The sequence below is a fragment of the Salmo salar genome, chromosome ssa24 (assembly GCF_905237065.1).
Source record: "Salmo salar chromosome ssa24, Ssal_v3.1, whole genome shotgun sequence".
In the NCBI taxonomy this organism is placed as follows: Eukaryota; Metazoa; Chordata; class Actinopteri; order Salmoniformes; family Salmonidae; genus Salmo; species Salmo salar.
The window spans coordinates 1159291-1303469 of NC_059465.1; the positions used below are offsets into that span (position 1 = coordinate 1159291).

At 43.6% G+C, this 144179-nt stretch overlaps 4 protein-coding genes and 1 long non-coding RNA gene across 9 annotated transcripts in view; 4 read left to right on the top strand and 1 right to left on the bottom strand.

Annotated features, from left to right (window-relative positions):
• The first annotated feature begins 15499 nt into the window (after positions 1–15499).
• Positions 15500–73802, top strand: LOC106584879 (metal transporter CNNM4). Its single transcript, XM_014170484.2, has 7 exons — positions 15500–16901; positions 33445–33588; positions 33934–34074; positions 34880–35049; positions 67172–67268; positions 71815–71999; positions 72249–73802. Exons 1-7 carry the CDS (start codon positions 15500–15502, stop codon positions 72519–72521), a joined length of 2412 nt encoding a protein of 803 aa, XP_014025959.2. The 3' UTR covers positions 72522–73802.
• Positions 73803–88334: 14532 nt separating this feature from the next.
• Positions 88335–94697, bottom strand: LOC106584894 (uncharacterized). The gene is made up of 3 exons (XR_001323858.2): positions 94014–94697; positions 93842–93873; positions 88335–89805 (listed from the first exon to the last, which is right to left on the bottom strand). It is a non-coding gene; the product is annotated as an uncharacterized lncRNA (long non-coding RNA).
• LOC100136449 (interleukin-1 beta) lies at positions 89114–92116 on the top strand. Of its 2 annotated transcripts, NM_001123582.1 has the most exon segments (6): positions 89114–89182; positions 89473–89521; positions 89613–89814; positions 90458–90637; positions 90871–91007; positions 91444–91675. In NM_001123582.1, coding segments are annotated over 5 exon segments (783 nt in total). In that variant the 5' UTR covers positions 89114–89182; positions 89473–89488; the 3' UTR covers position 91675.
• A 1225-nt stretch (positions 94698–95922) lies between the features above and the next one.
• On the top strand, positions 95923–99450 carry LOC106584893 (uncharacterized). 4 transcript variants are annotated; one of them, XM_045706902.1, is made up of 4 exons: positions 95936–96038; positions 96787–96851; positions 97427–97494; positions 98696–99450. In XM_045706902.1, the coding sequence occupies exons 2-4, from the start codon at positions 96812–96814 to the stop codon at positions 99032–99034; spliced, it is 447 nt and encodes a 148-aa protein (XP_045562858.1). In that variant the 5' UTR covers positions 95936–96038; positions 96787–96811; the 3' UTR covers positions 99035–99450. The 4 variants fall into 4 exon arrangements, with proteins under 4 accessions (XP_045562855.1, XP_045562858.1, XP_045562857.1 ...); XM_045706901.1 differs by having other exon boundaries at positions 96794–96851; XM_045706899.1 differs by lacking the exon at positions 96787–96851 and having other exon boundaries at positions 95923–96725.
• A 41979-nt stretch (positions 99451–141429) lies between these two features.
• Positions 141430–144179, top strand: part of LOC106584895 (histone H2A.V) — a 15204-nt gene continuing 12454 nt past the window's right edge. The window contains exons 1-2 of the mRNA XM_014170525.2: positions 141430–141641; positions 143134–143211. Of these exons, the coding sequence (XP_014026000.1) occupies positions 141513–141641; positions 143134–143211 (207 nt within the window). The 5' untranslated portion in view covers positions 141430–141512. The remainder of the gene's footprint in view (positions 141642–143133; positions 143212–144179) is intronic.

Consider the following 144179-nt stretch of genomic DNA (forward strand, 5'->3'; position numbering starts at 1 on the left):
TAAAGAAAAAAGTATTTAATGAGATTATTTCTTTCATTCAGATCTAGGATCAGGGGCGAAAATCTGATATCGACTTTGGAGGGTACAATTACATGAAATTTTCTCAAGAGCAATTCCTGAGGGGGACACCAAAAGTAGTGCCTTAACACATAGCCTACATTGTAATATGGTAAATGTATATTGAGGAACCAAAGAAATAAGGTGTTTGCCGTACTCCTAACTACCGGTACCCAAAACTACACAACTAATCACAACAGCAATACCATTGCCTTGAACAAATCTTAGTTCAGTCACCAGTTTAAGTTGAGAGTGGGGGTATCCATGGCATTTTCCAATTATGTTCCTATTTTACAAGTAAAAAAAATTGAGAACCTTTCATAATGTTGCCAAACAAAGACTCAACAAACTTACCTGAGACTCCCTGTCTCTGCCAGTCTGTCCCTGCATATCTGTCCCCAACTCTGCTGTCTGTGTGCCATCTGTTGCCTGCTCTGCCTAATGACATCATTGTGAAACATTTCCATTAGAATTTCATTTCTTTCTTATGAACATTTTATCAACTAGTCTTTGAGATATTAGGCTACTAGGGTTCTTACTTTGCGTTTTGGTGTACTGAAAAATACTCTGATGTCCGTCTTTTATTTTTCTGCCATTTTTCTACCTGGCTGGCTGGCTACACACACACACATAGTGTGTAGGTTATTTACAGTAGGAGATGGGCTTCTATCATCTTATCTTTTATCATTATATTTGGGCTTCGATCTAAAAGGTAGCTAGCAAATGTGAAACGGATTAAAATGACAAGAGTTGACAGCTGTATGAGTTCACCATTTACACAACATATGCTGCAACCTTTTGTAATTTTAATAGTTTGTTTCATATTGGCTGGCTTCCAACAATAGCTGAATTTGCAAAGCTAGCGAGCACCAATTCCGTTTCAGTGGTGTTTGCTATAATCTTTGCTACCCGGGTTAAATAAAGGTGAAATAAAATAAATAAATAAAAGTTCCCTTGCGACAATTTAGCTTTTGTACCGAGACCAGTTTGGACTTCAGTTTATCGCTAACCTTATCACAGGGACTTTGAAGCACTAATTTACATCATCTGCATGCTGATCTTGGAATAAATTGACGATAGCATAGAGTCCATCTTTGACGAGGCCACATAAATGGAATAGGTACTAGCTAGCTTAATAGTTCATATTTGCGCGCTAGCTCTGCATATTCAGCTAGTGTGTGTGCGCGATTGACTGGATTAACCTCACGTCAGTTACGTTCATTGAGTGCCTTTCAGACAGTGGATACCACCCCTCTGTTACCTTGCCAACTAAGGAACTGGCAGTGGATCAAACCATTGTGAGGCAAAGGGTGGGGGGGTCGCAATCTTTTGAAACTTAAAAACGCGCTATTAAGTGTCTATAATCAGCACAATTGCTTTCATTGCGTATTATTAATATTATTTAAATTACATAGTTATGTTTCAGTGATATATTGGGGGGGACAAATCATATTTTTCCCAGGATGGGGGGGTCGTGTCCCCCCCGTCCCCCCCGGGATTTCCGCCCGTCTAGGATGTGTTGTTTAAGTGTTCCCTTTATTTTTTTGAGCAGTATATATAGAGGGCAGCCCTGACTGAGCTAATTGATCAGTTCAGTGATTGCCTAAATTCAACACACCTGGGCCTCATTTATATACCGTGCATATGTATAAAATATACCCCAAAATGTGCGTGCAGCAGTTTTCACGCAGAAGTTGGTATTTATAAACATTTTACTTGACGTGAGAATATGCTCACCTCCCCGCAAACGTTAGACCATGCATACACACATCTGTTAGTGATTTAAATGTTATATTGCATGTTGGCACGTAAGTATTTTGTGCAAATATGATGAAAAGCTTATTCCATTTGCTATTAGTGAGAAGAGCAAAAATCTGTTTTATTTTTAGAATCTAAAATAATAAGACAGCAATCTTTTTCCTATTTATTTTATTTTCATAACCATTGCAGAATACATTCCTCAACTTTTCTGGCCATGATGGATTCATATTCCCTAAGGAGCCATTCAGCAAATGATCATGTGCATCTCTCATTATTTGGACTACTGTATAGTAGCCTAGTAAAATAGATGGGCTATGTATTTCAGGTTTTGCAATATCATAGGTAGCGTGGATTATAATACGGTATACAGTCGAATTTAACAGGTGAACAATTTATATTTTGCATTGAAGTTGGCCTTAGTAAGCTACTGTAAGTGCTCTAATTTCATTTTTTTTGTAGCCCGTCTTAGACAACGTTTCAGAATTTGTGGGCAGATTTAGGTTGGGGGGGAAAAGTTGATGCAAAACATTGTTGAATTCAATCATTCTGCTGACTGGTCCACAACAATTTGCCATTGTTTTCGCTTTCAGAAATTGACAGTCCCTTTCCAGATACAGCATAAATTACTGCTAAAGATGAAAACATCCTGCCAAACCAGTGAATAGACCAGTAGCTTATGTAAAATATTTGACAGTATGGGTAGGCTTAGGTTACATGAGTACTATTGCTGTGTGATAGGAGCGCGACATCATTGCCTATTTAATCTCAGAGTTTATACCAAGGCAGGACATAGAACCCAATAATCTATTGATACAGTAAACTAAATATTGAACAACAATTCGTCTTTTGCATGCCGTGGCCTAATGCCAATAGTTCCAAATTATACAACAAATAAATGGCATTATAGTCACCATAAAAGGTTAATGATGGGTGTTTTCCAGGCAGAATTATAATACTCATTCACGCATGCACAGTTTGATGACTGGTCTGATTTATAACAGGAAACATGCGTTTGTGAATATTTTCAGAAATGGCGCACACAGATATTTAGTGTGAAATTTACACAACGGTTATAAATGAGACCCCTGGCGTTCCAGGTCAGTGTCACAGCTGTCGTGGAAGAGAGAATGGGACCAAGGTGCAGCGGGTTGCGTGCTCAACATATTTATATATAATAAATGCGAACACCACGGAAAAACAATAAACAAACTAACGACAGGAACAGAGCAGCAGGCTCAACAAAAGCAGTGCTCTCAAACAACTACCCACAAGTGACAAACAAAAACACACACCTATTTATAGGACTCCCAATCAGAGGCAACTAGAAACACCTGCCTCCAATTGAGAGTCCAGCACCCAACCTACACATAGAAAACTCTCCTAGAACATACACATAGAAATACAAACATAGACCAGTGACCAAAAAAACCCGTAATACATAAATAAACTACCCTCTGCCACGTTCTGACCAAACTACAATAACAAAATATCCTCTCTACTGGTCAGGACGTGACAGTCAGTTAAATAAAAAACTTGAAGTGTCTGCAGCTGTCACGTCCTGACCAGTGAAAAGGGTAATTTGCCATAGTAGAATGGTCAGGGCGTGGCAGGGGGGTTGTTTTGTGTGTTTTGGGGTTTTTTGGTTCTAGGGGAATTTGTTCTAGTTTTCTATTTCTATGTTTCGTTTTCCATGTTTGGCCGAGTATGGTTTCCAATCAGAGGCAGGTGTCTTTCGTTGTCTCTGATTGGAAGCCATACTTAGGCAGCCTGTTTTCCTTTGGGTTTTGTGGGTGGTTATTTTCCGTTTAGTTATTGTACCTGACGAAACTGTTGGTCGTTTGTTATTTTGTAAAGTGTTTCTCATTAAAGTATCAAGAATGAACAGTATTCACGCTGCGCCTTGGTCTGTTCAATACGACGCTTGTGACAGCAGCACTCCAGGACCAGGGTTGCCTGCCCTACAGATATTAGTCAATGCTTATTTATTCTTTATTTAACTAGGCAAGTCCGGCCGTGAAAATACTGCCCCCTATCCCAAACAGGTTAAGAACAAATTCTTATTTTCACTGATGGCCTAGGAACAGTGGGTTAACTACCTTGTTCAGGGGCAGAATGACAGATTTGTACCTTGTCAGCTCAGGGATTTGAACTTGCAACCTTTCGGTTTCTAGTCCAACGCTCCAACCACTAGGCTACGCTGCGCTGTATTAACTGAATATTGTACCTGAATTTCCATATATCAATGACACTAACAAAAGAGTTGAATTGTTCAGCAAATTGCAGTAAATGCTAACATGGCTTTGGTGATGCAAGGTACTTAATGCATTTTGTCATCTCCCTATCAGGACACTGCATGCTGTGACATGGGCCTGGATGGTGACACACCTTCTTCAAGCTGCCTGACTGAATACTGTGGCCTTCAATGGTACCAGAAACAAGGGCCTTACCTGGGAGTACAGCAACAGTCTCTGTCTCGCAACCATTATGTCAACACCTCACGGCTCAATGCCTCTCCCCTATTTGACCTAGATAGTTTATGTGTATGTATTGATATGTAGGCTACATGTGCCTTTAAATTGATGTAGTTCTGTCCTTGAGCTGTTCTTGTCTATTAATGTTCTGTATTATGTCATGTTTCATGTTTTGTGTGGACCCCAGGAAGAGTAGCTCATGCTTTCGCAACAGCTAATGGGGATCCTAATAAAATACAAATACATGAAAATATATATAAAACCACTCAAATTCATACAAACTGTTACAGACAATTACTGACTTATATTAATTTGGTTTTCTTGTCCCATTCTTAAATCTTGTATGGGATATACACTGAATATACAAAACATTAAGAACACCTCCCGAGTGCGCAGCGGTCTAAGGCACTGCATCTCAGTGCTAGAGGCGTCACAACAGACCCTGGTTCGATTCTAGGCTGTGTCACAACCGGCCGTGATTGGGAGTCCCATAGGGCAGCGCAGAATTGGCCCAGCGTCACCCGGCTTAGGGTTTGGCTGGGGTAGGCCATCATTGTAAATAAGAATTTGTTCTTAACTAACTTGCCTAGTTAAATAAAAAAAAACGGTTATTTTCACGACATAGACTGACCAGGTGAAAGCTATGATCCCGTATTGATGACGCTTGTTAAATCCACTTCAATCAGTGTAGATGAAGGGGTGGAGACTGGTTAAAGAAGGATTTTTAAGCCTTGAGACAATTGAGACATGGATTGTGTATTGGTGCCATTCAGAGGATGAATGGGCAAGACAAAATATTTAAGTGCCTTTGAACGGGGTATGGTAGTAGATGCCAGGCGCACCGGTTGGAAGAACTGCAACGCTGCTGGGTTTTTCACACTCAACAGTTGGAGCATTGAAGTACACATGGGCCAGCATCCCTGTGGAACGCTTTCAACCCCTTGTAGAGTCCATGACCAAATTAATTGTGTCTCTTCTGAGGGCAAAAGGGGGGGGCAACTCAATATTAGGAAGGTGTTCCTAATGTTTGGTATACTCACTGTATATTTTAGTTGACACACCAGTATGATGTGTGATGTCCATGATTAAAAATGTATTCACCCTGGGCATGAAACTGGCATTTACTAAGTGTCTAAGTGTTGTCTTGATGTTTAAGTTACCGCAGAAGTTAGTAAAAGTTAGTGTGAAGACCAACATGCTATGAAAAAGTTATTGTTTTGTAATCTTAACAATAAAACATTTTAGTTGTTTATACAAAACTTTATTGCATTTGGTCATCCCCAAAATGTGGCCTTTGAAAGCTTTGATTCTTACATCCTTATGCAGGGAACTGTCTGCAGATAGCTGACAACAGGGTGGCAGATTTTTTTATGTGCTACTCTAGAGTTCCACAGCCCAGCAGACTCACCAGGTGATGGAGGGATGGACACATGTTAGTTTTGATAAAAGTCAGGGAGACTTTTACAGGGAGGAGAGAGCATGTTTTGGAGTGAGTACAATAAATCCAATCCCACTAGTGGCCCTGGATAATATGTTGTTGTCACACAGGCAGACTGCCATAGTGAAGGAGGTTTAAATGATGCTTCAAGTATACTATTATGAGTGTAGCTTACTTCTCTGTGCTCTGGAGACATCACAGGTATTTAGTCAGAAGGCTCTGGAGGTCCTTGGACAATTCTGTCTCTGTAGCACCTGGTGAGAGAGGGATAGAGGTAGTGAGTGTGAAAAAGAGCGAGCCTTTACCCCTGACCTCCCACTGGTCCAGGCCTACTGCCTAGTCGTAAGTCGCCAGAGCCGCCCGCCAGTCGCAAGTCGCCAGAGCCGCCCGCCAGTCGTAAGTCGCCAGAGCCGCCCGCTAGTCGTAAGTCGCCAGAGCGCCAGAGCTGCCCGCCAGTCGTAAGTCGCCAGAGTGCCAGAGCCGCCCGCCAGTCGTAAGTCGCCAGAGCCGCCCGCCAGTCGTAAGTCGCCAGAGCCGCCCGCCAGTCGCAAGTCGCCAGAGCCGCCCGCCAGTCGCAAGTCGCCAGAGCCGCCCGCCAGTCGCAAGTCGCCAGAGCCGCCCGCCAGTCGCAAGTCGCCAGAGCCGCCCGCCAGTCGCAAGTCGCCAGAGCCGCCCGCCAGTCGCTAGTCGCCAGAGCCGCCCGCCAGTCGCAAGTCGCCAGAGCCGCCCACCAGTCGTGAAGTCGCCAGAGCCGCCCGCTAGTCGTAAGTCGCCAGAGCGCCAGAGCTGCCCGCCAGTCGTAAGTCGCCAGAGTGCCAGAGCTGCCCGCCAGTCATAAGTCGCCAGAGCCGCCCGCCAGTCGTAAGTCGCCAGAGCCGCCCGCCAGTCGCAAGTCGCCAGAGCCGCCCGCCAGTCGCAAGTCTCCAGAGCCGCCCGCCAGTCGCAAGTCGCCAGAGCCGCCCCGCCAGTCGCAAGTCGCCAGAGCCGCCCGCCAGTCGCAAGTCGCCAGAGCCGCCCGCCAGTCGCAAGTCGCCAGAGCCGCCCGCCAGTCGCAAGTCGCCAGAGCCGCCCGCCAGTCGCAGGTCGCCAGAGCCGCCCGCCAGTCGCAAGTCGCCAGAGCCGCCCGCCAGTCGCAAGTCGCCAGAGCCGCCCGCCAGTCACAAGTCGCCAGAGCCGCCCGCCAGTCGCAAGTCGCCAGAGCCGCCCGCCAGTCGCAAGTCGCCAGAGCCGCCCGCCAGTCGGAAGTCGCCAGAGCTGCCCGCTAGTCGTAAGTCGCCAGAGCGCCAGAGCCGCCCGCTAGTCGTAAGTCGCCAGAGCGCCAGAGCCGCCCGCCAGTCGTAGTCGCCAGAGCGCCAGAGCCGCCCGCCAGTCGTAAGTCGCCAGAGCCGCCCGCCACTCGTAAGTCGCCAGAGCCGCCCGCCAGTCGTAAGTCGCCAGAGCCGCCCGCCAGTCGTAAGTCGCCAGAGCCGCCCGCCAGTCGCAAGTCGCCAGAGCCGCCCGCCAGTCGCAAGTCGCCAGAGCCGCCCGCCAGTCGCAAGTCGCCAGAGCCGCCCGCCAGTCGCAAGTCGCCAGAGCCGCCCGCCAGTCGCAAGTCGCCAGAGCCGCCCGCCAGTCGTAAGTCGCCAGAGCTGCCCGCTAGTCATAAGTCGCCAGAGCGCCAGAGCTGCCCGCCAGTCGTAAGTCGCCAGAGCGCCAGAGCTGCCCGCCAGTCGTAAGTCGCCAGAGCGCCAGAGCCGCCCGCCAGTCGTAAGTCGCCAGAGCCGCCCGCCAGTCGTAAGTCGCCAGAGCCGCCCCGCCAGTCGTAAGTCGCCAGAGCCGCCCGCCAGTCGTAAGTCGCCAGAGCCGCCCGCCAGTCGCAAGTCGCCAGAGCCGCCCGCCAGTCGCAAGTCGCCAGAGCCGCCCGCCAGTCGCAAGTCGCCAGAGCCGCCCGCCAGTCGCAGGTCGCCAGAGCCGCCCGCCAGTCGCAAGTCGCCAGAGCCGCCCGCCAGTCGTAAGTCGCCAGAGCCGCCCGCCAGTCGCAAGTCGCCAGAGCCGCCCGCCAGTCGCAAGTCGCCAGAGCCGCCCGCCAGTCGTAAGTCGCCAGAGCCGCCCGCCAGTCGCAAGTCGCCAGAGCCGCCCGCCAGTCGCAAGTCGCCAGAGCCGCCCGCCAGTCGCAAGTCGCCAGAGCCGCCCGCCAGTCGCAAGTCGCCAGAGCCGCCCGCCAGTCGCAAGTCGCCAGAGCCGCCCGCCAGTCGCAAGTCGCCAGAGCCGCCCGCCAGTCGCAAGTCGCCAGAGCCGCCCGCCAGTCGCAGATCGCCACAGCCGCCCGCCAGTCGCAAGTCGCCAGAGCCGCCCGCCAGTCGCAAGTCGCCAGAGCCGCCCGCCAGTCGCAAGTCGCCAGAGCCGCCCGCCAGTCGCAAGTCGCCAGAGCCGCCCGCCAGTCGCAAGTCGCCAGAGCCGCCCGCCAGTCGCAAGTCGCCAGAGCCGCCCGCCAGTCGCAAGTCGCCAGAGCCGCCCGCCAGTCGCAAGTCTCCAGAGCCGCCCGCCAGTCGCAAGTCTCCAGAGCCGCCCGCCAGTCGCAAGTCGCCAGAGCCGCCCGCCAGTCGCAAGTCGCCAGAGCCGCCCGCCAGTCGCAAGTCGCCAGAGCCGCCCGCCAGTCGCAAGTCGCCAGAGCCGCCCGCCAGTCGCAAGTCGCCAGAGCCGCCCGCCAGTCGCAAGTCGCCAGAGCCGCCCGCCAGTCGCAAGTCGCCAGAGCCGCCCGCCAGTCGCAAGTCGCCAGAGCCGCCCGCCAGTCGCAAGTCGCCAGAGCCGCCCGCCAGTCGCAAGTCGCCAGAGCCGCCCGCCAGTCGCAAGTCGCCAGAGCCGCCCGCCAGTCGCAAGTCGCCAGAGCCGCCCGCCAGTCGCAAGTCGCCAGAGCCGCCCGCCAGTCGCAAGTCGCCAGAGCCGCCCGCCAGTCGCAAGTCGCCAGAGCCGCCCGCCAGTCGCAAGTCGCCAGAGCCGCCCGCCAGTCGCAAGTCGCCAGAGCCGCCGCAGTCGCCAGAGCCGCCCGCCAGTCGCAAGTCGCCAGAGCCGCCCGCCAGTCGCAAGTCGCCAGAGCCGCCCGCCAGTCGCAAGTCGCCAGAGCCGCCCGCCAGTCGCAAGTCGCCAGAGCCGCCCGCCAGTCGTAAGTCGCCAGAGCTGCCCGCTAGTCATAAGTCGCCAGAGCGCCAGAGCTGCCCGCCAGTCGTAAGTCGCCAGAGCGCCAGAGCTGCCCGCCAGTCGTAAGTCGCCAGAGCTGCCCGCTAGTCGTAAGTCGCCAGAGCGCCAGAGCCGCCCGCTAGTCGTAAGTCGCCAGAGCGCCAGAGCCGCCCGCCAGTCGTAAGTCGCCAGAGCGCCAGAGCCGCCCGCCAGTCGTAAGTCGCCAGAGCCGCCCGCCACTCGTAAGTCGCCAGAGCCGCCCGCCAGTCGCAAGTCGCCAGAGCCGCCCGCCAGTCGCAAGTCTCCAGAGACGCCCGCCAGTCGCAAGTCGCCAGAGCCGCCCGCCAGTCGCAAGTCGCCAGAGCCGCCCGCCAGTCGCAAGTCGCCAGAGCCGCCCGCCAGTCGTAAGTCGCCAGAGCTGCCCGCTAGTCATAAGTCGCCAGAGCGCCAGAGCTGCCCGCCAGTCGTAAGTCGCCAGAGCGCCAGAGCTGCCCGCCAGTCGTAAGTCGCCAGAGCTGCCCGCCAGTCGTAAGTCGCCAGAGCGCCAGAGCCGCCCGCCAGTCGTAAGTCGCCAGAGCGCCAGAGCCGCCCGCCAGTCGTAAGTCGCCAGAGCGCCAGACCGCCCGCCAGTCGTAAGTCGCCAGAGCCGCCCGCCAGTCGTAAGTCGCCAGAGCCGCCCGCCAGTCGTAAGTCGCCAGAGCCGCCCGCCAGTCGCAAGTCGCCAGAGCCGCCCGCCAGTCGCAAGTCGCCAGAGCCGCCCGCCAGTCGCAAGTCTCCAGAGCCGCCCGCCAGTCGCAAGTCGCCAGAGCCGCCCGCCAGTCGCAAGTCGCCAGAGCCGCCCGCCAGTCGTAAGTCGCCAGAGCTGCCCGCTAGTCATAAGTCGCCAGAGCGCCAGAGCTGCCCGCCAGTCGCAAGTCGCCAGAGCGCCAGAGCCGCCCGCCAGTCGCAAGTCGCCAGAGCCGCCCGCCAGTCGCAAGTCGCCAGAGCGCCAGAGCCGCCCGCCAGTCGTAAGTCGCCAGAGCGCCAGAGCCGCCCGCCAGTCGCAAGTCGCCAGAGCCGCCCGCCAGTCGCAAGTCGCCAGAGCCGCCCGCCAGTCGCAAGTCGCCAGAGCCGCCCGCCAGTCGTAAGTCGCCAGAGCTGCCCGCTAGTCAGTCGCCAGAGTCGCCAGAGCCGCCCGCCAGTCGTAAGTCGCCAGAGCGCCAGAGCTGCCCGCCAGTCGTAAGTCGCCAGAGCGCCAGAGCCGCCCGCCAGTCGTAAGTCGCCAGAGCCGCCCGCCAGTCGTAAGTCGCCAGAGCCGCCCGCCAGTCGTAAGTCGCCAGAGCCGCCCGCCAGTCGTAAGTCGCCAGAGCCGCCCGCCAGTCGCAAGTCGCCAGAGCCGCCCGCCAGTCGCAAGTCGCCAGAGCCGCCCGCCAGTCGCAAGTCGCCAGAGCCGCCCGCCAGTCGCAAGTCGCCAGAGCCGCCCGCCAGTCGCAAGTCGCCAGAGCCGCCCGCCAGTCGCAAATCGCCAGAGCCGCCCGCCAGTCGCAAGTCGCCAGAGCCGCCCGCCAGTCGCAAGTCGCCAGAGCCGCCCGCCAGTCGCAAGTCGCCAGAGCCGCCCGCCAGTCGCAAGTCGCCAGAGCCGCCCGCCAGTCGCAAGTCGCCAGAGCCGCCCGCCAGTCGCAAGTCGCCAGAGCAGCCCGCCAGTCGCAAGTCGCCAGAGCCGCCCGCCAGTCGCAAGTCGCCAGAGCCGCCCGCCAGTCGCAAGTCGCCAGAGCCGCCCGCCAGTCGCAAGTCGCCAGAGCCGCCCGCCAGTCGTAAGTCGCCAGAGCCGCCCGCTAGTCGTAAGTCGCCAGAGCGCCAGAGCTGCCCGCCAGTCGTAAGTCGCCAGAGCGCCAGAGCTGCCCGCCAGTCGTAAGTCGCCAGAGCTGCCCGCTAGTCGTAAGTCGCCAGAGCGCCAGAGCCGCCCGCTAGTCGTAAGTCGCCAGAGCGCCAGAGCCGCCCGCCAGTCGTAAGTCGCCAGAGCCGCCCGCCAGTCGTAAGTCGCCAGAGCCCCGCCCGCCAGTCGTAAGTCGCCAGAGCGTCGCCCGCCAGTCGTAAGTCGCCAGAGCCGCCCGCCAGTCGCAAGTCGCCAGAGCCGCCCGCCAGTCGTAAGTCTCCAGAGCCGCCCGCCAGTCGTAAGTCGCCAGAGCCGCCCGCCAGTCGTAAGTCGCCAGAGCCGCCCGCCAGTCCCAAGTCGCCAGAGCCGCCCGCCAGTCGCAAGTCTCCAGAGCCGCCCGCCAGTCGCAAGTCGCCAGAGCCGCCCGCCAGTCGCAAGTCGCCAGAGACGCCCGCCAGTCGTAAGTCGCCAGAGCTGCCCGCTAGTCATAAGTCGCCAGAGCGCCAGAGCTGCCCGCCAGTCGTAAGTCGCCAGAGCGCCAGAGCTGCCCGCCAGTCGTAAGTCGCCAGAGCTGCCCGCTAGTCGTAAGTCGCCAGAGCGCCAGAGCCGCCCGCTAGTCGTAAGTCGCCAGAGCGCCAGAGCCGCCCGCCAGTCGTAAGTCGCCAGAGCGCCAGAGCCGCCCGCCAGTCGCAAGTCGCCAAAGCCGCCCGCCAGTCGCAAGTCGCCAGAGCCGCCCGCCAGTCGGAAGTCGCCAGAGCCGCCCGCCAGTCGCAAGTCGCCAGAGCCGCCCGCCAGTCGCAAGTCGCCAGAGCCGCCCGCCAGTCGCAAGTCGCCAGAGCCGCTCGCAAGTCGCCAGAGCCGCCCGCCAGTCGCAAGTCGCCAGAGCCGCCCGCCAGTCGCAAGTCGCCAGAGCCGCCCGCCAGTCGCAAGTCGCCAGAGCCGCCCGCCAGTCGCAAGTCGCCAGAGCTGCCCGCTAGTCATAAGTCGCCAGAGCGCCAGAGCTGCCCGCCAGTCGTAAGTCGCCAGAGCGCCAGAGCTGCCCGCCAGTCGTGAAGTCGCCAGAGCTGCCCGCTAGTCGTAAGTCGCCAGAGCGCCAGAGCCGCCCGCTAGTCGTAAGTCGCCAGAGCGCCAGAGCCGCCCGCCAGTCGTAAGTCGCCAGAGCGCCAGAGCCGCCCGCCAGTCGTGAAGTCGCCAGAGCCGCCCGCCAGTCGTAAGTCGCCAGAGCCGCCCGCCAGTCGTAAGTCGCCAGAGCCGCCCGCCAGTCGTAAGTCGCCAGAGCCGCCCGCCAGTCGCAAGTCGCCAGAGCCGCCCGCCAGTCGCAAGTCTCCAGAGCCGCCCGCCAGTCGCAAGTCGCCAGAGCCGCCCGCCAGTCGCAAGTCGCCAGAGCCGCCCGCCAGTCGTAAGTCGCCAGAGCTGCCCGCTAGTCATAAGTCGCCAGAGCGCCAGAGCTGCCCGCCAGTCGTAAGTCGCCAGAGCGCCAGAGCTGCCCGCCAGTCGTAAGTCGCCAGAGCTGCCCGCTAGTCGTAAGTCGCCAGAGCGCCAGAGCCGCCCGCTAGTCGTAAGTCGCCAGAGCGCCAGATCCGCCCGCCAGTCGTAAGTCGCCAGAGCGCCAGAGCCGCCCGCCAGTCGCAAGTCGCCAAAGCCGCCCGCCAGTCGTAAGTCGCCAGAGCCGCCCGCCAGTCGTGAAGTCGCCAGAGCCGCCCGCCAGTCGCAAGTCGCCAGAGCCGCCCGCCAGTCGTAAGTCGCCAGAGCCGCCCGCCAGTCGCAAGTCGCCAGAGCCGCCGCAAGTCGCCAGAGCCGCCCGCCAGTCGCAAGTCGCCAGAGCCGCCCGCCAGTCGCAAGTCGCCAGAGCCGCCCGCCAGTCACAAGTCGCCAGAGCCGCCCGCCAGTCGCAAGTCGCCAGAGCTGCCCGCTAGTCATAAGTCGCCAGAGCGCCAGAGCTGCCCGCCAGTCGTAAGTCGCCAGAGCGCCAGAGCTGCCCGCCAGTCGTAAGTCGCCAGAGCTGCCCGCTAGTCGTAAGTCGCCAGAGCGCCAGAGCCGCCCGCTAGTCGTAAGTCGCCAGAGCGCCAGAGCCGCCCGCCAGTCGTAAGTCGCCAGAGCGCCAGAGCCGCCCGGCAGTCGTAAGTCGCCAGAGCCGCCCGCCAGTCGTAAGTCGCCAGAGCCGCCCGCCAGTCGTAAGTCGCCAGAGCCGCCCGCCAGTCGTAAGTCGCCAGAGCCGCCCGCCAGTCGCAAGTCGCCAGAGCCGCCCGCCAGTCGCAAGTCTCCAGAGCCGCCCGCCAGTCGCAAGTCGCCAGAGCCGCCCGCCAGTCGCAAGTCGCCAGAGCCGCCCGCCAGTCGTAAGTCGCCAGAGCTGCCCGCTAGTCATAAGTCGCCAGAGCGCCAGAGCGCCCGCCAGTCGTAAGTCGCCAGAGCGCCAGAGCTGCCCGCCAGTCGTAAGTCGCCAGAGCTGCCCGCCAGTCGCAAGTTGCCAGACGCCAGAGCCGCCCGCTAGTCGTAAAGTCGCCAGAGCGCCAGAGCCGCCCGCCAGTCGTAAGTCGCCAGAGCGCCAGAGCCGCCCGCCAGTCGTAAGTCGCCAGAACCGCCCGCCAGTCGTAAGTCGCCAGAGCCGCCCGCCAGTCGTAAGTCGCCAGAGCCGCCCGCCAGTCGCAAGTCGCCAGAGCCGCCCGCCAGTCGCAAGTCGCCAGAGCTGCCCGCCAGTCGCAAGTCGCCAGAGCCGCCCGCCAGTCGCAAGTCGCCAAAGCCGCCCGCCAGTCGCAAGTCGCCAGAGCCGCCCGCCAGTCGCAAGTCGCCAGAGCCGCCCGCCAGTCGCAAGTCGCCAGAGCCGCCCGCCAGTCGCAAGTCGCCAGAGCCGCCCGCCAGTCGCAAGTCGCCAGAGCCGCCCGCCAGTCGCAAGTCGCCAGAGCCGCCCGCCAGTCGCAAGTCGCCAGAGCCGCCCGCCAGTCGCAAGTCGCCAGAGCCGCCCGCCAGTCGCAAGTCGCCAGAGCCGCCCGCCAGTCGCAAGTCTCCAGAGCCGCCCGCCAGTCGCAAGTCGCCAGAGCCGCCCGCCAGTCGCAAGTCGCCAGAGCCGCCCGCCAGTCGCAAGTCGCCAGAGCCGCCCGCCAGTCGCAAGTCGCCAGAGCCGCCCTCCAGTCGCAAGTCGCCAGAGCCGCCCGCCAGTCGCAAGTCGCTATTGCGTGTTACTAATATTATTAAAACACAGTTGCTCCGGCCCTCTGTCTCCTGCTCCTGATTCCACATCTCCACTGGTCCTAGACAGCCGTGACAAATACAGTGAACATACACACATATGTATGGTCATCACCTCCACATATTTATCTGCTGTAACAACTCTAGGCTTACACTCTCTGTATGTTTTCATTTGGTAATGGTGTGAATGTTCAAAATAAAAGAAACTAGTCCATTCAGAAATAAATAGCACTCCTATGGAGAAATTACATTCAACTGACAATACAGGAATGGACCCGAACTCTGGCCAAGAGAACCTATGGTGTCTTTCTGTGGTTCGTACACAAGGGGGCGAACTAACACTGAGACATGAGCCACAATACTTCACACAAAGGATGGAAATAGGGGAGTTGTAAAAGGTTAAAATTGAGTAGAACCCACTCTAATTATTTTCCTCTAATGCATACAGGGACCAGGATCTCTTCTAGCATCTATTTTGTCCTGACTCCTGCATTATGGCAGCTGGCTGAAGACTCCATGAAAGCTAATTTCCAAGAAATCCCATTCGTGTACAGTGTTGGCCACTAAAGCAGGTCATGATCTAGGTAACAGTGGCAGATGCCAGAAGCACCAGGCATTACTAGGCCATACAATGCCCTGCTGCCAGTCCCTCATAACAAGATGGGTATCTGCATTGACAATGTAGTACAGGTACTAGCTGTCCTATCAATATGAGCCCCCATATGTCGGTAAAAACAAGCCTATTTTCAAATGTTTAAAAATATATTGCAGGTTAGGGCGCACTCAGTTTGAAATACATTTTATACCCCAATACTGAAATTCTCTCATCGCTGTCCAATCAGAAGGGGGTATTTTTGTAACGGTGTACTGTACTGTTTACCAACCAGTTGGGAGTGCCGTGGGCTGTATAGGAGCATGTGCAGACTAAAAGTATACAGTGTGTGATAATAAAACAACCAAACCATGCACAGACGTCTATTCCACGTTGGTTAAATTGGGAGGAAATTGGTCATTTCATTGAAATGATGTGGAAACAACATTGATTCAACCAGTGCGTGTCCAGTGCTGCATTAATTTTTAGATGTATAAATTAATGATATGTACCCAATGACTCTTGAAGAATATAACTTATTAATGCCTTACGAGCTTAGTTCAACTGTTGTACCCCATCAGAACCCCAAATATAAGCTTGTTTTACTCAAATGTTTGCAAACAAAGTAAATGTAAACTAACAAACTATATAGCCTCAAAAAATTGTTTAAGCTATAATTTTGATATCATGGATGGTCAGTCCTTGCATCCATATCTATGTCTATGAATTTGAAATTGGGTATACTTCTACAGCCCCATCCCTCAGCTTTTTACTGAAACAGGGGCGGGGAAAACTCTTTGTTATTGTTCCAACTGCTGATTGTCGCAACAACAAAAAAAACAAGAGCAGAGGGGCTCGCTCATATTCATTATGTGATGTCTCTGATGCGGATTGGATGCACAGTAGCATTATGTTAATGATGGGTGGGATGTGCAGAATGAGTAGGTGATGTCAGCTCCCAGTTAGCACAAAGGGAAATAAACATGGCGACAGACTGGAGTGTCTGGCAGGGATATACACTAACTTTAATAGTTTTCCTATGGTGGATAGCAGGCACAGGAGCCGAGACGGGGGTCCTGGAGACTGGTAGTCCCACCCGGATCTTCGGCATGCGGCTGGAGAGGAGTGACAAGCCGGCCACGACCACCAATGACGGGGTGATTCAGGTAACAGAAGAGAGCAACACCTTCCTGAGGTTCTACGGGCTACAGATTCTTCCTGACACCTCATCACAGATCAGATTCACCGACCATGAACATGAGGAAGGTGATGTTACCAGCAACAATGCTCCTTTTAACAGAACTTGTGCAGACTATAGTAAAGATATCGTTATCAGGGGTGGCATGAACGTGAGCCACCTCCGAACCTGGGGGGTTCTGAGTTTGAAAATCAAGCCTCTCCGGAAGAGCGAGCCCCAGAAGGAGTATGGGCTGTGCGTCCAGGAAAGCCAGGATGGCAAGTGGTACCTGTTGGGTGAGGATGACGGGAGGCTGCGGGTGGTGGAGGAGAAGAAGTCCATGCTTCCTATGTGGTTCCAGTGCATCCTCATCTGCTGCCTGCTGGTACTGTCAGGTATGTTCAGCGGGCTTAACCTGGGACTCATGGCCCTGGATCCTATGGAGCTCCGGATAGTCCAGAGCTGCGGTACCGAGAAGGAGAAGAGGTACGCCAGCAAGATCGATCCCATTCGGAGGAAAGGGAACTATCTGCTATGCTCGTTGCTCCTGGGTAATGTGCTTGTCAACACAACGCTCACTATCCTTCTGGATGACTTGATAGGGTCAGGCCTGGGTGCTGTGGTCGCCTCCACTATAAGTATTGTCATATTCGGGGAGATTGTGCCCCAGGCTCTGTGCTCTCGCCACGGGTTGGCTGTAGGAGCCAACACGATCATGGTGACCAAGTTCTTCATGTTGGTCACCTTCCCCCTGTCATGGCCCATCAGTAAACTCCTGGACTGTGTCCTAGGCCAGGAGATTGGTACTGTGTACAACCGGGAGAAGCTAGTGGAGATGTTGAGAGTGACGGAACCATACAATGACCTGGTCAAAGAGGAGCTAAACATGATCCAAGGTGCGCTCGAGCTCAGGACCAAAACCGTTCAAGATGTCATGACACCGATCAGTAACTCCTTCATGATCCACAGCGACGCTGTGCTAGACTTCAACACCATGTCAGAGATCATGGAGAGCGGGTACACGCGCATACCGGTGTTCGAGCACGAGCGGTCGAACATTGTGGACATCATGTTTGTCAAGGACCTGGCTTTCGTTGACCCGGATGACTGTACGACGCTGAAGACTATCACCAAGTTCTACAACCACACGGTCCACTTCGTGTTCCATGACACCAAGCTGGATTCCATGTTGGAGGAGTTCAAGAAAGGTTTGTTTGGATACGGGGGCTGAATCCCAAATGGCACCCTATTCCCTATGCACTACTTTTGACCAGGGCCCATAGGGCTCATTTGGGACACAGTCAGGGTCACAGAGAGGGAAAGTAGTGAGTGTGATGTGATGAAGGTGGTTTTGTTCACATTGATTTGTTTGTTTACCTTGTCAGTAAACAAGTTATTTACAACATGCTGATGGGGGCTCTTACGATGGAAGTGTGTGTGTGAGGTGAGGTGATAGAGAGAGAGAGAGAGTGCGAGAGAGAGAGACATGTCACTGTGGCACACCTCACCCTCACCTGACAAATGATCACTTGACAAATGACAGAGACACTTGTGCACAAATACAAACATGTTTTCTCTCACTCAGTTTCAGCCACGTTTAAGTGGTTGTTGGAGAGCAGCTGTAGTTATTGATTCTTTCTGTGGGCTTGTTTTATGTTTTCAGTATCTCTTGTCTGGAGTATGCTTCCTGCTATGTTCCTGGTTTACCCCATCCGATTTCTCACACTGTCTAAACGTATCATATACCTGATCTATGTTTATGTTTCCATTCATTTAGAATTAGAACCACAGCAGCCTTGTAATTCTCATGCTACTCTCATCATCTCACTCAACCTTGAACAACATAGTTCTACAAGGGTTGGCAGATTCAAATCAAATCAAATGTTATTTGTCACATGCGCTGAATACAACAGGTGTAGACCTTACAGTGAAATGCTTACTTACAAGCCCTTAACCAGCAATGCTTTAAAAAGTTGAAGTAAAAAATAGATAAGTAAAACATAGAAAATAAAAGCAACAAATAATTAAACAGCAGCAGTAAAATAACAATAGCGAGGCTATATACAGGGGTACCGGTATTGAGTCAATGTGCGGTGGCACCGATTAGTCAAGGTAATTGAGGTAATATGTACATGTAGGTAGAGTTAAAGTGACTATGCATAGATAATAAACAGAGAGTAGCAGCAGCTTAAAAGAGGGGCCTTTTGATAAGCTGTTCAGGAGTCTTATGGCTGGGGGTAGAAGCTGTTAAGAAGCCTTTCGACGACATCATCGATACACTTATTGATGAAGCCAGTGACTGATGTGGTGTACTCCTCAATGCCATCGGAAGAATCCCAGAACATATTCCAGTCTGTGCTAGCAAAACAGTCCTGTAGCTTAGCATCTGCTTCATCTGACTGCTTTCTTATTGACCGAGTCACTGGTGCTTCCTGCTTTAGTTTTTGCTTGTAAGCAGGAATCAGGAGGATAGAATTGTGGTCAGATTTGCCAAATGGAGGGTGAGGGGGGGCGTTGTATGCATCTCTGTGTGTGGAGTAAAGGTGGTATGGATTGTTTCCCCCCCCTGGTTGTACATTTAACATGCTTGTATAAATTAACTAAAATGGATTTGAGTTTCCCTGCATTAAAGTCCCCGGCCACTAGGAAAGCCACCTCTGGATGAGAGTTTTCCTGTTCGCTTATGGCCGTATACAGCTCATTGAGTGTGGTCGCAGGGGCAGCATCGGTTTGGGGTGGTATATAGATAGCTACGAAAAATACAGATAAAAACTCTTGGTAAATAGTGTAGTCTACAGCTTATCATGAGATACTCTACCTCAGGCGAGCAAAACCTTGAGACTTCCTAAGATTTTGTTCACCAGCTGTTGTTTACAAATATACGTAGACAGCCACCCCTTGTCTTACCAGAGGCCGCTGTTCTATCCTGCCGAAAAAGCTTAAAACCCACCAGCAGTATGCTTTTCATGTCGTCGTTCAGCCACGACTCGGTGAAACATAAGATATTACAGTTTACATGTCCCGTTGGTAGGATATACGTGATCGTAGTTCGTCTAATTTATTATTGATTGATTGTACGTTGGCTAATAGGACCGATGGTAAAGGTAGATTACCCTCTCGGCGACAGATCCTTACAAGGCACCCGGACCTTCATCCTCGATACCTCCTCATCTTTCTCCTGCGAATGATGGGGATGAGGGCCGTGTCGGGTGTCTGAAGTAAATCCTTCCCGTCTGACTTATTAAAGAAAAAGTATTCCTTCAGTACGGGGTGAGTAATCGCTGTCGTGATATCTAGAAGCTCTTTTTGGTCATAAGACACAGTGACAGAAACATTATATTCAAAAGAAGTTACAAATAATGCGAAAAAACATACACAATAGTACAATTGGTTACGGGATCGTAAAATGGCAGCCATCTCCTTCTGCGCCATTCTTTCACTGCATGATCCCTCAACTTTAGACACACTCACCCTCGCAGACAATACTCTTTGGTTTAAAAAAAAATGATTTAATCAACAATACACAACATAATCAGGGATGAAAGTAAGGTGGTACAATAATTAAAACAAAATATCAAGAAAATTGTAGGCTATTGCACCATTATTGATCATTACCATGTCATAGGCATGAACAATGTGCGAATGGACTTGTAAACTAGAGGTATAACCTACTGTACGCTGCAAAATGCGATGTGGTTCGACAATTGGCCGACACCGAGACACCTGGAGGGGGGTGGAGACAAGCACAAAGACAGGTGAAACAGATCAGGGTGTGACAGGTTATGTCAGTAACTTCCAGTAGCCACTAGATGCAGTTGTAATAAACACAGCTGTTTCTGTTTTCTTCCTACAAATGTTGCTCTATCTTTTGAAAGGTTTAAGCTATAAAATATTATGACCCCATCACTGAAAGACACGACTCTGTCCATTTACAATGCCCACAAGTCGAACAGAGTGGCCCAGGCACTAAATCAGACTGGGTGAAAAATGACATCATCAATAGCTAGGTTTCCATCCAATTGCCTACAGATTTTCATGCGAATATTCAAAAATCTGCATAAAAACAATATGAGCATTTTCCCACCAGAGATGTTTCCATCAAATTGACTTGTTGCAGATAAAAGGCTGTGCATGATAACATACTGTATATAAAAATACCTTTTGCAGTTAAATTCCCATGTACCAAATAAACATTTTAAGGTAAATGGGTTTCCATTGCATTTTACTGATGGGTTTCTCACCAAAAATGTTGCATTATGTTGCGTGTGCCCACTCTGGTATTGGCATGTGCGCCAACAACACGCAGGGTGCAAATATGTTGTTGGCTAGAGCTCAAATATAGCATACATGAAGAGATTATTATGAACAAAAGTACTACATTATTTTTCTTTGTCAAACAGCAGCCAAGCATCGATGATCATATCACAAAAATAAGACTCTAGATATTTATTGGAAAGGAGCATCATCTCATCACTTTGCAATTTCACCACCCTGTGAAGTTCATCATAATTTATATAATCTGTAGCCTAATAAACTGCACGCTTTCCCAAGGAGTTTTAGTGGGAGGACCACACAACATGTCGTCGCGTGACTCCAAGTTTACTTCGATATGATGGTTATTATATACACATGTGCGTATATAAGCGTTTCCACTGACATTTCTCGCATATTTCATTTTACTGACACAAAATAATCCCACCTGGTCTAGTGTATTTTGAATTGTAGACAAAAGTTTACCTGAAACATTTTCTGTTTCCATCAGGCCTGTCATGACTTTTTTTATCCGACCTCTACTTTACTCGCATAAAAGGGCTCGATGGAAACCTGTTTAGTGATGAAGTTCTTACAAAATTATTGCCTGGTGATCTTCTGAACTTCCCAATACCTTCCTGATGCATTTCAGTCACTTCAAACCATACCTCCTTCAAATTTAAGTAGTCAGACTGATTTGTAATAGATTGTCATAGCCCCAATTAAAAAAGTCTACATTGGCCGTTGATTACATCCGTTGTTTGATTTCAAAATGGGGTCGCTAACCCAAAAAGTTTGGGAACCCATGATGTACATTAGATGGTCCTGGGTAAAATACTCTCTTAGAAAAAAAGTGCTATCTAGAACTATTTTTTCTAAGAGTGTAGGCCTACATGAATCACTGAAAAAGTCTGGTCAGTGGTCAATGTACAGGTTATAGACTAGCTTCCTGTTGTAATGGCATGAAAAAACAACATGTTTATCATTTGTGCTCTGTAATGTAGTACAACATTACTCACCGATTTCTCATGAAGTGTGTATATTCCTCATCCTAAAGGACACTCCATGGGGTGTATGCATCATCATTTCCTCGTCATAGAGGGATAATAACACAAACCTTTTATTTATCCAGGCTGCATCACATGATTGTGATTGGGAGTCCCATAGGGCGGAGCGCAATTGGCCCAGTGTCGTCCAGTTTTAGCCGGCGTAGGCTGACATTGTAAATAAGAATTTGTTCTTAACTGACTTGCCTAGTTAAATAAAGTAAAAAATAATAATAAATATATGGCTAAAGTATCTATTATTCCTCAATGTATCAGTCACTGATTAATATACATTTGCATTTTAGTCATTTAGCAGACACTCTTATCCAGAACAATTTTCAAGAGTAATTAAGGTTAAGTGACTTGCTCAAAGGCACATCAAAAGATGTTTCACCTAGTCAGTTCAGGAATTAGAACCAGTGACCTTTCAGTTACTGGCCCAACATTCTTAACCACTAGGATACCTGTAGCTTCATTACATCATTAAATATATCCCTAGTCTCTTCCCACAGCTGCTGTGTCTCCACGCCAGTTGTCAACTGTCTATAGATTGTCATTGTGATCCTGGGCCTTGTCTATCTGTGCTGGCAGATATATGCCCACCCTACCCTGTGCTTTGGCAGTTGTTAGGGACCGTGTATATGTGTGCATGCATGACAGTTCAATGACATTGCTTCATGATAAACCAGCCCAATGTTTTTTATTGTCTATGAAATTTAGCCTTACCCTTTAGACATTATGTCTGGTCCTTGAGTCGATGTCCATGCCTGTGCAAACACCTAATTAGCATAATACAAAATGCCTGTTAAAATCCGTCTGTTTAAAGGTCCAATGCAGCTGTTTTTTTTAAATCTCAATATCAAATAATTTCAGGGTAACAAGTAAGTACCTTACTGTGATTGTTTCCAATTAAAATTGTCAAAAAGAAACTAAAATAACTTCTTAGCAAATAGCTTTTCTTAAGCAATCATTTTGCTAGGACTGTCTAGGAGTGGTCTGAGTGGGGAGTGGAAACTGAAAACTATTTGTCAGAAAAAAAGGCGCTATCCAGAACCCTTTTTTCTAAAGAGTGTAGGCCTACATGAATCACTGAAAAAGTCTGGTCAGTGGTCACTGACCAGGTTTTAGGCTAACTTCCTGTCCTGCTCTGTTGTAATGGCATGGAAAACAGCATGTTTATCATTTATGCTTTTCTTATTGGTCTATTAACTAATTTACCGCCTGGTGATGTCACATCGTTGGAAAGCTGTGGAGGTTGTTGTGAAGAAATCTGTTGACTGTTAAGCCTATGCATTAAGGAAGTTGTTGCGTGGGTGTGGCTCTCATCTGCTTTCTCAGAGCCTCTCTTTATTTCCTTCCTTTTCACTCTTTCTCTTCCTTTCATTCTCTCTTTTATCTTACCCCTCACTCTCTCTCTCCTTCTCTCTTTCTCCTCTCTCTCATTCTCTTCCCTTCCCTCTCTCTTCCTCATCTCTTATCTTAAACAGTTGGCTCATTGTTTCATATTTCTTCATAGTCAATCATCGCCCTCTGAACCTTGCACCCAGCAACATTCTCCACCTGTACAAGGCACTCCCTCCGACACATAGGGCTGAACTCGGGACACACCGCTCTAGGAAGACTGTAAATTGACCTTTGGCACATGTATCTAGGAACAGGAGTATGACCTTAGATCGGTATCTAAGTAACTTCATACTACTTCAGGTGAACAAGTGATGCACACACACCACACATACGTACACACATATAGACACACATAAACACACACACACCTTTATGACTACTGTCAGATGTTGCCTAATCCTCATGCTGACAAGACTCGTCACGAGACAGTCAGACATGAGTGATTCTCTGTCTACTCCTCCTTTGTGTGTTAGACAACGCCAGGCCAGGGTGTTTCCCTTTCTGTTTCTCTCTCTATCGCTCTCACTCTCTTTCCCTCTATCAAACGGCTGGAAAGAGGATTTAGGCCTAGGTGTTGCTTCCTCTCCTCACTCCTCACTGTAACTACTGGCTGCTGCTGAGGTTTTCATTGGTCGGTGTGAAGCATGTGTGAGGCCAGTGTGATGTGTTCTATTTTAACAAGACTGCCCCCAAGTGTTCTGCTGCTGAGTCACTGAGGGAGTCTTTGAATATCTCGTGCACACACATGCACACACAGAACAGGTCAAGCCTAAGAATTTACCAACACTTTACCAATACATTGAGACTCTGTGGTCATATGATTTAATTAAGTCAGAGATTAAGAAACACAACCTGAGAAATGTGATATGAACGTAGCCTTCCTGAAGTACAAATTCATTGCAGCTTTCACACAAAATCTATCCAGGCCTATTGAACTGTCAGTTTAATAAATTTTATCTCAAGATCTGATTTTGCTAAAAACATAAACAGGGCAACAAAGTATCCAATACTCCGTTATGGCATCATGAAAGCGACAAATTAGGATTTAGTGGCCATCTTAATATCCGTCATTCTCTCTCTCAGCCTCAGAGCATCTATTGTTTTGGGTACAACGGCCTAAGTCTTTGTCTTGAAATACCACACAGGGTGACAATGTCAGCATAGGCATTAGGCATCCCGTTACTCCAAGCGGAAAAAGTTTTGCAACAAAATCAAGAGTTTCTATTGGACAAATTCAGGTAGGTCCCTCCCCTTTTGCTTCAGTTTCGTTTCTATCATAAAAGTTAAATGGTAACTTTTGAAAGACGTTTTGCAACAGACCGAACATTCTGCAACGGAATTCGACTAATGAATACACCCCAGAAGTCCTGACCCTAAACCTAGACCACTTCCTCAACCACACTGTTTGCTCATATTGGGTGAGAAGGGGTGAATTGTGTAAGGTTGGCTGTTACAACCACAACCACAACCACAACCACAACCACAACCACACACACACACACACACACACACACACACACACACACACACACACACACACACACACACACACACACACACACACACACACACACACACACACACAGCACTGACTCACTGACCGTGCCTGCAGGACTGTCGTTCCTCTTTGCTATGGTTTGAGAACAGAAATACTGGTGGTTGTTATTACTGCATATCATTGGATATCCTGCAATAATTGGCTGTTGAGACTTCTGCAGGTTTTTTTTTATTCATGGGAATTCACTAAAAAGCTATTCAGAAAATATTCACACCCCTTGACTTTTTCCACATTTTGTTGTGTTACATCCTGCATTTAAAATTGATTAAATGTATATTTTGTGTCACTGATCAAGACACAATACCCCATAATGTCAAAGTGGAATTTTGTTTTTAGAATGTTTTAGAAATGCATTAAAAATTAAAAGCTGAACTGCCTCTAGTCAAATGTGCTTATCAAGTCACATAATAAGTTGCATAGACTCACCCTGTGTGGAATAATAGTAGTAATAATACCCCATGATTTTTGAATGACTACTGCATCTCTGTACCCCACACATGCAATTATTTGTATGGTCCCTCAGTCGAGAAGTTGATTTCAAGCACAGATTCAACCACAAAGACCAGGAAGATTTTCCAATGCCTCACAAACAAGGGCACCTTTTCGTAGATGGGTGAAAATAAAAACAGCAGACACGGAATATCCCTTTGAGCATGGTAAAGTTATCAATTATGCTCTGGATGGTATATCCATACACCCATACACTACAAAGATGCAGGTTTCCTTCCTAACTCAGTTTCTGGAGAGGAAGGAAAAGGCTCAGGGATTTCACCATGAGGCAAATGGTGATCTAAAACCGTTACAGAGTTTAACGGCTGTGATAGGAGAAAACTGAGGATGGATTAACAACATTGCAGTAATGCCACAATACTGACCTAAATAACAGAGTGATAAGAAAGAAGCCTGTACAGAATACACATTTTCCAAAACATGCATTCTGTCTGCACTAAAGTAATATTGCAAAAAATGTGACAAAGAAATTAACGTTTTGTTCTGATTACAAAGCGTTATGTTTGGGGCATATCCAACAAGACATCACTGAGTACCACTCTTCATATTTTCAAGCATGGTGGTGGCTGCATCATGTTATGGATATGCTTGTCATTGGCAAGGACTAGGGAGTTTGTTAGGATAAAAATAAACTAAATAGAGCTAAGCACAGGTAAAATACTAGAGGAAAACCTGGTTCAGTCTGCTTTCCAACAGACACTGGGAGATTAATTTACCTTTCAGCAGGACAATAACCTGAAACGCAAGGCCAAGGCAATACGACATTGAATGTTCCTGAGTGGCCTAGTTATAGTTTTGACTTAAAACGGCTTGAAAATAATAATGTATTAAAGAATAATGGGCAAATATTGTACAATCCAGGTATGCAAAGCTCTTAGAGACTTACCCCAAAATCACTCACCTTTGATGCCAAAGGTGATTATAATATGTGTCGACTCAGGTGGATGAAGTAAAGATATTTTAGTGTTCTATTTTTCATAAAAAATTAATAAATTGTATAATTTTAATCAATTTTAATCCCACCTTGTAACATAACAAACGTGTAAAAAGTCAAGGAGTGTGAATACTTTCTGAATGCCCTGTACATATTGTATACACTTTTATTTCTGGGAATTAAATAGGCTGCTACGAATTAACAGGAGAAGCCTGTCATTCTGTCCTAATTCTTGATCATACTAATAGTATGCTGTATATATGTTTTTCAGCTTTTCATTGGAGAAAGAGTCATAAAAAAGACACAAACAGGTTAAAGTGGCTAGACAAGTAGAAAAGTTGTGTATAGCCTACTTAGAATTCAATAGAGAAATAAAGAAAAAAAGAGCTTGTCATTAAATGCTCCTCTGTCTCTTGTAACTGCACATATCAACAGCCACTTTAGGAGAATAAGCACAGGGCCTCTCCTCTACTATTTTCAAATCAAATACATTTTTATTGGTCACATACACATATTTCGTAGATGTTATTGCGGGTGTAGCGAAATGCTTATGTTCCTAGCTCCAACAGCGCAGTAATATCTAACAATACACAGCAATACACACAAATCTAAAAGTACGAGAATGGAATTAAGAAATATAGAAAAATTAGGACGAGCAACGTCAGAGTCCAGAGTATGTATGTGTGTCTGTGTGGCTGGGCTCCCTGCCTGTGCCATTAAACCCCTACAACTCATCCAGAACGCCGCAGCCCGTCTGGTGTTCAACCTTCCCAAGTTCTCTCACGTCACCCCGCTCCTCCGCTCTCTCCACTGGCTTCCAGTTGAAGCTCGCATCCGCTACAAGACCATGGTGCTTGCCTACGGAGCTGTGAGGGGAACGGCACCTCCGTACCTTCAGGCTCTGATCAGGCCCTACACCCAAACAAGGGCACTGCGTTCATCCACCTCTGGCCTGCTCGCCTCCCTACCTCTGAGGAAGCACAGTTCCCGCTCAGCCCAGTCAAAACTGTTCGCTGCTCTGGCACCGCAATGGTGGAACAAGCTCCCTCACGACGCCAGGACAGCGGAGTCAATCACCACCTTCCGGAGACACCTGAAACCCCACCTCTTTAAGGAATACCTAGGATAGGATAAAGTAATCCTTCTAACCCCCCACCCCTTAAAAGATTTAGATGCACTATTGTAAAGTGGTTGTTCCACTGGATATCATAAGGTGAATGCACCAATTTGTAAGTCGCTCTGGATAAGAGCGTCTGCTAAATGACTTAAATGTAAATGTAAATGTAAATGTTTCTATATATACAGTGCCTTTGGAAAGTATTCAGACCCCTTGACTGTTTCCACAATTTGCTGAGTCACAGCCTTATTCTAAAGTGGATACAAAAATAGAAAATCCTCAGCAATCTATACACAATACCCCATAATGACAAAATGAAAACAGGTTTTTAGAAATGTATGCAAATTTGGCAGCATTTACAGCACTACATCACTTTTACATAATGAAGAACCTTTGGCAGCGATTTCATCCTTGGCTGTGTGCTTAGGGTCGTTGTCCTGTTGGAAGGTGAACCTTCGCCCCAGTCTGAGGTTCTGAGTGCTCTGGAGAGGTTTTCATCAAGGATCTCTCTGTACTTTGCTCCGTTCATCTTTGCCTCGATCCTGACTAGTCTCTCAGTCCCTGCTGCTGAAAACATCCCTACAGCATGATGCTGCCACCCCCATGATTCACTGTAGGGATGGTGCTAGGTTCAATCCAGACATGACGCTTGGCATTCAGGCCAAAGAGTTAAATCTTGGTTTCATCAGACCAGAGAATCTTGTTTCTCTTGGTCTGAGAGTCTTTAGGTGCCTTTTGGCAAACTCCTAGTGGGCTGTCATGTGCCTTTTACTGAGGAGTCACTTCCGTCTGGCCACTCTACCATAAAGGCCTGATTGGTGGAGTGCTGCAGAGATGGTTGTCCTTCTGGAAGGTTCTCCCATCTCCACAGAGGAACTCTGGAGCTCTATCAGAGTGACTATGGTGTTCTTGGTCACCTCCTTGACCAAAGCCCTTCTCCCCCGATTGCTCAGTTTGGCTGGGCGGCCAGCTCTAGGAAAGTCTTGGTGGTTCCAAACTTCTTCCATTTAAGAATGATGGAGGCCAATGTGTTCATGGGGACCTTCAATGCTGCAATAATGTTTTGGTACCGTTCCCTAGATCTGTACAGCGACACAATCCTGTCTCGGAGCTCTACGGACAATTCCTTCGACATCATGGCTTGTTTTTGCTCTGACATGCACTGTCAACTGTGGGACTGTAGTCTATACAGTCAATTTAATTTATCACAGGTGGACTCTAATCAAGTTGTAGAATCATTTCAAGGATGATCAATGGAAACAGGATGTACCTGAGCTCAATTTTTAGTCTCATAGCAAAGGGTTTTTTATACATTTGTAAAACTTTCTAAAAACCTGTCTTCACTTTGTCATTATGGGGTATTGTTTGTAGATTGCTGAGGATTTTCTTTATTTAATCCATTTTAGAATAAGGCTGTACCAGTCTAAAAGTTTGGACACACCTGCTCTATCATGACTCAAGATATAACCCAGATTCAGACACGGGAGGCGGAGAGTACAGTTCTCAGATTATTTATTCGAAACACGGGGCAGGTCAAGGGCAGGCAGAGTTTTGTGATCAGGTCAGAGTCAGGCAGGTACAGGACAGCAGGCAGTCTCGGGGTCAGGGCAGGCAGACTTTTGTGATCAGGTCAGAGTCAGGTTGGTACAGGACGGCAGGCAGGCTCGGGGTCAGGGCAAGCAGAATGGTCAGAACTGGGAAAAAAGCAGGAAACAGAACGAGAGAAACAGGAAGGCGGGAAAGAATGCTAGTAAGACAAGTAGTAAGATGAGTGACATACTCATTCCAGGTTTCTTCTGTATTTTTACTATTTTCTAGATTGTAGAATATTAGTGAAGACATCGAAGCTATGGAATAACACATGGAATCATGTAGTATCCAAAAAAGTGTTAAACAAATCAAAATGTATTTTAGATTTTAGATTATTCAAGTAGTCACCCTTTGCCTTAATGACAGCTTTGCACACTTTTGGCATTTTCTCAACTTCATGAGGTCATGAGTCACCTTGAATGCATTTTAATTAACGGTGTGTCTTGATAAAAGTTAATTTGTGGAATTTATTTCCTTCTTAATACATTTGAGGAAATCAGTTGTGTTGTGACAAGGTAGGGTTGATATCCTCTCTGGGGTAGGGGGAAGTATTTTGACATCTGGATGAAAAGCGTGCCCAAAGTAAACTGCCTGTTACTCAGGCCCAGAAGCTAGGATATGCATATAATTGGTAGATTTGGATAGAAAACACTCTAAAGTTTCAACAACTGTTAAGATAATGTCTGTGAGTATAACATAACTAATATGGCAGGCAAAAACCTGACAAAAATCCATCCAGGAAGTGTGATTTTTTTTATGTTTGTAGTTTTCCATTGACTGCCTATACAGTATCCAATGATTTAGGACTCAGATTGCACTTCCTATGGCTTCCACTAGATGTCAACAGTCTTTAGAAATTGTTTCAGGCTTGTATTCTGAAAAATTAGGGAGTAAGACCACTCTGAGTGAGTGGATAGTGGAAAGTCCCCAGACCTGTTTCTGCGCGTGACCGAGAGTGCGCCTTTCTTGTTTTTCTTTTATATTGACGAAGCTATTGTCCGGTTGAAATATTATTGATTATTATGACTAAAAACAACCTGAGGATTCATTATAAATATCGTTTGATATGTTTCTACGAACTTTACTGATACTTTTTTGATTTTTCGTCTGCCTGTTGTGACGGCCTTTGAGCCAATGGATTACTGAACAAAACGCGCCAACAAAATAGGTTTTTTGATATAAAGAGGGACTTTATCGAACAAAACAAACATTTATTGTGTAACTGGGAGTCTTGTGAGTGCAACAATATGAAGATCATCAAAGGTAAGTGATTCATTTATTCGCTATTTCTGACTTTTGTTACTCCTCTACTTGGCTGGTTACTGTTTGTAATGTTTTGTGTGCTGGGCGCTGTCCTCAGATAATCGCATGGTATGTTTTTGCCGTAAAGCCTTTTTGAAATCTGACACAACGTTTGGATTAACAAGAAGTTAATCTTTAAGCCGATGTATAACACTTGTATGTTTTATGAATTTTTATTATGAGTATTTCTGTTTTTGAATCTGAGGAAGACCCAGAGTTACCTCTGATGCAGAGGATAAGTTCATTAGTTACCAGCCTCAGAAATTGCAGCCCAAATAAATTCTTCAGAGTTCAAGTAACAGACACATGTCAACATCAGCTGTTCAGAGGAGACTGTGTGAATCAGTCCTTCATGGTCGATTTTCTGCAAGGAAACCACTGCTAAAGGACACCAATAAGAAGAAGAGGCTTGCTTGGGCCAAGAAAATGTATTTTGGTCTGATGAGTCCAAATTTTTGTTTTTTGGTTCCAACCGCTGTGTCTTTGTGAGACGCAGAGTAGGTGAACGGATGATCTCCGCATGTGTGGTTCCCACCGTGAAGCATGGAGCAGGAGGTGTGATGGTGTGGGGGTGCTTTGCTGATGACACTGTCAGTGATTTATTTAGAATTCAAGGCACACTTAACCAGCATGGCTGCCACAGCATTCTGCATCGATACGCCATCCCATCTGGTTTGCGCTTAGCGGGACTATCATTTGTTTATTTTTTTTTAATATAAATATATTTTGATTTGTTGAACACTCTTTTGGTTACTACATGATTCCATATGTGTTATTTCATAGTTTTGATGTCTTCACTATTATTCTACAATGTAGAAAATAGTCAAAATAAAGAAAAACCCTGGAATGAGTTGGTGTGTCCAAACTTTTGACTGGTACTATATATATATATATATATATATATATATATATATATATATATATATATATATATATATATATATATATATATATATATTTTAATCAGAATGCAATGCGGAGTTTCTGGATACAACCCTTAACTGTGGTATCTTGGCCATATACCACAAACTCCCAAGGTGCCTTATTGCTATTATAAATTGGTTATCAACATAATCAGAGCAGTAAAAATAAATGTTTTGTTATACCCATGGTATACGGTCTAATATACCACAGCTTCCGGCCACATTTCCCAGTCTAGAGCTTCCCGCGACAGTTCCCAGTCCTACAGTCCGGAACCTTCTGGAGATGGCCTACAGTCCGGAACCTCTTGAAACGGCCCACAGTCCAGAACCTCCTGAGATGGCCCACAGCCCGGAGCCTCCTGAGAAGGCCCACAGTCCGGAACCTCCTGAAAAGGCCCACAGTCCGGAGCCTCCTGAGAAGGTCCGCGGTCCGGAGCCTCCAGCAACGGTCGGTGGCCCAGAGCTTCCACCGATGCTGGCGGGTTCGCAGGATGAGAGGGTTCTTTGTCCTGCACCAGAGCCACCTCCTATGATGGCGGGTTCGCAGGATGAGAGGGTTCTTCATCCCGCACCAGAACCACCTCCGATGCGGGAGGATCCGCGGGATGAGAAGGTTCTTCGTCCTGCACCAAAGCCGCCACCAACACTAGACACCCCCCCAACCCTCCCTTTTGGTTTCAGGTTTTGCGGCCGGAGTCCGCACCTTCGGGGGGTGGTACTGTCACGTCCTGACCACAGAGAGCTTGTATTTTGCTATGGTAGAGTAGGTCAGGGCGTGACTGGGGGGTTTTGTCTAGTTTATTTATTTCTATGTTGTGTTCTAGGTTCCTGTTTCTAGGTTGGGGTTTTTGTATGATTCCCAATTAGAGGCAGCCGGTCATCGTTTTCTCTAATTGGGGATCATATTTAAGTTGTTGTTTTTCCCACTAGTGTTTGTGGGAGATTATTTTGAGTTGAGTTGCACCTCTTCGTCACGGTTTGTTGTTTTGTTTATGGTTTATTGTATGTTTTGCATAGTTTCACATTACAATTTAAATATGTAGAACGATACCCACGCTGCGCTTTGGTCCGTTCCTATACACACTCGTGACATATATTCTGTCTTGTGTGTGGCCAAATTAATCATGTCCCTGCTTACACATATCTGGGCATTTGGATAGACGATAAGCTGTCTTTTAAGAATCATATTGATGAGTTAAAGGCCAAGTGCAGTCAGAATTATGTTTTTTCTGTGTTTTTTTATCATATTGTACACCAGCTGATGAAATTAACACTGTAAAAGTGTGACAAAACATGGTCAGTGTTATTTCCTGAAACGCTATATATACAAAAGTATGTGAACACCCCTTCAAATGAGTGGATTTGGCAATTTCAACCACACGCGTTGCTGGCAGGTGTATAAAATCGAGCACACAACCATGCATAGACAAACATTGGCAGTAGAAGGGCCTTACTGAAGAGCTCAGTGACTTTCAACATGGCACTGTCATAGGATGCCACCTTTCCAACAAGTCAGTTTGTCAAATTTCTGCCCTGCTAGAGCTGCCCCGGTAAACTGTAAGTGAAGTGGAAATGTCTAGGAGCAACAACGGCTCAGCCGTGAAGTGGTAGGCCACACAAGCTCACAGAACGGGACCGCCGAGTGCTGAAGCCCATAGCGCGTAAAAATCGTCTGTCCTCGGTTGCAACACTCACTTCCAAGCTCCAAACTGTCTCTGGAAGCAACGTCAGCACAAGAACTGTTCGTTGCGAGCTTCATTAAATGGGTTTCCATAGCCGAGTACCCGCAAACAAGCCTAAGATCACCATGCACAATGCCAAGCATCGGCCGGAGTGGTGTAAAACTCGTCGCCATTGGACTCTGGAGCAGTGGAAACACGTTCCCTGGAGTGCTGAACCACGCTTCACCATCTGGCAGTCCAGGCGAACGCTACCTGCCCCATTGCATAGTGCCAACTGTAACGTTTGATGGAGGAGGAATAAAGGTCTGGGGCTGTTTTTCATGGTTCGGGCTAGGCCCTTTAGTTCCAGTGAAGGGAAATCTTCACGCTACAGCATACAATGACTTTCTAGATGACTATGTGCTTCCAACTTTGTGGCAATAGTTTGGGGAAGGCCTTCCTGTTGTAGCATGACAATGTCCCTGTGCACAAAGCGATGTCCATACAGAAATAGTTTTTTCGAGATCAGTGTGGAAGAACTTGACTGGCCTGCACAGAGCCTTGACCTCAACCCCATCGAACACCTTTGGGATGAATTGAAACTCCGACTGCGAGCCAGGCCTAATTGCCCAACATCAGTGCCCGACCTCACTAATGCTCTTGTGGCTGAATGGAAGCAAGTCTGCGGGAGTTTTTCTGTTTTTCATGGTGACATGACCATGTGGTAGATTTGCTAATAGACCAATAACAAAGAGAGTGACAAACCTCTCTGCCAATAACAGCTCAGTTTCAGTTTTCCCCTCCTAACTCAGACCATTCCCAGACAGTCCTAACAAAATTATTGCTTGAGAAGTATTTTTTTTGCAAAAAAAAGCAATCTTTGCCCATTTTAATGGAAATGTATGTATCAAAATGAAAATAAACTAATAAATACATTTACTCAATGAAATTGTATCTTTCAAATTATCTTTCTCAAAACGTCTGTATGTTGACCCATACAATAATCTGTACTGTACATTTTTTGTTCCTAAAACATTTTGGTGACCCTACTGCAGTTCCCCCGCGACCCCACTAGGTGTCGGGACCCCGACCTTGAATACCACTGTGTTAGGATGTGTTTGCTGTACTGTAACAGAGTGACCATGGCCAAAGTCCAGCTACAGTCTTAATGACAGATACGGATACACATCAACATCTTGTCAGCGATCAAAGCAGGGCAAGCAGAGGAGTGTATGGTAAAATTGACTGGGCGGGTAGTTGTTTTAATGCAGTCATACTGGCCCTTTAGCATTAACTTAGCATTAACGTAGGCTAACAATGATATTTCAATAAGGATATTGGTGACTAGAAGTCTGTCCTGGAGGCAGTGACAAAGTCATGTATGGCTCTAACATTCCATGGACATTAACTTTGGCCTGTAATATTGATTCTCTCTCTCTCTCTCTCTCTCTCTAGGTAAGTCCCACCTGGCTATTGTTCAGAAGGTGAATGACGAGGGGGAGGGGGATCCGTTCTACGAGGTGCTGGGATTGGTCACCCTGGAAGACGTCATCGAGGAGATCATCAAATCAGAGATCTTGGATGAGTCTGACCTCTACAGTGAGTCTATAAAATGTAACACACTCATAACACATTTATTACATCTTCGCTTTTATGTCATATGAGCCTGTAACACATTTATTACTTGCACTGAAATAATAGATACAAGCTATACCCTTTTCACACTACTGAGCCAAACAAAGCTGAGCTGTACTTTGCTCACCTGCTTATGCATCCACCATGCTGGAAGGGACAATGTGAATTGTCACCACAGTATGGTTCAGTAAGGTTCAGGATGGATACTGTGAAAAGGGTATTAGAAAAGGCTGTTATTGGTTTTATATAAGACATAAGGATGTATCTCTGATTCTGACCTGTCCTTTATGTTGTCTCTCTCCCTCCCAGCTGACAACAGCAGAAACAGGAAAAAGGTGGCACCCAATAAGAACAAGAGGAACTTCTCTGCCTTCAAACAGAGCGAGAGCGAATCCAAAGTCAAGATCTCCCCTCAACTGCTATTGGCCGCTCACCGCTTCCTGACTACAGGTTAGAACGTGTGACCCTGCCCACCAACCAAAATAATGACATGTTGGGGCAATCAACCTCCCAACCACACCATACAAAGCAAAACACTCACATGCACTATAGAATCACCATATAGTATGTTATTCTCAGTTGGTAAGATACAGTTACAACTCAAGGTCATGGTTTCAATTCCTGCAGGTATTAAACATTCATTGTAAAAATGAAACATTCTCAAACCTATTTGAATGTAATTACATAAATGATTCACTTGTAGTAATCTATGTAACACAAAGTGTTGCCAGCACCACTAGTCATGTGGTCTGTTGTAGCATGCTGTCAGCTAGAGCGAGAATGCCGTTGTAGTTACCTCTTTCTCTAAAATAACAGACAGAGCAGTGTTACAGCATGCCTGTCTGTGTCTGTCTCTACAAGTCTCGTTGTCTTTTCTTTTTGTCACTACTGGGATTGTTTCAGTGTCTATATCAGTCTATCTCACCACTCTCTGATGCTGTCATTCTCCTGTTTCCTCTCTTTCTGTCGCTTCTTTCTCTCTGTCTTTATGTCTCTGTGATGTTGCTGACATCATGTCATCACCACTAAAGACAAGCAGCATATTGTTGGACTACTTTATCATTGGATCATTTCAATTCAATGTATAGCTGTGATAAACCACAGCCTTATATATGTCTGTGTCTATAATATATGTCTAATATACTGCATGTCTCTCTCCCATCCAGAGGTTAATCAGCCCATACCAGATCTCATATATGCATAAAGTACCTTACATATTGTATGTACAATATATTTATCTTCCTGCCTCATCCAGAGGTGACGTTGTTCAGCCTGTCCCAGATCTCAGACAAGGTTCTATTGAGGATTCTAAGACACCCAGACGTGATCCAGGAGATCAAGTTTAATGACAGTGACGAATGCTGTCCTCAACACTATGTCTACCAGAGAGGGAAGGCAGTTGACTACTTCATACTCATATTGCAGGTAAGGCCTCTCAATGGTCGATTGTTCGTTCTGTCTCTCTTTTTCTCTCTCAACTCTTTTATAACCTCTACAAACAAGTTTAACAAACAACTAACAGGTTAATTCTGTGCACCAACTGAATCACATGCTACATCAAATTCCCACATGAAAGGTTCCTCTTTTGTTAGTTCACTAGTCATTGCTTACTCTATTCATACTGGACTATATAGGCCTGAGCAACACGCTCTAACATCCCTGCTACATGTAACAAATGGCAGCTCCCCGTCCTGTCTTGACGGGCGTCATAAAAGGGTCCACAAAGCATTTTTAATCCCAACCCTTTATTCAACAATGAACTGGGTTGATGGAGGGAAGCTTTTTGTGTAACAACACTAACACAGAGGGAGCCTATACATTTTGGGGCGGCAGGTAGCCTAGTGGTTAGTGTGTTGGGCCAGTAACTGAACGGTTGCTAGATCAAATCCCTGAGCTGTCCTTCTGCCCCCTGAACATTGCAGTTAACCTATTGTTCCTAGGCCGTCATTGTAAATAAGAATTTGCCTAGTTAAATGAAGGTTAAATAAAAGGATAAAAATAATCAATCAACCACACAGCCAGATTAACCATCCTATTTAAGGACTGTTGAGAATGCCGGCTTTGGACTCACACCTACACTCTCTTCGACATATTGCGCTCCCAAGCCTGTATATTCATCTCCGTGCAGATAAAGCAGAGGAGAAGAGACGAGGAGGCCACTTTAGACTATTGAGATGCTGGGCAGGGCAGGGCAGGGGGTATAGTCAGGGGGTAGCGTTAGTGCAGCTGGTACTGCAGCAGGAGGTTAGAGGCTGCAAGGGATGGAGCGGAAGGTACTGGGGGCTCCTGGAGAGGGCATGGTGTGTGGTGAACAGTGGGCGAGAGAGGGGAGGGTAGAGCGAGGAGAGAGTGTAAGTGCAGAGGAAGGAAGGGATGGGGGGGAGAAAGAGAAAGACACATTTGGGTCCAGAGGGGCCTGGCCTTCAGTAATTGATCCCTCTTATGTAAGGGGAAAGAGAGATGGAAAAGGGGGGGAGGAGAAGACACCATGCGTACCATGCTGTCAGTTATCTGTGTATCAAAACACAAAAAATGTGTTTTATTTATGTTTTAACTTTATTTAATCAGGGAGTCGGACTGAGACCAAGGTCTCTTTTACGGATGAGCCCTGAATTACATAAATTACATAAAATTCACGCGTAATATATGTATATAAAAATATATACACTAGCAGTCAAAGTTTTGGACACACCTACTCATTCCAGGGTTTTTCTTTATTTTGACTATTTTCTACATTGTAGAATAATAGCGAAGACATCAACACTATGAAATAACACATGGAATCATGCAGTAACCAAAAAAGTGTTAAACAAATCAAAACATATTTTAGATTTTACATTCTTCAAAGTAGCCACCCGTTGCCTTGATGACAGCCTTGCACACTCTTGGCATTCTCTCAACCAGCTTCATGAGGTAGTCACCTGGAATGCATTTCAATTAACCTCTCTAGGGTAGGTGGGACAAAATCGTTTTTTGACACATCAGAGCGCCAAATTTAAAACCACAAAATGTCATAATTCAAAGTTCTCAAACATAGGACTATTTTACACCATTTGAAAGATAAGACTCTCGTTAATCTAACCACATTGTCCGATTTCAAAAAGGCTTTACAGCGAAAGCAAAACATTAGATTATGTTAGGAGAGTACATAGCCAGAAATAACCACACAGCCATTTTTCAAGCAAGCATATATGTCACAAAAACCAAAAACACAGCTAAATGCAGCACTAACCTTTGATCTTAATCAGATGACACTCCTAGGACATTATGTTATACAATACATGCATGTTTTGTTCAATCAAGTTCATATTTATATCAAAAACCAGCTTTTTACATTAGCATGTGATGTTCAGAACTAGCAACTAGCATACACACCGCAAACTTCCGGTGAATTTACTTAATTACTCACGATTAACGTTCACAAAATACATACCAATTATTTTAAGAATTATAGATACAGAACTCCTTTATGCAATCGCGGTGTCAGATTTTAAAATAGCTTTTCGGCGAAAGCACATTTTGCAATATTCTGAGTACATAGCCCGGCCATCATGGCTAGCTAATTTGACACCCACCAAGTTTGGCCCTCACCAAACTCAGATTTACTATAAGAAAAATTGGATTACCTTTGCTGGTCTTCGTCAGAATGCACTCCCAGGACTTCTACTTCAACAACAAATGTTGTTTTGGTTCAAAATAACCCATAGTTATATTGAAATAGCTCCGTTTTGTTCGTGTGTTCAGGTCACAATCCGAAGGGTGACGCGCAAGCACATTTCGTGACAAAAAAATTCAAAATATTCCATTACCGTACTTCGAAGCATGTCAAACGCTGTTTAAAATCAATTTTTATGCGATTTTTCTTGTAAAATAGTGATAATATTCCAACCGGGCGACGTTGTATTCATTCAAAGACTGAACGAACAAAATGAAGAATTCACATGAACGCGCATCTCCAGTGTCACTGTCCTCAGGCAGGCCAGTAACAAACTCTGCTGCTGTTCTTTGCCCAGAGTCTGCAGACATCTCATTACACTTTCTGGCGCCTTCTGAGAGCCAATGGAAGCCTTAGAAAATGTCACGTTACAGCACAGATGCTGTATTTTTGATAGAGAGGCTACAGAAGGACAATAAATTGTCAGACAGGGCACTTCCTGTATGGAATCTTCTCAGGTTTTGGCCTGCCATATGAGTTCTGTTATACTCACAGACACCATTCAAACAGTTTTAGAAACTTTAGAGTGTTTCTATCCAAATCAACTAATTATATGCATATTCTAGTTTCTGGGCAGGAGTAGTAACCAGATTAAATCGGGTACGTTTTTTATCCGGCCGTGCAAATACTGCCCCCTAGCCCCAACAGGTTAACAGGTGTGCCTTGTTAAAAGTTCATTTGTGGAATTTCTTTCCTTCTTCATGTGCTTGTGACAAGGTATGTGTCATGGATCCTTCTGGAACTTTCATTGTGCACACCTGGCCCCTGTTCCCACTGATTGTATTTGTATATACGTGCCCTTTGTTCACCATGGTGCTGTCGATTATTGTTGCAATGTCCGTTGGTGCGTGTGAGTACCTGTGCTGTGTGTTTTGGCTTTCGTGTCATTGTGGATTGCGCAGATGATTACGGGTCTCGTCCCGTGTGTTAATCATTGTGCGCGTGTGTTATTTATTCAAGGTACTCCTCGCTCTTTTGTTTTGGGTTTCTACCCTGTGTTTTGTTGCGTTCTTGTTTGGTCTTCGTCCCCGTGCCTTTACACGGCACGCCATAATTTGGGCTTAATAAAAAATTAAAAAACGTATTCCTGCGCCTGTCTCCCGAATCTCTTCATACCAACGTCACAGTAGGGGTGGTATACAGAAGATAGCCCTATTTGGTAAAATACCAAGTCCATACTATAGAAAGAACAGCTCAAATAAGCAAAAAGAAACAACAGTCCATCATTACTTTAAGACATGAATGTCAGTTGTGAGAGAACAATTGCAAGATTATGGGTTAAAGGTTCTTATAACTCTATTGTGTCTGTGTGAACTGAAAGGGGGCCTCTGGGAGATTTAACACTGACAGGAGATTTACGATGTCTTTGGGTGATACCGCATTCCAGAGCATGAGTTAATGTTTCTGTACTAGGGTACCACGGGGAGATGGCTCCAGTATGGAGTTGTGGGGCCAGACGCTGGTCTCTACACAATGAGGACAGTTTTTAACAGCAGATACTGTCTGCTGTGAATTATAAGTATATTTCATACACATTTTAACCTTGTGACCCATTCCATACATCTGTTGTTTGTCATGTAGATTGAAGGAGGATGGACTTTGCTATAAAATGCTGTGGCTCAAACCAGCTCGTTGAGTTCTCATTGATCACCTCCATGGGTGATTACCGACAAGCTCCATTACTGCAGTAAAATAATAAAGATTGATTGTTTTCAAGAAATCTAAAAGTCTCTCCTTTTGATTACAATAATTCCACCACACAGTCAATCCAGAACATTTCAAAAACCTTTAAAGTTTCTTCTAGTGCAGTCGCAAAAACCATCAAGTGCTATGATGAAACTGGCTCTCATGAGGACCGCCACAGGAAAGGACGACCCTGAGTTTCCTCTGCTGAAGAGGATGAGTTCATTAGAGATACCACCCTCGGATATTGCAGCCCAAATAAATGCTTCACAGAGTTCAGGTAACAGACACATCTCAACATCAACTGTTCAGAGCAGACTGCGTGAATCAGACCTTCATGATTGAATTGCTGCAAAGAAACCACTACTAAAGGACACCAATAAGAAGAAGAGACTTGCTTAGGCCAAAAAACATGAGCAATGGACATTAGAACAGCAGAAATCTGTCCTTTGTTTTGATGAGTCCAAATGTGAGATTTTTGGTTCCATCCGCTGTGTCTTTGTGAGACACAGAGTAGATGAATGGATGATCTCTGCATGTGTAGTTCCCACCATGAAGCATGGAGGAGGAGGTGTGATGGTGTGGGGGTGTTTGCTGGTGACACTGTCAGTGATTTATTTAGAATTCAAGGCACACTTAACCAGCATGGCTACCACAGCATTCTGCAGCGAAACGCCATCCCATCTGGTTTGCGTTTAGTGGGACTATCATTTGTTTTTCAACAGGAAAATGACCCAACACACCTCCAGGCTGTTTATGGGCTATGACCAAGAAGGAGAGTGATTGAGTGCTACATCAGATGACCTGGCCTCCACAATCACCCAACCTCAACCCAATTGAGATGGTTTGGGATGAGTTGGACCGCAGAGTGAAGGCAAAGCAGCCAACAAGTGCTGAGCATATGTGGGAACTCCTTCCAGAGTTTTGGAAAAGCATTCCAGGTGAAGCTGGTTGAGAGAATACCAAGAGTGTGCAAAGCTGTCATCAAGGCAAAGGGTGGCTACTTTGAAGAATCTAAAATCTATTTTGATTTGTTTAACACTTCTTTGGTTACTTCATGATTCCATATGTGTTATTTCATAGTTTTGATGTCTTCACTATTATTCTATAATGTAGAAAATAGTAAAAATAAAGAAAAACCCTTGAATGAGTAGGTGTGTCCAAACTTTTGACTGGTACTGTATATATACTATATGCACAGTGCATTCGGAAAGTATTTAGCCCCCTTTACGTTTTCCACATTTTGTTACATGACAGTATTATTGTAAAATGTATGAAATCTTTTTTTACCTCATCAATCTACACACCCCATAATGACCAAGCCAAAACAGGTTTTAGACATTTTTGTAAATGTATTAAAAAGAAAATACTAAAATATCACATTTACATACAGTAAGTATTCAGACCCTTTACTCAGTGTTGAAGCACCTTTGGCAGCGATTACAGCTTTAAGTCTGCTTGGGTATGACTTTACAAGCTTGACACCTGTATTTTGGAAGTTTCTCCCATTCTTCTCTGCAGATCCTCTCAAGCTCTGTCAGGTTGGATGGGGACTGTCGCTGCACAGCTACTTTCAGGTCCAGCATTGAAGGTTCAAACTTCGTCCATTTAAGAATGTGTTCTTGGGGACCTTCAATGCTACAGACATTTTTTGGTACCTTTCCCCAGATCTGTACCTCGACACAATCCTGTCTCAGAGCTCTGTGGACAATTCCTTCGACCTCATGGCTTGCTTTTTACTCTTACATGCACTGTTAACTGTGGGACCTTATATAGACAGGTGTGTGTCTTTCCAAAACATGTCCAATCAATTGAATTTACCACATGTAGACTCCAATCAAGTTGTAGAGACATCTCAAGGATGATCAATGTAAACAAGATGCACCTGAGCTCCATTTCGAGTCTCATAGCAAAGGGTCTGAATACTAATGTTTTTTTATTTTTAATAAATGTGCAAAAATGTCTAAAAACCTGTTTTCACTTTGTCATTATGGGGGATTGTGTGTAGATTGATGAGCAAAAAAGGTAATTTAATCAATTTTAGAATAAGGTTGTAACATAACAAAATGTGGAGAAAGTAAGGGGTCTGAATACTTTCCGACTGCACTGTATATAAATACAAAATGGAAGCAGAAAGAAAAACACGGTCATCAGTAAAAAAGGTCCTCAATTAGCTTTCTGAACTTCCCTACAGGCACCAAAACATCAAATTTAAGAACATTTTCAAGATTGTTCCACAAATAAGGTGCAAGAAAACTAAAATCGGATTTACCTAACTCACTAGAGACCTAAGGAATTTCCAGAGTTAGCCATCCCTGAGACTGTCTGTGATAACTCGTATGTATAAAGTTAGTTATGATGTTAGGTATAGTGGGTATTTTTGTAAATAAATGAAAACATAGCAATGTATCAACAGCAAAAATGGATCAAGCATGTCAGCTCCAGTGGATTTTTTTTTACATAAATCTTAAGCAAGCACATCACATAAATCTCATCTAGCACATCACAGATAGTAAATTGTTGAAATGAAAACAAAGATTCACTTGAAGTTGATGGGTTAACCATCGAGTCAGCTACAGGCTGGCAGATGGAAGAGCAGTTGATTGACTGACTACGGTCAATGAAACCACTGTTTCTCTCAAATAAAAAGCCTGCCGAGATAAAATTATGATGAAAAGCATCACTTTTCCCATTCTCCTCACTTCTGATGCCAGAGTCAGACAGAACTTGCTTAGGCAGGGAAGAAGAGGAATTTCTATGCTTTCATGCATTCCCAAATTTAGAAAGATCACCAGCAGTTAGAGAAAGAGTTTAGAGAGTCCTGATTTCTCATCTGAATGAGCTCAGATAGCTCTGATGAAAACCAAGGGTTAGATGTATTTTTAACTCTGAATTTATAAAAGGGCCGTGTTTTTCTGCCAGAGAAATACATTTACATTTACATTACATTTAAGTCATTTAGCAGACGCTCTTATCCAGAGCGACTTACAAATTGGTGCATTCACCTTATGATATCCAGTGGAACAACCACTTTACAATAGTGCATCTAAATCTTTTAAGGGGTGGGGGGTTAGAAGGATTACTTTATCCTATCCTAGGTATTCCTTAAAAAGAGGTGGTGTTTCAGGTGTCTCCGGAAGGTGGTGATTGACTCCGCTGTCCTGGCGTCGTGAGGGAGCTTGTTCCACCATTGGGGTGCCAGAGCAGCGAACAGTTTTGACTGGGCTGAGCGGGAACTGTGCTTCCTCAGAGGTAGGGGGGCCAGCAGGCCAGAGGTGGATGAACGCAGTGCCCTTGTTTGGGTGTAGGGCCTGATCAGAGCCTGAAGATATGGAGGTGCCGTTCCCTTCACAGCTCCGTAGGCAATCACCATGGTCTTGTAGCGGATGCGAGCTTCAACTGGAAGCCAGTGGAGAGAGCGGAGGAGCGGGGTGACGTGAGAGAACTAAATATGGGTGATACATTTTCTAGTGCCAACTCAGGGTCAGGAATACAGGAGACAGTGGCTAAATCAGAGTAGAACATGTCATGTAAAAACCCTTGAGGAGAAACATTTTTTAAAGTTATCTTCTTAATTAAATGAAGATTGGTATTTTTCTTTTTCGTATCCCTAATTTTTCGTATTCCCATAAGCGCTAACCGGCATAGGGTCAGCTGCAGCTATTTGGTGAGTGAGCTGAGACTTTGCCAAGGTCACTGGCCAACCACATGAGAGCAGAGCAGACTGAGTATTTGACAGACCTCCCTCAAGTTGCTGGATGCAGGGACTGGGGCGGGAACTGGGAGAGCAGTGTTGGCAGAGCTCAGTCCACCCAGATGAAGCTTCTGCCAAAGGAGTGGAACTGCTGCAGGGGACTGCCAATGCTCCATTCTGGTGGATGGGGAGCGTCGCTGCACAGCTAATTTCAGGTCTCTCCAAAGATGTTCGATCGGGTTAAAGTCCGGCCTCTGGCTGAGCACTCAAGGACATTCAGAGACTTGTCCCGAAGCCACTCTTGTGTTATATTGGCTATGTGCTTAAGGTCATTGTCCTGTTGGAAGGTGAACCTTCGCCCCAGTCTGAGGATGCGCTCTGGAGCAGGTTTTCAGCAAGGATCTCTCTGTACTTTGCTCCGTTCATTTTCCCTCAATCCCGACTAGTCTCCCAATCCCTGCCGCTGAAAAACATCCCCACAGCATGATGCTGTCACCACCATGCTTCACCGGAGGGATGGTGCCAGGTTTTCTCCAGAGGTGACGCATTCAAGCCAAAGAGTTCAATCTTGGTTTCATCAGACCAGAGAATCTTGTTTCTCATGGTCTGAGTGTTACATCTGCTCTTGCCACACCCTCTACTTCTCATCCTGTGTTTCCCTAACCTGCCTCCACTCCCGCAGTGCTCTCTCCCTCTTCCTCTCTGTGTGTGTGGGGGGGGGGGCAGGTGTGCTGGAGGCAGAGCAGATCCCCACCAGCTGCAACCTGTTCCATAATCAAGACCTTTACAAATACTCAGCACTGCCACTTCCACACTGCCAGATCGTAACCTCTGCTCAGTCAGTCTGCATTTTTTAGCCATTTGTTCCGGCTTAGATCCTGTTTTTGTGTTATGCCTGTTTTCCCTTGCCTGACGATGTTTTCCTCTCCGCTACAGTTCTGCCCGCTCTGACTTTGGCCACTGTCTCCAGTCCCAGTCCTGCTACTCTGTCTTGAACCCCCCCACTCCACTGTGTTCTTGTATTCCTCTCCGGACCTGCCTTACCCAGTCCCAAATCCCCTCGCTCAGCCTTAGCCTCTGCACCTGACTTCCTGCAACTCCCCTTCCCCCGCAACCAGCCCTGAGTCCCTCTCCTCTGCCCGTGAGCCATTTGTTCCGCCCCCGAGCGTTATGATTGCAACCTCGGAGCTTGCAAAGCCTTTTTGGTACAATGTTCACTAGTATACGAGCAACAGCCCTATGCCTATGCTAGCGAATGGGCCAAGATTTCCTTCCTGATTGGCAGCCTCCATGGAGCAACGCTTTCCTGGGCCACTGCAGTATGGGAGAGACAGTCCCCCACTCCTACGAGATGAGGAGAGTCTTCGACCACCCTGTCTGGGGTAGGGAAGCCGCTAAACGACTCCTGTCCCTCCGTCAAGGCTCCCATAGTGTCGCTGAGATCGCAATCGAGTTTCGCACCCTCACCACTGAGAGTGCCTGGAATGAGGAGGCCCTTCAGGGAGCATTTCAGCAAGCTCTCAGTAAGACCATCAAGGATGAGTTGGTGTCCAGGGAAGAGCCGGATGGACTCAAGGAGCTCATCTCCCTCACCATACGCATCAACAACCGTCTTCGTGAGTGTCTCCATGAGAGGGCAGGTAGGGTTGCATGCCCCATCACTACATCTGCTTCTTTGCTTGGTCCTCCTCCGACTGCCTCCCTCCTAAGTCTCTTCCTGAACCCTTGCAGCTCGGCCGGGCCCGTCTCTCACCCGAGGAGAGGCAGCGGCGAATCAGCATTAGGAGCTGCCTTTACTGTGGCCAGGTTGTTCACTTCATCTCCACTTTTTCCCTGCGACCAGCAAAGGGAGGTGGCTCAGCAGTTGTGGGGGATACCTGGTGGACTTGGAAGGATACGGGCCTGAGGAGCGCTGCTGGGTTCCCCACCATCATATTCTGGACCCCTCCCAGATAAGCCTGGTCGGGTGCCAGGTGGTGTCCGTAGAGGGAGGGGTACTGTTACATCTGCTCCTGCCACGCCCTCTACTTCTCATTCTGTGTCTCCCTAACCTGCCGCCACTCCTCCAGTGCTATCTCCCTCTTCCTCTATGCGTGTGTGCGTGTGTGTGTGTGTGGGGGGGGGGGGGACAGGTGTGCTGGAGGCAGAGCAGATCCCCACCAGCTGCAACCTGTTCCATAATCAAGACCTTTACAAATACTCAGCTCTGCCACTTCCACGCTGCCAGATCGTAACCTCTGCTCAGTCAGTCTGCGTTTTTTGCCATTTGTTCCTGCTTAGATCTTGTTTTCGTGTTATGCCTGTTTTCCCTTTCCTGATGCTGTTTTCCTCTCTGCTACAGTTCTGCCCGCTCTGACTTTGGCCCATGTCTCCAGTCCCACGTCTCGTCAGTCCTGCTACTCTGTCCTGGACCCCCCACTCCACTGCGTCCTTGTATTCCTCTCCGGACCTGCTTACCTAGTCCCAACTCCCCTCGCTCCAGCCTTAGCCTCTGCACCTGGCTTCCCGCAATCCGCCCGAGCTTCCCCTGGCCTGCACCCCATCTTCCCCCTGTGTTTCAATAAATACCTTGGTTATCTCATCCCAGTCTCCTCGTCTGAGTCTTGTTTTGGGTTCACCTGTTCCGCTCCGCGTGACACAGAGTCCTTTAGGTGCCCTTTGGCAAACTCCAAGTGGGCTGTCATGTGCCTTTGACTGAGGATTGGCTTCCATCTGGTCTCTCCAAAAATAAAGGCCTGATTAGTGGAGTGCTGCAGAGAAGGTTGTCATTCTGGAAGGTTCTCCCATCTCCACAGAGGAACTCTGGACATCTGTCAGAGTGATCATTGGGTTTTTGGTCGCCTTCCTGACCAAGGCCCTTTTCAACCGATTGCTCAGTTTGTCCGGGCGGCCAGCTCTAGGAAGAATCTTGGTGGTTCCAAACTTCTTCCATTTAAGAATGATGGAGGCCACTGTGTTCTTGGGGACATTCAATGCTGCAGAAATGTGTTGGTACCTTTCTCCAGATCTGTGCCTCAACACAATCCTGTCTCGGTAGACAATTCCTTCAACTTTGTGGCTTGGTCTTTGCTCTGAAATGCAATGTCAACTGTGGGACCTTAAATTGGCAGGTGGGTGCCTTTCCAAATCATGTCCAATCAATTGAATTTACCACAGGTGGACTCCAATAAAGTTGTAGAAACATCTCAAGGATGATCAATGGAAACAGGATGCACCTCAAATTCGAGTCTCATAGCAAAGAGTCTGAATACTTGTAAATGTAAATAAGTATTTCTGTTTTACATTTTTTTACAAATTAGCAAAAAAAATATCAAACATGTTATCGCTTTGTCATTATGGGGTACTGTGTGTTTATTGAGAATTTTTTTCAAATCCATTTTAGAATAAGGCTGTAATGTAACAAAATATGGAAAAGGGAAGGTGTATGAATTATTTCCGAATACACTAAGTAAGTAGGAGAATATAACACAATAGATCTGGTAAAAGATAATACAAAGAAAAAACAATTTATACAATTTTTGAAATGCAAGAGAAAGGCCCTAATGTAGTATTCCAGCCCAGGTACAAATTAGATTTTGGCCACTAGATGGCAACAGTGTAGGTGCAACGTTTTAGACTGATCCAATGAACCATTGCATTTCTGTTCAAATTTTTGTATCAAGACTGCCCAAATGTGCCTCATTTGTTTATTAATAACTTTTCATGTTCAAAATTGTGCACTCTCCTCAAACAATAGCATGGTATTCTTTCACTGTAATAGCTACTGTAAATTGGACAGTGCAGTTAGATTAACAAGAATATAAGCTTTCTGCCAATATCAGATGTCCTGGGAAATTTTCTTGTTACTTACAACCTCATGTTAATCGCATAACCTACATTAGCTCAACCGTCCCGTTTCCACCGATTACAAAGAAGTTTTAACGGTTCAGCAGTCTTATGGCCCTTGATAGGTCCTTAGTGATGTGGACACCAAGGAATTTGAAGAAGCTGTTAAGCTGTTGAGGTTTTTTTCCCTCAGACTTGGCGCTCCAGTACCGTTTGCCGTACAGTAGCAGAAAGAACATCTTGGACTTGGGTGGCCGGAGTCTTTGACAATTTTTAGGGCCTTCCTCTGTCCTGGATGGCAGGAAGCTTGGCCCCAGTGATGTACTGGGCCATACGCACTACCCTCTGTAGCACATTGAGGATGGATGCCGAGCAGTTGCCATACCAAACTGTGATGCAACCAGTCAGAATGCTCTTGATAATGCATCTTTAGATTTTTTTGAGGCTCTGAGGTCCCGTGACAAATCTTTTCAGCCTCCTGAAAAGGCATTGTCGTGCCCTCTTCATGACTGCCTTGGTGTGTTTGGACCATGATAGGTCCTTAGTGATGTGGACACCAATTTGAAGCTCTTGACCAGCTTCATTACAGCCCCATCGTTGTGAATGCGGCGTGCTCTGCCCTCTTTTTTCTGTAGTCTACGATCTGCTTCTTTGTCTTGCTCACGTTGAGGGAGAGGTTGTTGTCTTGGCACCACACTGCCAGGTCTCTGACCACCTCCCTACATGCTGTCCATCGTCCTCGGTGATCGGGCCTACCATTGGCAAACTTAATGATAGTGTTGGAGTTGTGCTTGGCCACATAGTCGTGGGTGAACAGGGAGTACAGGAGGGGACTAAGCACGCATCCATGAGGGACCCCTGTGTTGAGGGTCAGCGTGTGGAATGTGTTCTTGCCTATCCCCACCACTTTGGCCTGTCCTGGGATGGGAGTAAGAAAGTTAACCAAAACTAGCCTGGGAGGGCGGTTGTGGGGGGAATGAGGAGGAGGGTGCTGTGGAGGGCAGTGTGGCTGCAGATGCTCCAAACTCTCAGCATATGAGGGCTGATGATGTGAATGATACATGGTGTGGGCTGCATGATGTGGTGCACTACCCTCGACAGTGTTTTGATAGACCCTAGGGTAGTGGTCGGTGCTGTATAGAGCTGGGCTGAGTTGAGGTGGGCCTGATCTGGTAGAACTGTGCTGTGATGGGCCAGGTCTGGTCTGGTTGAGCTGTGCTGTGATGGGCCGTGTCTGGTAGAGCTCTGCTGTGATGGCCGGGTCTGGTTGAGCTGTGCTGTGATGGGCCGTGTCTGGTAGAGCTCTGCTGTGATGGGCCGGGTCTGGTTGAGCTGTGCTGTGATGGGCCGGGTCTGGTAGAGCTGTGCTAAGGCAAAAAATACCAACCCCCCTCTAACCCCCCAGCCAGCCTCTGCCCCACTTTGTGTACACACACTAGAAACACACACCCAACCCCCTACCCCATAGTTTTTCACATAAGTCATTTATGGCATTAGGGTCCCCAAATAGTCATTATCCAGGGCCAGTAATCCAGTTATCGTTAAGCAACTTGTTCGCCTCCACACCCCTCACTTATGATGATGGTATACACCCAGTGGGGGACATAGGAGACCCCACAGGTGGAATAATCCATAGAGATATGTTTAGGGGTGGGAGAGCAACACTGTCAACATGCAAAGCCATTTTGCCAACAATAGAATGTTAGGAGATGGAATGGGAATTTCCACTCATTGTTTATTGTTGCTCTTGCAAATAATGTTATTCCCCTACAGGGGGATTGGACTGCCTGTAAAAGAAAGAGAGGAACAGAGAGGAGATGGAAAGAGGAGATATTTGGTTAATTTTGTGTAATCATATGTTTGTACACATCATGAGGTGCCTATAGTAACTGTGTTTGTAGTACTATGACCTGTGTGGTCACGAATTAATGAATTGGTTATTCTCGGAAATGTACAGTGTGTGTGTGTGTATGTGTGTGGGCTGCATTTGTTTATGAAAGAGCATAGGCATGGGAGCCCCAATCTTCATTCAACCGCTATTATAGCTACTGTGTGTGTGTGTGTGTGTGTGTGTGTGTGTGTGTGTGTGGTGTGTGTGTGTGTGTGTGTGTGTGTGTGTGTGTGTGCGCATCTATCCTGGTACTAACCATTACGTATGTCTATAAACATTTCTGGTTGTTTGTTTTTCTGTCTGTGTTGCATCAGTTTCCTGAATATTGTCATCATCACACAAAAATGTGTTCCTTGGTGTGACTGAGGGAGGGGAGAGGGGGATGAGGGAGAGAGGGGAGAATGATTATTGGTGGGATGGGAGAATGATTATGGGTGGGATGGGTTGTTTGTGTGTGTGTAGTCTATGTTTGCTAGTCTCAAAAAAGCTTACTGAAGCTTACTCAAGCTTACTCACAATGGTACATTTTGGATCCAAATGAAGTAATAAAGTGTGTGTGTGCTTTCGTCTGTGCCTCCCTGCCTGCGTGTGTGTGTTGTTATTGATGATCTCTCTGCATGGTTTCTCAGCAGTGTGTGTGTGTGTCAGACCATGCCGCAGGCTGCGGTCACACACACACTCAGGACCCCCCAGAGGTGAATCTGACATTGATGTTGACTCAAAATGGCTACTTAATGTTTCCCAGGAAATGTATGACTACATAATGTTTCCCAGGAAATGTATTTTTGCTAGGTCTGAGGTGCCTGTGTGGCAATTGAAAACTGATTGGAGAGGGGAGAGCAAAACACACATGCACACGCATGCTCCTGACCCCCCAGTGAAGAGGTCATAACTGGCTGGCGGAGAGCTCTGACCCCTACAAGGCCTTAGCACACACACACCTCAGAAACCCTCTCCAATCAGGGGTGGCAGTCAGCCTAGCAGGTTACAGCGTTGGGCCAGTAACCAAAAGGTTGCTAATTTGAATCCCTGAGCCGACAATATGAAAAAGCTGAGCACTATCTCACAAATAATAAAGGAATCATGGTCTCAAGATCTCAATCTCCTTGTTTCTGTTCACATTGCTTGAAAACAGGAAGCATCAAATGCAAGAGACATAGGGGTCAGTTAGGGGCAACCAGGTTCTCTCTTTCTTTTGATGATTCAGTCTGAACTTTTGTACTTTGGACACCCTGATCTACTATATATATGTCTCATAATGTAATGGACTATGCTGTATTGTGTTGCACTGCAAACCAGACATGGGTTCAAATACTATTTGAAATCTTTAAATACTTGGAGTACCAGATTGGCAGATTTTGCAGTTTTGGGACTATTCTATCAGTCCAATTAAGCCAAGGTCAATCAAGCACTATATATATATATATATATATATATATATATATAAAGTATTGTGAAATTATTTCAAACAGTATTTGAACCCAGGTCTGGTGTAAACTGTACTTTGTGAAATGGCTGTTGAATGGCTGTTGTTTGACAACATGAAAGCAAAGCAGGTGTGAGTGTAGTGAGTGTAGTGGTACGCTCTGGGACCTGCATCTGAGGGGTGGCCAGTTCTCTTCTGGCTGTGCCGGGTGGAGATTATAACAGTACATGGCTCAAATGTTCATAGAAGACCAGCAGGGTCAAATAATAATAATCACAGTGGTTGTAGAGGGTGCAGCAGGTCAGCACCTCAGGAGTAAATGTCAGTTGGCTTTTCATAGCCGATCATTCAGAGTTAGAGACAGCAGGTGCTGTAGAGAGAGTCGAAAACAGCAGGTCCGGGACAATGTAGCACTTCCGATGAACAGGTTAGGGTTCCATAGTCGCCGACAGAACAGTTGAAACTGGAGCAGCAGCATGGCCAGGTGGCCTGGGGACAGCAAGGAGTCATCAGAGGGAGAATTAGAGGGAGCATACTTAAAATCACACAGGACACCGGATAAGACAGGAGAAATACTCCAGATATAACAGACTGACCCTATGCCCCGACACAAACTATTGCAGCATAATTACTGGAGGCTGAGACAGGAGGGGTCAGGAGACACTATGGCCCCGTCCTACTATACCCCTGGACAGGGCTAACCAGGCAGGACATAACCCCACCCACTTTGCCAAAGCACAGCCACCACACTCTAGAGGGATATCTTCAACCACCAACTTACTACCCTGAGACAAGGCTGAGTATAGCCCACGAAGATCTCCCCCACGTCACAAACCCGAGGGGGGTGTCATCCCGAACAGGAAGATCACATCAGAGACTCAAACATCTCAAGTGACGCACCCCTCCAAGGGACGGCATGGAAGAGCACCAGTAAGCCAGGCCTTCATGGTGGAATAGCTGCAAAGAAACCACTACTAAAGGACACCAATAGTAAGAAGAGACTTACTTGGGCCAAGAAACACGAGCTATGGACGTTAGACCGGTGGAAATCTGTCCTTTTGGAATGAGTCCAAATTTGAGATTTTTGTGTCTTTGTGAGACACAGAGTAGGTGAACAGATGATCTCCGAATGTGTGGTTCCCACCATGAAGCATGGAGGAGGAGGTGTGCTGGTGTGTGGGGTGCTTTGCTGGTGACACTGTGTGTGATTTATTTAGAATTCATGGCACACTTAACCAGCATGGCTACCACAGCATTCTGCAGCGATACGCCATCCCATCTGGTTTGCACTTAGTGGGACTATAATTTGTTTTTCAACAGGACAATGACCCAAAACACCTCCAGGCTGGGTAAGGGTTATTTGACCAAGAAGGAGAGTGATGGAGTGCTGCATCAGCTGACCTGGCCTCCACAATCACCCAACCTCAACCCAATTGAGATGGTTTGGGATGATTTGGACCGCAGAGTTGAGCTGATTGAAAGAATGCCAAGAGTGTGCAAAGCTGCCATCAAGGCAAAGGGTGGCTACTTTGATTTTTGGTTACTACATGATTCCATATGTTTTATTTCATAGTTTTGATGTCTTCACTATTATTCTACAATGTAGAAAATAATCAATATAAAGAAAAACCCTTCAATGAGTAGGTGTGTACAAAATGTTGACTGGTACTGTATATATAAAATATATATATTTTTAAATATATTTCACTTTATTATTTTCCCATAACCCTACCACTGTTCCCCTAATTGGAGTAAACCAATGAACAACAACACTTAGGGTTCCACTTCCAGTTTATACATACTAAACTCAGCAAAAAAAGAAATGTCCCTTTTTCAGGATCCTGCCTTTAAAAGATAATTCGTAAAAATCCAAATAACTTCACAGATCTTCATTGTAAAGGGTTTAAACACTGTTTCCCATGCTTGTTCAATGAACCATAAACAATTAATGAACATGCACCTGTGGTACAGTCGTTAAGACACTAACAGCTTACAGACGGTAGGCAATTAAGGTCACAGTTATAAAAACTTAGGACACTACAGAGGCCTTTCTACTGACTCTGAAAAACACCAAAAGAAAGATGCCCAGGGTCCCTGCTCATCTACGTGAACGTGCCTTAGGCATGCTGCAAGGAGGCATGAGGACAGCAGATGTGGCCAGGTCAATGAATTGCAATGTCTGTACTGTGAGACGCCTAAGACAGCGCTACAGGAAGACAGGATGGACAGCTGATCGTCCGAGCAGTGGCAGACCAAGTGTAACAACACCTGAACAGGTTCGGTACATCCGAACATCACACCAGCGAAACAGGTACAGGATGGCAACAACAACTGCCCGAGTTACACCAGGAACACAAAATCCCTCCATCAGCGCTCAGACTGTCCGCAATAGACAGAGAGGCTGGACTGAGGGCTTGTAGGCCTATTGTAAGGCAGGTCACAACCAGACATCACCGGCAACAACGTCGCCTATGGGCACAAACCCACCATCGCTGGACCAGACAGGACTGGCAAAAAGTGCTCTTCACTGACAAGTCGCGGTTTTGTCTCACCAGGGGTGATGGTTGGATTCACGTTTATCGTCGAAGGAATGAGTGTTACACCAAGGCCTGTACTCTGGAGCGGGATCGATTTGGAGGTGGAGGGTCCATCATGGTCTGGGGCGGTGTGTCACAGCATCATCGGACTGAGCTTGTTGTCATTGCAGGCAATCTCAACGCTGTGCGTTACAGGGAAGACATCCTCCTCCCTCATGTGGTACCCTTCCTGCAGGCTCATCCTGACATGACCCTCCAGCATGACAATGCCACCAGCCATACTGCTCATTCTGTGCGTGATTTCCTGCAAGACAGGAATGTCAGTGTTCTGCCATGACCAGCGAGGAGCCAGGATCTCAATCCCATTGAGCACGTCTGGGACCTGTTGGATCGGAGGGTAAGAGCTAGGGCCATTCCCCCCAAAAAATGTCTGGGAACTTGCAGGTGCCTTGGTGGAAGAGTGGGGTAACATCTCACAGCAAGAACTGGCAAATCTGGTGCAGTCCATGGGAGAAGATGCACTGCAGTACTTAATGCAGCTGGTGGCCACACCAGATACTGACTGTTACTTTTGATTTTGACCCCACCTTTGTTCAGGGACACATTATTCCTTTTATGTTAGTCACATGTCTGTGGAATTTGTTCAGCTCATGTCTCAGTTGTTGAATCTTGTTACGGTCATTCAAATATTTACACAAGTTTGCTGAAAATAAACGCAGTTGACAGTGAGAGGATGTTTCTTTTTTTCCAGAGTTTATATAAATGTTACGGACACAGTATGATTTACTGTGTTACTTTTGTTTGTTACTTCTGTTTATTTTTAGTCCCATCATTCAGCTACACTCAACCACTCCCATCTATCTTTGAAGACCATCCAGTTTTGATTTGTACTTGCCATGTATTTTTCATCTGTACTGTGATGTTTCACAAAAGTTCTGAACCTTTCTATTCTCATAGTTTCTACCGATTGTAAATTAAAGATACAATTTTTTGCTAAGAGTATTATTATATTGTTGATCGATTGACTTTGACTTTTTAAATCACCCAGCAGTGCTATTTATGGAGTTAGCTCCATGTAAATATCAATTTTTTGGTCATTAAATTAAACTGGTATGATTTTTGATTTATCCCTATTTTCTTTAATCGCTTTTGGTCTTTAATGCAGGGCCAACAGACGAGTTCCTTAATTCTTCCCCTTCAACTTGCCTCTTCCATTTTTGCAGTAATGCTGCAATTAGATAGTTGTAATTTTGAGTAGAGCAGACATTTCCATATATTGTTGTTAGCTGCATGTGTGACATAACTCCACCATTCCTATTTATGATATCATTTACAAAGATTACACCATAAGATTAAAACAATCCCAAAATATATATTTTTTTATCAATTAAATCTTCTTAGGGATAGCCCCCTTTTTTTCAATTTTCGCCTAAAATGACATTTCCAAATCTTACTGCCTGTAGCTCAGGCCCTGAAGCAAGGATATGAATATTCTTGGTACCATTTGAAAGGAAAAACTTAGAAGTTTGGGGAAATGTGAATTGTAGAAGAAAAAACGAAGAAAAAAATAACCATTTCTTTCTACCACCATCTTTGAAATGTAACAGAAAGGTCCCACTTCTAGCCACCACTCTGGTTGTAATTCCTATGGTGTCCACAAGATGGCAGCAGTGCATGTGCAAAGTTTCAGATGGATAACTTGAAGTATGAGCAAACGACATGACATTTAGTGTGAAGTCACCCAGGTACATTTGGGCAAATCGTGAAGGAGACATTTGCATTCATATAACATTTTTCTGCAAGATTATCATCAAATCTGTATACTTGGACTTTGATTCAGCTTTTCCAGTATTAGTAGCCATATTGTAAGTTCAACATTTGCAAAACAACCAGTTTTCATAACTTCCTAACTCTAAAAATTCTCATAATATTTGTCCAAAACGAAAATGCATGCTGTCGCACAGGTTAGCAGCTACATTTCGCGACGAATACAGGGTTTCCAAATACTCTCGTAAAGCCCAACTCATTGGCTATCTAGCTAGCTTTGTTTTACCCCGATTGGTGCTTATATGACAATGTTAGAGTTGATCAAGTGAAGACTGCCCACGTCATCGGCGTGCCATGAAGGCGTCGCTCTCTGACCAAATGTGGTGTCCTATAGGATATACTACACCGCTAAGGATATAGTGGAGTCTGGTTATGTTCTAGGATCTCTGAGGAATACATATGAACGTGAGTTGACTGGTTGAAACAACATTTAAGGTTCGATTTTTACAGATTAATTTCTTTACAAATTGAACGAGTGGAAATACAAAATCTATCGTGCATGCAATATGGAGCTTTTTAGAATATGAAAAATGACTTTATGTAACAAAACGACACTTCATGTTTTCTCTGGGACCCTTTGGACGATGAATCAGAGCAAGATTTCAGGATGTAAGTACACATTTCACCTTGGTGAATTTATCAAACCTATTGCGGTGAAAAAGTGTTTTGTTGTTAGGAGCTCTCCTCAAACAATAGCATGGCATTTTTTCGCAGTAATAGGTTTTGTAAATTGGACAGTGCAGTTATATTAACAAGAATGTAAGCTTTCAGCCGATATAAGACGCTTATATGTACCGGCATTTGTTATTTCTCTAAAATTTGCGATCGTGACATAAGGCGCTGCATGATTTACAACTGTCCCACTGACGGGACGCCGATCCCTAAATTGAACCATAATATTTGTTGTGATATTTGTTCTGTCTTTTCTGGTGGATTAAACTGACGTTACAACCAACTTTCTATGACTTGTTTTAAAAATAGCGATATTTGAGATAATTTCATTTTCAAATAATCAAAAAGAGGTTTTAATCTAAATAAATCAGAAAAGGCCATTCTTGAAAATGGGGTGAGACATTCTTACTAATCTGCTAGAGAACCAGTTCGGATTTAAGTATAACTTTTATATTACTGAAGCCTTTACTGAGAGGTCTAATGCTTTAATCATTTCTGCTCTACGAATTCATATTCATTATATAAATAGGCCCATCTAATTTCGTCTGCCTTGCTGTTCCAAATAAAATGGAATATTTTTTGCTCATATACTTTAAAAAACAAGTCGCAAGGTGTACGCAAAGGCCAAAAGAAAACAGGTAAACTGGGATATGACTAAAGAGTTAATCAGGGTGATTTTGACATTTTCCATGGTAGCAAGTTCTTAACTACTTCTGCTAACTCTCTATTAAAATCCATTGCAGTGAGCTCATTTTTTTGGGGGGGAGGGGGAATATGAATACTGAGCATGTCCACTTCACCACCAGAACATTTTATTGGTAAACTATACGGTAATATAAAAGTTGTATTTTTTTGTGATCCAAAAGGTAATATAGTACATTTATCCTAATTTGGTTGTAATCCAGAGATATTAGAACAATGATCTAGATCCTCTATGAGGCTGTGGAGGTATCCAGATTGTGGATTTAAAAGAGAACAACATGTATCATCAGCCCTGAATTTCTAGCCACTTGATATTATTGTTGGATCTGATTTTAATAGCTAACATTTCGAGGGCCATAATAAATAGATGTGTCACATAATTCGTTGTGGTGTTGCAGGGAAAACCAAAATGCAGCGGGTATATGGATACTCATTCTTTTAATGAAAAATGTGAAGCATCCACAGAACAAAAAAAACAAAACAATAAACAGTACTCACAACTCACAACAGTGTAGCAGGCTCAATAACGCAGTGCTCACAAACAATTCCCCACAAACACACACACCCAACTAATATAGGACTTCCAATCAAAGGCAACACCACACAGCTGCCTTCAATTGGAAGTCCACCCCAATTAACTCTACATAGAAACACCCAACCTAGACAGAACATAGAAAACACAACTTCTTCTGCCACGCCCTGACCAAAACTTATACACCTACTCCACCTGCTGGTCAGGACGTGACAATATGCTGATAGTGGGGAACCTTGTTTTACTCCTCTTGACAGTTTAATATTTTCACCAAAATATAAATAATTCAAGCATTTATATATAAGGCTCTAAGGTCTTTGCACACCTGGATTGTACAATATTTGCACATTGTACAATCCAAGCTCTGTCAAGTTGGTTGTTGATCATTGCTATACAGCCAATTTCAAGTCTTGCCATAGATTTCTAAGCCTATTTAAGTCTAAACTATAACTAAGCCACTCAGGAACATTCAATGTCATCTTGGTAAGCAAGTCCAGTGTATAGTTGGCCTTGTGTTTTAGGTTATTGTCCTGCTGAAAGGTGAATTTGTCTCCCAGTGTCAGTTGGAAGAGGGTTTTTCTCTAGAAGTTTGTCTGTGCTTAGCTATATTCCATTTATTTATATCCTAAAAAACTCTCTAGTTCTTGCCAATGACACGCATACCCATAACATAATGCAGTCACCACCATGCTTGAAAATATGAAGAGTGATACTCAGTGATGTCTTGTTGGATTTGCCTCAAACTTTACTTTGTATTCGGGACATAAAGTTAATTTCTTTGCCTTATGTTTTGCAGTTATATTTTTGTGCCTTACTGCAAACAGAATGCATGTTTTAGAATATGTGTATTCTGTACAGGCTTCCTTCTTTTCACTCAGTCATTTAGGTTAGTATTGTGGAGTAACTACAATGTTGTTGATCCATCCTCAGTTTTCTCCTATCACAGCCATTAAACTCTGTAACTGTTTTAAAGTCACCATTGGCCTCATGGTGAAGTCCCTGAGCGTTTTCCTTCCTTTCCATCAACTGTGTTAGGAAGAACGCCTGTATCTTTTGTAGTGACTGGGTTTATTGATATACCAACCAAAGTTTCATTAATAACTTCACCATGCTCAAAGGGACATTTGATGTCTGTTTTTTTTTTACCCATCTACCAATGGGTGCCCTTCTTTACGAGGCATTGAAAAACCTCCCTGGTCTTTTGGTTGAATCTATGTTTGAAATTCACTGCTTGACTGAGGGACCTTACAGACAATGGTAAGTGTGAGGTACTGTACAGAGATGAGGTAGTCATTCAAATATCAAGTTACACACTATTATTGCATACAGAGTGAGTCCATGCAAGTTATTATGTGACTTGTTTTGGCTTACCATTGACTCAAGACATGCCACTTAACATTTGTTTTAAATTTGTACAAATTTATACAAACAATTCCACTTTGACATTATGGAGTACTGTGTGTAGGCCAGTGACACAAAATCTCAATTGAATCCATTTTAAATTCAGGCTGTAACACAACAAAATGTGTAAAAAGTCAAGGGGTGTGAATACTTTCTGAAGGCACTATCTGTCTGTCTGTCCGTCCGTCTGTCCGTCTGTCCGTCCGTCCGTCTGTATATCTACAGTGCCTTGCAAAAGTATTCTTCCCCCTTGGCATTTTTCCTATTTTGTTGCGTTACAACCTGTAATTTAAATAGATTTTTATTTGGATTTCATGTAATGGACATACATAAAATTGTCCAAATTGGTGAAGTGAAATGAAAAAAATTACTTGTTGAAATAATTCGTTTTTTAAATTTAAACTGAAAATTGGTGTGTTCATATGTATTCACCCCCTTTGCTATGAAGCCCCTAATTAAGATCTGGTGCAACCAATTACCTTCAGAAGTCACATAATTAGTTAAATAAAGTCCACCTGTGTGTAATCTAAGTGTCACATGGTCTTAGTATATATTCTGAAAGGCCCCAGAGTCTGCAACACCACTAAGCAAGGGGCACCGCCAAGCAAGCGGCACCATGAAGACCAAGGAGCTCTCCAAACAGGTCAGGGACAAAGTTGTGGAGAAGTACAGATCAGGGTTGGGTTATAAAAAACATCCCACGGAGCACCATTAAATCCATTATTAAAAAATTGAAAGAATATGGCATCACAACAAACCTGCCAAGGGAGGGCCGCCCACCAAAGAGGAAATTAAAGAGGAAATTAATCAGAGAGGCAACAAAGAGACCAAAGATAACCCTAAAGGAGCTGCAAAGCTCCACAGCGGAGATTGGAGTATCTGTCCATAGGACCACTTTAAGCCGTACACTCCACAGAGCTGGGCTTTACGGAAGAGTAGCCATAAAAACAGTCATTGCTTAAAGTAAAAAATAAGCAAACACGTTTGGTGTTCGCCAAAAGGCATGTGGGAGACTCCCCAAACATATGGAAGAAGGTACTCTGGTCAGATGAGACTAAAATTGAGCTTTTTGGCCATCAAGGAAAACACCAGACTGCTCGCGCGCATGTCGATTTCTGTCTACCTACACCAGACGCGATCAGGACACACGCATGTTGAAATATCAAAACGAGCACTGAACCAACTATATTAATTTGGAGACAGGTCGAAAAGCATTAAACATTTATGGCAATTTAGCTAGCTAGCTTGCTGTTACTAGCAAATTCATCCTGGGATACAAACATTGGGTTGTTATTTTACCTGAAATGCACAAGGTCCTCTACTCCAACAATTAATCCACATATAAAAGGGTAAACCGAGTTTGTTTCTAGTAATCTCTCCTCCTTCATGCTTCTTCTTCTTCTTTGGACTTTATATGGCTGTTGGAAGTGGTGGAAAAAGTACCCCTTTTTTTATACTTGAGTAATAGTAAAGGTACCTTACAAGAAAATGACTAAAGTGAAAGTCACCCAGTAAAATACTACTTGAGTAAAAATCTAAAAGTATTTGGTTTTAGATGTACTTAAGTATCAAAAGTATAAATTATTTAAAATGTCTTACATTAAGAAAACCAGACAACACGATTTTCTTGTTTTTGTTTAATTTACAGATAGCCAGAGCCACAGTTCAACACTCAGATAAAATTCACAAACAAAGCATTTGTGTTTAGTGAGTATGCCAGATCAGAAGCAGTAGGGATGACCAGGGATGTTCTCTTGATAAGTGTGTGAATTAGACCATTTTCCTGTCTTGCTAAGCATACAAAATGTAATGAGTACTTTTGGGTGTCAGGGAAAATGTAAGGAGTAGAAAGTACATTATTTTCTTTAGGAATATAGTGGAGTAAAAGTTGTCAAAAATATCAATAGTAGAGTAAAGTACAGATACCCCCAAAAATGACTTAAGTAGCGACAGGTAGCCTAGTTGTTAGAGTGTTGGGCCAGTAACTAAAAGGTAACTCTGCCGTTCTGCCCCTGAACAAAGCAGTTAACCCACTGTTCCTAGGCTGTCATTGTAAATAAGAATGTGTTCTTAACTGACTTGCCTAGTTAAATAAAAAAAATTGTACTTATAAGTATTTTTACTTGTGTACTTTACACCACTAGCAGTTGACAACCAACTTTAATGTGCATTACCACTACCATCTGGTCTGGAGTGTGGACCTCAGTTCATCTTTCAATCACCCATGTGGGTATATGCTCCTAAAAACAAATGAGGAGATGGGAGAGGCAGTGTGGGTGCAGTGATTGAATAACATTCATATGTACATTTATTTTGCGACGCGAGCGGTGTGGTAAAATGTAAGCCATCTCTATTCAAAGGAAGTGAAAACCTAGTCCTCAAGTTCAGTTGTTGAGACCAACATTTACAGTTTTACAATAACCTCAAATACAACTTGTTGGATATTATTCCACCAATCTCTTAGCGCTGGACATGAACAGAGTATACGCGTAATAGAAGCATCAACACCTTTACATCTCCAACATCTGTCGTCTGGTATGAACTTAAGCTTATATAACCTTTGTGGAGTCCAGTACCATCTATATTTTATTTTCAACTGGATAAATTAATTTCCCATTTCTTTATACTGTACATGGTATTCAAATTAGACAAGATTTCCACTCCTCATGGGATATATCTCGAGGAAATTATTTTGCCCATTATTCTTTAACCTTATTTAAAGGATCAGACAATTGCTCCTGTAGCAGATGATAAATTATTGGAGCCAGTCCCGTTATGGGTTAATGGCTTGGATAGTATTTATTTAATCGGGCTGGCTATGTGTAACGGCCATCGTAGGAAGTGGACCAAAATGCAGCGGGTACGTGAATGCTCATATTTATTTTATTACGAACTCCACACAAAAACAACAAAACAAAACCACGAATGACAGCTAACAGTTCTGCAGGCTAAACATAGCAGTGCAAGAATACAACTTCCCACAAAGGGACATGTGAAAAACAGGCTACCTAAGTATGACTCTCAATCAGCAACAACGATGTACAGCTGTTCCTGATTGAGAGCCATAGATAGAACCTAGAATACGACACATAGAACATAACCCAAAAACCCCGGGAATACTCAAACCAAACACCCCTCTACATAAACACACACCCCGAACCACATAAAACAAATACCCCCCTGCCACGTCCTGACCAAACTACAATAACAAATGACCCCTTTACTGGTCAGAACGTGACACTGTGGGACAGGTACAGGGGCTTCCCAATCATTTTGACAAAGAACTTCGTAGCTCGAGGTGTCTCCAATACTGATTCTGTGGCAGCTTATACTTCTCAGTAATTTGGGTAAAATTATTGCTTACAATGCTCATCAAATTGATCCAACAGATAATTGATTCCTACTTGTTGCCACTGTACCCAAAACATTGTTTTACCTCCAATTAGGATACGCTTATTGTGCCACAGAGGGGCGTGAAGCTATTTATAAAGGTCCCAGCGTCCAGCTCTATGTATCTTACCCCACAAGGTTCTGGTATTTGTAACAGTAGGGTGATCCTTCAGTTGTGGTCTCACTGTGCCAAACATTCCAAGCCAGGGCGAAACTCCCCCACAGGCCTCAGACTCCATCTGGAACCAGCCTGGTTTAGACACTCCCTTCCAACATGGCAACCAAATACTGATATGTTTGACATTGATAGCCCAGTAGTACCACCTGAAGCTAGGGAAACCAAATCCACCTTTTTGGGGGGGACATGGATGTTTTTTTATACCAAAAAGGTGCTGAGAGTTACCCCAAAGAAAATCTAGGACATGCCTGTCAATATCTTTAAAGTAAGAATCCTGGATATACTGTATAGAGGGAGATGAGATAGAAAATAATATATTAAAGGTGCCAGCATCATTTTAATAGAATTCATTATACCCCATAATGAAAGATATATTTTTGACCTTCTAGCTAAATTATTTGTTATATTTAGAAGTAAGGGTTTCATATTCTCTCCAACAATATCCCTGTGGCTGGGTGTTATTAGAATGCCAAAGTATTTGATACCCTTACGGGATCATCTACATTTCCATCGGTTAATGTTTGGGCGCATGAACCGCTAGCGGGACACCTATGACAACATCCGGTGAAACTGCAGAGCGCGAAATTGAAAATACAAAAGTCGTAATATTAAACATTAATGAAAATACAAGTGTCATACATCATTTAAAAGCTTAACTTCTTGTTAATCCAACCTCGTTGTCAGATTTCAAAAAGGCTTTACAGCGAAAGCATACCATGCGATTATCTGAGGACAGCGCCCCACATCAAAATACTTTTTCAACCAGCACCGGCGTCACAAAATCATAAATAGCGATTAAATAAATCACTTACCTTTGAAGATCTTCCTCTGTTTGCAATCCCAAGGGTCCCAGCTACACAATTAATAGTAATTTTGTTCGATAAAGTCCTTCTTTATATCCCAAAAAGTCAGTTTAGTTGGCGCCAATGATCTCAGTGATCCACTCGTTCAACATGCATACAAACGAATCCAAAAAGTTACCAGTAAAGTTTGTCCAAACAAGTCAAACGATGTTTCTAATTAATCCTCAGGTACTCTAATATCTAAATAAACTATAATATTTAAGACGGAGAATAGTATGTTCAATAGGGAAGATAAGTAACGAAGAGTGCGCACCTCATTCACGTGCCAACAAGACAACTTTTCTAATGAGAGACACCTTGGAAAAACTATGACTACTTGCTCATTTTTCAAAAAACAAGCCTGAAACCCTTTCTAAAGACTGTTGACATCTAGTGGAAGCCATAGTAACTGCAATCTGGGTCCTATATATATCCCATAGGCTAGCATTGAAATGGCCTGTGACCTCAAAAAAAAAAACTCTGGGTTGATTTTCCTCTGGTTTTTGCCTGCCATATCAATTGTGTTATACTCACAGACATAATTTTAACAGTTTTAGAAATGTCAGAGTGTTTTCTATCCAATGCTACCAATTATATGCATATACCTGCTTCTGGGCCTGAGTAACAGGCAGTTTACTTTGGGCACGTCAGTTTTACAAAATTCCGAACAATAACCAGTATGCTAAAGATGTTAAAGAGAGTGGATAAAGATAAAGGAAGAGCCTCATATTTATGCCAGTTAATATGATTAACTCCATGAATAAGCGGGTGACCTCTCAGTTTCTGGGCCAGGGGTTCCAAAACTTGCACAAATAGACCGGAGCTTAAAGGCCATCCCTGTCTTGTATTTCTATTTAACTGGAAAGGGTTGGATATGAGACCATTCGTTAAAACACAGGCATAAGGAGTGTCATATAACGTTTTAAATGCCAAATTGTGTAAGTGGGGGATAAAGCCAGTCTGATCCAGGTTGATGATGCTACCAATGACAGACGATCTGTTTGAAAGCACTTTTGCTAAGATCTTTTCATCACTATTAATAAGAGAAATAGGCCGATATCCTATCGGATCAAGTGGATCTTTCCCTTTTTTGTGGATAAGAGAGATACTTGCTGTATGCATGGAAGAGGGAAAATATCCAGCTTTATATGCATCATTATTTACCTCTAGCAAAACTGGAGTAATAATTGTCTCAAACGTTTTATAGAAGTCAGAAGGGAGGCTTGTTAGAAGGCATATTCTTGATAACCTAAGAGATCTCTTCAACCCTAAGTGGCGCATCTAACTAATCTTTATTCTTATCTGAGAGTTGTGGTAAATTCAGGTGTGCAACAAAGCTATCCAACTTTTGTTTGTCCAGTACACCCTGTGATGTATAAAGGGTGTTGTAGAAGCCTCTAAACTCCTCATGTATCTGCTTTGAAGAGGTAGAAATTGCACAATCTTGCCAATCTATGCCAGCTATATGGTTCCTACTGTTTTGCGGCTTTAGTCTGTATGTCAGCAAGCAGCCAGGTTTTTCACCCATCTCCCAGTAAGATTGGTTAAGGCGGAACTGTGCATACTCAGCTTTTTTATGATATAATCTATTAAACTCATAATTAGCAATAGTAGCAATTATCTTGTTTAACATAGTTCTCTCTCTGTTTTGGGAGTATAAGGTGTTAAGTGCCTTAAACTAACATTGTAGTTCAGTGGAGCGTAGATTGGCTGTCTTTTTCTTGAATCAAGCATAAGATATAATCCTCCTCCTCAAATATGCCTTAAGAGTATCCCACCAAACCGTCAGAGTACTTTCCTGTCTCTTGCTAGTTTGCTAAAAAAATAGATATCTCATCACTAATCATTTTGATGAATATACTATATTTTAACAGAGACGTGTTCAAGTGCAATATGCGGCTCCTAGGAGTCTGTGAAAACTTGGAAAGGCATATGAACACAGGAGCATGGTCTGAAATTACTATATTACCTATAGTAGCACTGAGAGATATATCCATTAGCAACTGTGAGATTAAGAAGTAATCAATCCTAAAGTAAACATTGTGCGTGGGGGGAAGAAAGAATAGTCCCTCCCATCGGGTACATTAACCTCTAGGTATCTTTTAAGACTAAATCCCTAGCTAGAAGTCTTATTGCAGCTGCTGATTTACTCTCCACCCTGTTCTAGGCTGAGACCTGTCAAGATCCTTGTATAGAATCTGGTTAAAATCACCCGCCAACAATATTTGGATGTCACCCAGTTCTAAGAGAGTTTGAGATAAGACATGAACAGAATTGTGCCTGTCTGCATTAGGTGCATATTCAGTATATTGCAAAGAACACCTGAAGTTCCCATCAAGAGCCTGCAAACTATAATATAACGACCATCTGAATCAATTAGCACTTTAGTTTTAGTTAAGTTCACGGCCTTCCTTATGAATGAGAATAGATACTCCCCTGCACTTGCCTGTACCCGGGCTAGAGAAAGCCTTTCCCACCCAAGACCATTTTCGTTTTTCTGATTCCTTTTTATTCAAATGTTTCTCCTCGACAAAAGCTATATCCACCTTAGAAGACTTGAAATATGCTAACGTTTTCTTTTTCTTGATTATATGCTTAATCCATTTAAGGTTCCAGCTGGCAAATTTTAATTCAGCTATATTGGTCATTGAGTTATAAAGAAGTCATAATAAGCGTATGTACAGTTCTTCCACATTTAGTTCTGTTACAGCCTTATTATTTTCCTCATAAATCTACACACAATACCCCATAATGACAAAGCAAAAATCGGTTTTTAGAATTTTTTCCAAATGTATAAAAAAAAAAAAAAATTATTAATATATACATTCACATAAGTATTCAGACCCTTTACTCAGTACTTTGTTAAAGCACCTTTGGCAGAGATTACAGCCTTGAGTCTTCTTGGGTATGATGCTACAAGCTTGGCACACCTGTTGTCATGTCCTGACCAGCAGAGGGAGTAATTGTATTAGATTTTGGTCAGGACATGGCAGAAGGGTATTTGTTTTATGTGGTTCGGGGTGGTGGTTTGTTTAGTAGGGTATTTGATTTATGTATTCCGGGGGTTTTTGGGCACTGTTCTATGTTCGTGTATTTCTATGTTCTGTCTAGTCTTTTGTATTTCTATGTTTTGTTAATTGCGGTTGGACTCTCAATTGGAGGCAGGTGTTTTCTAGTTGCCTCTGATTGAGAGTCCTATATATAGGTGTGTGTTTGTTGAGTACTGTGTGGGAGATTGTTCTGTGTATAGCCTTGTGCCTTACCAGCATGTATATAGTCGGTGTGTTTTCTTTGTGTACGTGTTTATTTTTGGTTCTCCTTCTTCACCAAATAAAAGAAGATGAGTGCACATATTCCTGCTGCATTTTGGTCCACTTTATCCGACGACAACCGTGACACCTGTATTTGGCAAGTTTCTCCCATTCTTCTCTGCAGATCCTCTCAAGCTCTGTCAGGTTGGATGGGGAGCGTCGCTGCACAGCTATTTTCAGGTTCGATCGGGTTCAAGTCCTGGCTCTGGCTGGGCTACTTCAGGTCATTCAGAGACTTGTCCCGAAGCCACTCCTGCGTTGTCTTGGCGGTGTACTTAGGGTCGTTGTCCTGTTGGAAGGTGAACCTTCGCCCCAGTCTGAGGTCCTGAGTGCACTGGAGCAGGTTTTCATCAAGGTCATGGGGTCTGAATACTTTTCGAATGCACTGACTGGAAACGCAAAGCAATTGCTTCACATTTATACATCCTGTGAAATATCTGTCTCATTGTTATATCTGTGGCTATAGTTCTTTGTCAACACCTACTGGAAAATCATAGCTTTGCATTGAATTCACACTTAATCTTTAAATAGTGCTAATCTGAAGGCCCTTAAAAAAATATTGAATTTTTTGCTGTTGAGAAAAACATTAAATAAAAATAGCCTACTGGTAAGAAACAGTCCAGTCAAATCCAGCCCTAGGGCTGAGTCTAGTAATCTCTCCTCCTTTCTAAGCCATTTATCAGAGAGACCTTGATAGTCCTGCATCCAATAGAATTCTGGGTTCAATGGTCCTCTCTGGCGGATCTTTTCTGGATGAAGCTGAGGCTTCGTCTGGTGAGTCAAACTTGAGCTTGGCTTGATTGAGTTTGATCTCAGTTTTTACCTGTTTGAATGCCATCCTCCGGTCGTTAACTTGTTTAGAATAGTCTGGGAAGAACATAATTGTAGATCCCTGCCATGTCACCTGTCTCTTCTCTCTCGCTGCTCTGAGAATATCCTCCTTCACCTGATAACGTAGCAATAATAAAGAAATTTGGCTTGGCCCATAAGACCCTCAAACTTTTACAGATGCACAATTGAGAGCATCCTGTCGGTCTGTATCACCGCCTGGTACGGCAACAGCACTGCCCGCAACCACAGGGCTCTCCAGAGGGTGGTACGGTCTGCCCAACGCATCACCGGGGGCACTCTGCCTGCCCTCCAGGACACCTACAACACCCGATTTCACAGGAAGGCCAAAAAGATCACCAAGGACATCAACCACCCGATCCACGGCCTGTTCACGCCGCTATCATCCAGAAGGCGGGGTCAGTACAGGTGCATCAAAGCTGGGACCGAGAGACTGAAAAAGATCTCAAGGCCACCAGACTGTTAAATAGCCATCACTAGCCGGCTACCACCCAGCTACTCAACCCTACACAACCTAGAGGCTGATGCCCTATATACATAGACATGGAATCACTGGCCACTTTAATAATGTCACTTTAATAATGTTTACATACTGCTTTACTCATCTCATATGTATATACTGTATGCTATTCTACTGTATTTTAGTCAATGCCACTACGACATTGCTCATCCTAATATTTATATATTTCTTAATTCCATTATTTTACTTTTAGATGTATGTATTGTTGTGAATTGTTAGACACTACTGCACTGTTGGAGCTACGAACACAAGCATTTTGCTACACCTGCAATAACATCTGTTAAATATGTGTATGTGACCAATAAAATTTGATTTGATGGGCCGCGGCCGGCCTCCCTCTTTCTGCTCTCTTCTGGGTGGGCCTGTGGGGACTGTATCTCAAGTGGCCTCTCAAACTGGCATTCCAGCTTATTCGGGATTTCGCTCTGTAGGGACTGTATCATGTCTTTGTTTTCTGTCATCTCAGGAACGCCCACGATTTTAATATTACAGTGACACCCTCTGTTGTTGTTTGTCCCTGGTCCACTGTCTGTGTTTCTCTGTGTCTCCCAGGGGCGAGTGGAAGTGGAGGCCGGGAACGAAAACATGAAGTTTGAGACAGGACCATTCTCCTTCTACGGTGTCATGGCCCTCAGTGCTCCCACGTTAGGCGAGTCCTCTCTCTCTTCCATTACATGCTCTGTCTGTTTCTCTCTCTCTTCTCTCTCAAAGCACAACCTTTTCTCTCTGCTTCCTCTCTCTCTCTCTCTCTCTTTCTCTCTCTCCTCTCAATTCAATTAAATTCAAGGGGCTTTATTGTCATGGGAAACTTATGTTTACATTGCCATAGCAAGTGAACTAGATAATAAACAAAAGTGAAATAAACAATCAAAAATAAACAGTAAACATTACACTCACAAAGGTTCCAAAGGAATAGAGACATTTCAAATGGCATATTATGGCTATATACAGTGTTGTAACGGTTTGCAAATAGATAAGTACAAAAGGGAAATAAATCAACATAAATGTGGGTTGTATTTAAAATGGGGTTTGTTCTTCACTTGTTGCCCTTTTCTTGTGGCAACAGGTCACAAATATTGCTGCTGTGACAGCACACTGGTATTTCAACCAATAGATATGAGAGTTTATCAAAATTGGATTTGTTTTCAAATTCTTTGTGGGTCTGTGTAATCTGAGGAAAACATGGGACAAGATCAAATTGGTCCTATAGTAAAACTGATATGTTTTTATTTATGACATTTGTTGTTGCCAATTTTGGTCTTTAATAAAGGGCAAACAAACACGTTTCCTACCATCTACCCCTTTCACTTGTTTTTTTTAATAAATTTGTATATTTTGTCGTACTACACTGCTCAAAAAAATAAAGGGAACACTTAAACAACACAATGTAACTCCAAATCAATCACACTTCTGTGAAATCAAACTGTCCACTTAGGAAGCAACACTGATTGACAATAAATTTCACATGCTGTTGTGCAAATGGAATAGACAACAGGTGGAAATTATAGGCAATTAGCAAGACACATCCAATAAAGGAGTGGTTCTGCAGGTGGGGACCACAGACCACTTCTCAGTTCCTATGCTTCCTGGCTGATGTTTTGGTCACTTTTGAATGCTGGCGGTGCTTTCACTCTAGTGGTAGCATGAGAAGGAGTCTACAACCCACACAAGTGGCTCAGGTAGTGCAGCTCATCCAGGATGGCACATCAATGCGAGCTGTGGCAAGAAGGTTTGCTGTGTCTGTCAGCGTAGTGTCCAGAGCATGGAGGCGCTACCAGGAGACAGGCCGGTACATCAGGAGACGTGGAGGAGGCCGTAGGAGGGCAACAACCCAGCAGCAGGACCGCTACCTCTGCCTTTGTGCAAGGAGGAGCAGGAGAAGCACTGCCAGAGCCCTGCAAAATGACCTCCAGCAGGCCACAAATGTGCATGTGTCTGCTCAAACGGTCAGAAACAGACTCCATGAGGGTGGTATGAGGGCCCGACGTCCACAGGTGGGGGTTGTGCTTACAGCCCAACACCGTGCAGGACGTTTGGCATTTGCCAGAGAACACCAAGATTGGCAAATTCGCCACTGGCGCCCTGTGCTCTTCACAGATGAAAGCAGGTTCACACTGAGCACGTGACAGACGTGACAGAGTCTGGAGACGCCGTGGAGAACATTCTGCTGCCCTCAACATCCTCCAGCATGACCGGTTTGGCGGTGGGTCAGTCATGGTGTTGGGTGGCATTTCTTTGGGGGGCCGCACAGCCCTCCATGTGCTCGCCAGAGGTAGCCTGACTGCCATTAGGTACCGAGATGAGATCCTCAGACCCCTTGTGAGACCATATGCTGGTGCGGTTGGCCCTGGGTTCCTCCTAATGCAAGACAATGCTAGACCTCATGTGGCTGGAGTGTGTCAGCAGTTCCTGCAAGAGGAAGGCATTGATGCTATGGACTGGCCCGCCCGTTCCCCAGACCTGAATCCAATTGAGCACATCTGGGACATTATGTCTCGCTCCATCCACCAACGCCACGTTGCACCACAGACTGTCCAGGAATTGTCGGATGCTTAGTCCAGGTCTGGGAGGAGATCCCTCAGGAGACCATCCGCCACCTCATCAGGAGCATGCCCAGGCGTTGTAGGGAGGTCATACAGGCACGTGGAGGCCACACACATTATTGAGCCTCATTTTGACTTGTTTTAAGGACATTACATCAAAGTTGGATCAGCCTGTAGTGTGGTTTTCCACTTTAGTTTTGAGTGTGACTCCAAATCCAGACCTCCATGGGTTGATAAATTGGATTTCCATTGATTATTTTTGTGTGATTTTGTTGTCAGCACATTCAACTATGTAAAGAAAAAAGTATTTAATAAGATTATTTCTTTCATTCAGATCTAGGATGTGTTGTTTAAGTGTTCCCTTTATTTTTTTGAGCAGTATATTTGTTCTGTCTTTTCTGAAGGATGGAACTGGAATTGCAACCAGCTTTGTGTATGTCTTGTTTTTGAAAGGGAGATATTTTGAAAAAAGGTTCAATTTTCAATTAACTTAAAGTGAGAGGTTGTAATCTGGATAAAGGGAAAAAGTCCATTTTTGAACAAGTGATGAGCCATTCTAACTAATCTACTGGAGAACCTGTTCAAGTTTAAGTATAACTTTCGTATGACTGATACTTTTAGTGAGAGGTTTAATTCTTTAATATTGAATTATTTTATCCCCCCAAACTCATATTCATTATATAAATAAGCACGTTTACACAATTATTGCTGAATGAGCTTCCTTGATGTTTTCCTATACTTCCCAATACCTTTCTGGTGCATTTCATTCACTTCAAACCATACTTACAAATCAGTCTGACAGTATTTTTGACTAATTGTTGTCATAGTGTCAATTACAAAAGTAAACATTGGCTGGATCGTGAAAAGAATTTGATCTCAAAATGGGGTCACAGGCCAAAAGTTTGTGAACCCCTGGAACCCCACTGTCATGGAGGGCTCACATACAGTTTTCCAATTTATTGGTTAGGAGTGCTTTGTGATTGCTCCTTCAGCATATTCTATTTTACTTCGTCCCGCACGAGCCGTTGTTTACAGACAGATGGCTCGTTGCCGACGCTTCTGTAGCCTGCCGCCCTTGATAAACCAAATCTAAACAATTCGGTTTTAGCAAAATAACGTTTCCAGTCAACAGAGGCATCCCACTAAGCATTTATAGTCAGGCAACGTCTTAAGGACGTATTTGTTTGGTCCTATCCGGACCGACAGGTTTTTTTGGTGGAGTCTGGACAGGCCGTGATTTCAACATCCACGGAACCAATCATAGACGCCTATATTTGGTTCAGATTTGGTCTGGATCAGCCTTGATTTGGCCCAAACATAGATGTCTATAATTGGTTCAGATTTGGTCACTACAGTTTTATCTTTTGTTGTATATGCAATGTAAGTGCCTTGATGTGTTTGGACCCCAGGCAGAGAAGCTGCTGCCTTGGCAAATACAAGTCTATCTTTCACAAGTTTGGAAAGACCAGTATAGTATAGTAAAGCACAGCAGAGTACAGTACATTACAGTACAGTACACAGTACAGTAAAGAAAATTATAGTAAAGAACAGTACAACACAGTAGAGCACATTAGAGTACAGGTAAAGCAAAGAAAAGTAAAGTATAGTGTACTGTTTTGTACTCTAATGTACTCTACTCTACTGAATTCAACTCTAATGCACTCTACTGTTCTCTATTGAATCAAACTCTATTGTACCATACTCTACTCCATTGAATTATACTACTGTACTGTACCATACTCTACTGTACTCCAGGGGTTCCCAAACTTTTTCACTCCCCCTTCACACCTCCCCCTTCCAGCATTGGGAAACATCCCTGCGCGCACACACCACGTCTATATCTATAGGCACAAGCATTGTTCATGACACAAACTGTTCACATGCCTCTTGTTGGCGGAGACAACATTTTGTAAGTTTAAGACTAATTTCCTGCAATTCTATAAACTTTGCCATGGGATGCAGAGAAAATTGTGTAGTTTTAATGCTCATTTCCATGTTGGGTTGCATGATTTCAAAATGGGGTCACATTTGTTTTTCAAATCAGTTTCGGAATTCTGACTGTCCAAACAGCAAGTTGAAGTGTGGCTTGAAATATCAGATTCCATGTGCTTTTTGGCTGTTCAGACAGCTAAGATGTTTTATAAATCCATGTGGCTCCACTTCACTGAGGCACTGGCATCGTATGTTATTCCATGGTAGCTTATTAACATTGCGAATTGCGACATCTGGTGGTATCAGTGTGAAGTTAACAGATGTCTAGTTTGTGACGTGTGTGTGTGTGTGTGTGTGTGTGTGTGTGTGTGTGTGTGTGTGTGTGTGTGTGTGTGTGTAACACTTCTGACTTTCTCTCACAGGCCATTTTAACATAAAGTGGATATGTGTGTGTTTTTATGTGTGTTTGCTTTGAGAAGTAATGTCTCTTGCATTAACTGTATTAATATGTCTCTAGAATGCACCTTTGCCTGGTTCGACAGTGGCATTCACATTATTCACATTTAGCCTACCAGTTCGTTGCAGTTTTGCCTGTGTTAGAGTGTGTATGCATTTTTTTGTGTGCCATCGCCATATCCTTGTGTGCATGCGTCTGCACATGAGAGTGTGTGTTTTTGTTGATGACTCTAACGCTACATTTTATGTGTGTGTGTGTTTCAGAGTTCTGCTGTCCGTCACACATCAGTGGTTTGAACAGGACAGCATCTCTGAGCGCTGAAGATAGTACAGAGTCTCTGTCTGTCAGCGGCAGCAATAGCCAGCTCAATACTCAGTTCACTGTCCCCTCACCAACATACACCCCCGACTTCTACGTACGAGCTCTCACAGACCTGCAGTTTGTCAAGGTAAGGAGGACCATCCATCCATTGGAGAAATCTAACACAGCAAGGTAGCTAAGCTGCAAAAAGTTAAGAGACTGAACTCTCTGCATAATTATATCAAAGCAAATGCCAAGCTTTAGAAATACAATACATTTGAAAGGATTCCCAACTATAACTTGCAATGATCATTGTTCCTCTTACTCTTTTCTACTCTCTTTCTCTCTCTCCCTCTCTCCATCCCTTTCTCCTTCCTTCTCCCTCCCTTTCTCTCAGATCTCGCAGGCCCAGTATCAGAACGGTGTGAGGTCGTCTCGTCTGGACTCCATCCCCCAGTCACCTGACTTCGGCCAGCCTCGACTGGAGGGTACAACCTCCCCCGTTTTGACCACCACTCCCGGCCTCCTATCCTCCGACACTCCCAACCCAACTTCCACCGCGGAGACCGCCTCCCTTCTGGCCGACGAAACCACCTCCCTCCTCAACGAGCAGGAGTGTCTGCCCCACAACCTGTCAGAGAGCAACATACGACACACACACACACAATAGTACACATACTTATATATGTGCGTATACACACAACCAAGGACTGTGGGCGCGAACATCCATACACACACACCCTGATGGTGAACAGCAGGGTCCAGAGAGACAGAGCAGGCCACACACATTATTTTCAGGTAACTGAAACAGTAATGGAAACACTTGAGTAAATGAGAGATACAGGTGTAGTTCCTGAGTTAATTATGCAATTAAAATCCCATCAAGCTTAGGGTCATGTGTAAAAATGCTGGGCAGGCCATTATTTTGGCTAGAATGGCTATGCCCCCATAGGATGACAATCCCCCATCCACAGGGCACGAGTTGTCACTGAATTATTTGATTAGCATGAAAACTATGTAAACCATATGCCATGGCCATCTCAGTCACCAGATCTCAACCCAATTGAACACTTATGGGAAATTCTGAAGCGATGCCTGAGACTGCGTTTTCCACCAGCCTCAATGCTAAATGATGGGATTTCTTGTAGAAGAATGGTCTCGCATCCCACCAACAGAGTTCCAGACACTTGTAGAATCTAAGCGGTTCTGGCTCGTGGTGGCCAAACGCCCTATTATGCCAAACGCCCTATTAAACCTATTAAGTTGGGGGTTTCCTTTATTTTGGCAGTTATGTTTATGTACATATGCAAAAACACACAGACATACACACACCCTAACTGGAAAAAATTATAGTTGTTTCAACTAATTATAATTAAGTAACTGGTTCCACACTTTTTTAGTTTACTCAACTATTCGATCAAAGTGTTACCTGAACTTACAATTTTTAGTTGAACCAAACATGGCTTCAACTTGAGAACTTCCAGTCAGCTTAAAATGTTGTAAAAAAGGCTGTGGAACTAGTTACACACAGACAGTGCTTTTGACATTCAATAATTTCAACATACATGTTTAACACATAGTACATGATCATTTATACAGTAATTATTATTCAACATGTCCTCACCTGGGATTTGAACTCACAACCTCTTGGTTCAAGGCATACTGAGCTTCCTGCTGCACCACCATGGCTCTGTCAATGACTGATTTCAGTTGTATTGCTACACTTTGCACTTCAAAGTAAATATCAGATCTGTTAAAAGTATAGTTGGATTAACTGATAATTGATACAGACATGGTGGCATAGCAGGACGATCGGCATGCCGTGAACCAAAAGGTGAGGATATGTTGCATAATCACTGTATAAATGACCATGCACAAAGTAATAATGTACACTCAGTGTACAAACATTAGGAACACCTTCCTAATATTGAGTTGCACCCCTTTTGACCTCAGAAAAGCCTCAATTTGTCGGGGCATGGATTCTACAAGGTGTTGTATTTGTATTTATTATGGATCCCCATTAGCTGCTGCCAAGGCAAGATTAAGGCAGTTATACAATTTTGTATAAAAATATATTAATTACAGAATTCACAACACACTAAGTGTGTGCCCTCAGGCCCATACCTCACTGTCATATATCTACAACGCAAAATCCATGTGTACGTGTTTGTATAGTGCGTGTGTTATCATGTGTTTGAATGCATGTATCTGTGCCTATGTTTGTGTTACTTCACAGTCCCCGCTGTTCCATAAGGTGTATTTTTACCTGCTTTTTAAATCTGATTCTACTGCTTGCATCAGTTACCTGATGTGGAATAGAGTTCCATGTAGCACTGTGCGCCTCCCATAGTCTGTTCTGGACTATGAAGAGACCTCTGGTGGCATGTCTTGTGGGGTATGCCTGTGTGTCCGAGCTGTGTGCTAGTATTTTAAACAGATGGCTCGGTACCTTCAGCTTGTCAACACCTCCTACAAAAACAAGTAATGAGGAAGTCAATCTCTCTTCCACTTTGAGCCGTGAGAGATTGACATGCATGTCATTAATGTTAGCGCTCCGTACACTTTTAAGGGCCAGCCGTGCTGCCCTGTTCTGAGCCAACTGAAATTTTCCTGAGTCCCTCTTTGTGGCACCTAACCACACGACTGAACAGTAGTCCGGGTGTGATAAAACCAGGGCCTGTAGGACCTGCTTTGTTGATAGTGTTGTTGAGAAGGCAGAGCAGTGCTTTATCATGGACAGACTTCTCTGTAACATCTGTCTTCAAGAATGGACCAAGGCGCAGTGGGAATGTGGATACTCATGGTTTAATTCAAAAAAGAGTAAAGCATCGACAGTGAAAAAACAATAAACAAGACAGCAACAGTTTTGCAGGCTAACTAAACGCAGTGCAAAAACAATTACCCACAACCCCAAAGAAAAACACACACTCCTATATAGGACTCCCAATCAAAGGCAACTCAACACACCTGCCTTCAATTGGGAGTCCAATCACCCACACAACATTTAACAAACACAAACCCCCTGCCACATCCTGACCAAGACTAACACAATTACGCCCTCTGCTGGTCAGGACGTGACAGTACCCCCCCTCAAGGTGCAGACCCCGGAATGCACCTAAAAAAAAGAAAACACAAAAAAATCCCCAATACCCCAACAAAACCAATAAACAATAACCCCTAAACAATAAGGGAGGGAAGGGAGGGTGGCTGCCGTCACCGACGGCACTGTGCTACACCCTCCCTCCCCAACCCACCTATCCTGGAGGTGGCTCAGGTGCAGGACGTGGACCTCGCGCCACCTTCGGCGTCACCCACTTCGGTGGCGCCGATAGCTGCGCCGGGCAGACGGACCACTCTGGCTGGGCCGGAGGACAGGCGGGCCACTCGGGCTGGGCCGGAGGACAGGCGGGCCACTCGGGCTGGGCCGGAGGACAGGCGGGCCACTCGGGCTGGGCCGGAGGACAGGCGGGCCACTGTCTGGCAGACCCGGAGGACAGTCGGGCCACTCTGGCAGACCCGGAGGACAGTCGGGCCACTCTGGCAGACCCGGAGGACAGTCGGGCCACTCTGGCAGACCCGGAGGGCAGTCGGGCCACTCTGGCAGACCCGGAGGGCAGTCGGGCCACTCTGGCAGACCCGGAGGGCAGTCGGGCCACTCTGGCAGACCCGGAGGGCAGTCGGGCCACTCTGGCAGACCCGGAGGGCAGTCGGGCCACTCTGGCAGATGAGGGCAGTCGGGCCACTCTGGCAGATGAGGGCAGTCGGGCCACTCAGGCCACTCCGGCAGACCCGGGCAGTCGGGCCACTCCGGCAGACCCGGGCAGTCGGGCCACTCCGGCAGACCTGGGCAGTCGGGCCACTCTGGCGACTCCTGACTGGCGGGCGGCTCTGGCGACTCCTGACTGGCGGGCGGCTCTGGCGACTCTTGACTGGTGGGCAGCTCTGGTGACTCCTGACTGGCGGGAAGCTCTGGCAGCTCCTGACTGGCGAGGCTGGGCTGACACACTAGACGCCTGATGCGTGGGGCTGGTACTGGACGTGCCAGCCTGGAGACACGCACCTCAGGCTTAGTGCGGGGAGCTGGCCTGGGGCCCCATTCCTGCCCTGCAAAACTGCCCTTGGGCCCCCCCCCAAAAATTTTTTTATTGGGGCTGCCTCTCGAGTTTACTTAACTCTTCCATAGCCCTGGAAACGCTCATCCTTAACTCTGCCCATGTCCATCCTTCCTCCTCGTTCGTCCGCTGCTTGGTCCCTTGGTGGTGGGTAGTTCTGTAACATCTGTCTTCAAGAATGGACCAAGGCGCAGCGGGAATGTGGATACTCATGGTTTAATTCAAAAAAAGAGTAAAGCATCCACAGTGAAAAAACAATAAACAAGACAGCAACAGTTTTGCAGGCTAACTAAACGCAGTGCAAAAACAACTACCCACAACCCCAAAGAAAAACACACACTCCTATATAGGACTCCCAATCAAAGGCAACTCAACACACCTGCCTTCAATTGGGAGTCCAATCACCCACACAACATTTAACAAACACAAACCCCCTGCCACATCCTGACCAAGACTAACACAATTACGCCCTCTGCTGGTCAGGACGTGACATTCTCCCCATTTTAGCTACTGTTGTATCAATATGTTTTGACCATGACAGTTTACAATCCAGGGTAACTCCAAGCAGTTTAGTCACCTCAACTTGCTCAATTTCCACATTATTCATTACGAGATGTAGTTGAGGTTAAGGGTTTAGTGAATGATTTGTCCCAAATACAATGCTTTTAGTTTAGGAAATATTTAGGACTAACTTATTCCTTGCTACCCATGCCGAAACTAACTGCAGCTTTTTGTTAAGTGTTTCAGTCTTTTCAGTCGCTGTAGTAGCTGACGTATATAATGTTGAGTCAAAGCCAGTGGCATGTCGTTAGTAAAGATTGAAAAAAGCAAGGGGCTAAACAGCTACCCTGGGGAATTCCTGCTTCTACCTGGATTATGTTTGAGAGGTTTCCATTAAAGAACACCCTCTGTGTTCTGTTAGACAATAGTTCCCAGCACTGTGGCTAGGCTGGACAATAGAATGAGTCAAAATTCACCCAAGGCTGAAAAATGGCAAATGAACGTTGGTTAAGCTGAAACACTTGTGCAAGCCCATAGAAAATGAATGGAATCAAACATTCGCAGAGCCTGTTTTGACTGGAGTGAAGCTTAGAATTAATTTTCGCCTAAATGGCACCAAAAAATGTATCCTTTTTTATTTGACCACTACAATCTGTTCTTAGGACGAAACTGAAAAATAACTTGTGTAGAAAGTAAACATCCGAACCTTGATGGTGCCAAGTGTGCTTATGTCTGCATATTGAGGAAGTAGGAAAAAAATGGCAACCTCTGACTATTTCTGTTCTAGCGTTTGATGGCAACTGAATACATGTCGGACTTGAAAAAATCTAAATATACACATTGCGAGATATTTGCCGAAATATACCAGCGTGCTTCTCCATAGGAAAACAATGGGGGGAGCTCAGCATTCCAAGGGAAAAAGGTATTTCGTGGACTTTGATGATAACAGAATACACTGCCCAGCCTTACATAATTAGAAAGAGGAGATTCTCATGATTAAAATGGTGTCCAATTTTTATTTTTTTATCGAAATATACGCATTGTGAGATATTTGGCGAAATAGACCGGCATACCTATATTTCCCTATAGGAAACAATGGGATGACCTCAGAGTTCTATGATTTTTTGTTGTTTACATTTTAACTACAAACAACGTGGGCATGTCTCATTGCCAACAATAGCAAAGCAGGCATTGTGATGTAGAACAATAAGCTAGGTATCGAACGTTCAGAAGGCGAGTTGGTGCCACGGTGCCCAATAGAACTAATAGGAGCCGGGCAGGGTGAAAAATGCCATAAAATAAGGCTTGTTTTTTTGTGATTACTTCAAAACTATGGCAAACAGCTGGGACATATGGTAATATTATGAAACTGAGCTCCATGGCGGATGCAATGAACTAGGTTTTATCAGGAAAAAGGAATGTTAAAAATGTCATGTGTCCAGCCTACTGAGGCATTGTACCCACTTTGCTTATTGTTGTTTAGCTAGCTAGCGTTAGCTGTCTGGCTCATTAGCTAATGTTACGTGACATGTGTGATCTTAAACGTTGTTTATCTAGCTAGGTTCATTGTTTACCTAGATAGCTAGCTATATGTCTTAAGCTAAAGTGTACTGTCAGCTAGCTAGCTAACGTTAGCTGGCTGGCTCCCTAGCGGACGTTATTATTCATTCCCCTGAGCTGTTTGCTTTTCTAGTTAGATCCTAATGTTAGGCAGTGTTGGCACTTTGTTCATTGTTGTTTAACAAGCTAACATTAGCTGGCTGGCTCGTTAGCTAACATTACGTGACGTGTGTACATCCCCCGTTGAATATGGACGGTGTCAGTAAACGTCTGCAAAAAGCGTAATGAAATTGTTGCCAGCAGAGCTGGTTAGACTGTTTTTAATATTATCCAGAGATAAACAAATCATCGGCCAGATCGTGAAGTCTGCGCTCTGAGAGCGAAACGAGATGGGTGGGGCTAAAGCTTAAGAGGGTGTGAACGATGCTGAATGGGTGTCGACAAAGAAGAGCTCTTCACTAGATACCAAAATATTCAAAGGCGATTTTCTCAAAAGCAGAATTACTTTCCCGTTGTTCCTCAAATGCGGTGTATGATATACCATTTTGTAGCTCTGAGTCTCTACTTTTATCTAATGTAAAAAACACAATTTCACATTTTGCTACATAAGACCAAATCCAGGTGGTGAGTCACATATCGTCCGATATTATCCTCAGTAATTTTCCATCCAGATTGTCAGACGCCAGTGGCTTGTCATTGTTGATAGACAACAATCATTTTTTCACCTCTTCGACACTGACTTTACGGAATTCAAAAGTATAATTCTTGTCTTTCATAATTTGGTCAGATATACGTGGATGTGTAGTGTCAGCATTTGTTGGTGGCATATCATTCCTAAATATGTTTATCTTGCCAATGAAAAGTCAAAGTAGTTGGCAATATCAGTGGGTTTTGTGCTAAATGAGCCATCTGATTCAATGAATGATGGAGCCGAGTTGGCTTTTCCCCCCAAAATGTCATTTAAGGTGCTCCAAAACTTTTTACTATCATTATTTATATAATTTATCTTTGTTTCATAGTAGTAGTTAATTTTTATTTAGCTTAATCACGTGATTTCTTAATTTGTAGTACGTTTGCCAATCAGTTGGGCTGCCAGACTTATTTGCCATACCTTTTGCCTCATCCCTCTCAACCATACAATTTTTTTTTAACTGTTCCACAAGGATGCTAGCCCATGTTGAAAGGCACTTCAATCTTTTGTCTTACCCATTCACCCTCTGAATGGCATGCATATACAATCCATGTCTCATTGTCTCAAGGCTTAAAAATCCTCCCTTAACCCGTCTCTTCCCCTTCATCTACACTGGTTGAAGTGGATTTAACAGGTGACATCGATAAGGGATCATAGCTTTCACCTGGATTCACCTGGTCAGTCTGTCATGGAAAGAGCAGGTGTTCCTAATGTTTTGTACACTCATTGTAGAGTCCAGTTTTGGTTCCAGAATCAATGTTAACACTTGTTATTTTAAAGGAGGTGAGTGTTGGCCCACCAGTCCAGCGCAAAGATATTACAGAGAATATATCCATTTGGTGACTGTGTTCTTTTTGGAATCTGCTGTGGTGCTGTGTTGTTTGATTTACAAAACATTGATAAATTGAAAGGAAATATAAAGTGATTACTTGGTAAAATAATGTTGTGCATTTGGACCACTACTATATATTTGGTACATTGTTAATGTTTTGTACAGTCAGTGCATGACAACCTGTGTCAAATATCTATGTTGAAAACATTGTATGAGGATCCACCCCTTTTATTCAATTTTCGCCTAAAATGACATACCCAAATCTAACTGCCTGTAGCTCAGGCCCTGAAGCAAGGATATGCATATTCTTGGTACCATTTGAAAGGAAACACTTTGAAGGTTATGGAAAGGCAAAAGGAATGTAGGAGAATATAACCCAATAGATATGGTAAAAGATAATACAAAGGAAAAACAATTTATACAATTTTTGAAATGCAAGAGAAAGACCCTAATGTATTATTCCAGCCCAGGTGCAAATTCGATTTTGGCCACTAGATGGCAACAGTGTATGTGCAACGATTTAGACTGATCCAATGAACCATTGCATTTCTGTTCAAATTTTTGTATCAAGACTGCCCAAATGTGCCTAATTTGTTTATTAATAACTTTTCATGTTCAAAATTGTGCACTCTACTCAAACAATAGCATGGCATTATTTAACTGTAATAGCTACTGTAAATTGGACAGTGCAGTTAGATTAATAAGAATTTAAGTTTTCTGCCAATATCAGATATGTCTATGTCCTGGGAAATGTTCTTGTTACTTACAACCTCATGCTAATCACATTAGCCTACGTTAGCCCAACTGTCCCGTAGACGGGACACCGATCCCGAAGAAGTTTTAAAAGCACTGTGTGTAACCAGCTGCAGCCTTTTTTTTGTTAAGATGCCCAAATAATAGTTGAATGAACATATGAGACAAATTGAGCAAACACATCATTTTATGTTGACTGAATTATTGCCTGAGTTGACTTTGGACCTAAGTTTGGGCCAACCATTTTTTTTTTAAGTTAAAAAAGGTTGTGGAACCAGTTACTTTATAATAATTCGTTGAAACTACTTTTTTTTTTTACAGTGCTGACATAATGCCATTCTGACTTTTACCCATTTCAAAAGTCAACCCTGTGGCTGGTAATGAGGGACATCGTCAGCTAGCCCCCAACCCCTAACAGTCTTCTCCAGCATGGCAATTTTCCCCAAAAATATGAATATTACTAACAGATTAATCTAATTTTGGCCAAGGGATCCATGGAATAATTTTCGAGGGTGTAATACAATACCATGTAATATTATGAATCTACAATGTATGTTCTTAACCCTGGGCAACATGGGCCTTGGAGCCTCACAGGGATATTGGTATCCAAAGTACTCCTTTTCGTAATCCCCCAAAATATTTTTTTTTGCATAAATGCACTGTAACAAAGTTCTCTGCCACATGACAACATGTGTAGAATTGTAGGAAATGAACTCATACTGCAAAATTCTCTTTAATGCCAAGAGGCGGGCCTTTAAAATGTTCCTTCCCAGGGCCCGAGACATGGTTCATCCGGCGATGCACTGCCGAAGTCCTAGTAAATATCCTTGTATGCAATTTTTTATCTCACTCAAGTTGTTTACTAATTATGAGGGGGTCCCTGATAAATTAACTATCACAAAAGGGATCCCCTTTTCCAAAACGTTGTACTACGCCCCCTTTTTTATACACAATGGGAGGTCCTCAAGACTAAGCTAAACATAACAGGTTATTTGGCATCAAGGAGTGGAGCATGGGAATCAGACAATATCAGATCTCACAAACAAATATCAATAGGTTTATACATTTCATTCACATACTCAAACAGACAATGATAATGTGCTGCAACACTCACGGAGGGCGTGCCCAGGGAGAAGGAGAGCAGGTCTAGGTGGTATGGGCTACCAGCTCTCACAGTCTCACGTCATAATTACCTGTTCATCCATGTTGCTTACACGTCAAAGTTTTCAGTTGGTACCAATGTCCTTTCAAAGTGTGTTTAAGGTTAATTTTAGGCATTAAATGCATATTTTTAACATTTGTCATTAACTCAGAATGGTTCAGGTGGGTTGGTGTAGGCTTAAAACTAAAATATGAAAAACAACTTTCTATCACTGAATTTGAACATGCAACCTTTCGAATTAGAGGCAGATGCTTACGCCCATCCTCGTCCACAGAGAAGCAGATGATTACACCTGTAAAAACAGCCAACTCATCTCCTTTCCAAGACCCCAACTTTCTTTTGGTTTTCCTGTTGAAATAAGGTCACACCAACCATTACAATTTTATTACCCAATTAGCAGCCTTTTTTCCCGGGACTTAGCATGATACCCGATCAGGCAGGGCCTCAGGCAGTCTGTAGTTTCCATTCTGATGACCAACCTGTTTTATTTATTCTAGAAGAAATTGCTTTTCTTTCTGATGTTTATTGTACGCGGAGCTAAATGTAAGTGCCAAAATCCTGATGTCTTGTTGTTTGGAGCTAAATAGTGTCTGTTGTAAATACAGTGCCTTCGGAAAGTATTTAGACCCCTTGACTGTTTCCACATTTGTTACGTTTTAGCCTCATTCTAAAATTCATTAAATAAATAACAACTCCTCAGCAATCTAAACACAATACCCCATAATGACAGGTTTTGAAAATAGGTTATTAGAAATGTTTGCTAATTTATTAAATATAAAAACCAGAAATACCTTTTTACATAAGTATTCAGACCCTTTGCTATGAGACTCAAAATTTAGTTAAGTTGTATCCTGTTTCCATTGATCATCCTTGATGTTTATACAACTTGGTTGAAGTCCACCTGTGGTATATTCAATTGATTGGACATGATTTGGAAAGGCACACACCTGTCTATATAAGGTCCCACAGTTGTCAGGGCAAAAACCAAGTCATGAGGTCAAAGGAATTGTCCATAGAGGTCCAAGACAGGATTGTGCCAAGGCACAGATCTAGGAAAGGGTACCAAAACATTTCTGCAGAGTTGAAGGTCCCCCTGAACACAGTGGCCTCCATCATTTTTAAATGGAAGAAGTTTGGAACCACCAAGACTCCTAGAGCTGGCCTCCCGGCCAAACTGAGCAATCTGGGGAGAAGGGCCTTGGTTTGGGAGGTGACCAAGAACCGCATGGTCACTCTGAGAGAGCTCGAAGAGTTCCTCTGTGGATATGGGAGAACCTTCTAGAAGGACAACCATCTCTGCAGCACTTCACCAATCAGGCCTTTATGTTAGAGGGGCCAGACGGAAGCCAGTCATTAGTAATCAGGCACATGACGGGATACGTTATCAGAGTCGGTAAAGCCACCCGGTTTCTTCACGCATCGCGCCGACAGAAACAAACATCTTTCTGGTAAGAAGAAGGGTGGGGGTGTATGCCTTAAGATTAATGAGTCGTGGTGTGATCATAACAACATACAGGAACTCAAGTCATTTTGTTCACCTGACCTAGAATTCCTTACAATCAAATGCATTATCTACCAAGAGAATTCTCTTCGTTCATATTCACAGCCATGTAAATCCCCCCAAAGCAGACACCTCGACGGCCCTGAAAGAACTTCATCGGACTCTATGTAAACTAGAAACCACATATCCTGAGACTGCATTTACTGTAGCTGGGGATTTTAAAAAGGCTAATCTGAAAACAAGGCTCCCTAAATGTTATCAGCATATCGAATGCGTGACCCGGGCTGGCAAAATTCTGGATCATTGCTACTCTAACTTGCACGACGCATACAAAGCCCTCCCTCGCCCTCCTTTCGGCAAATTTGACAACGACTCCATTATGTTGCTTCAACCTATAGACAGAAACTAAAACAGGAAACGCCCGTGCTCAGGTCTGATCAACGCTGGTCCGACCAATCTGATTCCAGACATGAGACGTATGTGGCAGGGTCCACAGTCAATCATGGATTACAAAAAGAAAACCAGCCCCGTCGTGGACACTGACGTCTTGCTCCCAGACAAACTAAACAACTTCTTTGCTCGCTTTGAGGACAATACAGTGCCACTGACAAAGCCAGCTACCAAAGCCTGCGGGCTGTTCTTCACCGAAGCCAACATGAGTAAAACATTTAAACGTGTTAACCCTCGCAAGGCTGCAGGCCCAGACGGCATCCCGAACCGTGTCCTCAGAGCATGCGCAGACCAGCTGGCTGGTATGTTTACGGACATATTCAATCAATCCCTATCCCAGTCTGCTGTTCCCACATGCTTCAAGAGGGCCACTTATTGGTCCTTCGAATTCCTAAACAACCCATTCATGCCGCATGAAGTAACTGCCAGATTCCAAAGATGCCAGTCACCAGAGAAGATCCTCCACAAGTTGTGGTCCACCGTCAGGCTCGCCCCCCACATCGTCTGGTCGACTATGAGGTAAGCTACAAGACAAGGCAGACACCACATACAACAACACACCATTACAATGAGGGACAACAAAAACAGCAGCAGCTACCCTCCTGTACAAGATGAGAGAGAAACCAGTTCTTCTTCCAGAACAGTCTTAACGTGCCTGAAACTGATAGAAGAGGAAACTGAGAAGTTGACACAGGAGATACTGGAACTATCGGAAGAGCTAAATTCATCCGCTTCAATGAGTCCCCAACTGTTCAAGTCATTACCCATGCTGACCCGCAACAGTGAAGATGGAGCATGACCTTCATCGGTTGCCAACTCACCAGCCCTCCATAGCAGGCGCACATCAACTAGAGATTGCCATCATCAAAGTCAGCCTGAGCGGGCACAGCTGGTGACAACCAGAGATGGTAAACTGCAGTCACAAAGGCAGCGCGATAAGATAGAGCAGCTCATTGAAAACCTTGGGATCAGAGGGCTCTCCTTCTCAGACCAGTCATCATCATCGTCATCATCTACTCAGTCAACCCCTCGCAGTTGTGAGCCAACACACCAGCGAGACCGGTCGTCTTCTCATTGCAGAAATTGTAGCCCTACAGCGCCACCTAGAGGGCTGAATTCACATGATTGACAATGTCAGTCAAAACCTAACCATTGTGGTCAGCCTACACCTGATCGTCGTCGTCAGCACACACCTGACCGTCGCCGCTGTGACTACTCACCTGATGAGTATGGTCAGCCTACGCCTGATTACCGTTGTAAACCCTCAACTGATTGCCATTGTCAGCCCACGCCTGACTGTTGCCGCTGCGACTATTCGCCTGACCATCGCCGCTGGGCCTACTCACCTGATCGTCATTGGCACTCACCTGTCCCCTACCACACACCTTCTCCACCCAGCCGGAAGCGCGCCTATCGTGGACCAACTCCTAACATCCCCAACTTCATCAATGAAGACCCATGAGAGTTTGCAAGACTGAACGTGGCCCTCGACAATGTGCTGCCTGTAGATGCAACAGAGTGTTTCAGATATTGGTGGTAAGAGCTTGAATGAACAACTCTTTTCCAGACCTACCTTGGGAGCTACTCTGCTTGGAATCCTTCTCTGTTTCCAGAACTCTGTGGTCATCAGCAGTGACATAAAGGGGATGTTCCATCAAGTCCGCCTGCTACCCGAAGATCAGCATCTTCTCCGGTTTCTGTGGCGAGACCTAATCCGTGATGATTTCAGGTGAGTGGCAGGTTCTTCACTTTGGGACAACATGTAGCTACCGCCGCACCATGTTTGCCCTTCAGAAGTATGTGTTCGACCACAGCGACCAAGAAGAAGATGTGCGCTTCTGTGTAGAATGCTGTTTCTATGTAGACAACTGTCTACAAAGCCTCACTTCTGTGGATGAGAGTCCTGGTCGGAGAGCAGTGAGCTGTTGTTTACCCAGGATGGCGTGGAACCCCAAGAGAACACCCTTGGATTACGATGGCAATGTCTGTCTGATACCAAAAAATGATGTCATGGCTTTAGAAGCTTCTGAAAGGCTAACTGACATCATTTGAGTCAACTGGAGGTGTACCTGTGGATGTATTTCAAAGGCCGACCTTCAAACCCAGTGCCTCTTTGCTTGACATCATGGGAAAATCTAAAGAAATCAGCCAAGACCTCAGAAAAAAATTGTAGACATCCACAAGTCTGGTTCATCCTTGGGAGCAATTTCCAAATGCCTGAAGGTACCACGTTCATCTGTACATACAATAGTACGCAAGTATAAACACCATGGGAACATGCAGCCATCATACCGCTCAGGAAGGAGACGCGTTCTGTCTCCTAGAGATGAACGTACTTTGGTGCGATAAGTGCAAATCAATCTCAGAACAACAGCAAAGGACCTTGTGAAGATGCTGGAGGAAACAGGTACAAAAGTATCTATATCCACAGTAAAACGAGTCCTATATCGACATAACCTGAAAGGCCGCTCAGTAAGGAAGAAGCTACTGCTCCAAAACAGCCATAAAAATGCCAGACTACGGTTTGCAACTGCACATGGGGACAAAGATCGTACTATTTGGAGAAATGTCCTCTGGTCTGATGAAACAAAAATAGAACTGTTCAGCCATAATGGCCATCGTTATGTTTGGAGGAAAAAGGGGGAGGCTTGCAAGCCAAAGAACACCATCCCAACCGTGATGCACAGGTGTGGCATGTTGTGGGGGTGCTTTGCTGCAGGAAGGACTGGTGCACTTCATAAAATAGATGGCATCATGAGGAAGGGAAATTATGTGGATATATTGAAGCAACATCTCAAAACTTCAGTCAGGAAGTTAAAGCTTGGTCGCAAATGGGTCTTCCAAATGGACAATGACCCCAAGCATACTTCCACAGTTGTGGCAAAATGGCTTAAGGACAACAAAGTCAAGGTATTGGAGTGGCCATCACAAAGCCCTGACCTCAATCCTATAGCAAATGTGTGGGCAGAACTGAAAAAGCGTGTGCGAGCAAGGAGGCCGACAAACCTGACTCAGTTACACCAGCTCTGTCAGGAGGAATGGGCCAAAATTGACCCAACTTATTGTGGGAAGCTTGTGGAAGGCTACCCAAAACGTTTGACCCAAGTTAAACAGTATAAAGGCAATGCTACCAAATACTAATTGAGTGTATGTAAACCTCTGACCCACTGGGAATGTGATGAAAGAAATAAAAGCTGAAATAAATCATTCTCTCTACTATTATTCTGATATTTCACATTCTTAAAATAAAGTGGTGATCCTAACTGGCCTAAAACAGAGAATTTTTACAAGGATTAAATGTCAGGAATTGTGAAAAACGAGTTTAAATATATTTGGCTAAGGTGTATGTAAACATCCGACTTCAACTGTATATAAGCCAGTCTATTTTATTTCAAACATGAATGAGGTGGCATTGTGTGACAATAAATGGTGATATCTTAGTTTTTGTGGTCAGAAATGGCATAGGCCTAAACCTATACCATGAGTGTGAATCTGGAAATTAAATTCAAAGATTTTAAGAGTGGAAGTGGGGAGTGTCAAATATCATCTTGAGAAATCCTTGACTGCTTTCTAAACATGTTGAATCACTGGGAAATCCGTTGGTAAACCGGTTTCGTGAGAACCATAACCACAAAGACAGTCTGTGTCTGGAAAGTCACCCAATTCTCTATATAGTACACTACCTTAGACCAGGGTCCATATTTTACTTATCTGGTCAAAAGTAGTCTACTATATAGGGAATAGGGAGCAATTTCAGACACACGCCAGATAGTCATACCTTGGTAGGTTTCTGTGATTTAGTCAACATTCCAATCCCATAGGTTTCATACAGGGGTGATAAGAATTGATATACTGTTACACAACTTTTTTCGTTATGTCCAATGGTTATTCTATACAGGTGAAACGTTAGTGAGCCAAACACAATACATTAGAAGAATACTCGTTTTGTGGCATATTATTGAACATATTGACCAGATTGAGCATGTTTCCATAGGGAGTTCAGATATTATACAAAAAATCCTGATATTTTTGTGAATTTGGGAGATTCACCCAATGGGTTCTAACAATGACTGGCAAAGATAAGCTAATATGGTAGTAGGTAGCTGGACACAGTCCAAGAGTCTGTCTGTCTGTTGTCCTGGCAGATTGTGGTCTATGTTCTAACCTCTCGTGACAACTACATTACTTCAGGAAATGGGGAAATAATAGAGGAAGTCCCTTGTTACTTCACAATATGATGAGCCGAGATTAAGGAATTTACTAACATCTGAAAATTCCTTAAATTTAAGCAGGCTTGACATAATCAGAAATGACAAGATTAGGAAATTATAGAATAGAACAAAAACGTATAGTATTTCACCTGAGGGAACAACAGGATTAAGCCTACTCTCCATTTATTTTTATGACCTCAGGCAACTTTAGTTTAGTTTCCTAGGCCTTTAGGAAGACGAGTATGGATTTAAACATACAGTAAATATTGTATTTGTATTTACATATACATTACATTTTTTGTCATTTAGCAGAGGCTTTTATCCAGAGCTACATGTATTTCCAGTCAATCAGGGCATGTAACTAAATTGAGTAGGGAAAAACAACCACATATGATACCACAGTCATTTCAACTATAGACAATTCTTTGCACTTTAACCGTAATGTATGAAAAGTAATTTACAAGTAAAATTAATGTAAGATAGTATTATAATACGTTTTATTATAAAGTCAGGTGTTAAGTTGCTTAATCTGACTCATCTTAGTGTTGACATGAACAATGTTTTATCTTCTATTCATTTAGTTATATTGAGATTTGAAATATAATTTCTAATAAAAAGTCATGAAAACACACAAATGTCTTTAATAAAGTATATTGGCACGATTACAATGCACTTACTCTATCAACAGGAAAAAAAGACAAATGCATTAGTTTCCTGTTTTTAAAACATTTTTATTTAACCTTTATTTAACCAGGTTAGTCCCGTTGAGTTAAAAAACATATTTCTTTGAGAGACCTGGAGCAAGACAGCAGCCTCAACACATCAGTATCAGACAAACAGGCATATGACATCAACCAGAAGATAAATCAATACAATAAGTGGCACGTCAGTAACGAGCATGTACACAAGCCAGAATTTAACATATGAGTGCAATACTGTACGTCAAGCTGTTGCGAGTCCAGTATTTCATCACCAACATCATTAAAGAGGCAATCTGCAGATGTTACATTCATTTTTGGAATAAATTAATGACATTTAGGCATACCCATTGATTCTTGAATTTATAAATGCCTCATGAGCATATTTCAGGATATCTATAGTACCCCATCAGAACCCAAAATATAGCTTGCTTTACTACAATGTTTGTAAACAGAACATATAAACAAACACTATATAGCTTCAAAACATGGTTAAAACGCTATTTTTTTTTATATCGTGGATGGTCAGTTATTGCATTCATAGCTCTGTCTCTGAATTTGAGAGTGGTTACATTTCTCCAGCCCCATCCCTCAGCTTTTTACTGAAACAGGGGCGGGAAAACGCTTTGTTTATTGTTTGAACTACGGATTGTCCCTTTAAACAATACAACGTACTAGCTGGTCTGGTAAAACCATCCCACTTCCTCCTGTGTGTAAAGGGAAATTCCTAGTGTGTGCCCAGGGTGTATATAAGACATACAGCTCACCACATGTAGTCAGAAAACAACTTAGGATTCACAAGGACTAAGGACTGAATACAAGACACTGTTACCTACCTACAAACTACAAAACAACTCAAGGTAAATTAACTTTATATCCTGTCTTTACTCATGTTTGCTATAATACTTCTACTGTATTGATGTCCATGTATTATACTGCTAATTGTGGTAGCATTATTTATTGCTATATAGTGTTAGTAATAACACATATTTAAAAGGTTTATTTAGACTGGACTGTATATGTATTTACTGTTTCCAAAAAATCTGAATGAGCTTTCAACTCTTCAGCATCTTTAAGCAACTGACTAAGCATGATGCCAATCTATTATGGACAGGACAGAGCTTTACAAACGGATCATTTTATTTTCCAGATCTAACTATACAGACATGGAATTTGAGTCAAACTACAGTTTAATAAAGGTGAGTCCCCAGCTCCTACAAGGACAAGACATACCCACAACATTTGGACATAAAACATGAAAATGTAATATTTCCTCCTCCCCATGTGCAGAACACCTCTGAAAGTAAGGCATGGAGCTCCAAGCTGCCTCAGGGTCTGGATCTGGAGGTATCCCATCACCCCATCACCATGCGTCACATTGCCAACCTCATCATCGCCATGGAGAGGTTAAAGGGTGGCGAGGGGGTTACCATGGGAACCGAGTTCAAGGACAAGGACCTGCTCAACTTCTTGCTGGAGAGTGCTGTGGAAGGTAGGGAGCAAGGTCAAAGACAATGGACTGGATTGGAGGAGCACCCTAAGGGGCTAGCCTGATCCCAGATCTGTTTGTACTGTTTGGTATGACAATGACCATAGGAGTTGGCAAGACAGCACAAACAGATCTGGGACCAGGCTACCCCTAAGGGGATTTCCAATGTGTACCACTACAATACCATTAGCTATCACCACTGGCCTATGTTCCAAAGTTCACACTATAGAATACCATTTAAAATGCATGCCCAACACATTGCTTCATTAAAAGTGGTATGCTACTGTAGTTTGGATATCATAACAGAGCCCATAGACCAGTAGGGATGGGATGGAATTAAATTATTATAATTTTTTACATTTAACCTTTATTTAACTAGGCAAATCAGTTAAGAACAAATTCTTATTTACAATGACGGCCTACACCGGCCAAACCCGGACGGCGCTGGGCCAATTGTGCGCCGCCCTATGGGACTCCCAAACACGGCCGGTTGAGATACAGCCTGGAATCGAACCAGGGTGTCTGCAGTGACGCCTCTAGCACTGAGATGCAGTGCCCTAGACCACTGCACAACTCGGGAGCTCAATCAAGTGTATTCATACAACCATTCACTCATCTCCTACATCCTTTTCTCTCTTCTCATCAGAACATATAGTGTTGGAGTTGGAGTCGGCGCCCCCTACGAGCAGGAGGGAAGCAGGGTTCAGCAGTACATCACAGTACGAGTGTAGCGTCACTGACTCTGAGAACAAGTGCTGGGTCCTGATGAGTGAGGCTATGGAGCTGCACGCCATGATGCTCCAGGGAGGCAGCGGCTACCACAAAGGTATGTTAACAACTGAGGCTCAGTCCCAAATTTCAAGGATTTTATGTAATATATCACAAGACATCTAGTGGCCCATTTGGGTACTTCAGATAATCACAGCTGTCTGTAATCATTTTTGGCCCTCTGTGTGGCATTATCACATGCAAAATATATGAACTAATTAAATAAGATGATTTTAATTCACAGTTGAGTTCTGATGAATCATGCTGACTCTCTTCTCTCCTCTGTCCCAGTGCATTTGAACCTGTCTACGTACGTCACGCCCGTCCCCATTGAGACTAAAGCCAGACCTGTAGCCCTAGGCATAAAGGGATCCAACCTCTACCTGTCCTGCTCCAAATCGGGAGGCAGGCCAACCCTGCACCTAGAGGTAAATACCACGACTACTAAATGAATACTACTACTGAATGAAAACTACTTCTGAAATAATAATACTAGAACTGAATAATAATAATGCATAATACTACTACTGAATAATACTATAACTGGATAAATACTACTACTTCTGAATAAACAGAACTACATTTTGGGGAAAAGTGCCTGCAAAAATAGATCGTTCAGTCTTACAAATGGCACCCCATACTACTACATGTGGAATGTAGGAGACAGTTGCAGTGTAGTTAAATAAGACTCGATAGCTAGGCCAGGGGTGGCCAACCCTGGTACTGGGGAGCCACAGTGTGGACAGGCTTTTGTTCCAACAGCCACATCCTCAAACCAATAGCCAGAGAAACATTTATATTCACTCCTAGTGACCTTTGACCTTTAATGTTGAGTTTAACCCCTGATCCTCTCTCTCTCCTCAGGAGGTTGCAAACAAAGAGCAGCTGAAGTCCATCAGCCAGCAGAGCGACATGGTGCGTTTCCTTTTCTACAGACGGAACACCGGGGTTGACATCAGTACCCTGGAGTCTGCCGGGTTCAGGAACTGGTTCATCAGCACGGACATGCAGCAGGACAACACCAAACCGGTGGACATGTGTCAGAAGGCAGCCCCCAACCGCCTCACCACCTTCACCATCCAGCGCCACAACTAAGATGGCCGCAAACACTGTGACAACACCAGTCAGGCCAAGGCCTCCAATAGAGATCCTCTACAATTTATGTGATTCTATGGGGCCTCTGTGATCAAGACTGGGTTGCCACTGTGGGTGCACGCACATCAACATATTTAAGTGTATTACTTGTAAGACACAAGAACTTCATGAGGTTTAGAGTATGTACTGAGTACAGCATGTTACCATTGGAGTGTATTGACGTAGTCAATATTGTGGTAAGCGCCCCTGATATAATCAAAATATCCTTAAAACGAAAACTTAGTCATTATTGTTCTACTATTTATTAATATATCTCTAATTCAGTAATTTATACATATTTATCAATGTATTTATTTGGCTCTGTTGATGTTGCACATATTCATTGATACATGCAAACATTTTAAATTATTATGTGCTCTTTTAATAAACAAATAGAAATATATATTCACTCTCATGGTACTGAAATAACATGGTCATTGGGAGACCAAATACCAGAACCACAACACACCACTAAAAAAAGATGACAAATGTACATAAATCATAGTACTGATAATGAATTTTCTAGAAATTCATAACTTTAGTTGGAGTACCCAGAGCCATATATTAAGAAAATGTTATATATGGCTCTGGGCATACCATAGATAAAGAATCATACATATGGCTGCGTTCCACAGCAAAGGCGATGTGACACAATAACCAATGAATGGTTGAGTGCTACATCATCGACTGACAGATTGCTATAATATCCAATCAAAACAAGTTACAACTGGGAAATCTACGACTTCTGACTTCAGTGAATTCCAGACAATTGGGAACTCTGGAAAAAAATGAGCTCCAACTGGGAAAAACTCGGAATTCCAAGTTGGAAACTGTCATCTTTCTAGAGCGCCAACATTCCGACCTGAAGAGCACGGATGTCATGATTTGACCTTGTTTTTTTCTCCAGATTCCCCAGTTGTCTTGAAAGCACCATAACATATGATGTGGTCAGAGCCATATATTTAGAGTTATGGTGCTTTCTAGACATCTGGGAACTCTGAAAAATACAAGGTCAAATCATGACATCAGTGATCTTCAGGACGGAAAGTCGGAGTTCTAGAAAGAGGCCCGAGTTGGAATTCTGAGTTGGATGACCGTTCAAAACGATTTTTCACTGCCAGAGCTAGTTGTTTTCCCAAATTCCCAGTTGTCTTGAATGCACTGAAGTCTGAGATTTCCAAGTTCCCAGTTATTTTGAACACTGCATTTGGCCAACTTTAGGAATATCTAATATTGTTCTAATTCTAGACATTCAGTTAGATAGCATTGTTTAAATATTCCCCATGAAATGTTTGTGGGGAGTTAACATGGCTAACATAGAATGTTATAGCGTCATGTAAATCAGAAATCTGTATATAATGAGAAGATGCTCATGTCTCCACCCTAACAATGGAAGTCATTGTCCCAAAGGCGGGAAGGCAAAAGACAAGGGGTGCGTTTGTAAATTCACTCTGGAGTGCCAGAGTGCGCTCTGGGTGTTTGCTTATTCTGAGAGTTGTCAGGTTGTCCGATCGAAAAATTCAGAGCGTTTCGAACACACATTGGATGCTCTGGCCGAGGAGTAGAGCGTTCTGACCTCACAACGGCAGTCAAGCACCCAAGTTAACTAGCTAACATTGGCTAGCTACTTCCAGACACAAATGAGAAAACACCTCTCTGACCATTTTACTCACCCTAGCAGATCTGGTTAGGCTGTGTTCATGATATCCAAAGCATTGTTGACTGTAACTGTGTGACAAGTGGACTCTGCAATACGCCCAAGCTTAGGTCCAAAATAAGCCCATAGAAATCATTGGGCTTGTTTTGGACATATTTTGGCGAGTGTAAAACATCTCGCACTGCCTCTTCCTCTGTGTAAATGCATCATAATGCTCATTCTATACATTTAGTTGTATAGTATTTTTTTTTCAACATTCTCCATGTAATGTTAATGGGGAGCTACCATGGCTGCCATAGAATGTTGAAGTGTCAAGTAAATGCATCATAATGTAGAAACTGCATTGGCCTCTAACTCTCTAAATCAGTGGTGATTTTAGCATGTAAATCTGTGATGTGTTAAGGTTGGACCCAGGTGCAGAGAAGAGACCAGACGAGGAATCAGTGGTTAAGGATAAACATAATACTTTACTGTGATACGGTAGACGCAGGATCACAGTACACCTGAAAAAACAACAACCAGTAAGTGTCGACTACTCACTCAGGAACCAATCGCACACGGTAAACAATTCAAGCTTCTGCAGATGACCACAGAAATCACACCTCTTTTAACAGGGAGACAATCATGAAATAATAAGACACACCTGAGTCCAATAAAGGTCTCCAGGATGGTCTCTGCCGCCTCTGGTGCGATGACAAAATCTTGGTGGAGCAAACAAAAAACATTTTTGGGGATACATGCCAGCAAAGCCACTACACAACACATTAATTGCACTATAACAGTGACAAACGGTGCACACAAACTGTTAGAGCCTAAAGCTGTCCCAACAGCAGAGTCCCAACACCTTACTATTGCTACACCTGGCTATCAGCGAAGCCTTGTCTGGCAGCAAAACAGTTCATTCAGCCTCATTTACTGCTTTAAAAAATATATATAGAGCTAGGACGGACGTAGTCAATTTAAGCATTTGTTCAGCACTTTTGAAATGTACAGCGACAGAATTTAGAACATGGGCCATTCTTACAGTATTCTCCCTGTACACCAAGTCAGAATGGTAGGATAAATAAAATGGGCATATAAGCAGACAATTAAAGCTCGTACAATATTCGATGATTACATTTCTCTAAAACACGTTATAGGCTACATGTGCATGACCAAGTCAGAACACTGGGTGAAATTAAGAGGGGAAAACAGACCAAATTATTAGGATGAGGCACATTGGCTACTAACAGCTTATTACACAACATACACTTAGTATTACATTCTTAGCTACAGTATACATATCTCCCTTGCATATTACACCATTTAATCAGCAGCATACCAAACATTTTTGGACTCACCTTGTTGTGCTGTGCTCACTTGAACAGGAAGGTGGCGCGGCGGTCCTTTGTGGGCAAATTTTGCCATCAAACTTTGTCATCAAAGTCTGGCATTCTCTGGATTTATGGTGCTTTCAAGACAACTGGGAACTCTGAAAAAAACAAGGTCGAATCATGATGATGTCAGTGATCTTCAGGTCGTAGCTCTAAAAAGAGGCCCAAGTTCCCGACTTACAATTCCGAGTTGGATGACCGTTCAAAACGTATTTTCCCAGTTGGAGCTAATTTTTTCCTGAGTTCCCAGTTGTCTTGAACTCACTGAAGTCAGATTTCCCAGTTCCGAGATAAGTTGTTTTGAGCGCGGCAGAAATCATGGTGGATTGACAGCATGGCCAATGTTGAATGTTTATCATTTTAAGCTTGGAAAAGAGACCCAGACTTGAAACTCCACACCCACTCCACTGAATAGCAGGCTAGTGATTGCTTTGCAATGCTTGCAGTTAGCCACTGATTCCTTCGAAACCACTCATTGTTGAATTTGCAATTTCCAACTTGTTGTGTAATGTTTATGTCCAATGGATGATTAGCACCAATACATTTTATCTATTATTTCTCTTAATTTTGTATCTTCATATGACAAGGATTAAAATGGATTTGCCAGTAGATTGTTGACTTATTTCATGATGACTGCTAGCTAAGATTTTGAAAGTATGATGTTGACATGATCAGTCCAATCAAAGTTACTGTAGACATAACGTGATTTAATGTCATTTTATCTGTGGCCAATGACTTTGAGCCTTCTTGGATGGGCACTTCTAATGTAACTCTATGCCAGCACCCAAGGGGCTTGAATTTTTTTAGTCCTACCCTTAGATTTGGCAGTGATGTAGTGTCCCCATGAGTGCCAGAACACTGAGCCAATCACTGTGCAACTAGAGAACATTACCAACCCCTAAGCTCTGTATTTTCCACTGGCTGCCCCACCACCACAGAAAGCACTGAGTAAGCTGAAACACCTGCATTTTGGAGCTGCCTTACTCAAGAAAGCAAAAAAAGAGACCATGTTTGTTTGCGACTTTATTAACTCAATGATTAAAAAAGTACAAAAAAAGGTTTTTCAACTTTTTTGCTAAAATGTGGGGCTCAAAATGACAGGTCGCCACTGCTCTAAATACATGGCTCTGGATGTGGTTAAAATACACACCCTAACCTCTCAGCCCTCAAATTAAGTGGACACTTCTGATGACGTCTGACTAGTATACACTTGCAAAGCAAGGGCGGAAGAAATTATTTTTAAATTCGTCACTCGTTCATCCAACGATGATAGTGTTTTCAGACACCGGTTGCTTGTGAGTGCTAGTCAATTAAGAGTGCATGTCTACTTATATTAAATATATCATTATTAACAATGCTCCTACTGTATGATAGCTAGCAAATGAATTAGCTAACTAACGTGAGCCTACCTAGCTGGAACTGCTGAAGGAAAAAACATATTTACTTTATGGGACGTGTTTGTGCCGTCATGTACATTAGTAGCACAATTTCTAACTAATTTGCATTCGTTTTTACTTACACTTGTATGTTCCATTGATGTTGTTTTTAAGTTTTCGCGGATGTACAATCGTAGCAAACTTAATTATGGGGAGTTTCAAGGCCCCGGGGTGAACATAATTGTACACTACACTCGCAAAGCCGACTAAAAACGAGGGTTGAGGGGTTTACGTTGCAAACTTCCCTTGCTTGACTGAACGGCAAGATGGCGGGATTCCCCCAGGGGCATAAGGCTATGGTAAGTGGACGAGGGTGTGTCTTAAGAATTCGGCAGACAGAGTGGGAGGGTCGTCACAAAACTTCAAATACCTAGCTTTTCAGGCGTTGTAGATCTGTCAAGAGCCTGCAGCGTCCAATGCTGCGTTCAAAACAACTGGAAACTAGGAAATCTCTGAATAAAGTGCGTTCAAAACAACTGGGAACTCGGAAAAACGTACTCTTACTGGGAAAAATCGTTTTGAACGGTCATCCAACTCGGAAGCCAGGTAATTGCGTAACTTTTATTCCATTAAAACGTAAGTAATTTACACTAAAACTTTTCTCAAGTGTTTAGGTTTTCGTACAAACAGCAATGGAGGCAGAAGAAATGGTGACTAAAATCAACAGAAAAGGTAAGGTGTTACTGTTAGCTAAATGCAAACGTAGCTCAACGGAGAGTACTGTAAGTGAATGTCCTTTTACGTAGTTAGTTAACGTTAACTAGTTCGTAAAGTTGGAGAATAGCCATCATCCTGCAACAACTATGTTGCGGGGCACATTGGCGTTACCGAGGTAAAATTTTATATTGGATATTCGGTCAATAGTTATGAATCCAACCATGACTATGAAGATGGTATATTCTGAATCAGTGGTGGATGGAGAAAAATCAACAGCTTTTTTTCATTTTTGTTCTTGCTTTCAATCTTCAATAGTTCTTACACGGTGTGCCATAACTATGGAAGTTATATATTCTGAATCGGGGGATGATGGACAAAAATTCACGGCTTAATTTGTTGTTGAAATGTTTTTATTTATTTTGCCTTAAATTTTCAAAAGCTGTGGATTTGTGTCCATCTTCCCCTGATTCACAATATATCATGTTAATAGTCTTGGCACACTTTGTGTAAGAGCTATTGAAGATTGAATGTTTAAAAAAATGAAATAAACATGTATTTTTATCAATTAACGTTGCTTCTCTCTTTTACAGAATTGCGCAAGCAGAAGTTGATGGAGTACTTAGCAATCAAGGGAAGACTGAAGCCCCCCCAACCCAAAGTAATACATCTGCCTGGCTAGACAGCTATAGTATCTATGGCCAGTATGAAGTATGACAGTCTCTCAAAGCAAGCTTGGCAGTTTGCGCACTATCAATTATAATTTACTGATGTTGAGAAGTAGGGCCCACTGTTTATTATTTATTTAACCTTTATTTAACTAGGAAAGTCAGTTAAGAACAAATTCTAATTTACAATGACGCCCTACCGGGGAACAGTCGGTTAACTGCCTTGTTCAGGGCAGAACGACAGATTTTTATCTTGTCAGCTCAGGGATTCGATCCAGCAACCACTGTTGATTCAAAGCAGAAAGGTTGCTAAGCTAGCTAGCTATATTAACTGATGTTGTTTGTTATTACACATATATAGAAGTAGTCACAAACTATATATAAGCTCCCAGTAATTTATTGGGTAAACCACCAATGTTTCGGCATCACTGTGCCACCTTCAAGGTAATATCATGAATGCGTGAACCAAGTTATGTAGACAAATAGTGCAACCAATGACAATAGTGAGGGGTCTGTCATCGTAACCTGGTTCAAGCATTCATGATATTACACTGAAGAAGGCACAGTAATGCCGAAACGTTGGTGGTTTACCCAATATATTACTGTCAGCTTATACACTGAGTGTAGAAAACCTTCCTAATATTGAGTTGCACCCCTTTTTGCCCTCAGAACAACCTCAGTTCGTTGGGGCATAGACTCTACAAGGTGTTGAAAGCGTTCCACAGGGATGCTGGCCATGTTGACTACAATGCTTCCCACAGTTGTGTCAAGTTGGCTGGATGTCCTTTGGGTGGTGGACAATTCTTGATACACATGGGAAATTGTTAAATGGAAAAACCAAGCTGTTCTTGACACTCAAACCGGTGTGTCTGGCACCAACTACCATACCCTGTTCAAAGGCACTTCAATATTTTGTCTTGCCCATTCACCCTCTGAATGGCACACATACACAATGTCTCAAGGCTTAAAAATCCTTCTTTAACCTGTCTTCTCCCCGTCATCTACACTGATTGAAGTGGATTTAATGGGTTACATCAATAAAGGATCATAGTTTTCATCTGGATGCACCATGTCAGTCTGTCATGGAAAGAACAGGTGTTCCTAATGTTTTGTACACTGTGTGCAACTCTTTATTTTTATAGTCTACAGTTTACTCGCCATTATTCAGGACCTCTACCAACTTTGTGTTTACAGCTGGCCAATGGGAAAGAGAACCAGGCCATGGGGAAAGAGAACCAGGGTCCAAATTCCCTCAAGATGAAAACGGAAGCCGTGAAGGTTCAATATCTGACGGCCAAAGCATCTTCCCAAACCACTGGTACATTGCACAGTACCACCAACAAACAGAGTTTCACCACTAGCAGCAGCACTCTGCATCCCCTGTCTGCAGCATCTCAACGCAATCAAAGATGCAATAAAGCCTTCTGCAGTTGCCCTAAGTCACCCTGCCCACCTGAAAATAGTCCCAGCCAGACCACACTCCACTCTCCCTACAAAAACATGCCCAGGCACCACCAACCAGCCCAGAACTGAGCCCAACCCAGCTGTTAAAGCTAGCAATACATGCCCTAACTTTCCCTTTCACTCTGGTTGGTTATCGAAAGGGAGAGAGCTGGAAAGATTTTTCAAATATATTGAGGAACTATGGTTATTCTCAACGGATATAAAAACAGACTTCATTTTTTCTAATGTATTAAGTGTGTATGATTATCCTGTGTTATAATTTAGTTAGCTAGTAAATACATAATTAAACCAATTTGTGTAGTACTGACTCATAAGACTGGGGATTTTGCAGATGCAGGTGGTTACGACTGTTCAGAATGAAGATATAATAAGAGGTTATAACCTCTTATAGCTCCTTAAGGATAGGGGGCGCTACAGCGAATTTTGAAAAAAATACGTGCCCATTTTAAACGGCCTCCTACTCAAATTCAGAAGCTAGGATATGCATATAATTAGTAGATTTGGATAGAAAACACTCTAAGGTTTCTAAAACTGTTTGAATGGTGTCTGTGAGTATAACAGAACTCATATGGCAGTCAAAACCCCGAGACAGATCCTAACAGGAAGTGGAAATCTGATTTGTGGACTCACCTTCAGCACTTTGCCTATAAAACACACCGTGAGTTAGGATTCATTGAGCACTTCCTAAGGCTTCCACTAGATGTCACCAGTCTTTGCAAAGTGGTTTGAGTCTTCTATGGTACAAACTGACCGAAAGAGAGGCTTTGGAAGTTGGTCACAGGGGGAGGGCCATTACCACTATGACGCGGGCACCCATGGCTACCCTCCCCTTTCGAAACGTTTAGTAAGACAATGCAATCGTCCCCCTTGAATATTATTGAAGCTCTGGTTGAAAAAGGCCCTAAAGATTTATGTTATACAACGTTTGACATGTTTGAACTAACTGAAATATTATTTTTTTTGCACATTCGTGACGACAAGTCCCGTGCGCTTCAGTACATTATGAGTAGCCTTCGGAACGCGCTAACAAGAAGGAGCTATTGGGACATAAATTATTAACTTTTTCGAACAAAACTACATTTGTTGTGGACCTGGGATTCCTGGAAGTGCCTAGGAGTGTCATCTGATGGAGATTGTCAAAGGTTAGTGCTTCATTTAGCTGTTTTTTGGTTATTTGTGATGCATGTGGTTGGTCGGAAAATGGCGGTGTGGCTATTTTGATGATGTACTCTCCTAACATAATGTAATGTTTTGCTTTCGCTGTAAAGCCTTTTTGAAATCAGACAACGTGGTTCGATTCAGGAGAAGTGTATCTATAAAACGGTGTAAAATAGTCCTATGTTTGAGAATTTTTTTTAATTAGATTTGGTTATGGTTAGGTTATGAATATGGCGCTCTGATTTTTCGCTGGATGTTGATCCCGCATATACGGGACCAGCCTTTCAAGAGGTAGTAGTAGTACGTTGACTGTTTTATGGATGTGATAGGTAAAGACCTTTTAGAGTTTAATTCGGGAGATGGTAACTCTTTAAAGAACCGCTCTTGTGGTGCCCCAAATGCCTAATGAATTAATGGTTACATTATTAATTTAATCAGGTAACAATTAAACATAGCTGATTCGATAAATAACAGTCATCAGATTAACGAAAGTAGTCATAACACATAATACTTGTAGAATTATGCTGAAACGGTCAGGGCTTTGGTTAAAAGTGGTGCACTGTGTAGGGCAATGGTTCTCCAACCACTCCTTGGGGACACCCAGCTGTTTCACAATTTTGTTGTAGTCCTGAAATAGCTCAGCGGATTCACCTAGTCAAGGGCTTGATGATTAGTTGACAAGTTGAAGGTGTGCTAGCTCTGGAATAGATCAAATGCATGGAACAACTTGGGATTCCTGAGGTTTGAGAACCACTGATATAGGGTGCCATTTGTGATTCAGCCTCTGCCTTCACTGCGAGAGCAAGACATTTGGAGAAACACCTAATTTATAACCGTTGCTGTATCTGACTGTTTCTAAAAGACAAAAACAATTGCTAATTGTTGTGGACCTGTAAACAGATCGTTTGAATTCAATAAGGATTTTCATTCACTTTTTCCTGAACCTAAATATGCTGCACTGCCTGGGAAATCTGAAACATTGTCTACTCTGAAAAAAATGTAAACTGCAGTAGACCTACTTACAGTGGTAGCTATCACACTTAAGTGCAACATTTTTTAATTCTGTTCACCTGTACAATTCGACTGTATGTTATAAACCACACTCTTTCAAATGCATAGAGAAAAAACTTGAAATTATAATAGGCCCAATTAAATGAGATGCTCATGGTAATTTGTTGGATGGCTACTTCAGGAATATGAACTCATGGCCAGAACAGGTGAGGAATTTATTCTGCAATGGTTAAATTAAGTATTGTCTACTTGACAAATTTGACCCCTCTGTTCTACCATTAAACTGCACTTCGGGTCGCATAGAGCAAAATACTTGAAATAGCTCATCTATTTACTACTGTGAAAAGGTCCAATTAAATGAGAGAAGAGACGCATGGTATCCAACTTTTTGTAGGACTGGTTGGTGATTTCACTAGTATGAAACCATCACAGTCAGAAACGGTGAGGAATTTATTCTGCAATGATCATGGAAATTAAATAAATAATAGGAAATAAATGCCTATTTGTAATTATTTAAAAATGCAAAGATAAGAAAATAAATGTTCGCTCTTCTCGCTAACGGCAAATGATTGCATCTAGTTATTATATTTAGCTAACTGTTTTTTGTTATGAGTAAGAGTGTAATCATACAGTGCCTTGCAAAAGTATTCACCCCCCTTTGCTTTTTTGCTATTTTGTTGCATTACAATCTGTAATGGACATACACAAAATAGTCCAAATTGGTGAAGTGATATATATATATATATATATATACACTGCTCAAAAAAATAAAGGGAACACTTAAACAACACATCCTAGATCTGAATGAAAGAAATAATCTTATTAAATACTTTTTTCTTTACATAGTTGAATGTGCTGACAACAAAATCACACAAAAATAATCAATGGAAATCCAATTTATCAACCCATGGAGGTCTGGATTTGGAGTCACACTCAAAAGTAAAGTGGAAAATCACACTACAGGCTGATCCAACTTTGATGTAATGTCCTTTAAAACAAGTCAAAATGAGGCTCAGTAGTGTGTGTGGCCTCCACGTGCCTGTATGACCTCCCTACAACGCCTGGGCATGCTCCTGATGAGGTGGCGGATGGTCTCCTGAGGGATCTCCTCCCAGACCTGGACTAAAGCATCCGCCAACTCCTGGGCAGTCTGTGGTGCAACGTGGCGTTGGTGGATGGAGCGAGACATGATGTCCCAGATGTGATCAATTGGATTCAGGTCTGGGGAACGGGCAGGCCAGTCCATAGCATCAATGCCTTCCTCTTGCAGGAACTGCTGACACACTCCAGCCACATGAGGTCTAGCATTGTCTTGCATTAGGAGGAACCCAGGGCCAACCGCACCAGCATATGGTCTCACAAGGGATCTGAGGATCTCATCTCGGTACCTAATGTCAGTCAGGCTACCTCTGGTGAGCACATGGAGGGCTGTGCGGCCCCCCAAAGAAATGCCAACCCACACCATGACTGACTCACCACCAAACCGGTCATGCTGGAGGATGTTGCAGGCAGCAGAATGTTCTCCACGGCGTCTCCAGACTCTGTCACGTCTGTCACGTGCTCAGTGTGAACCTGCTTTCATCTGTGAAGAGCACAGGGCGCCAGTGGCGAATTTGCCAATCTTGGTGTTCTCTGGCAAATGCCAAACGTCCTGCACGGTGTTGGGCTGTAAGCACAACCCCCACCTGTGGACGTCGGGCCCTCATACCACCCTCATGGAGTCTGTTTCTGACCGTTTGAGCAGACACATGCACATTTGTGGCCTGCTGGAGGTCATTTTGCAGGGCTCTGGCAGTGCTCCTCCTGCTCCTCCTTGCACAAAGGCAGAGGTAGCGGTCCTGCTGCTGGGTTGTTGCCCTCCTACGGCCTCCTCCACGTCTCCTGATGTACTGGCCTGTCTCCTGGTAGCGCCTCCATGCTTTGGACACTACGCTGACAGACACAGCAAACCTTCATGCCACAGCTCGCATTGATGTGCCATCCTGGATGAGCTGCACTACCTGAGCCACTTGTGTGGGTTGTAGACTCCGTCTCATGCTACCACTAGAGTGAAAGCACCGCCAGCATTCAAAAGTGACCAAAACATCAGCCAGGAAGCATAGGAACTGAGAAGTGGTCTGTGGTCGCCACCTGCTGAACCACTCCTTTATTGGGGGTGTCTTGCTAATTGCCTATAATTTCCACCTGTTGTCTATTCCATTTGCACAACAGCATGTGAAATGTATTGTCAATCAGTGTTGCTTCCTAAGTGGACAGTTTGATTTCACAGAAGTGTGATTGACTTGGAGTTACATTGTGTTGTTTAAGTGTTCCCTTTATTTTTTTGAGCTATATATATATATATATATATATATATATATATATATATATATATAATTTTTTTATTTTTTATTTTTTAATAAATAAACGGAAAAGTGGTGCGTGGATATGTATTCACCCCCTTTGCTATGACACCCCTGAATAAGACCTGGTGCAACCAATTACCTCCAGAAGTCACATAATTAGTTAGATTGCACACAGGTGGACTTTATTTAAGTGTCACATGATCTGTCACATGATCTCAGTGTATATACACCTGTTCTGAAAGGCCCCAGAGTCTGCAACAACACTAAGCAAGGGGCACCACCAAGCAAGTGGCACCATGAAGACCAAGGAGCTCTCCAAACAGGTCAGGGACAAAGTTGTGGAGAAGTACAGATCAGGGTGGGTTTTAAAAACATATCAGAAACTTTGAACAACCCACGGAGCACCGTTAAATCCATTATTACAAAATGGAAAGAATATGGCACCACAACAAACCTGCCAAGAGAGGGCCACCCACCAAAACTCATGGACCAGACAAAGAGGGCATTAATCAGAGGGTCAACAAAGATGCCAAAGATAACCCTGGGCTTTACGGAAGAGTGGCCAGAAAAAAAGTCATTGCTTAAATAAAAAAATAAGCAAACATGTTTGGTGTTCGCCAAAAGGCATGTGGGAGACTCCCCAAACATGGAAGAAGGTACTCTGATCAGATGAGACTAAAATTGAGCTTTTTTGGCCATCAAGGAAAACGCTATGTCTGGCACAAACCCAACATCTCTCATCACCCCGAGAACACCATCCCCACAGTGAAGCATGGTGGTGGCAGCATCATGCATTGGGGATGTTTTCATCAGTAGGGACTGGGAGACTGGTCAGAATTGAAGGAATGATGGATTGTGCTAAATACAGGGAAATTCTTGAGGGAAACCTGTTTCAATCTTCCAGAGATGTGAGACTGGGACGGAGGTTCACCTTCCAGCAGAACAATGACCCTAATCATACTGCTAAAGCAACACTCGAGTGGTTTAACGGGAAACATTTAAATGTCTTGGAATGGCCTAGTCAAAGCCCAGACCTCAATCCAATTGAGAATCTGTGGTATGACTTAAAGATTGCTCTACACCAGCAGGAACCCATCCAACTTGAAGGAGCTGGAGCAGTTTTGCCTTGTAGAATGGGCAAAAATCCCAGTGGCTAGATGTGCCAAGCTTATAGAGACATATCCCAAGAGACTTGCAGCTGTAATAGTTTTTTTTGTCTTATTTCTTGTTTGTTTCACAAGAAAATATTTTGCATCTATTTTGCATGTTATGATACAAACCCCCCCCAAAATCTATTTTAATTCCAGGTTGTAAGGCAACAAAATAGGAAAAATGCCAAGGGGGTGAATACTTTCGCAAGGCACTGTATATTCCTGAACAAGGCTACAACTAGGCTACTTTTTTGCCTGTGCCTACACATGGCCTAAAGTTTGCGGGAGTATAAGCACATCAAGTTAAGTTTTTATAAATGCTATTTTAAGCATTTAAACTGGCACACGTGTGTTTTGGGGCATATTTGTGCATACACAACGTTTCTAAATGAGAATCTGGCATGGGCCATTATTTTGGAGCTGCCCCACGCCGGGCACATTAATTCTAAGCCCCACCCAATACCTGACATCAGGACAGCTTTTTCACTGCAACCAACCCACCCGCATAGAATTTTTCATAGTAACTTTAATTAAATCTGTTTTTTGATGAGAATAGTGGTTTTAGACTTGGTGATAGTGAAATACTTTTATATTCTGGGTTTTCATTTTGACAGTTCGTTGCAAAAGTTGCATATTTTGGTCTTTTTAGTAGTAAATCTAGCTCTAGCTCTTTTGAAATGGTGATGTTGAGGCACCTTGAGAAGGTGTTTCTGCGTCATCCCAAGGGAGGGGTTCGGTATGAAATACACCCTTTATAGATGTGCTGGGTGATACCACTTCAAGGCTTATTATAAAAGCAGGTGACAGTGCGCCTTATTTGGCAATGGTCTTGGTTAGTTGAGTGTGGCAATATTTTGCATGATGCTACTTTGACTAGACTACTGACTTTACACAAGATTTAAAAAGGCAGTAAGGCGCATATGACCAAATTCAACATTTTTGCTTTCCGTTTCATACACATCTGTGCTTTTACGAAAAAAAAAAAAAACATGTAGGCTATGATGATTAAAAATTAAATCAAATTTTATTGGTGACATAGACATGGTTAGCAGATGTTATTGCGAGTGTAGCGAAATGCTTCTAGTTCCGACAGTGCAGCAATATCTAACATGTAATCGAACAATTCCACAACAACAACCTAATACACACATCTAAGTAAAGGACTGGAATAAGAATATATGCATATAAATATATGGATGAACAATGACAGAGCGGCATAGGCAAGATGTAATAGAAGGTATAAAATACAGTGAGGTGAGTAATGCATATGAGGTGAGTAATGCAAGATATGTAAACATTATTAAAGTGACTAGTGATCCATTTATTAAAGTGGCCAATGATTTCGAGTCTCTATGTAGGCAGCAGCCTCTCTGTGTTAGTGATGGCTGTTTAACAGTCTGATGGCCTTGAGATAGAAGCTGTTTTTCACTCTCTCGGTCCCAGCTTTGATGCACCTGTACTGACCTTGCCTTCTGGATGGTAGCGGGGTGAACAGGCAGTGGCTTGGGTGGTTGTTGTCCTTGATGATCTTTTTGGCCTTCCTGTGACACCGGGTGCTGTAGGTGTCCTGGAGGGCAGGTAATTTGCCCCCAGGGATGTGTTGTGCACACCGCACAACCCTCTGATGAGCCTTGCGGTTGTGGTCGGTGCAGTTGCCGTACCAGGCGGTGATACAGCCCGACAGGATGCTCTCAATTGTGCATTTGTAAAAGTTTGAGGGTTTTAGGTGACAAGCCAAATTTCTTCAGCCTCCTGAGGTTGAAGAGACTCTATTGCACATTCTTCACCACACTGTGTGTGTGTGTACCATTTCAGTTTGTCCATGATGTGCACGCCGAGGAACTTAACTTTCCATCTTCTCCACTGCTGTCCTGTCGATGTGGATAGGGGGGTGCTCCCTCTGCTGTTTCCTGAAGTCCACGATCATCGTTTATATTAGTAGCTATATTCATCCTAACAAGAAATAGATGACACTGGTGGTCATGTCAACACATTGTATTTTTTCCTAACTGTAATGACTGATTGGTGCTGTCCGTTAAGACAGTTGGCTCATAGTTTAATGATCAGGCCGATATCTTTTATTTAATTTTTTTTGTCCTTTATTTGAAATATGAATCCTGTGCCCACACAGTTGTAATTCTGAAAAGTGAAAGCATACCTATGAGGGGGTCGACCTAGTTATAGTTTTTATACAGTAACCAAAACCAATCTATGAGTTAATTTGACCATTGTAAAAAGAGCTACTGTGTAAATACTGCAATGCGGTTTGGATTGAATTGAGCCCCGCATCTTAATTTTAAAGGTGACGATTGCACTTTTCTTCCCAAACAATACTGCAATAAATGTGAGTCCACATTTCAAAGATTTTTTTGGGCACCCCATGGGAGATTTGAAGTTACACCGCAAGTGGCAATAGAAGTCAGGAACTCTGCGCCTTACTACTGTGCGCTAACTATCCCGAGCCAATTTGCTCGTGATGCACATAATGTTATTATCAGAGCATGCCAGTGGACTTCTGGTAAGTATGCTTTAGTGAGAAACTGTTGGGATCAGGTACAACTATGTTTACCCACCACCAAAATTAATATTTATGATCAATTCCCCCACCCACAACTTCTCACCTGAATGCATTTATTTTTCATTTGAAGGGGTTGGGCTGAAATTGGTATTTAATTATTTGTATTCATCCATAGTAGGTAGGCTTTATTATAATAATTACTATTATTATTATTCCCCTTCCCTGCCTGAATTAATTTGTCTGCATTTCTATTCAATATTTGAATATGCCTCACATTGACAACTCAAATCGCTTTGCAAAAAAGCCTTTTAATTATCCTTCTTACCTAATGAAAGCCTATAGCCGACATATCAAAACAATACCTTTTCAATTCGATATTGTTTAGATAATCAAATGGTTTAGGCCTAATAAAACATAAATAAACAATTCCCAGAATTGAATATAGGCTGCAAAAATAGGCTACATTTATTTAGTAGGGTAGTCAAACTGCACTGGTTTACACTGTATATGGCCTGCATAGCCTATGGTCTAATGAACAAAAGCCTGAATTAATGTTATAATTGACTGAATTATCGAAAATAAATTCCTACCTGCACTTTTTGAAGGCTGTATATATCCATTTGTCCTTTCAAACTGGGGATTTCACTCTCGCAGCACCTGCTACTGTAATGGTGTAGTCTATTTTTCCCCCATCAAAACCTATTTCTCCGGCTAGGCCTACGTTAGCCATTTTCGTGTGAGCTGGGCTAGCCAGGGTAAGTAAACTTGGCAACGTGTCGTATTCTCACGTGGGGAGAGGGAACATAAAGATTTGCAAGTGGACAAATTAGAATGTTTCAGTGTCACACAAATAATGGACAGTTCCCTGCTCCACACACACTCAATGCATGCGTGGCTGGTAGCCTTAAGTCTGCCTCGCCGCTCACAATGCAACACAACAAGCTCCTGGGTTTGTAAAAAGTGTGATCTTCATTTAAAATGTTTCCAACCCACAACATAATTATTCTAAACCCTGAGATGACCCACAGGTTGAAATAATGTTTTAATTCCACTAGAACAGTATATTATTCGTGGTGCAACTCTTCCAGGCTGTGTAAGGCACACATACGTGCATAACCTGTGGCTATTAACTTCACTTGATGATGAACTGTTAGTAACATTTGGTTCCCCTTGATGTAGCAAGAATATAACTTCCCGACGTTCACGTGGTCGCAACAGTAATGATAATTTCCTGTAGCAATGTTATAACGAAGAGATTGTTGTTTATGGTTCCCAAACCTCTTATGACCTGTGGTGGGGAAAGAAGGGGTGCGTCCCGCACTCGTTCACTACTTCCCAAAAAATCCAAAAGCATTGGATTGGTGGAGGCATAGGACAGGGAAGGGAAGTGAACAATGGCAGACTTTGAGAGGATTGAGAGATAATTGGAACACAGCCGAGATGTTCAACATCACTTCTTTTGGGGTTTGATGAGTTCTTACACACATCATAAATGAGAAAAACAAGCAAGTTCGTTGAACCTTCATATCTTCCCAGCGTGGCCTGGCAGACCCTTTTTAAACATCTGGGGCGGCAGTGTTGGACTAGTAACCGAAAGGGTTTGCAAGATCGAATCCCCGAGCTGACAAGGTAAAAATCTGTCATTCTGCCCCTGAACAAGGCAGTTAACCCACTGTTCCTAGGCCGTCATTGAAAATAAAAATTTGTTCTTAACTGACCTGCCTAGATAAATAAAGATTTACATTTTTTTTATTTTTTATTACTGAATAGCACATCTGGTAATTTTTTGTAGGAAAATACAACACAGTTGATTAACATATTTGTGTAATTTGTAATAGCCTCAAAGATTTGGTAAAGAGTGTTTGTGTGTACGTGTCTCTCTGACTGTGTGTGTCTCTGACTGTGTGTCAACATCTACCCCCTACAGGGCTGCCCGTCCACCCAGGTGCAGGAGATATTGAGAGCAATCTGGATGTGCTGCCCCTGTTTGAGGCGGCAGTACGCATGATGCTAGAGGTATAACATACTCTCATCCCTACCTATGACTCTCTCCCCCCGCTCTCTCTTTCTACCTCCTTCTATACCACTTTTTAATGTTTTACTTCTGGAGGTCCTGCCCCTGTTTGAAGAGGCAGTACGGGTTGGGTGTTGTATAGCGTACACCCTTTACCTAATCCCTCTCTCCCCCCCTTATTATGTAAAGCGCTTTGGGTGACTAGTGATACATGTATTTATCATACAGAAGAGACCAAAGTCTAAGTTTCAAATGCTTACTCAGCAAAGATGTAACAGCTGACTACATTTTATCTTTATTTAACTAGGCAAGTCAGTTAAGAACAAATTCTTATTTTCAATGACGGCCTAGGAACAGTGGGTTAACTGCCTTGTTCAGGGGCAGAACGACAGATTTTTACCTTGTCATCTCAGGGATTTGATCTAGCAACCTTTTGGTTACAAGTCCAACGCTCTAACCTCTAGGCTACCTGCCACTGTGCCCACTTATACCTTCAGCTCTCGCCCCCTCCCTTCCCAAATATATATTCAGTACTTTTCCATCACCCAGGATTTCTCCGTACTCCTCCGTGCATATCACAGGACTTCTTATCAGTCAGGAGAGGCCTTGAGTTATTGAGAGTAGATTCCTACAATCCTCTGCAATCCACTAAATAATTACACTTCCCATACAAAGAACTTGAACCTAAACAGTACTTTCAATCTCTAAGGATATAATAAAAATAATCTATTCACACTAAGAGGGTATAAAACCGTAATTTACAATCTATCACTAGAAAAATATACAGTGCATTCGGAGAGTATTCAGACCCCTTCCCTTTTTCCACATTTTGTTAGGTTACAGCCTTATTCTAAAATGTATTCAATTGTTTTTTTCCCTCAATCTACACATAATACCCCATAATGACAAAGTATTCAGACCCTTTGCTATGAGACTCGAAATTGAGCTCAGGTGCATCCTGTTTCCATTGATCATCCTTGATGTTTCTACAACTTGATTTGGAGTCAATCTGTGATAAATTCAATTGATTGGACATGATTTGGAAAGGCACACCCCCTGTCTATATAAAGTCCCACAGTCTATATAAGTTCCCGCAAAAACCAAGCCATGAGGTTGAAGGAATTGTCCTTGAGCTCCGAGACGGGATTGTTTCGAGGCACAGATCTGGGGAAGGGTACCAAAACATGTCTGCAACATTGAAGGTCCCCAAGAACACAGTGGCCTCCATAATTCTTAAATGGAAGCAGTTTGGAACCCCCAAGACTTTTCCTAGAGCTGGCCGGCCAGCCAAGCTGAGCAATCGGGGGAGAAGGTTCTTGGTCAGGGAGGTGACCAAGTACCCGATGCTCACTCTGACAGTGCTCCTCTGTGGAGATGGGAGAACCTTCCAGAAGGACAACCATCTCTGCAGCACACCTTTATGGTAGAGTGGCCAAGCAGAAGCCACATGACAGTCCGCTTGGAGTTTGCCAAAAGGCACCTAAAGGGCTCTCAGAGCTTGAGAAACAAGATTCTCTGGTCTGATGAAACCAAGATTGAACTCTTTGACCTGAATGCCAAGCGTCACGCATGGTTGTGGCAGCATCATGCTGTGGGGATGTTTTTCAGCGGCAGGTACTAGGAGACTAGTCAAGATCGAAGGAAAGATGAATGGAGCAAAGCACAGAAAGATCCTTGATGAAAACCTGCTCCAGAGCACTCAGGACCTCAGACTGAGGTGAAAGTTCACCTTCCAACAGGACAACAACCCTAAGCACACAGCCAATACAACGCAGGAGTGGCTTCGGGACAAGTCTCTGAATGTCCTTGAGTGGCCCTGCCAGAGCCCAGACATCTCTGGAGAAACCTGAAAATAGCTGTGCAGCGGTGCTCCACATCCAACCTGACAGAGCTTGAGAGGATCTGCAGAGAAGAATGGCAGAAACTCCCCAAATACAGGTGTGCCAAGCTTGTAGCGTCATACCCAAGAAGACTTCAGGCTGTAATCACTGCCAAAGGTGCTTCAACAAAGTACTGCGTAAAGGGTCTTAATACTTGTTTAAATGTGATATTTCAGTATTTCATACAATTTGCAAACATTTTCAAAAACCTTTTTGCTTTGTCATTATGGGATATAGTGTGTAGATTGATGAGGGGGGGGGGGGAACTATTCAATCCATTTTAGAAAAATGCTGTAACATAAGAAAATGTGGAAAAAGTCAAGGGGTCTGAATACTTTCCGAATGCACTGTAAATTAAATCAAATATTATTATTATTATTATTATTATTATTACTATTACCTCTCCCTCCTTACGACCCTCTCTGGCTTTCTCGCTGCCTTTCTCTCCTGTTTGAGGAAGCAGTACGAGTGGTCCCACAGTTGAAACATTCTATCCTTTGTCTCCCTCCCACACTCCCCACTCCCTCTCTTCTGTATCACTATTAAACCACCTGGCTGGGAGTCTAGTTATGTCAATCATCAATCTCTTTCTGAGATTAGTCTGTTTCTGAAGATTTCCTTAAACATAATGTAATCAAAAGAAAAATAATTGCCTCCCTTGGTATCTATTTCCTCTCCCCATTCTCTCCTTCAGCCAGTGGATGAGCTGCGGACTGTTGTGTTTGAGATGCTAAAAAATGGAAGAGACACAAGGTAATGAGGCAGCAACATCCCCTATTAAACAATGACTATCTTTCCTCGCATCCTCTCTCTTCGCCTCAGTCTCAAAATGTGTTGAAGAAGGTCTGAAGGCAGGGACAGTGGATCTTCTCCTCCAATACGTTTGAGAAGAATGCAAGGAATTATTATTTGAGATAGAAGTTCGAACGAGTGTTGTCTGAGCTCTGAGGTTGATTCCCCATCTTAACTGGATGCCCCTAAAAGGTTCAGCTCACTGGTGTGCCATTCTACACTTGTTTTAGATACATTCAGCATCAATTCGTTAAGGGAAATATAGTATTCTTTCTAACAAAGTTCTCTTCATAATATTTCTGGATTTTGTGTATCCTTGGAAATAATCAGAATTAATGTAAACATAGCAGTTTTGAAAACGTAGCTTGTCCCAAAAAAGTGGTCTCTTGGCACAACTTACACTGTTTTTAATGGGGTAAATTGAGCATAGGGACACCTTTCTAAAACGTTGTACTTTTTAAAAACACTTAACATAGGCTCAGGCCCTGGTGGAACTTCATATCCCAGTGATAATGCCTTGCATTAAGCCTGGGAAGAAAACACTTCAATTGTGGCCTAAAGGGGAGGCAGGTAGCCTGGAGGTTAGAGCATTGGGACAGTAACCGAAAGGTTGCTAGATCGAATCCCTGAGCTGACCAGGTAAAAAATCTGTTGTTCTGCCCCTGAACAAGGCAGTTATCCCACTGTTCCTAGGCTGTCATTGTAAATAAGAATTTGTTCTTAACTGACTTGCCTAATTAAATAAAGGATAAAATAAATTTAAAAAGGGGGCAAACCCAACTGAGGAAGCCATTTTTTCTCATTTGAACTTCACGAATGTGAGGTGTCTTGAAAATACTATGCATATTATGTATAAAACGGAACATATGTAATGATAATTTGTATGGGGTATATTGGCTTAACTTGCCCCTGGCCAATTGGCACAATTTACCCCAAAGCAACCATTTTTATTATATTAGCCCACACAGCTAAAGGATGCACTTTCATGCTCAGTTTAGGACCTCAAATTGTTTTATACATCTGTTGGAGTCTCTATAAGCAACAATCTTAAAATGATCTACTTTGGTTTAGAAACCACTTTTTCCAATTGGTTTCTTCAGAGTGGAAGCGAGAAGGATAACTGTAGGTCAATGAGTGTGATGAATTTGGTTAACAAAAAATGTAATGTCTTTTTTTGCTACATGTGGCTTATTTGATTGACTAGAAGTTGTGTAATGCTTAGGTTTTTACTAGTGTACACATACACTGAGTGTACAAAACATTAAGGATACCTTCTTAATATTGAGTTGAATCCCGCCCCCACACACACTTGTTGGGGCATGGACTCTACAAGGTGTTGAAAGCATTCCACAGGGATATGCTGACCCATGTTGACTACAGTTGTCAAGTTGGCTGGATGTCCTTTGTGTGGTGGACCATTTTTGATGTGCACGGAAAACTGTTGAGCGTGAAAAACCAAGCGGCGTTGCAGTTCTTGAATCACTAACCTGTTATCACACTCAGGCGGCAGGTAGCCTAGCGGTTAAGAGCGTTGGGCCAGTAACTTCAAGGTTGCTGGTTCGAAGGTGGAAAAATCCGCAGTTCTGCCCATGAGCAAGGCCGTTAACCCCTAACAACTGCTCCCAGGCATGGATGATGTCGATTTAAGGCAGCCCCCCGCACTTCAGGGGGGTTGGGTTAAATGCAGAAGACACATTTTGGTTGAATGCCTTCAGTTGTGCAATTGACTAGGTATCCCCTTTCCCGGTGCACCAGGCATCTACTACCATACCCTGTTCAAAGACACTTTATTACCAGTAAGGTAATTGGGACTAGTAAATTCTAGCAATGCCCTTGAACAAAGAACGAAGCACTTTTTTAATGCCATTTACCAGAGACTTTTATCCAAAGAGACTTGCAGTAGTGCATGCATACTTCTCAGTAGTTGACTAACTTTATTATTGTTATTATTATCCCTATTACTTCCAGGTAAGTCTTCTGTAGCATCAGATGGGGCTGAGGGACAGGAGGAGAAGGATGAAGAGAACAGCGTGGAGCCTGACTCTACACCAGACCATATGGCTACACCCACAACTGTCAAAGCCCTGATCTGTGGTGACAGAGGAGGATTGTCTGTGGTTAAGTACAAGATCACAGCCACTCCAGGGTACGTTTGACCTCTCACTGTGTGACCTCTGGCCTCACTTAACCTTGTCCTGATTGACCTCTCTATGATCCAGTCAGCCATTTTAAAGGTGCAACCTGGGATTAAAAAAAACAAGAAAACGGCAGCCCGCCACTTGTTTTGATGTACAGCCAATTTAACCTAAGCAGAGACTTTGTATCTGTATCTCTGGCTGGTCTGGGCCCTGCCTGGAGTTTACATACACCGACTAGGGCTTCATTTTATGCCACATATTTGTGCCCAGCCACTACATGCAGTCCATACAACAAGTAGTCAGGTTGGTGCATGTCCCGTATTCAAATCCATCACCATGTCTTTGTCTGAATTGGCACCCTATTCCCTGCACTACTTTTGACTGGAGCTGCTATTTCAAATCATCACCATCTGTATGTACTGTAACCTGTTCTCTCTGATTTTTCCCACCCGCAGTGGCTTCAGAGCCAGCAGAGGGAGTTGGCGGTGGCCCGCGTGGTGGATGGACAGGAGCTGAGGTTTTTCACCCCCGTCAGGCGCTCTGTGAAGATCAATAGGTCTGCACTCCGCTACCCCGCCTCCCTCCAGGAGCACGACCTCTGTGTTGCCTCCTTCAATGACCTGATGGTCCAGGAGGAGGATAGAGATGTGGCGAGGGAGGGAGACAGAGAGGATGAAGGCAGCTCCGGGCTCATCCTGAATGGCCATCTGTACGTGTACAGAGAGAACGAGGCACTGAGAGAACAGGTCAATATCCAGCTTGTCTACGCTGAAGAAGACTAAGGGCTACATTCCAATACTCTGAAGTGGCGCTTCCTCTCCTGGTTTCATCCTAGCCTATCAATCCTGATCTAATAGTACAGGAATAGGTGCAGGGGTGGTGGTGGATGATGCCCATTCACCCTCTAGGAATGTAGCTTTCAACTGTCTAGTTGTTTGCCTTCAGTGCAGCGTCACAGTGTTGTGTTCGAGGACACTTAAAGTGAGACTGATTTAAGACCGAGACCAGAACAGTGTGAGTCTAACTCAAGACCATGATTGTAATTGTGTCAAATCGCCACCATAATAACAGTTCAAAATGTTCAATATTTCCGAAGACCAGGGGTTTGTAAACGTTTTCAGCCTGGGAGCCAAATGAGAAATTCATAATTTTTTCATCAAAGTAGTATTTTTTAGCCAAGCAAAGCGGTTTTATGCCTGATTGAATGGGAGCTGATAATTAAGGTTTTTAATCCGCTGGTCTCCAGAAGAAATCATGAGTCCTCATTGTCCAAGGCTGAGTAAAAATGTATCCGACACCGAGATGAGACCGAGACACTGTGGTTTTGAGACCAAGATCGGTCTCTAGTACTACAACACTGCAGGGTCGAATTTTCCTCTAGTGGTGGATGGGTAAAATTCCTTGGGGAAGCCAGGAAAAAAGCTATGTTACATGTTATAATGTAATGTAATGTAATGTAATGTTATGATAATTGTGTTATTTCCTCTACAACCTGTTAGTTCATATGCCCTGAGACCGTGATATATACAGTGCATTTGGAAAGTATTCAGACCCATTGACTTTTTCACATTTTGTTACGTTACAGCCTTATTCTAAAATGGATTAAATTTTGTTTTTTACTCAATCTACACACAATACCTCCTAATGACAAAGCAAAAAGTTTTTTTTTTAATGATATATATATATATACCGAGTCTTTACTCAGTACTTTGTTGAAGCACCTTTTGGCAGCGATTACAGCCTCTAGTCTTCTTGGGTATGACGCTACAAGCTTGGCACACCTGTATTTGAGGAGTTTCTCCCATTCTTCTCTGCAGATTCTCTCAGGCTCTGTCAGGTTGGATGGGGAGCGTTGCTGCACAGCTATTTTCAGGTCTCTCCAGAGATGTTTGATCGGGCTCTGGCTGGGCCACTCAAGAACATTGAGAGACATGTTCCGAAGCCACTCCTGCATTGTCTGATTGTAACAGTTGTCCTGTTGGAAGTTGTACCTTCGTCCCCAGTCTGAGGTCCTGAGCAGGTTTTCATCAAGATCTCTCTGTACTTTGCTCCGTTCATCTTTCCCTTGATCCTGACTAGTCTTCCAGACCCTGCTGCAGAAAAACATCCACACAGCATGATGCTGCCACCACCGTGCTTTACCGTAGGGATGGTGCCAGGTTTCTTCCAGACTTGACACTTGGCATTCAGGCCAAAGAGTTCAATCTTGGTTTCATGGTCTGACAGTCCTCTTAGGGATCCCTTAAAGCGCCAATCCCGTTAGCGGGATAGATTTGACAACGTCGGTGAAATTGCAGAGCGCCAAATTCAAACTACAGAAATATAAATATTCAACATTCACGAAAATATAAGTGTAATACATCAAAATAAAGCTTAATTTCTTGTTAATCCAGCCGCTGTGTCAGATTTCAAAAAGGCTTTACAGCGAAAGCACCCCATGCGATTATCTGAGGACAGCACCCCGCATACAAAAACATGAAAATCATTTTTCAACCAGGCAGGTGCGACACAAAAGTCAGAAATAACGATATAATAAATGCCTTACCTTCGAAGATCTTCATCTCTTTGCAATCCCAAATGTCTCAGTGACACAATGAATGGTCGTTTTGTTCGATAAATTCCTTCTTTATATCCCCAAAATGTCCATTTTACTTGGCGCGTTTGATTCAGAAATACACCGGTTCCAACTCGCCCAACATGACTAAAGTATCTAATAAGTTACCTGTAAACTTGGGCCAAACATTTCAAACATTTTTAATCCAACCTCATGTACCCTAAAATGTAAATAATCGATCAGATCTAAGATGGGATAAACAGTTTCCAATACCGAAGAAAAACAACACGGAGCGCACTCTTGTTTACACGCACCAAAAGACTAGAGACCTTCTGAGTGACACATGGAATGAATAGGACTACTTCTTCATTTCTCAAAAGAAAAACAAACAATTTCTAAAGACTTGACATCTAGTGGAAGCCATAGGAACTGCAATCTGGGCCCTAATAAATCAGGTTTTCCATAGAAAAGCATAGGAAAACACAATGACCTCAACAACAAAAAATTCCCTGGCTGGATTGTGCTCGGGGTTTCGCCTGCCAAATCAGTTTTGTTATACTCACAGACATTATTTTAACAGTTTTAGAAACTTAAGAGTGTTTTCTATCCAATACTACTATGCATATACTAGCTTCTGGGCCTTAGTAACAGGCATTTTACTTTGGGCACGCTTTTCAGCCGGACGTGAAAATACTGCCCCCTATCCCAAAGAAGTTTCAAGGTGCCTTTTGGCAAACTCCAAGCGGGCTGTCATGTGCCTTTTTCTGAGGAGTGGCTTCCGTCTGGCCACTCTACCATAAAGGCCTGATTGGTCTAACCACTAGGCTACCTGCCACCCCCAAATAAATAAGGTATTTCAGTTTTTTATTTTTAATACATTTGCAAAAATGTCTAAAAACATGTTTGCTTTGTCATTATGGGTTATTGTGTGTAGATTGATTAGGATTTTTTATAATTTTTTTTATCCATTTTAGAATGACGCTGAATACTTTGAATACTTTCCAAATGCACTGTAGAACTAAATGCAGAGACACAAAGAAGGCACAGTGGCAGAATAAATTCAACCACACCTTTGTTTTATCACGTTTTTTTGGTGCGCCAGGACCATTCACAGTTGAGCTCGCTCAGATTAGCACAACGCTGATTGGCAAATTTATTATACTTTTTTTTTCATCAAGGGAGGCCAAATGCTTGCTGGCTTCTCTTGCATTCCATTCAATGCTACGGGCGGCAACAATGTCATACTCGTTTTGACCAGACAGCACCAAATAGGTGGCCTACATGTAGCGAGACAGAAGAGTGCTGTTTCGCTTGCTCGGACGCTTTCTCCGGTGAGATACATTCAGCATCTTGCGAATTGAAGGAAAATGATGAAACCCAGAGAGACGAAAGATAAATAATTGTTTGTTTTTTAAATATTTTTTCATGGTCAATATTTTTAGGAAGCCTGGCTTCCTTTGGCATCCATGAATACACGCCACATTAGTACACACTGTAACAAAATGAAAACAGGTGTTTTTCTGTCAGTGCTTCCCTGTTTCAGACTGTTTCTTACGCTTGTTTTCTAGTGAATAGGAGCCAGATGAAAGCGAGGAGATGAAGCCACTTGAAATGTCCTGAAATCCTAGGGGGATGGGGTTATACATCTTGACTTTTCTGTAGGCCTACAGAATCCTGCAGGAAGAACCTGTCTATCCATTTGTCTGTGTGAATGGGGGACCTCTGTCTGTCTGGAGTACAGTTACTCTTTTGTACAGTATGTCGAACAGGAGCGTTCATTGACTTTTTGGGTGGAATTTCAGCTTGACAGCGTGATTGAAATTTCAAGGTAATGTTCCCGCTGTTGTGGAAAACTCAATCCAAATATTAGGCAGAGTCTAATTTATAATTATAATAGTGAATCTGTAATACATGAGCAGCTGCAAGGTAGATCCCTCTGATTGCAGTCAGGGAAGGAGCTCAGAGAGTAAATGGTCAGGCTACATGTCCCTTATATAGTGGTAGGTGATAATACAATCATATTGTTTACACAACAGTTATTTTTATACAAGAAACAGTTTCAGAACACAATGGCCTTGTGTTAGGGTGCAGACATAACAGGAGTCTATGAAATGCACAACATCACAGTTCAACACAGAACAGAGCATACATCTTGAAGTTACAAAAGCTCACCCCAATTCTGCCATAACACCACTTTAGCAGCTCACTGCATTCACGCTTAACTCTGCATATGTCCGCTCAGTCAGAAATTGCCTTTACAGTTCTATGGCGGAATCTGTAACGCTTCACCTTTACAGAATAGAGCCACAGATACTTGACCAATGTCACATGCTTTCACCTCACAATGAGCGACCGCTGAAGCTAGTCCTAACCAGACTGACTGTTGAAACAGAAATCAATGTTCAAGTTGGAGAGGTGAGGATAAAGAAGTAGATGTGCTAATCCAAACATAATTAATTATAGGAAGTTCTCACAAACCAACATATGCACTTTACATTCCAATGTATATTCCAGACTCAGATTAATCATAGGTGTGTTGCTTCAATGACTGTAATGACAAACCAAGACAAACCAAGACCCCTGGGCTGCTGTTTACATACAGGTACCTCATCCTGTCCATCCATGCGAAACTTTGACTTCAGTATGGGGTCCAGCCTTGGAAACCTCGATATGCGTTTTAAATTCTACATTACTTATTTACAATGAAGATCTGTCTAGTATTTAGTCAACATGTGATAATAAACCAAGTACAAATATGTAGGTGTATTATAAATGGAAGTACTCATAAGCAATAAATAATTGCCACAGAAAAGCACAAGACTCCCAAAGCTCTAAGAATGATAATGGTGTAAGAAAGAGAACGTATGAGACATCAAGTCTTATAGGGCAGATATGGTTGTTGATTCCCGCTCAAGAGCAAACCAAAAACAGACTTTTACAGTATGTATTATAGCGAGTACCATACTGTAGTTACCAGGTATCAAGTTGTGCTCTTCCATACAAGAGATACTAATAGAGAGGTGTTTGAATACCTCCAGAAGGTTACTGGCTGCCAAGTGGCAAGGTGGATTTATGAATCCAGTATTTTATACTGCCATCTGAATGAATTAAAGGATCTTGAATTTAACCTCTTGAACTCTGATGCCCTCTGGTGGCATTTTCTAAACGACATATTGTATACTGCCCTCATAAAGTACATTTCGGTTTCAAGACTAAGTCCTACAAACACATGCTTAGTACTGTTATAAAGATAAGAACTGTGGGATTCTGAGTGTCAGAAACAATGTGACTACTACAGAGCACGAGATACAGCTGAAATGTACCCCTAAATGTTCCTGTGTTGGGGATTAAGAGATTTGAAAGTCTAGGTTTAAAATAACATATGTCACAAATTTACTGTTCCAAATGGATTTGTTTATTATAATTTGTCTAATTCTTCACGTAATGGTGGCGCTCTAAACATGTGCAAATTCCATAGGAACACAGACATTTTAAAAGTGCAGGGCTTGTGCAACGTGCCATGCCTTCATTTTTCGTTTTACAGGAATTAAATACATACTCATGTAGTAAACTCCTCAATTTTATCAGATGAATCCCATAAGATATTCCTGTCTCTGCTATAGCGAAACAGTTCTGTAGGTTAGCATCCGCTTCATCGGACCACTTCCGTATTGAGCGTGTCACTGGTAATTCTTGTTTGAGTTTTTTCTTGTAAGCAGGAAGCAGAAGGATAGAGTTATGGTCTGATTTGCAACGGAGGGCCTTGTATGCATTTCTGTGTGTGGAGTAAATGTGATCCAGAGTTGTGTAACCTCTAGTTGCACAGGTGACATTATGTTAAAAATGAGGTAAAACGGATTTCAGTTTCCCTGGATTAAAATCACCGTCCACCAGAAACGCCGCCTCTGGATATGCATTTTTTTGTTTGCTTATAGCCCTACATAGCTCATTGAGTGTGGTCCAGAAACGAAGAGCGAAGAGTCCTTCAATGACAGAGAGCCGAAAGACATGCTGAGGTCACCTTTACCTTATGATTGAGGTGACTTCGGGACCACAGACATAGGGAGGATACCCAATGCAGGAAGTCTCTCATCCACAGTACTACTGAGATGGTGGAAGCCATCAACTCCAGCACACAGAGACACGTTCGGAATGTGACCAAGTGCCCATGTGGAACAGGGAGAGGCACTGTCGGGACGATGCAATGCGCCCGTCCGAAAGAGTTGCCTGATGAGAGAGCGTCTAGCATAACACCTAGATATTCTATTCTCTGTGTTGGCACCAAACAGCTCTTTATCTAGTTTTTAAACCCTAGCTCGGAGAGGTGGGTTACAAGAGAAGCTGTGTCTTGTACTGCTTGTTCCCGAGTGGGGGAGAAAACCAGGTAATTGTCTATATACATGCGGTAAATAAGTCAATTGAACTCGACCAAAACAATGGAATGCCATAGAATCGCGTGGGAGAAAGGGCTGTTGGGGAAAGATCCCAAATATCCTCATTGCCCCCCAGCAAAATTAGCCTACATTTAGGCCAATGTTTATAAACTATGGCCAAAAGTATGTTAACACCACTTCAAATAAGTGGATTGAGTTATTATAGGCACACCTGTTGCTGACAGGTGTATAAAATCAAGCACACCGCCATGCATTCTACATAGACAAACATTGGCAGTAGAATGGCCCGTACTGAAGAGCTCAGTGACTTTCAGTGTGGCAGTCATAGGATGCCATCTTTTCAACAAGTCAGTTGGTCAAATTTCTGCCCTGCTAGAGCTGCCCCGGTCAACTGTACATGCTGTTATTATAAAGTGGAAACGTCTACGAGCAACAACGGCTCAGCCGCGAAGTGGTAGGCCACACAAGATCGCAGAACGGGACCGCGAAGTGCTGAAGCGCGTTTAAAAAAAAAAAAATAATTGTGCTTCATGAAATCGGTTTCTATGGCTGAGCAAACTGCACAAAACCCAATGCCAAATGTCAGCTGGAGTGGTGTAAAGCTTGCCGCCATTGGACTCTGAAGCAGTGGGAGCGCATTCTCTGGAGTGATGAATCTCGCTTCACCATTTGGCAATCCGACGGACAAATCTGGGTTTGGTTGATGCCAGGAGAATGCTACCTGCCCGAATACATAGTGCCAACCGTAAAGCTTGGTGGAGGAGGAATAGGCCCCTTAGTTCCAGTGAAGGGAAATCTTAACACTACAGCATACAATTACAGTCTAGATGATTCTGTGCTTGCACCTTTTATGGCAACAGTTTTGGGAATGCCCTTTTCTGTTTCAGCATAACAATGCCCTTGTGTACAAAGCGAGGTCCATACAGAAATGGTTTGTCGAGATCGGTGTGGAAGAACTTGACTGGCCTACACAGAGCCCTGACCTCAACCCCATCGAACACCTTTGGGATGAATTGGAACGCTGACTGCGAGCCAGGCCTAATCGCCCAACATCAGTGTCCGACCTCACTAATGCTCTTGTGGCTGAATGGAAGCCAGTCCCCGAAGTAATGTTCCAACATGTAGTGGAAAGCCTCCCCAGAAGAGTGGATGTTGTTATCCTGTCTGGGAACCGTGGGACGTTTGCGTCCCACCCTAGTCATCAGCCAGTGGAATCGCGTCGCGCGAAATACAAATACCTCATAAATGCTATAACTTCAATTTCTCAAACATATGACTATTTTACACCATTTTAAAGATACATCTCTCCTGAATTGAACCACGTTGTCCGATTTCAAAAAGGCTTTACAGCATAAGCAAAACATTAGATTATGTTAGGAGAGTACCCTGCCAAAAATAATCACACTGACATTTTCAAAGCAACTAGCATGCATCACAAATACCCAAAACACAGCTAAATGCAGCACTAACCTTTGACGATCTTCATCAGATGACACTCCTAGGACATCATGTTACACAATACATGCATTCTTTTGTTCGATAATGTTCATATTTATATATAAAAACAGCATTTTACATCGGCGCGTGACGTTCAGAAAATATTTTCCCTCAAATGCTTCCGGTGGAATCAGCGCTACAATTTACAAAATTACTATTCGAAAACATTGGTAAAATATAATATTGTCATTCAAAGAATTATAGATTAACATCTCGTGAATGCAACCGCATTGCCAGATTTAAAAATAACTTTACTGGGAAATCACACTTTGCAATAAACGAGGTGCTATGCTCAGAAAAATAGGCTAGGCGATACAGGTTAGCGCCATCTTGGATTCATCTAAAATCAAATATACTATTGTAAATATTCACTTACCTTTGATTATCTTCATCAGAAGGCACTTCCAGAAATCCCAGGTCCACAACAAATGTAGTTTTGTTCGAAAAAGTTAATAATTTATGTCCCAATACCTCCTTCTTGTAGAAAGAGGAAGAAGGGAAGCGCTACTAAGGTACACAATAGTAAATGTTGGTAGACAGAAGGTGCTCTTTGGTAAAAGGGGTGAGTTGGTCATCAAAAAGAAAGGAGGACCAAGGCACTCTTCATATAATTTATTAAAATGCCTTTATTAGTATGGCATGTTCAATAGAAACAATGTTTTTTAAAATCCGACGCGTTTCGGCTGCATGGCCTTCGTCAGGGAGTACAAAGAAATAATACAATATCCTCTTTTTAACAGATTTTCCAATTAACCCTAATTTGAAGAGGGAGTGGTTAAAACTGATTGGACACACCTAGTAAGCAATAGTATACACACTTTAAAGTGAAATTCTGTAGCTATGTTATCATAAAAATTTAACTCCAAGCTAGAAGTATCAGAACACTTAGAAAGGTAGTTCTAACCTTAAATATGTCTGGGAGAAGTGTCAAGAATAAGAAAGCAATATATTCCATAGTACACTAGAACACAGCAAAACATGAACAACAAGAGTCTAAACATAGCTGAGGGCAATTGAGCAAAATATCCACTAGATGACAGCAAATGTACCCATCACAACCCTACAGGAAGGGTGAGAAATCCATATCTTCATTTAAACCCGGGTATTTAGTGGCCTGTAGTTTGTAAATCCAAAAACTTTCCATTTGATTTAACTGTTTAAGACGGTCCCCTTTTCTAATAGAGGCCGGGATATGATCAATACCCATAGCTTGTAGGGAGGCAGGGTTGCCATGGTGTAAGGACTTGTAGTGCCTTGCCATGCCTACCCGTATGGCGTACTTGTGTTCCGCTAGGCGATCTTGAAGGCGTCTCTTTGTCCGTCCAATGTAGAACACCTTGCACTGTGGACATTCCAATCTATAGATGACATGAGTGGTTTTGCAGTTAATGAAATGCTTGACGTAATACTCATAATGTCCGAGACGCGCGGGACTTGTCGTCACGAATGTGCAATTTATTTTTATTTACGTTCGTTCAAACATGTCAAACGTTGTATATCATAAATCTTTAGGCCCTTTATCAATCAGAACTTCAATAATATTCAAGGCGGACGATTGCATTGTCTTACTAAACATTTCGGAACGAGAGAGTACCCATGGGCATGCGCATCATAGTAGTAAAGGCCCTCCCTCTATGACAAACTTTCCAGGCCTCTCGTTCGGTCAGTTTTTACCGGAGAAGACTCAAACCACTTTGTAAAGACTGTTGCCATCTAGTGGAAGCCTTAGGAAGTGCTAAATGAATCCTAGCTCACGGTGTGTTTCATAGGTAAAGTGTTGAAAGTGATTCCACAAATCAGATTTCCACTTCCTGTTAGGATTTGTCTCAGGGTTTTGACTGCCATATGAGTTCTGTTATACTCACAGACACCATTCAAACAGTTTTAGAAACTTCAGAGTGTTTTCTATCCAAATCTACTAAATATATGCATATTCTCGTTTCTGGGTAAGAGTAGTAACCAGTTTAAATTGGGTACGTTTTTTTATCCGGCCGTGAAAATACTGCCCCTATCTCCAACAAGTTTTAAAGCAGCAAAGTGGGGACCAACTCCATATTAATGCCCATGATTTTGGAATGAGATGTTTGATGAGCAGGTATCCGCATACTTTTGGTTATATAGTGTATCTACTGCTGTACATATAATTCTTAGTATATCTTGTGTGTATTCATCCGTGTACTGTAGGTATTCCTCTTGATGGGATAGGGCAGTGTGCAGTGCGACGTCGATTGCATCGTCTATGGATCTATTGGGGTGGTAAGCAAATTTAAGTGGGTCTAGGGTGTCAGGTAAGGTAGATATGATCCTTAACTAGCCTCTCAAAGCACTTCATGATGACAGAAGTGAGTGCTACGGGGCGATAGTCATTTAGTTTCTGTTACCTTTGCTTTCTTGGGTTCAGGAACAATGGTGGACATCTTGAAGCAAGTTGGGACAGCAGACTGGGATAGGGAGAGATTGAATATGTCCGTTAACACTCCAGCCAGCTGGTCTGCGCATGCTCTAAGGACGCTGCTAGGGATGCTGTCTGGGCCATGAGCCTTGCGAGGGTTAACACGCTTAAATGTCTTAATCACGTCGGCCATGAAGAAGGAGAGCCCACAGTCCTTGGTAGTGGGCCGCGTCAGTGGCACTGTGTTATCCTCAAAGCGGGCGAAGAAGTTGTTTAGCTTGTCTGGAAGCAAGACGTCGATGTACGCGACGTGGCTGGTTTTCCATTTGTAGTTCGTGATTGTCTACCCTGCCACATACGTATCATTTCTGAGCCGTTGAATTGCGACTCCACTTTGTGCCTGTTTTGATTTCCTTATGGAGGGAATAACTACACTGTTTGTATTCGGTCATATTCCCAAATGCGGGGGTTTGCGATTTCAGTTTTGCCGGAATGCTGCCATCTATCCACGGTTTCTGGTTAGGGTAGGTTTTAATAGTCACAGTGGGTACAACATCATCTATACACTTCCTGATAAACTCAGTCACCGTATCCGTGTATTTGTCTATGTTATTCTCAGAGGCTACCCAGAACATATCCCAGTCCACATGATCAAAACAATCTTGAAACGTGGATTCCGATTGGTCAGACCAGCGTTGAATAGTCCTTTATACGGCTACTTCCTGTTTGAGTTTCTGCCTATAGAAAGGGAGTAGCAAAATGGAGTCGTGATCAGATTTGTTGAAGGCAGGGCAAGGAAGGGCCTTGTAGGCATCCTTGAAGTTGGAGTAGCATTGATCGGGTGTTTTAGTAGCGCGAGTACTACAGCCAATGTGTTGATAGAACTTCGGTAGCGTTTTCCTCAAATTTGCTTTGTTAACATCCCCAGCTACAATAAATATGGCCTCAGGATATGTGGTTTCCAGTTTGCATAAAGTTCAGTGAAGTTCTTTGAGGGCCGTCGTGGTATCGGCTTGAGGGGGAATATACATGGCTGTGACTATAACTGAAGAATTCTCTTGGGAGGTAATACGGTCGGCATTTGATGGTGACGTATTCTAGGTCAGGTGAACAAAAGGACTTGAGTTTCTGTATGTTATCACAATCACTCCATGAGTGGTTAGTCATGAAACATACACCCCCACCTTTCTACTTCCTGGAGAGTCATTTATTCCTGTCAGCGCAATCTACTGAGAACCCAGCTGGCTGTATTGACAAAGACGGTATATCCGGAGAGAGCCATGTTTCCGTGAAACAGAGTATGTTACAATCCCTCGTGTCTCTCTGACCCCCTCCCAAAATGGCTGCTGTGCCATTTCTTCCCCTTGCATTACTTGACATAGATCCAGAAACATCACAGCCGGCAGTGTTTTGGATCAGCCTCTGGAATGAGTTCAAAGATCCAATTCGGAAAAGTCATATTCCTGGTCATAATGCTGGTGAGTTATGCCGCTCTGATTATTTATATATATATATATATATAAAGATACTAAATACTGCAAAGGTGCTTAGGAGCTTGAAGCAGCGCCGCCCTATCTGTCGCCTCCATCTTGTATCCACGAGATCATCCGTTCACATATTCTGCGTCTCACAAAGACACGGTGGTTGGAATCAAAAATCTCACATTTGGACACATCAGACCAAAGTACAGATTTCCACCGGTCTAATGTCCATTGCTTGTGTTTATTGGCCCAAGCAAGTCTCTTCTTCATATTGGTGTCCTTTAGTAGTGGTTTCTTTGCAGCAATTTAACCATGAAGGCCTGATTCACACTCCTCTGAGCACTTGATGTTGAGATGTGTCTTTTACTTGAACTCTGTGAAGCATTTATTTGGGCTGCAATTTCTGAGGCTGGTAACTCTAATGAACTTATCCTCTGCAGCAGAGGTAACTCTGGGTCTTCCTTTCCTGTGGCGGTCCTCATGAGAGCCAGTTTCATCATAGCACTTGATGGTTTTTGCGACTGCACTTGAAGAAACTTTCAAAGTTCTTGAAATGTTCCAGATTGACTGACCTTCATGTCTTAAAGAAATGATGGACTGTAGTTTATCTTTGCCTATTTGAGCTGTTCTTGCCCTAATATGGACTTCGTCTTTTTCCAAATAGGGCTATCTTCTGTATACCACCCCCTACCTTGTCACAACACAATTGATTGGCTCAAACACATTAAGAAGGAAAGAAATTCCACAAATGAACAAGGTACAAGTGAAATGCATTCCAGGTGACTACCTCATGAAGCTGGTTGAGATAATGTGAATAGTGTGCAAAGCTGTCAAAGCAAAGGGTGGCTACTTTGAAGAATCTCAAATATAAAATATATTTTGATTTGTTTATCACTATTTTTGGTTACTACATGATTCCATATGTGTTATTTCATAATTTTGATGTCTTCACCATTATTCTACATTGTAGAAAATAGTAAAAATAAAGAAAAACCCTGGAATGAGTAGGTGTGTCCAAACCTTTGACTGGTACTGTATGCGATTGGTTCTTTGAGCTTAGGCAAATATAACTTTTTCCCATAGGGATACATCGAAACAAGTAGTTGAAAGAGAACCTGTTTTCTTATTCTTGATTCATTCCCATACAGCTGTCATCAATAAATAAATCACTAACTGTGAGTGTCAGTGCTAAAAACAGCACTTTTCTCATAAGCTGCTAAAATTCCACAAATCTGCTAATTGTGTCACAATGGAATATTTCCAAGCTGTTCCCCTAGGTAAAGTTCTAGGATCAGCTTCCCATTCCCTAATTTTAACCATTAGTGGGGAAATTTCTAAATTGACTTCAATCTACTCCCACCAAAATCACTTCCCATGGCAATTGTCACTACAGAAGTGTTAACCCCAGTGTCTCTAGGTTCCGTATGAACGGTGTTACGCAATTGAGGAGCCTCTGAAGGAATGCAGAGTCCAAGTTGAGCTCCGTTCCACAACGCCGTGCGCCTCCCAAATTTTGTAAAAAATGCGGAGGGCTCCGTATTGACATGATTGGTTAACGGTAGGTGGGGCGGGAGGTCCTGTATAAATACAAACTCACTTCCTTGACAACAGCTCTACTCAACATCTTTGCACTGCTTCACAAAGTACAATAAGTATGAATGCCCTGACTTCTGCAGAGGACTTATCCCTGTAAATGCTGCACAGCCAATGCAGATGTCGGATTGACCATGCAATGCCTTTAAATTCCTAACCTGGCCCCCTCACTCTGTCATGAGCATCTAGGGTGCGTCTCAAATGGCTCCCTATGTAGTCATCCATTGCTTGACCATCACTTATCTCTCTGATATCAATGAGAGTTAAAGTACATTACATTAAACGTCAAATATGACTGAATTTTATTAAACCACAACTTGATTCCACAACTTTACGGCCTTTACAGTCATCATGTCAGGAGAGGGGATGGCCCAAATGCCATCCTATTTCCTATATAGTCCACTACTTCTGACCAGAGCCATAGGGCTCTATTCAAAATAGTACACTATAGGGAATAGCATTTGGGACACAGTTATGGCCTTTCATTTATGTTCTCCCAGCAGTATCAATTCACCTTCTGTCTGCTTGACGCCTATTGAGTATATCCCAAATGGCACCCTATTCCCGACGTATTGCACTACTTTTGACCATAGCCCTATGGGACCTGGTAGGCAGTAGGGTGCCATTTGGGACGCATTGACAAAGGGAGAGGTACAGCTGCCTGCTGTTCGATTTCCTCCACACCTTAGACAACCACACACACACACACACACCTTGTCAGGCTGTGGGTAACTGGTGCATGGAATCAGGCGCAGGAGAGCAGAGATGAGTGTACAAGGTAATTTATTCCACGGACAGTACCAGTATAAAACAAATACTAAAGGTGCATGAAATAACCGGTCACTCGTAAATAACGGGCGTATTAACGAACCCGGAAAACAATACCAGCCAACAAGTAACAACCTGAACATTATATACAAACATGCACACAAACATGGGGGAAACAGAGGGTTAAATAATGAACATGTAATTGGGGAATAGAAACCAGGTGTGTAGAAAACAAAGACAAAACAAATAGAAAATGAAAAGTGGATCGGCGATGGCTAGAAAGCCGGTGACGTCGACCGCCGAACGCCCGAACAAGGAGAGGGACCGACTTCGGCGGAAGTCATGACACACCCTGACAACCATTTTACACACACCCTTTGCCTCTGACACCCTGATGGTCACTATTGTTCAGAAACAACCCCTAGATGCTTCCCCCCTAGTCTAGGAACTGTAGATCTGAAATTGTTGAATAGGTATAAGCAGTGTTGAATATTCCACCTAGCCTATCAGCAGGCAAGCTGCAGCTATAACCATGTTGTTTACACCTATCAAATTATTTTTGATCTACATTAATAAAGTATGTACAGTTGAAGTTTACATACACCTTAGCCAAATACATTTAAACTCAGTTTTTCATAATTCCTGACATTTAATCCTAGTAAATATTCCCTGTCTTATGTCAGTTAGGATCACCACTGCACATGAGGACAAAGATCGTACTTTTTGGAGAAATGTCCACTGGTCTGATGAAACAAATATATAACTGTTTGGCCATAATGATTATCGTTATGTTTGGAGGAAAAAGGGGGAGGCTTGCAAGCCGAAGAACACCATCCCAACCGTGATGTTTTTTCTAGCCACCTTGCTTTGGCTTTGCAGCATCATGTTGTTGGGGTGCTTTGCTGCAGGAGGGACTGGTGCACTTCACAAAATAGATGGCATCATGAGGGAGGGAAATTATGTGGATATATTGAGGCAACATCTCAAGACATCAGTCAGGAAGTTAAAGCTTAGTCGCAAATGGGTCTTCCAAATGGACAATGACCCCAAGCACACTTCCAAAGTTGTGGCAAAATGGCTTAAGGACAACAAAGTCAATGTATTGGAGTGGCCATCACAAAGCCCTGACCTCAATCATATAGAACATTTCTGGGCAGAACTGAAAAAGTGTGTGCGAGCAAGGAGGCCTACAAACCTGATTCAGTTACACCAGCTCTATCAGGAGGATTGGGCCAAAATTCACCCAACTTATTGTGGGAAGCTTGTGGAAGGCTACCTGAAACGTTTGACCCAAGTTAAACAATTTAAAGGCAACGCTACCAAATACTAATTGAGTGTATGTAAACTTCTGACCCACTGGGAATGTGATGAAAGAAAGAAAAGCTGAAATAAATCATTCTCAACAATTTTTGGGACATTTCACTTTCTTAAAATAAAGTGGTGATCCTAACTGACCGAAAAGGGAATTTTTACTAGGATTAAATGTCAGGATTTTTTTCCCACCACTGAATATAACGCAATTCCCATGATAATTAAATCAACCATCCACAATGTATACCAATTTACTTTTGTCATGTGTGAATCTGCTAAGTATTTGATTGTGTCTCACAGTATATGATCACATTTTGGTACTTGTTTTTCTACGTTAACATACAATAATGTTTATGTTCTACCAAATTGAGAAATGAGCTTGAGCAAAGAGCGTGATGTGGCATGGGTGGCATTTGAGGAGGCGCTTTGAGAACGCTCATTATCGCACAGCATTACAATTTCAACATGTAGCAGCTGTAAGTGATATTTCTAACCATTTTCCCAGTATATTTTTAGGGCAGTTGAATTGTGGGTACATACCACAATGTTGTTGTGTTGTAATTTTAATCACAGAGAGATTCCCATTCCATGTTTGATTTTAATAAATACTGTAAGATCAGAAGCCGTGAGCTGCAAAGCGACAGGCACCTGCTCCTGCCACTAGCCTTGTCCCTGTCCAATGGATAGAGAGGGACAGCAGAGGCAACATAATTCACCAAAGACCTGACCTGTGTTCGAATACCCATACTAACATACTACATACTTTAATGAATATATACTATATACTAGTTCATTTACTGTAAACGAATGGTATCCTTTCAGTTGAGCGTACTAACGCTTGGCCTGTCTACAGGAAGTTGGTGCTGTTGCTATGCAACCTCTTGCTAGCTTGTTAGCATAACAAATTACTAGTTAGACATTTTACGACTTTGGGCTGCGTTTCAAACTCATAAAAGACACACCCTCGTCCACTTACCCTCGCCTTATGCCCTTGGGGGAATCCCCGCAGCCATATTTGTCGTCGGTCCAAATGATTAGCCAAGCAAGGGAAGTTTGCAACCCAAGCCCCTCAGCCCTCGTTTATAATGGGGTTTGCGTGTGTACAATTATGTTCACTTCGGGGCCTGAAACTCCCCATAATTCAATTTGCGACGATTGTACATCCGCTAAGAAAAGTCTGCAAAAACTTAACCTCAACATCAATATGGAGTCAACATACAAGTGTAAGTAAAAACTAATGTAAATAAGCTAGAAATTGTGCTACTAATGCACAAATACGTCTCGTAAAAGTAATGATGTTTTTGTTTGGTTAGCTGTTGGAAATTGTAGAAATATGTTTTTTCCTTCTTCAGAAGTAGCTAGGCAGGCTAACGTTAGTTAACTAATTCATTTGCTAGCTATCATACAATAGGTGTATATTAATTAATAATTATATAGTTAATATAAGTAGACATGCTATCATAATTGACTGTAGCGCATATAAAACACCCACAAGCTACTGGTGAAAACACAATCGTCGCGGAACGAACTAGTGACGAATTTCCGGGCACTTAATTTGAGGGCTGAGGGGAGAGGGTGTGTCTGTTAAGTGTTTGGAATGCAGCCCGGGTGTGTTATTAAATTCAATCTGGAGTGCCAGAGTGCACTCTGGGCATTGTAAATTGAGAGCGTTTCCCTCTCAGAGCGCACACTGGACGCTCTGGGTGAGGAGTAGGGTTGATCTGACAAGCACGCAAGCTAACTGGCTAACTTGCTAGCTACACCCTAGCAGAGCTGGTTAGGCTGTTTTCATGTTATCCTGAGCGTTGGTGACTGTAATTGTGCTGCTGGCAACAATTTAAGTACGCTTTTTTGACAATGTTTACTGACACTGAACATATTCAACTGGTGTAGAGCATTTGTAAATTCATCAGTAATTCTGCACTCTGGCACAGGTACACTCAGAGGAGAGTGCTCTGAATTCAGAGTAGATAGCCAGAGCGAATTTACGAACACACCTGAATGTCCATTGAGAACGCGCAATGACTATACCACTTAGCTAAACTAAGAATGACAGGAATAATCAAGTCAATAAACGTTGGCTAGTTAGACAGCAAATTGTTAATATACTGGCAAGTTCGATGTATTAGTAGCCAACTAAGTTATGTACAGTGCCTTGCAAAAGTATTCACCCCTTTGCATTTTTCCTATTTTGTTGCATTACAACCTATAATTTAAATGGGTTTTTATTCGGATTTCATGTAATGGACATACACAAAAAAGTCAAAATTGGTGAAGTGAAATAAAATTAAAATAAAACTGAAAGTGGTGCGTGTATATGTAGCCCTAAATAAGATATGGTGCAACCAATTACCTAAATAAGATCTGCTGCAACCAATTACCTTCAGAAATCACATAATTAGTTAAATAAAGTCCACCTGTGTGCAATCTAAGTGTCACATGATCTGTCACATGATCTCAGTATATATACACCTGTTCTGAAAGGCCCCAGAGTCAGCAGGGATCTCTCCAAACAGGTCAGGGACAAAGTTGTGGAGAAGTACAGATCAGGTTTGGGTTATAAAAAAATATCTGAAACTTTGAACATCCCACAGAGCACCATTAAATCCATTATTAAAAAATGGAAAGAATATGGCCCCACAACAAACCTGCCAAGAGAGTACTGCCCACCAAAACTCACGGACCAGGCAAGGAGGGCATTAATCAGAGAGGAAACAAAGAGACCAAAGATAGCCCTGAAGGAGCTGCAAATCTCCACAGCGGAGATTGGAGTATCTGTCCATGGGACCACTTTAAGCTGTACTTTCCACAAAGCTGGGATTTACGGAAGAGTGGCCAGAAAAAAAGCCATTGCTTAAAGAAAAAAATAAGCAAACACGTTTGGTGTACGCCAAAAGGCATGTGGGAGACTTCCCAAACATATGGAAGAAGGTACTCTGGTTAGATGGGAATAAAATTGAGCTTTTTGGCCATCAAGGAAAATGCTATGTCAGACGCAAACCCAACACCTCTCATCACCCAGAGAACACCATCTCCACAGTGAAGCATGGTGGTGGCAGCATCATGCTGTGGGGATGTTTTTCATCAGCAGTAATTGGGAAACTGGTCAGAATTGAAGGAATGATGGATGGCGCTAAATACAGGGAAATTCTTGAAGGAAACCTGTTTCAATCTTCCAGAGATTTGAGACTGGGACGGAGGTTCACCTTCCAGCAGGACAATGACCCTAAGCATACTGTTAAAGCAACACTCGAGTGGTTTAAGGGGAAACATTTAAATGTCTTGGAATGGCCTAGTCAAAGCCCAGACCTCAATCCAATTGAGAATCTGTGGTATGACTTAAAGATTGCTGTACACTAGTGGAACCCATCCAACTTGAATGAGCTGGAGCAGTTTTGTTTTGAAGAATGGGCAGAAATCCCAGTGGCTAGATGTGCCAAGCTTATAGAGACATATCCCAAGAGACTTGCAGCTGTAATTGCTGCAAAAGGTGGCTCTACAAAGTATTGAGTTTTGGGGGTGAATAGTTATGCACGCTCAAGTTTTCAGTTTTTTTGTCTTATTTCTTGATTGCTTCACAATAAAAAAATATTTTGCATCTTGAAAGTGGTAGGCATGTTGTGTAAATCAAATGATACACACCCCTCAAAAATCTATTTTAATTCCAGGTTGTAAGGCAACAAAATAGGAAAAATGCCAAGGGGGGAATACTTTTGCAAGACACTGTAGCTAGTTAACATACCGGTGCATTCTGCTGTAATGCTATGCGGTTTGTAAGGATAGTGTAGCTAACAAATTGTCAGCCAACATAACGTGTTAGGTAACTTGTTTGAAAAGTCATTACTTTATTTCATTGCTCAACATTTTCTTAACATTTGGCATATTTTCTGCCATTTTCTTCAAATCTGAAAACGTGAAGCCACGTCCATGTTCTGAAGAATTGCATTATGGGCCCTAAAAGCACAGATATGGTGTCCTCTGTTTGTATACTTCATATTTTGGTGACTGTAACTATATCCATACTATTGTCCACCCCTCTAAATGTTCCACCCCTCCTTTTGTGGCATTGTAATCCATTATGATTTCAGTTTTTTTTATGTTGCTGGCCACAGATTCTCCCATTCCTATGCAGCGTACTCATGAGTACCACATTTTTGCCTTTCTATGGCACGTAGGACACTAGGGACGTGTCGGCTGTGAACACAAACTTAGCTTCCTCTTCAGGAGCTCCTTCCCCAGCTTGTGAGAATCTAAAAAAGTTATTGCATGTGATTTTGTGGCCACGGAGTCCCTGTGTCACTTCCAGGACAACCCGCATCCGTTGGTTATTCTCAGGGGCTCCTCCATCTGGATTCCTTGTATACACTTGCAAGTTCCACGTATATGATGAAGCAGCATCACAGGCAGCCCCGATCTTGATTCCATATTTTGCAGGTTTAGACGATATATACTGCCTGAAGTGGCAGTGGCCCCTAAATGGCATAAGCTGCTAATCAACAGTAACGTTGGGCCCAGGGTTGTAAAACGGGAAAGCGGAATGTATCCACTTGTCCCACACTGACCTGATTGCAGCTAGCTTGTCTCTCTGCCGCCAAGCTGGTCTGGTGTCTCGGTTATCAAAGCGGATAATCCTGGAAATAATGTGGAAGTTTTCCAGAGACATTGTTGCACTATTACGACTTCCGCCGAAGTCGGCCCCTCTCCTTGTTCGGGCGGCGTTCGGCGGTCGACGTCACCGGCTTACTAGTCGCCACCGATCCATGTTTCCTTGTTCGTTTTGTTTTGTCTTATTTATACACACCTGTTTTCAATTCCCTTATTATGTTCCCTATTTAACCCTCTGGCTTCCATTTCTGTTTTGTCCGTGATTGTTCTTTGTCAGTGGTTGTTGGAGGTGTTTCTCCTCACCCTGTTATTTTGCTGTTGGAGATTTTGACTTTGTTTTTTAAGTAAACAAGACTGTTTTGAACTCAACCTGTGTCCTGCGCCTGACTCTGCTACGTCTCCAAACCAAAAGCGTTACATGCACGTTAAAGTTATCTGCCAGTTTCTGCATCCCAAAGGGATTCTGTGGATTCCCCATTGAATCTGAAAATACCAGCAAGGATAAGAACCCCAAAGTATGCATGTAAATGTGTTTGGTCCATCTCCTTCCATCTCTCTCCAAAAACATGCCTTCCCTCCAATTAGTGCTGTCCAGAATGATTTTTTTCAATGGTTTCTGGGATGAACAGTTGAAAAGAACACTTGATGTCCTGCATATGAGTAACAGCCATCTGTGTCAGCCCAGGTTGCATTCTCATCATATTGGCAGCCATACGAGGTGGCTCATTCCTTGGGCAAGAAGACCATTCAATTTCACAATTTTTTGACATCCACATTGCTCCTCCTCCAGGCTGCTGATGCTGGGGATTGCCTAGGGCCATCTCACCCTCTTCTTCCAACTCACTTTCAGAATCCGAATTGACAGAGACATGATCCTCATATTCTGAAAATTCTTAATCTTCCAAAGTGGAAGATGCTCCTTGCACACTAGCTTCTCTCTCTGAAAAAAATATTTTTAAGGCCCTCTGAGCAGAGATTATTTTTGCCAAACTGATTGATTGTGGTAAGGAGCCACACATGCAAAGCTATTTATTTGTTGTGTCCCTCCCCCAACTTGCACCTTGCTGGGGTAGAGTGTGGGAAAATACAGATTCTTTTTTTTTTTTTTACAATGTATCGAAATAACGTATTCTAATAACATTGTGCAGGTTCCCACAAGACATTATGTTGTTTCACACGCTACAAAGGGTAAAGAGTGGGAGAAAAGCAGGATACAGGCAGACAGGCAGGGAGACAGTCAGGTTCTTGGTGCTATGTTGAAACAGCAGGCCCAGGGAAGAGGAAGACAGTGAAGGCACACAGCAAATCTTTTTGTTACATTTTTACTTGTTTTCACCTACACACACACTTTTCCACACGTTTATTAACCTACGGTTAGTGAGGTTAGTATGAGTATTCGAACACAGCTTTGGACAAAAAAATGTCTAAGAAGGCTTCAAGACACAGTAAGTGTTATGTACCTATTTACTTTGGTGTGTTTGTTGTGCATGTAAAGTGTAACCATTTTCTCTATATTGATAGCATATGCCAGTTCTGGCTGCCTCATGTTAATTGTATATTATTGTCATCAAACATCACAGCGGAGGACATTGATCTTACCGGAACAGGTGACCATATTGCAGCTAATGGCGGGGGTGCATATTGCCCTTAACAGAGCTTTACCCTGGGGCATCTGACCCTAAAACAGGGTTTCCCAACCCTCTCCACCGGCTCCCCCAGATTTTTCACATTTTTGTTTTAACCCTATACTGCCACACTTGATTTAATTAGTCAAAGGATTGATGATTAACTAACTAATTGAACCATGTAAGCCAGTTAAAAAGGGTTAAAATAAAAATGTGAAACATCTGGAGGGGCCTGAGGAGAGGTTTGGGAAACCCTCCCCTAAAGGAACCCCAAGGGAGATGCCAAGAGCAAGATCTCCCTTGGGCGATCATTACACTACTGCCTCGGTCAGGATCGAGGGAAAGATGAACTGAGCAAAGTACAGAGAGGTCCTTGATGAAAACCTGCTCCAGAGCGCTCAGGAGCTCAGACTGGGGTGAAGGTTCACCTTCCAACAGGACAACTACCCTAAGCACACGTCCAAGACAACGCAGGAGTGGCTTTGGGACCAGTCTCTGATGTCCTTGAGTGGCCCAGCCAGAACCTGGACTTGAACCCGATCTAACATCTCTGGAGAGACCTGAAAATAGCTGTGCCGCGACGCTCCAAATCCAACCTGACAGAGCTTGAGAGGATCTGCAGAGAAGAATGGGAGAAACTCTCCAAATACAGGTGTGCCAAGCTTGTAGTGTCATACCCAAGAAGACTTTAGGGTATAATCGCTGCCAAAGGTGCTTCAACAAAGTAATAAGTAAAGGGTCTGAATACTTATGTAATATATATATATATATATATTTTTTTTTTTATACATTTAAAAAAATGTCTACAAACCTGTTTTTGCTTTGTCATTATAGGATATTGTGTTTAGATTGATGAGGAAAATTTTTATAAATGTTATAATGAAGCTGTAACGTAACAAAATATAGAAAAAGTCAAGCCGTCTGAATACTTTCCAAATGCACTGTATCTGTCATAGTGGATTCTCATTACTTCACCCAAAAAATGAATACCTTTAAGTTAAGTTGATTAATAAATATAACACCATTTTTATTTAATAGTTTCCATTACCAGTACCCATCCTGCTGCAGTATCAATGCTCCTGCACCTATCCCACAAGATACAGGTACAGTGTGCTAAAATGCCAAGCCAACCTTAACATTTGTTATCACTGCCAAGATATTATTTTCATTCATATTTTCATGAATCTCCATGTACAGGAGCTGATGGGTAGCACCTCCTGCAATACCAACTTTTTAGTTATGCTGCACTATTTTCAATGTGTCAGTATTTACAGTCCAAATATATAGAACAATTTTTGGTGTAACAGTTTGGTTTTTAGTTTGTCTTTTGCTAATGGCTGTGCCACAGCAGTGTGGTTGCCCCCTCAGTGCCCTAACAGTGATGAGTGGCAAGCAGGTCATCCTGATTGGGATAAATGGTAAGAATTTGGTTTTTAAAGACTTCTAGTTACATGTTTTTAAAGAATGTAATTCATTACCTTCTAATAATTACTCCTGACTCAGGGCGCTACATCCTGTCACTTCCTGCTCTGAACTGCATCCGGGTGTCTGAGACATTGGACAGTGGGGGTGGACGAACTTGCAAAGAGTGGCTACTGGCCAGCCACCATGACTCACCAGACCATCTTCACAGCGGACCTCTTCAAGTCCTTTGAAGACACGAAGGTGTTGGCCCCAAGAACAAAGCACTTTGGCAGGGTAAGTGTGTACATACTGTTAGGTTCTAAACAAACAGAGTAAAATCTCAAACGGATGACTAGGAAAAGCTCAAACCAAGTTTATTCCCCCAATGGGTCAAACAGCTGCAAAAGACAAAGACATGTTTCCACCAGCACAAGTATTTATACCATGCTATTAGGTGGAGTCAACTCCTTGCACATCTAGACATCAAATACAGCTCTGTTACTAGGCAGGAACTTAAGTGGTGACTGTTCCTTCTCACTTCATCTGACCTCGGGCTGAATTCCTCACTCCGGTCGGAGGTCCTGAGCAGGTTTTCATCAAGGATCTCTCTGTACCTTACTGCTGAAAAACATCCCCACAACATGATGCTGCCACCACTGTGGGACTGTGAGTGCATACAGGGATGGTGCCAGGTTTCCTCTAGACGTGACTCTTGGCATTCAGGCCAAAGAGTTCAATATTGGTTTCATCAGACCAGAGACAAGATAATCTTGTTTCTCATGGTCTGAGAGTCTTTAGATGCCTTTTGGCAAACTCCAAGCGGGCTATTATGTGCTTTTTACTGAGGAGTGGCTTCCATCTGGCCACTCTGCCATAAAGGCCTGATTGGTGGAGTGCTGCAGAGATGGTTGTCCTTCTGGAAGGTTCTCCCATCTCCACAGAGGAACTCTGGAGCTCTGTCAGAGTGACCATCGGGTTCTTGGTCACCTCCCCGACCATGACCCTTCTCCCCCGATTGCTCAGTTTGTCCAGGTGGCCAGCTCTAGGAAGAGTCTTGGTAATTCCAAACTTCTTCAATTTAAGAATGATGGAGGCCACTGTTCTTGGGGACTTTCAATGCTGCAGACATTTTTTGGTACCCTTCCCTAGATCTGTGCCTTGACACAATCCTCTCTCGGAGCTCTATTGACAATTCCTTTGACCTCATGGCTTGGCTTTTGCTCTGATATGCAGTCAACTGTGGGACCTTATATAAACAGGTGTGTGCCTTTCCAAATTATGTCCAATCAATTGAATTTACCACAGGTGGACTCCAATCAAGTTGTAGAAACATCTCAAGGATGATCAATGGAAACAGGATGCACCTGAGCTCAATTTCGAGTCTCATAGCAAAGGGTCTGAATACTTATGTAAATAAGGTATTTCTGTTTTTTTTTTTTGCAATAATTTCTAAAAACCTGTTTTCACTTTGTCGTTATGGGGTATTGTGTGTAGATTAATGAGGGAAAAAATGTGAAATCCATTTTAGAATCAAGCTGTAACGTAACAAAATGTGGAAAAAGTCAAGCGATCTGAATACTTTACGAATTCACTGTAGGCCCACCCACTTGGGAGCCAGGCCAAGCCAATCAGAATGAGTTTTTCCCCACAAAAGGGCTTTATTACAGACAGAAATACTCCACAGCACCCCACTCCCCTTCCTTAAACAATCCCGCAGGTGAAGAAGCCTGATGTGGAGGTCCTGGGCTGGCGTGGTAACACATGGTCTGCGGTTGTGAGGCCGGCTGGATGTACTGCCAAATTCTCTAAAACGACATTGGCGGCGGCTTATGGTAGAGAAATAAACCTTAAATTCTCTGGCAACAGCTCTGGCGACATTCCTGCAGTCAACATGCCAATTGCACGCTCCCTTAAAATCTTGAGACATCTGTGTCACTGTGTTGTGTGACAAACTGCACATTTTAGAGTGGCCTTTTATTGCCCCCAGCACATAATGATCATGCTATTTTATCAGCTTCTTGATATGCCACATCTGTCAGGTGGATGGATTATCTCAGCAAAGGATACATTTTCACTAACAGTGATGTAAACTCATTTGTGCACAAACATTTTGAGAGAAATAAGCTTTTTGTGCATATGCAAAAATTCTGGGATATTTTATTTCACCTCATGAAACATGGGACCAACACTTTACATGTTGCGTTTATATTCATGTTCAGTATAGATTTTCTACTACTAGATTTCTCTTACAATAAATTGTGCCCTCCTAATTCTATGAAATCAAAGAAAGTAATTGAAAGGTGGTATGCATCCCACTGCTGGCTTGCTTCTGAAGCTAGGCAGGGTTGGTCGCTAGATGGGAGACCAGATGCTGCTGGAAGTGGTGTTGGAGGGCCAGTAGGAGGCACTCTTTCCTCTGGTCTAAAAAAATATCCCAATTCTCCAGGGCAGCGATTAGGGGGGCTGTCTTTCGGATGGGAGGTTAAACGGTTGTCCTGACTCTCTGTGTCCTGGCTAAATTCACAATTTGACCATCATGGTGACTTAATCATCCCCAGTTTACAATTGGCTCATTCATCTCCTCTCCCCTGTAACTATTCCTCAGGTCGTTGCTGTAAATGAGAATGTGTTCTTGGTCAATTTACCTGGTAAAAAAAAACTGCTATATTTTCAAATGCGTTGGAAAACCTGGTCTGTTTTAAAATATGATACTCAGCTAAACTAGCATATACTGCTGAGTATTGAGTTAATTGTGTACTAATTAGATACCAATTTATTTTGTGAGGCAAATGTGTATTTTAGGTCACGCAGTTAGTTTGCAACTTTGCATCTATGCTAGGCAGCCGATAGTGGGCGCTAGATCTGCACTATGATTGATGTGCCCAGTAATACACGTGTCCCCCGTGGACCAGCTTGTACACAAGGCTGCAAAGGCGTCATTTCCCTCCTTAACTAGCTTTAATGGCGGGCCGTAGGAAAAAAAACTGGAAAAAGGTGTACTGTCTTAATAAAACACAATTTTCCACCACCATTTTCGGACAATTTAGGATGTTATACAACCTTGGCTGAACGCTATGTGCAACATCATAAATTGTCAAAAAATGTATAACTAAACCAACATAGACTACAGCCTGTCGTTTCAAATGGAAACAAACGAGTCAAAGTGGGAAGATCCAAGCTCGAGCTAGCGAGATGTTATTTTCGCGTTCTAGCAACATCTGCATATTTCCCTTAGGGAAGGCCTACTTCGTGAAATGCGCGTGTGCAATAACTCAATTCGCCTTTGCACTCCTTCTAAACAACGCATTTTTAAAAACAATTTTCAAAGGGTAAATTCTACAAAACGTAGTCTACTCTATTCATAACATATTCTAGTTTGGCGAACAGAAAACTGTATTGAGATCAAATGTTTCATAGATGAGAAAATGTGCAGAATTTCGGCTCAAATCCATCTTCTCTCACTGAGTGGAAGCGCCAACTTTTATGCATCCGTGAAATATCTGTCTCATTGTTCTGTCTGCGGTATACCGGCTGGGCACATCAATACTAGATGCAGACAAAGATTTTTATAACTAACCCATTGTTATAGCTGTGGTGTAGATCTAACGCACGCTATCGGCTGCCTAGGCTACATATATGCATGCATTATCAAAGACGAGTTGTGTATGCAATCTCCAGTTATGCGCATGCACGTAGTATATTTCAAAATTGTATTAGTCAAGCAAGTGAATAATATTGAGCGTCAATTAAAAAAAAAAAGCATACATTATGAGTGGCATTTTCTAGCTACAGTGATCCCGCCTACTTGTTGGTCTCGTGCGCAAAGAAAGACACGCCGATTTGGGTGGGGGGGGTGGAAATCTGTACAAGCAGCGCTGTGATTGGTCATAAAAGAATATTAAAATAAACAACAGGAATGCCCATTGGTCAACGTCCATTCGCGAGGAGTCCCGGGTATAGGATTGTTAAGGGTTTTATTTTTTCTCTCGGTCTTGAACCGAAATTGTTTCCCATCTCCTCAGTTCCACAACCAAATAACGAAATGGTATGTGTTTGTTATCTGTAGCGATAGTTTTATTAACTACAGATTCGTATATAATTTGTTTGTGGTTTAATTGTACATTCGCTAGCATTACCTGCTACTTCTTCAAACTAGCGTTTACCAGCTAAGCTAGCAAGTTCACGTTTCTAGCTACTAACGTTACTGTAGCTACCTAAGAGTTACTTTTTAACTTTATTTTCTGTTTGGTAATTGCTGGTGTTACATTTCCCACGTGAATTATATATTCTGCTATTTCCGCATGCAAATCATGTGGTTGATCGGCAAGTAGGCTACTAATTTCGATAGCTAACGTTAGCCTAGCTTTTTTTTTTTTTCCTTCTAGTTGGCTGGTCTGGTTGCTCCGCGGCAGTTCTGTATCATGTCAATATTGCAATATCTGTCGAGGTTATCTAACTAGATACTAATAATTAGCATTGCAGGACATTTCAGCAAATGGCTAATTCAATGGGTTTATGAAACGCTCTACTTTGCAATAGTGTTATCCAGTTTAGTTAGCTTTCTCATTTGATGCCAGCTGAGTTGTTGCTTGTCAAGAATTGGCGGGAAACGTAAACCGAAATGGGGTGATTCGCCTGGTTTTCTAGTTAGCTAACCATCTTCATAATTAGCTATTTATATATGGACATATGAATCAGTCTCGAGTTGTTTTGTCTAGGTAACGTTAGCTATGTCAGCCAGGCAAGTGAAGATGGTGACCTGGGACAGTCAGGTTATTTGGGCTCCCTTTGGGTCCCAAGGATTAAGAAACATTGACATTCGATGACAAACGTTGACAGATGTGCAACATAGATTGGAAGAGATTATCGCTGTACGAATTCTATGGTGTAGGAATTGATAAATAGAACAATGATTGCTTCAACAGTTTTTGTATTTTAAATTATCATTCAAAAATCTTGCCACCAACAATCATTTAGATCATTTATTGTTAATCGCCAAATGTACATTGTTTTTTTATCACAGGTTGAGGAATGGCTGAAAAACGCATTTAAAATGAACCCTACAAATAGCAGTGTTGGGCGATTTGGAAAGTAGTCAGTCAAATATATAATACCTTTTCTTATGAGTATCTTTAACTCACACTGGATAGATACTATGCGATTTTAAGGTTTGAACTGTGTTTAACAGTCAGAGGGTGGTCTATGGAGATAGGTGGGCTGGGATTAAAAAGCTCAACGTTATTGGTTATTACTGGTAACACTAAGACATTTATGGTATACATGTGTATATAAAAACAATTTTTGTTGTGAATGCTGTGTGTAAAATGTATATGTAACAAAATATGTCAAAATGGTTACTTTTGTCTGAAGAGGTAATATGGGTCAATAAAAAAAATGGTGGGTCAATTAACAGAGTTTGGGGATTTGTCTGGTCATTTGGGGAAGGGGTACTTGACTAGAAACCATGTGATTTGCATGCCTTATTTTAAAAGTCCAATTTTACTGGCTAATACTTTGTCTTGCACCATCTATTCCAGGCTGGTGGTAAGGCAGGAAAAGACAGTGGCAAAGCCAAGGCGAAAGCGGTGTCGCGCTCCCAGAGAGCTGGACTGCAGGTAAGATTTGAATACCACTACAGAGATCTTATATACTGAACAAAAATATAAACGTAACTTTGAAGTATTCGTTAGCTGAGAAAAAAAAAATCCTGAAATATTCCGTATGCACAAAGCTTATTTCTCTCATTCTGTGTACAAATGTTTACATCCCTGTTGACGAGCCTTTCTCCTTTGCCACGGTAATCCACCCACCTGACAGGTGTGGCTGATTAAAAGTCATGATCATTACACAGGTGCATCTTATGCTGGGGACAATAAAAGGCCACTCTAAAATGTGCAGTTTTGTCACACAACACAATGCCACAGATGTCTCAAGTTGAGGGAGTGTGCAATTGGCATGCTGAGCTGTCCATCAGAGCTATTGCCAAAGACATGAATGTGAATTTATCTGGTGGACTTTCCTGTAGTCAGCATGCCAATTGCACGATCCCTTAAAATCTTGACATCTGTGGCAACTGCACACTTTAGTGGCCTTTTATTGTCCCTAGCTCAAGATGCACCTGTGTAATGCTGTTTAATTAGCTTCTTGATATGTAACGCGTGTCAGGTCGCTGGATTATCTTGGCAAAGGAGAAATCACTAACAGGGATGTAAACAAAATTTGAGAGCAATTTACCTTTTCATGCATATGGAACACTTCTGCGATCTTTTATTTCAGCTTGTGACACATGGGACCAGTGCTTAATTTGAGCTGGATCCTGCTGGAATAGGATCTGGCACCTCTCAGTTTGGGGCTGTTTTGTTCTGGAACATATTTGGCTGGATCAGGAACCTCTCGTTGCATGAAGAATCATTTTCACGTTTTGCAATATGTCAATTCTAACAAAAGTTATCAAAGTTAATTTGAGTTGCCTCTGTTAATTATTCCCCCACACACACAAAAAGCACTTGAGAAAGTTTTTTTTTCAGGCTGGGTCTAATATTCTGAGTTTATTTGGGTTGATTTGTGCAACATTGTAACTTAT

Coding starts and splice junctions, on each gene's coding strand:
- LOC106584879 (XM_014170484.2), top strand. CDS start 15,500: ATGGCGACAGACTGGAGTGTCTGGCAGGGATATACACTAACTTTAATA. Junction 33,589..33,933: donor GGATGAGTCTGACCTCTACA/GTGAGTCTATAA, acceptor TCTCCCTCCCAG/CTGACAACAGCAGAAACAGG. Junction 72,000..72,248: donor CAGACCTGCAGTTTGTCAAG/GTAAGGAGGACC, acceptor CCTTTCTCTCAG/ATCTCGCAGGCCCAGTATCA.
- LOC100136449 (XM_014170479.2), top strand. CDS start 89,429: ATGGACAGGACAGAGCTTTACAAACGGATCATTTTATTTTCCAGATCT. Junction 89,522..89,612: donor CAAACTACAGTTTAATAAAG/GTGAGTCCCCAG, acceptor CCCCATGTGCAG/AACACCTCTGAAAGTAAGGC. Junction 90,638..90,870: donor AGGCAGCGGCTACCACAAAG/GTATGTTAACAA, acceptor CCTCTGTCCCAG/TGCATTTGAACCTGTCTACG.
- LOC106584893 (XM_045706899.1), top strand. CDS start 96,596: ATGCTGCGTTCAAAACAACTGGAAACTAGGAAATCTCTGAATAAAGTG. Junction 96,726..97,426: donor TCATCCAACTCGGAAGCCAG/GTAATTGCGTAA, acceptor TCTCTTTTACAG/AATTGCGCAAGCAGAAGTTG. Junction 97,495..98,695: donor TGAAGCCCCCCCAACCCAAA/GTAATACATCTG, acceptor TTGTGTTTACAG/CTGGCCAATGGGAAAGAGAA.